Here is a 142,884-nt window from a genome sequence, read left to right as displayed (position 1 = left end):
ACGGGTACCCTAGCACCACAGAGTACAGGTGTACTTTGACACCACAGACCCACCATGAGAACTGGAACCCAAGGTCAAATCTAAAAATTGTCCTTCCAGCTTCTTCCCACTTGGTGCTCTTATCTTTTGATTATTCTTGACTTTTCCAGTGCTATGCCTAAGATGATCCTTCGGGCACCCTAAGTACACATCCAATTCAGGGAACACCAAGTTATCCCTGGGCTGGGAAACAAAAGACAAGAAGTATTGAAAAATCATCCCTTGCCTTGAGGGTGTCCAGTCCTGGGAGTATGTCCTTCCCACCACCCTTTTGGCCTTTTCCCAGTCTGAGTAATTCTGGAAATGTACATCCAAACCCAAGTTAGACACATTGGAGTGTGTTCTGCACACCAGAAACCACAACCCCAAGCACTAAGAGTCTGAATATGCTCTGGATTGCAACTCACAACCTCAGTAGAACCTACATGGTAAAGCCTCCTCCGAGAGAGGAAAACACATGACATGTCAGCCCTTGTGGCAGCTGCGTCACTGAGTAAAGTAAAGCATTGGGTCTTACTCTGATACTGTAAAATACTACAAACCCTGTGGATCTGAGGTTTAAAAGTTACTTCTAAGTCAACAAAAAGGTCTCTGAGACAATTCACTGAATTCACGGCTAGACCCCAAAATATGTTTCCGAGTGCATAAAAACCTGTATGAAAAGAAGAACACAAAGCTTCCCACATGCATTTTATTGTATTTCCAGCAAACATTTTAAGACAGTTCACATCAGAATGAGGTCACTTGGTGCCAGCACAGTGTTAGAACAGGCACATCAGGAGACTCACCTGAAAATATTCACTACAGACACTACATCCTGTCACTCCATCTGCAGCATAATCATTTCTCACAGACACTCAGTTGACTCCCATTAGGAAATGGATCGCTGTTCCCAGAAGCAAATCCCCAGGGTGATTTTTTACTCTCTGCAAACAGCAGGAATGATTGAAGACAGCTGCTGTCATAGGGGAAAAAAAAGGAAGATTTTTGTGATCAGACATCTTTAGCTATGAGGGCTTTATTTTCTACCTGGAACCACTAAGCTGTTCTGCCTTGGTACTCTCCACCGGCTTCCAAATGCCTCCATGGTGTTCATCTCTTTGGATCTGCCATCCCCCCTACTCTGACAGGAAGCACAGCTCGGACACCACAGCAAGTGTCGAACACATGAACAGGTACAGGCAGGTTTTGCAGCACAGCTTATTGTGCTTCATGGTTTCAGGTTTTTTGTTACAAATTCACTGCAGTTTAACCTAATCAAAAACATTTGGCAAGACTTAATAATAACCCAGAGAATTCAGGGAACCACCAATGTGGTATCGCAGCCAGTTCAGCTGAGTTTTGTGCAAGAAAAACTGTGTGTTTGAACCTTTATTGAATCCTGTTCCAGTGATTTTTGCTTTTCTTTTTCTCCCTGACAATGTGAGGGCTTTTGGTTTCTGGCTGCATAAATCTCAGGCAGTATCTGAAAGAAACTTCACAGTTTGGGTCTTCTGGGAAAGCCAAATCTACCTGGATTTATGTAGCCAGAAACCAAAACCTTTTCCCAAAACATTTTTATATATTCCAATAATTATTTTATATACATATAAACATATAAATAAACGTAATATAAATAAGATACAAAAATATTAGAATATACTATATATAAAATATAGAAAAATTATAAATACATATATAATTTATATATACTCATCTATTCCGATTATGTGCACTTACTCTATAGAATACCTATTTATACGTAGAGCTCTATTGGCATGTATCTGTTTAACTTATTGTCCTGGTTTAGGGCAAATTTGTTAAAGAATCTGCAAAGGAGGGCCCCTCCAGAAAGCAAACCCACATGGCCCCTCCCTGCAACCGGTTCGGGAAGAATTCCTCAGAGAGAGGTGGAAAGAACCTGTTTATTTGACTGGCACAGCACCCCCCAGCACACAAAATGAACAATACCCGATGACACCGCTCTGAGAAAGATGGCAAAATCAGAAAGTCTCTTTCGGGGGTGGTTGCTCTGTTCTCAGTCCCTCCGGCGCTGGGCCAGCTGCTGCAGCGGAACGGTGCAAATCATCGGTGTTCCCAGGTCCCAGTCCGGAGCAGGTTCGAGATGGTCACAGAAACAGGAGAGGAGAACCAGTCCAGCAAGGAATTTGGACTGTTTAGCTAAACTAGCGAATAAGCAGAAGCAAAAGCGAGAGCAGAGAGACAGCAAGCAAGCAAGCAAAAGCAGAAAAGCCAAAAGCAAAAAGCGAAAGCAGCTGTATGTGCTGCCTGTCTCTGTGTCCCTGATAAGAGAAACCCAAACAAAACTTCCACTCTTCAGAGTCAGTCTTAAAGGCACAGAACAGATGAATGGGGATACAAGCATCATAACGTCAACCCAGGACATTCCACCCCTTATCTCCATATCATCAACATACTACCACACATCATGCATTATTCATAGAAAATTTCCATCTGTTCCCCCAAAATTTACAAGCAATACCCATCAATACCCATCATGCCTTCATCACATCCCCACACTGGACTACTGAATCCAGACCCTATATTACCGAGCTGCAGGATTCCCCCTTTTCACTTTAGTCACTTAAAGCTCCATCTATCACTTGCTCAGACCTTCGACACTTACACATTTCCTTCTCCATCTTCCACTTGCTCAGACCTTCAACACTTACACATTTCCTTCTATCTCGTCTGTATGGTTTAATGTACAGACAATGGCAGTAACATCCAATGAACAATGGTATTGCACATCTTTCTTATCCCACAATCAGATCTCCCTGAGGTACACATCGTGTTGTTCCATCTCTTTGCATTATCCACCACGTGCAACCTGGTCCCTGAGCAAAGACAACCCCACAAATGGGTTTGTCTGTACTCGAGGCAGAATTGATCCACACAGTCTTCCCTAACAAACCTCTGATATGTACCACTGGGACTTTGTCTCCTTCTATTGCATTCAGGGACTCAGACTGGGCAGGACCTGCTCGATTGGTGGAACCTCGGGTGTTAACTAACCAGGTGGCCTTTGCTAAATGCTGCTCCCAATTCTTGAAAGATCCCCCACCCAAAGCTTTCAACTGAGTTTTTAGTAGTCCATTGTACCTCTCCACTTTTCCTTCAGCTGGTGCATGGTAGGGGATATGGTACACCCACTCAATGCCATGTTCCCTAGCCCAGGTGTTGATAAGGCTGTTCTTGAAATGAGTCCCGTTGTCTGGCTCGATCCTCTCAGGGGTGCCATGTCTCCACAGAACTTGCTTTTCAAGGCCCAGGATGGTGTTCCGGGCTGTAGCATGAGACACAGGGTAGGTTTCCAACCATCCAGTGGTGGCTTCCACCATAGTCAGCACGTAGCGTTTGCCCTGGCATGTCTGGGGCAGTGTGATGGAGTCAATCTGCCAGGCCTCCCCATACTTGTACTTGGACCACCGCCCACCGTACCAGAGGGGCTTCACTCGCTTGGCCTGCTTGATGGCAGCACACGTCTCACAGTCATGGATAACCTGAGAAATACTGTCCATGGTTAGATCCACCCCTCGGTCTCGTGCCCACTTATAGGTGGCATCTCTGCCCTGGTGGCCTGAGGCATCATGGGCCCATCAAGCTAGGAATAACTCTCCTTTATGTTCCCAATCTAGGTTTATTTTGGACACCCCTATCTTTGCAGCTTGGTCTACCTGCTCATTGTTTTGGTGCTCCTCATTGGCCCTACTCTTGGGTACATGGGCATCTACATGGCAGACTTTCACAGGTAGCCTCCCTACCCTGGTAGCAATGTCTTTCCACTCATCAGCAGCCCAAATTGGTTTCCCTCTACATTGCCAGTTAGCCTTTTCCCACCTCTCCAGCCATCCCCACAGATGGCTACCATCCATGAATCAGTGTACAGGTAGAGCTTTGGCCACTTCTCTCTCTCAGCAATGTCTAGGGCCAGTTGAACAGCTTTGAGTTCAGCAAGTTGGCTTGATCCACCTTCTCCTTCGGTAGCTTGTGCAACCTGTCGTGTGGGGCTCCATACGGCTGCTTTCCACTTCCGGTTCATCCCTACGATGTGACAGGAGCCGTCAGTGAAAAGAGCGTAGCGTGTTTCCTCTGGTGGCAGTTGGTTATAGGGAGGAGCCTCTTCAGCCCGTGTCACTGGTTCTTGTTCCTCTTCATCTGTGACACCAAAATTCTCACCTTCAGGCCAATTTGTAATTACCTCCAAAATCCCAGGGCAATTCAGTTTACGTATATGGGTGCGCTGAGTGATAACAGCAATCCACTTGCTCCATGTGGCACTGGTGGCATGGTGAGTGGAAGGAACCTTGCCTTTGAGCATCCACCCCAGCACTGGTAGTCAGGGTGCCAGGAGGAGTTGTGCTTCAGTGCCTATTACTTCATAGGCAGCCAAGATTTCCTTCTCTCTTGGAGTGTAAGTTGGCTTCAGACCCTCTGTAGCTTTGACTCCAAAATCCCAGTCTCCTCAGGCACCTTCTGCCAAAGGCTCCAGGACAAGCCATGGTTCCCGGCTGCAGAGTAGAGCATGTTCTTTACCTCTGGTCCTTTCCTGACCGGGCCAAGGGCTACTGCATGAGCAATCTCCTGTTTGATCTGGACAAAGGCTTGTTGCTGCTCAGGGCCCCACTGGAAATTGTTCTTCTTGCAGGTGACCAGGTAAAGAGGGCTCACAATCTGACTGTACTCAGGAATATGCATCCTCCAAAAACCTATTGCACCCAGGAAAGCTTGGGTCTCTTTCTTATTGCTGGGTGGAGACATTGCTGTGATCTTGTTGATGACATCTGTAGGAATCTTACGCCGTCCATCTTGCCACTTCACTCCCAGGAATTGAATCTCACGAGCTGGTCCCTTTACTTTGCTCTTTTTAATGGCGAAACCAGCTCCCAGGAGGATCTGGATGATTTCCTTCCCTTTCTCAAACATTTCCACAGCTGTGTTCCCCCACACAATGATGCCATTAATATACTGCAGATGTTCTGGAGCCTCACCCCTTTCTAGTGCAGCCTGGATCAGTCCATGGCAGATGGTGGGGCTGTGCTTCCACCCCTGGGGCAGTCGGTTCCAGGTGTACTGCACTCCCCTCCATGTGAAAGCAAACTGAGGCCTGCATTCTGCTGCCAGAGGCATGGAGAAAAATGCATTGGCAATGTCTGTAGTGGCATACCACTTTGCTGCCTTGGACTCAAGCTCATACTGGAGCTCTAATATGTCTGGCACAGCAGCACTCAGTGGTGGAGTCACTTCATTCAATGCACAGTAGTCCACAGTCAATCTCCATTCTCCTTCAGATTTACGCAGAGGCCAAATGGGGCTGTTGAAGGGTGAGTGGGTCTTGCTGACCACCCCTTGGCTCTCCAGCTCTCGGATCATCTTATGAATGGGGATCACAGCATCTCAAGTGGTCCTATACTGCCGTTGATGCGCTATGGAAGTGGCAATTGGCACTCGTTGCTCTTCTCCCGTCAGGCATCCTACTGCAGATGGACTCTCAGACAACCCAGGCAAGGTGTTCAATTGCTGGATGCCCTCCGTCTCTACAGCAACTATTCCAAATGCCCATCTGAGTCCTTTTGGGTCTTTGAAGTATCCACTCCGAAGGTAATCTATGCCCAAAATACATGGGGCCTCTGGGCCAGTCACAATAGGATGCTTCTTCCACTCATTTCCCATTAGGCTCACATCAGCTTCCACCAAAGTGAAATTCTGGGATCCCCCTGTCACACCAGCAATAGAAACAGACTCTGTCCCCACATGTCTTGATGGGATTAATGTGCATTGCGCACCAGTATCGACCAAAGCTTTGTACTCTTGTGGCTCCAATGTGCCAGGCCAACGAATCCACACAGACCAGAAAACACGATTTTCCCTGGCCTTTACCTGGCTAGAGGCAGGGCCCCTCTAAGCCTGGTTATCCTTCTTTCCCTCGGCATATGTTTTGGATGTTCCTTCGAAGGGATCAGACACGTCATCATCATCATCATACCTGGCCATTCGGCAAGTGGAGCTGCTTTCCTTCTGGTGGCTTCCTTCAGTTCACGCACCCATCGTGCCAGAACAGCAGTAGGTTTCCTATCCCACCTTCTCATGTTTTCCCCACAATCACGCAGGTAAAACTACAGCTCAGCTCATGGGGTGTACCTTCTCTCACCATCTGGGAAACGTCTGCCTTGGATACCAGAACCTCGGATCTGTACTGCTGAAATTTGGAGAAGGTCTTCTTTAATCTCCTCTCTAAGCTTCTTATGGTTCTCCTCTATCTTATCCTCTAAGTTCTGCAGTCGTGTTTCTACCGCTGCGATTCTGGCATGTGTCGGGCCATGTACAGCATCTGCATATGCTCTGAGCTTCCTTGCCATGTCAAGCACTGTCTCATCCCTCTCATCCCTCTTCATGATGGCTAAGGCAGAAGCATATTCATGTGGCCCAAGTCGTACGAGTTTTCGCCACATCACAGACGTGCATGGTATTAAGTCGGGGTTCCTAGTTGTTACATCATCTGAGAAGATAATCTCTGCCGCTGTCATTTCTCTCAGGCGTTGGATCCCTTGCTCTATTGTCTTCCACTGAGTTTGCTGCATATAGAGATCGTCTGCACACAGGTATCTTTCTGCTACACTTCTCAGGACCCGTTCCCAGAGGCTGTGAGAGTTAGCCCCCCTCATCATTCCTTGGTCTATGACAGGATCCTGTGACAGGGATCCCAAATGCTTGGCTTCAGTGCCATCCAGAATTGTAGCCTCGCCTGCAGCATCTCAGAGACGGACCAGCCAACTAATTATGGATTCATCAGACCTTCGAGTGTAATCCTTCCGTAGGCCACAAAGGTCCTTCAGGGAAAAGGACTCAATATTTGCATCTGGTCTTGCACCTGCTGCTTTGACTCCTGATTTTATGTCAGGAGGCATTGAGGTTCCTTCTCCTTCATCATCATCATCATCATCATCATCCACTGGTCGATGGGTCTTGTCCGTGCATTTCCCACTTCTAGTGCTGGTAGCAACAGCCATGGGTTTAGATGCTGGCTTCGAGCCTGGGCTGTTGGCCACAGCCTGAGTCACCAGGATAGTTGCTGATTTATCTCCCTGCCCCCCTGCCTCTGTCTGCTGTCTGACAGTATCTAGCAGTGTGCGATAAGCGTATGCCAGGGCCCAGCTCACTGCAATGACCTTCCTCTCCTAAGGCTCGTCCTGGTACTTCTCTTTCAGATATTTCCCCACCTCAGCTGGGTTCTGAATTTGTTCATGGGGAAAATCCCAGACTATAGGGTCAGAGAATTCCTTCAGGATTTGGCCCATATCCTCCCATTTTCCACACCAGGGTTTACTCCTGAGTCAGGGGTCTCATCAGCCCGTCTAGAAATCTCAGCCCTCATTCTAGAGAAGCAGCAGGCTGTATAGAGGAAGTTTACCAGATTGAATACCAGAAAGATGGTTTCTTTAACATTGAGGGGAAACTGAACATCCTTCACTAGTGATGCAACCGATTCATAGGAGAAGAAGGAAAGCAGAGGCTGAAAAACCTCATTCCCTCCTGCTCCTCCTCCAACAAACTGGATGCATAACCACAGCCATGAACCATTCATACCTGGAGCAGACCCTAGCATGTTTATAAACTTCTTGCACATCATTGCCACTAAGCCCAGCAGGATAGCTATTCCCCCCCTCTGATGTAAAAACTACGTATTAGGGACAATACTAAAGCTATTTCTGGATAAGAAAATAAGCCTAGGGATCATAGAGGTATTAAAATCTCAAAAAACCCTAGGGACCAGAAATGCATGCAAACCTTCACCCCTATAGACATTATGAATTCAAAAAGCATGGTTATTAGCTGATTTAAACGAACACAGAGTAATAGCAACCAAAATGCAGTCAAAACAGGGTTTTTCCACTCTCTCGAGCCCCCAGGATGGGCGCCAATATTTGTCCTGGTTTAGGGCAAATTTGTTAAAGAATCTGCAAAGGAGGGCCCCTCCAGAAAGCAAACCCACATGGCCCCTCCCTGCAACCGGTTCGGGAAGAATTCCTCAGAGAGAGGTGGAAAGAACCTGTTTATTTGACTGGCACAGCACCCCCCAGCACACAAAATGAACAATACCCGATGACACCGCTCTGAGAAAGATGGCAAAATCAGAAAGTCTCTTTCGGGGGTGGTTGCTCTGTTCTCAGTCCCTCCGGCGCTGGGCCAGCTGCTGCAGCCAAACCTTCGGTGTTCCTGGGTCCCAGTCCGGAGCAGGTTCGAGATGGTCACAGAAACAGGAGAGGAGAACCAGTCCAGCAAGGAATTTGGACTGTTTAGCTAAACTAGCTAATAAAGCAGAAGCAAAAGCGAGAGCAGAGAGACAGCAAGCAAGTAAGCAAAAGCAGAAAAGCCAAAAGCAAAAAGCGAAAGCAGCCGTATGTGCTGCCTGTCTCTGTGTCCCTGATAAGAGAAACCCAAACAAAACTTCCACTCTTCAGAGTCGGTCTTAAAGGCACAGAACAGATGAATGGGGATACAAGCATCATAACGTCAACCCAGGACATTCCACCCCTAATGGGTGGACACTTATATATAAACCAGGACACTCACATATAAGTTATTTATAAAAAATATATATTTAGACTGTTTCGACTTGTGTATTTTGACTCTTCAGTATCAGACTTATCTATTTCTACTTAGATATCTACTTACATCGCCCTACTGACACTAGAAAATGGATGATCTCGTCAAAGAGCTACCACAGCAGCCGGGACCTGTGCCTGGAGCTCCCAAGCTGCTCCAGAGAACTGCACACGCACCAGGGCCGGTTGCGAGGCAGCAGCAGCCGCTGAAAGCGCCACCGAAGTGCTCTGACTCACCGGACTGGATGTTCCCTACTGGACAGCAGCGTAAGTGTAAAAAGCCACGGCAAACGCACAGCCACCGTCGCGTCACTGCGCATCCGCACATTTTAGTTGCGGTGCCGTTTTTAGTCTGCAGGTGTCACTACGGAGCCATTAAAAATAGTGGATGTGCGTAATTCCTCGTGCTTATCAACAGGTGACAGCAGCGGTTTAAGTCCCAGCCAAGATCTCAGATGGCGTTTCAGTGACACAAAAAAGCTTTGAATACACAGATCAATTTCTATTGCCTTCATAGGGATCATATTTTCTCCTGTTTCCAAGCCCTTTATTATTTAATTTATACATACAAATGTTCTATTTTCATTTTCGAACCCTATATATCTGTATTTGGAATTTCTTATTCTCTAAGATCCTTCATATAAAGCAGTACATATGGAGTTGTATTTGGAAATCAGTTTTTATATAAAGAAGAAAAGTTGCCATTTTTAACTGCCCTAACCACTACTGCTAACCATTACCCCAGACTACTCAGACCTTAGAACTACCCTAACCGCTGCTCTTAACCACTACCCCTGACCACTACCCTAGCCACCATCCTAACCATTACCTCCCACAACTAAACGCAACTGGGCAACCCAGCCTCCTGTAGGCAGATCAGGTGGCCCCCATGAGTCCAAGGTCAGACAGAGCCATAGCTCCTGGCAGCTTTCTTCTGGGAGAAATTCTCATTCTTTCACAGTTCTAGGAGGCAGAATCCCACTTTCAGCCACAGGCCCCTGGCCTTTCAGTGCAGCTCTTTTCTCCAACCAGGAAAGCCCAATGCCCAAATGTCTTTGGGACAGCTGAGACACGGCCCCTTAGACACCAAGGCCAGTGATACCCGTCAGTCCTGTCAACTTCCATGGCACCCATGACTGAAAGTGGGAGTCCATCTCCTAAAGCTGCAAACTGTCACTCTGTTTTTCTAAGCCTTCTGATGTTTACATTCTTGTAACAAACTTTCTCACACACTTTATGTAAATAACTTATTGTTTTGCATTCTTTTATGGAGGACGAAAAATTTGATGGACTGCTGGTTTTTCCAGTGTCATTGGAGAGGTGGCACTTTCACCCTCCAATCCACCGTCACTTTTGGAAATCTATAAATGTTGGAGTCAGAAATTAAAAGCTCTCTTTTTTACTTTGGGAGATATGTGTCTCCACGTCATGTTATTTCATGTCCTATAGGACAGCAAACATCTGAAGATTGCTTCCTGACAGAAGCTCCACAACTGGAAAAGGACTTCTTGGTAAGATTGCAAAATGCTATTCTTGGATCCTAATGCACAAATTCTGTTCTTTCACGGTTACTCTCAAGTTTCCCTGACTCAAGGGAGTTCAAACCACGGATAGGACTTCATTCTGCAAGCTAAACTAAGTAAGATTTTAAAACTAGGCATTTTAGCAAACTGCAGATATGAATTGCCTTCTTCAGAGTCTTTCCAATGTCTTGGCTTTCCTCTGAATGCCTGGTAGGAATCTGAATTCCCACTTCTACACATTACAGCTTTCTGATACTGGCAGCCAAGTAACAAAGTTTGCATGTGAATCCCATGCACAGAGTTTGGTTTTGAAGCTTTGAATTCGAACTGATACCTGTATTCAACTCTCATTTTGTAACTCACAACTTCCTGCCTACACATTCCACACAAGGAGAAGTTGCAAGGCTCATTCCTTCCTCCACATTTTAAAACTAGGATGAATTCCAAGTGTGCATAATTGCTAGATTATTTAGAGTAACATTTTTGTTTCTTTCTGGAGGTGTTTGATATCATATTATACTGCTTTAATTTTAAGGTATTATTTGTGATGTATTCCTAGTGATGCCAAAAGGACCTAAAACATATGGTGGTTAGGTGCCCTTTTCAGCATTTCTACTCATATAAATAAATAATTCAATGTGCCAGAGTCCATCCTATTAACTAGAAAAGATGCACAATCTGGTAGAATTGTCTTTCTCAAATTATTTGCTGTAAACAGTGTATATTCTGATTCTGCATGCCTTCTAGCATTACACATAAAAGAAAATTATTTCCCAGAATACTGTGACAGAAGCATTCACCAGCAAACTGTTTTCTAGATGGTTGATTTTCCACTATGTTGTAAAATACACATGAACACAAAGCCTTTTACTTAGGCTGAGATTGGCTGACACTCAATGAAAGCCTGAAGAACATCATCATGGCTTGAGAAGAAAACAATGCAGAGAGCAGAGGGAAAGAGACAACAGTTAAAAGAACAATCTGAGGAACCCTCATAAGCACACTAAAGCATAGAACAACATAGCAAAAAGAATACAAAACCCCAGTTATAGCCTCTCCCATGAGACCCATGAGAGAGACACCACCATCCCCAAACCACCTAGACAAAAATCTGAGGTGTTTTGCTCAGAGTCCTGCGTCAGATAAAGTCACAGTTAAGGGTGATGCTGCTTCCATTTGTAGGCTAGCTGGTCCTGCCTCTTCCTACTTAAAATTTTCAAAAGGAGTATGGCAGTTCTCAGAAACACCATCAGTAAATTTTATCAAGTTTGAATTTATATTCAACATCCAATTTACATTCAATGTGAATTCTGTATGTGCACATGTACAAAAATCCCTCCTGTCAGCTGTTCTCCCTCTAACACCCCTTCAGCTCCTCTCTCCCCCACCCTGGCCCAAATCTACACAGCATTTCTTGTCTCTAATCAGTGGAATAGAGCCATCTCTGTCTTGAAATAAGGATTACTCTTCCATGACAGAAATACTGCACAGTGTATTTACAGGGGAAATAATTATTAATTTCTATATATCATGTCACTATTGGTGCTTGGATTTTAATTACAGAGGCAAAATGCAAAAAAACCCCACTTGTTTGTCAAGAGTGAGACAAAATAAATGTTTTGCCTTGAGGATTGATTAGATTCACTATTTGAAGAAAAAGTATTCAATTAGAAACATAGAGCAGAAAATTGGGAAGGCAAAATCAATTGCCCCTCATGGAACATTTCCATGGTGCTGCCTTTTATTTTGTGACAGTTACAAATACCATGAAATCTTCACTTCCCACAGGTGGTCAAGATCTTTAGCTGTATCTCCCTCAGAATTAGCACTTCTAGAGAGCTCACACCTCTTTCATGATCTGTTTCAGGAAAGTTTAACACCATCTGATTCTGCACCTAGCTTCCCACTGTGCTTTCCTTAGAGACCTTCCATCTAGGAATGCAGGAAATGAATTCCTTGTTTTTCATGTTAGTGACTATTATCCACATTAATTAGATTTAAAAAGGAAGCAGCCACCTCCTTCCAAAAACCATACACATGTACCATCTCCGGGTTCTGGATTTTACATCTGTAGTTTCAATTGTACCATCACTTTATTCCTTTTAATTTGTGCTTGGTGGTTGCCATTGCTCTTGTCTAATCAGTATTTGACATTTGCTGTCTTCCTGATCTTCTCTAATATTCACTGGGCCAGACCCATATCTCTGATGCCTTTTAGTCATTTAATGTAAAAGAGGTCAAATACCTACCCAGCCACAAGACAGGTTACCATTACTGAAACATGGCCTGAGTGTAGTCAGTTCTACCACCCTCAGTTCAGCACAAAGCAGTCACCAAGAAGGGAAACGCAGATTTGGGTACAGGGCCATGCTCACATCTAGAGCCTGTGCACCCTCACAAGCACAGAGCCATGCACACTGACACATACATGCAGAGTCCCAGGCCCCAGAACAGACGGGCACACACACTGGCACACATGCACAGCCCTCCCCCAGAGCTCTCCTGGCCCTGACTTCTTGGTGAGTCTCTCCTGTGATGGTGTTCACAGGGGTCCCAGGATCAGGGAAGAGACGAGAATCTTGACTCCATGTTTCAGAAGGCTGATTTATTTTTTATGATATATATTAAAACTATACTAAAAGAATAGAAGAAAGAATTTCATCAGAAGGCTTGAAAGGAATAAAAAGGAATGGAATGATAATAAAATCTTGTGATTGACCAGAGTCCAAGACAGCTGGACTGTGATTGGCCATTAATTAAAAACAACCACATGAGGCCAATCAAAGATGCACCTGTTGCATTCCACAGCAGCAGATAACCATTGTTTACATTTCGTTTCTGAGGCCTCTCAGCTTCTCAGGAGAAAAAATCCTGGCAAAAGGATTTTTCATAAAATATGTCTGTGACACTCTCCCTCTGGGATTACATCATGGTGAGGATGGGACAGGAGAGGGTAGTATGGGTGGGACATTGTGTCACAGTCTTCTTCACCTTTTTGTCTTTCCTCATACCACTTAATCAGTTAATTATGCCCACAATTATTTAAAACATGCTACTATAAAGAAAGGCCAGGCCAGTCTTGACATGAGATGAACCACATCTACTACCTGTTACCCTCTGGGCAATATTTAACTGTTTAGCCTCCCAGCACGCCACTCCCAGTGGGGTCCTGGAAAAGAGAATAGTAGCACCCTCTGTGCCTTTGGGGTAGGAATAGACAGTGCTGTCCTAAAGGAAAGGAGAGACCATGCTGGATTCTTGCCTCCTGCCTCTTACCCTACAAGGGCAGGAGGGCACAAAACTGAGCACCTTTTGCTGTCCTGTCTTCCCCAGGGTCTTGATTAGCATGAAGGAGAGGATTGGGAGGATTTATTGAGGAAAACTGCTAGTGCATAGCACACATGGCATCCCTCACCCCTTACATTAGGAGAGGAGGGGAAGGGGAAGTGTAGGTGACAGTAGAAAAACTGTTGTGTTTTGTCAAGGGGCAACTCTTGCCCCTTAACTGAGGGGAGGTACTTGTGGTCCCTGTTTCTGGAAGGCAGCTCACAGTCTCTTGGGGATCAGGCACACATGATAAGAAAAGCTCCAGACCTCTCTGCAGTGTTGACAGTGATTTCGAAACAGAGTTCATCATGATAGTATCTCAAACTGAAAGAGGGAAAGGTTTTGACACCCAAGCTCTTCTCTTAACTTAAAAGAGAAGTGGCACTTGTTAGTGTTAAATTTGAGTCTGCAGTTATCACTACGGAGTCTGTGCTACACTTGATTAAAAGTTAGAGGTCACAGAGAAAGCGGAAAAGCTAGGAGGAGGCAAAAGGAAGGAGGAAAACAAAGCATACACCATGCCAGTATTTTTCTCGAATTCAGGACTTTTAGTTTGGACAGAGTGGGGTGCAGAGTAGCTTTCTTTTGAGATTCAGGACTAAGAAGCTAGAGCTAGAAGGGTTGTTCAGTGAGAAGTCCCTTCTCCCTGATCTGTACTGGCGTTGTTCTTTAATTTTCATATGGACGTTTAAAACCAGACATATCCACTCTTTTTTCTGCTCACTTCGGCCAGTACACCTGGTTGGACCCAGTCTCCCTCTTAGTCCACTTTATCACACAATACTGCATAACCTTATCTTTACTCTTGGTGTTGGAGTCACATCTCCACCAGGTTAGTCTTCTTCCCAAGGGGCTGTTTAGGGTTATCCTTTCATTTTTTCCCTCCCCGTGGGGATTCTTTACTTGTTCTTAGTATCATTTCTTTCTATCAGCCCTCTGCAACAAAACACCCCTCTTAATAGCTACTCACAGATCATTGCAAGGAAATCTCGCCTTCTTAACTCAGCTAAGAGAAGACAAAGAAAAGGGAAAAAAAAATAAAGAAAAAAATCCCCGCCTTTCTCTAAGAAAGGAAAAGCAAACAAACAGAGAACTAGCGAGAAACTAGGTGACTAACTGTTCTTGCTAAAATGAGCCGATGAGGCTCATATCTATATATCTCATATCCTTATATCTATATTCACAATTTGAGGACATTATAGAATGGAGAATGGGAAAGATGATGAGGTACCATATTAGCACGGTAGTAGGTCTTATGTGCATATGAAGCAGTAGAAATAAGGTTCTAATTTAAGCAAAATGGCAAAAATGAGGATATTTATCTTGACTTTAGTAAAAGCTGAATTTTTATAACCTGTTCCATAGGAATGAAAATGCCAGTTTGCACAGAGGTGCAACCCTGCTGACAATAACAGGAGACATTCCAACCTCATTAATTCTTTGATTTCTGCCCGGGCTTCACTGCACATTGCCAGTGTCGGCTCCTCGCTCTCCCGGCCTACCCAGCAGGAGCTGCTGCCGCCGCTGGGCGCCAGGGACCCTGCGTGCTGCTCCCGCGCTGGTGCCCCCGAGTCGCTATCGCCCTCGTGGATTCCCGCGGCCCCCGGCCCGAAAATCGGGTCCGCCCTGCCGGGCGCTGCCCTGCTCGGCGCGTCCCAGCCGCCGCCGGCAGCCCTGCACAGGGGAACCTGCGGCGCCGGGCTTTTACTGCGGCTAGTGTTATGAACAAAAATTCTGCTAATTTTTTTTTTTTTTTTGTGAGAAAAGGTTACAAAAATCAGCCAGACCACTGTTGCCGCTGAAGTTCTGCTTGTTTTGTTATTGTAATCACGGGTCGTCGTGGCTAATTGCTCCTTTTGTATTAGCAGAGCCTTGCCCGAGGCAAAGGTGTACTTTTCCCCAAAATAGTGAAGAGACCTGGGGGGAGGGGGGGGGTAGGGCTATGCAAAGTGACGCCAGGACCAGCATGCTGTGGGGGACTACTGCTCCAAACGTACTGAGAAAACCCCAAAAACAACGAGCCAACTAAGAGTTGAGAGATTGGAGTGATGTCTGGACGTCAGGAACGGAGTGCTGAGTCTGCAGAGATGCTGAACATTTTCGTAGTTCCTCTCGCCCTGAGCACGGGAGTCGTCCCGAAACAGTGAGTGGACCGAGCGAGGCGGCGGCGGCAGCAAAAGCCTCCCAGAGGGTCGCCACCCCGTAAAGCGTCTCATGAGGACTGGACACCTTCCCCCGCCCCCGCAGATCCTCCAGATCCTCCTTCTCGACACCCTGGGAGAAACGACCGGAGACTGCAGATCCATCGAGCTGCCGAATCCTGAGCTGATCACATTTCATAAAGGCATTAAGAGGAGGAAAAGTCTCCTGCTCTGTTTATTTCAGCTAGCGCTTTCGTTCGCAGCCGCTAGCGGCGGCCCCGCGCACCCGGAACCTTCCGATCTACGAGCACGATCGGCGGCTCCGCTCACGGGCGGCCCCTTGCCCCGGGTCGGTTCCCGTCCGCGGGCTGGCCCCTGACCATTGGCAGCGCCTGGCGGCAGCCTCCCACCGCCCGCAGCTTCCCGTCGCTTCCCGCAGCCGGCGGCCCTGGACGAGCGAGGTCCTGGCCGTTCTAACACCCCCGATATCCTCTAGCTCTTCACCTGACGTTCCAGGTGAGCTTGAGTTCCTCTCTCGCTTGCGGTTCCCTCCGCGGGTTCTGTTCTTTTTTTTTTTTCCTTCACTCGCGTCCCCCCTTTTGCGGTTCTCCCAGTTCCCTCTTACTTCACCTGATTAGGAAAATTAATCCACAAACACCAGAAGTTTATGTCCAAAAAGGAGAGAGAGGAGTCCTTTTACTTTACTCGAATAAAGGGAGAGGCCATGGGGCATTCCCCTGGGATCTCTCCAATTTTTGAAGGACGCAGCTTCCTTTTTATCCCAATTTCCCAGCTGCATTTCCCTTCTCTCTTTCCCCATGGGCTGAGGTACTTGAGAGGTACAGACTTCCCGGAATGCCTGATACCCGAGATTTCCCTCTAATGTGTTATGAACAAAAATTCGGTTAATATTTTTTTTTTGTGAGAAAAAGTTACCACTACTGCTGGGCTGCTGCCTGTGTTATGGTAATTACGGGTCGGTGTCGTTAATGGTTGTTTTTGTATTAGTAAAAGCCCTGGCTGGGGCGAGTTAATGGCCCTTCTCCTGAGACAGTAACGGGTGGGGACCTTCCCGAACAGTGAGAAGAGACCTGGGAAGGTGGGGGGGGGGGTTATGCAAAGTGACTCCAAGGACCAGAATGCTGTGTGGGACCCCCGACTCCAAACTCACGTAGAAACCCCAAGAACAACGAGCCACCTAAGAGTTGAGAGACTAGAGTGATGTCTGGATGTGAGGAGCGGAGTGCTGGGCCTGCAAGAGATGCTGGAAACCTTCATCGTTCCTCACCCTGTCCTCGAGATCCCCCGGGCCAGGTCTGGGAGGGGAGCGAGACTCGCACGGAACCAACATCTGATGGGGACCTCGCTTCCTAAAGGCTCCCACGAGGACCGGATCCCCCAGCCCTGCCCCTTGTGGACAGAGCTGTGCATATCGTCCTCTTCTGAGTATCCCTGGAAGAGACAATGGGATGCTGCAGACCCGTCGAGCCGCCCAATCCTGAGCTGATCACTTTTAATAAAGGCATTAAAAAGGAGAAGAAGTCTCCTGGCCCTGTTTATTTAATAATGTATAACCCTTCCTTTTAATTTTTAATTCTTATGGAATTTTAGGGGGTTTTCTCCTCCATTGTTTTTTTCATCTTTCAATGTCTAATTTCATGTATCAGCAAACCTAAAATTTATTTGTAAAAGCAAATCTTTTTCCGTTCATCAATCAGTGGAATCCTTCCCATTGTTTCTTTTATCTCCCAGTGCTGGTTTTATCTACCAGCAGACCCACAGCTTGTTTGTAAAGACAAATCCACCTTTCCTCTCAGCGTCCCACCCTATATCTGCCGAACCGTGGTGACAATACGGGAGTTGGAAAGGGGACTATGGGGAAAACAGAGGACATCTGAACCACAAACCGCAATAACATAACCATACATCAATAAAACCTCTTTTAACATACACAAAATATTAATCCCCTAGTGGTGAAAGCAAATAATTTCCTATCTATAATATTGGGTCACGTCCTCACTGCTTTCTTCTGGCTGTTATAGCACTCTATCAGTTCTCTTTTGTTGTTGAGCTCTTTTTACCAGGAATGACTAAGAAATTAGGCCTATAAGGACTTTTTTGACAGTGCTGATTTACATGAGTAGAGATACAGCCAATGCTAACAAATCACCAACTCTTTTCAGTAGTTTTGGCAGCAATGAATTAGGGAAACTTTAATTAAACTAAAGGTGAAAATGAGGGTTTGATGAGGTCTTTTTCCAGCACTTGTTCTTATGATAAGCATCCCAATCCATGTGAAAGCTCTTCTTGGCTTGGTGAGTACAATTTCCATCTTGAGAGATCCCTCATTATTCCACTCATTTCAGGCATACACACAGAAAGAGTTAGGATCCATTTGTGCTGTCATTTGTGACGAAGTCGAGGGTCAACCCTATGGACATGTCAAATTAGAACCCATTTCCCCTCTCTTAGCTTGTTACAAGCTGCAAAACTGGATGAAATTTTCCAGTTAATTGGCAGTCAAACTCTGCATGGAACTGTGTTCTGTACCTTGCAAAACTCTCTGGAAGGACATAATTTTATGTTTTTAAATTCATAGAATATATTTTCACTGGAGTGTTAAGGGTGTACTTGAGCTGCTCTAAAATAATCACATCAACTGATCCAGTGGCTGCTTGTGGTTTGTCTGAAGTCTTTCATCAGTCATCCTGAAACTACAGGCTAGTGACTTCCTGACTGTCTTGAGGTTGGGAGGGATTTGAATTAGAACCCAGGCTATGAGATGTTGGATTTTTGTGAATCTTTTATACTCTTCTAATTTTGAAATGTCCGATTTAAAATAACACAGTGATAAGAATAATTATTTTCTTTTATTGTTATTGTTGTTATGTGTGTATCCTTAAATTAGTGGGTATTTTGGGCTTAGTTATGGCTGAACATCATTAAAAACAAGACAACACCTCTCAAAAAAAACCCAAAGAAACCTCACAGTTTTCTCCTGAAAAACCATTGGTTCACAATAAAAAGTGAAGTAATACTTTGAGATGAAGCACATAAGTCACCTCTCTGTGGTGTATTAGTTTTGGCAGTTCCACAAATTCTCACTTGAAATATCATTTTGACTGTCTATTATAATAATATTGAAACCTTTCAATTTGCCATTCAAAAAACAGAATGCAGTTCCAGTGCCAGCTGAATTCAGCAGAGAATTTTACACTCCCAAAAATTGGGCAAAAGAAGGGAGATTAATTTTAAATATCCCCAGTACAAAGCCAATATCAGTTGGCCACAGTTTTTTTAAGGTTGATGTACAGTCTAAGATATAGAAATATGCTCTTCTATATGTGGTTCATCTTACCTTGCAAAACATAACTTTAACTGGTTAGAGGAGCCTTACTGTGGAAAATCTGATCTTTTTAACAGCATAACCAGGTAATCTAGAAATACCTCTGACATTCTGGGTTCAGGTGTGAGATACCAAGTAACAGGTGAGAGGACTAGGTGTAGAATCTGCTCTGGTGGATAGGACTCATACAGCAGCAGGTCAGAATTATAGCCAGAATGAGTCTGGTTTCTGAGCAGCCTCAATTATTAGTTAATGCCCCAGCATTACATAGTCAAATGTGCTCTGAATTAGTCCAACTCCCTCTCCTGTAACACAAACCCGTTCATACATGTGGTACATTTACTGCAAGCAGGAGAAACAGTTCAAAATGCTAAATATTTTGATTTGCTATAATTTTCCTAAAATAATCAAGTATTGAAGTGACAGCTTTGGTGTCAAATAATGCAATGTTGCAGCCAGAGGTTACAGATAGCCTGGCTGAAAACTCCACTGAGGAGGCTGTTGGCAACAGGCAGAATGAAAGCAAAACCACTTTCAAACAAGCCCTTCAGAGATAATACTGAATTAAAACACAGAGCCATGGCAGGGGTTTGGGTTGGATTTTCACAATCTTTTATCAGTTGATAATTCAAATATTTTGATACAGAATCATTTACATTCAGTTGTGAAGTACATGTACTTTTTGATACCTGAGTTGGTCCACTCCATGCAGTAAATCATCGCAGGAAAAATGAAGGAGCAGAGGCACTGTCCCAAAAGTGGCTCAGTGGTGGAACTGCTGCATCTGTGATGGACAATTGATGAGACTTTGATCCTGTTTTAATAAAAGTTTACCATCAGTACTCTTCTGCTACTGAGCTGTTTGCATAATTTGACCTTTCACTGATGCAGGTCCGTGTTTCTACAGCTTGGATGTGGAACAGGGAGTGAAACCAAGAGCTTTCAGTTATAGGAGACCTTTGGGTTTTGAAAAAAGCCCTGTCTACCCCTCTCCCATCAGCCAAAGCCCAAAGAGAGGATAGAGATTTCCTCGTACTCCATGTGCCATCCTGTGAGGAAGGGGCAGAGGGCCTTGATCTGACCCACAGGTTGTATCAGCAAATGTCACGTTTATGCACCTCTCTTTGAGTCTCAGTTCAAATTGGACCTGGAAATGACAAACACCAAGTGCAGATGACACACTCTCTCCCACACGAATCTCAAAAGAATACATTCTTTTCTTTAGTCCTAGTTTAAGTTCTGTTGTACTCCAAACTTTGAGTGTTATTATCATGTTATTAAATCATCATTAAATACATAAAAATATCTGACAGTCTGGTGGTCTTTCCCCATGTATAAAGTTAATTCCAAAAGCCAACAACTTTAAAAAAAATAATAAGAATTTGCAACTCTAGATTTGTCTTAGTACCAGATGCTTAAATGAAACAAATCTTTTAAGTATAAAGTAATAGATGGGTAAAATTTAATGGCAAACCAGTCATGTCTGTTTACAAGTCATTTTGATATTGAATGTAATCCAAAGCTTTACTGTATCTTAAGTATTTCCACACTTGTCTTTTTTTTAAGCATTTCCATACTGTATTTTCTTACAAAGCATTCTCTTTGCTTTTTCTAGCTATATTAAATTGTACATCTAATCAGTGTTAAAATGGGAAATCTTTATTGATCTTGGCTGCCTTTCTCCTGATGCTCAAGACAGCCAAAAGCAGAGGAAAATGAAAGTCAGCTTTGGAGCTTAGAACTCCAAAAGACCTTAAATTTTTGCAAAATTCTTATTTAGTTGTTTCCATTAAATATTAACTATCTCCTGAATTGTCAAGAGGGATGTTAGATATAAATGAAACACATTAGACATCAAAAAGAGGGAGGAAAAAATTCAGGAAACGCAAGTTTCAGAAATTAGGAAAATTTACATGGCATCAAGTGTGAAGTAAAGATATTTAATTGAAGTTCTCTACAAAAGCAATAAACAATTACAAGAAAAAAGAAACCCCCCACAGTGTACAAGTTCTGGCTGTTGGGCTTTAGTCCTTTAATTCTTTGAAAGTTTGTTGCACTAAAATTCAAATGGTTCTGTGTTTTATGTGCTGGTGATCCCTGATTCTTTGTTTCAATAAAATGAAATTGCCTGTACCAGCACTTACAAGCATTTTCTGGAACCTCTAGAAAGAAATCTGGCATCTCTTTAAAGACTTTTTGCATTTAATAAGGCTTTTGTTCTCATCTAATTCTAACAAAGTCACGGTGTTTTCTTTCCTTTGAGCTGATCAGGAAATTCTGCATACCCACCCTGTTTACCAGAGCATTGCTAGCAGTGAGGCATTGACATATGCAAACCAGGGCAAGGAGCTGGATTACTATTTAAGGTGCCGTGACAAACTAAGAAAATTTCTAATTTCTTATATTTTCTGTAAGAAAATACTCTGCTTTTACTTGCAAGATGATTTTGTATTCTGTGGGTTAGAGCATTGAGCATTTACTCATACAGCTGTGATGTCAAAGAGCAGGGCTCCATCAAACAGAGGAGGAGCCCCAAGCTGTTTGCCACACCAAGTTCATTGTCTGAACTAAGACCAGCTGAAGCCTTATCCTTTGAGGAAACTTTCTGGGTTGTTTCTTTTCTCAGGATTCAAGACCTACAACTACATTAAGCCATTGGATTTTTAGGTGCCCATCCCTGCTGAGTTCAGAAGGATGTTGGAAGACTCCTAGTAACTGCTAAAACGTATTCACAGTTTTAATTTTTTTTTTACCTTGCATTCCAGACAAGAATTTTAAAGAGGTGCTGGTATTACCGATTAAAAAAATACGTTTTCAGCAGTCTTTGTTGTTCAACAAATTCTTTCAGTCTGTGTCCCCTTTCCCTCCCTTCAAACTCTGTTTTGCCTCACACCTTATCCTGAATGTGACCATTACTCCAGGAAAATAAAATCGTCTTCAATCCTGCAGTACATCTAAGCCACAGAAATACCTACCCTGGAACATATTCTATGAACAAGAGGGTTTTTAATTGAATCAATGAGAAGTAAAGAAAAAATTTAAATGTAGTTATGAAACTTGCTTGAACTTATTTTTTATTGATACTTCTATCACCTGGTGAGTCAGGGATCACTCACTCCATATGTCTGAGTGTAACACACTCTACATTTGCTCTGTGCCTTGTGATTGTAAATCTGCTGCCTCCATAGTTCCTACTCACAACCTTCACTTTGATCTTGGAGTTAAAATATCCATTGCACAGGTATTTTATCTATTTTCCATTAGTGAGGTATTTTTCTTTGTCCTAATTCTGATTTTTAATGGCTATTTAGGCAAAGTAAACTTCATATTTAACTAAGTTTTGTGGACAATGATTATTGGCTAAAAAGAGATTAACTCCCTGTTCCTGATGTACCACTGCTGAATTGTGTTACAGAACAGGAACTCCTGTCCCTCAACCAGTAAATGGGGTTGTATTTCTTCTTTAAAAGGCTGAAATAAAATGCAAATACAAGGGTAAGAAAACTTTCTTAATAGTAAATTATTTATTACTCTAGCATAATAATATTCTCCAGAGTGTGAATTTGCCTTCTTTGGCCAAACCAGATACTTTTCCTTCACCTTCCAGGTCCTATTACAATCTATTGTCCATGTAGTGAAGAGAAAAATGAGAATGCATATTTTAAATAGGCATTTTCCCAGTGACTGACAGGTATTTTGTTATCTTGTAGATCCATTTTCTGAGGAGCTGATGATGAAGTTGCAGATTGTGATGCTGCTGCTAAAGTGATGTTTCTCTTTCAAACGTGCCAGTTGCAGGAAAACACCACATATAAATACGATTTAAAAGGCTTAGAATGACTGGCAACAATGTGAAATGCCAAACAAGTGGAGCAAGGCTTCAGCTCCTGTGTCTGTAACACAACTCACTTCTCAGGAAAGTTCAAACAGCTGGAGTGAGTCCCTTTCCTTTCATGGATGCACTTCCCCTTCCATGGGTTTTGGCCAAAGGATAACTCTTCGGTGCAGTTGGCTGGGGCTGCAGTGACACCTGGTAACTGCCTGACTGATTACAGCTGCGACTTTCACAGGCTCTATCCCATTAGCTCCAGCAGTGAGGAATTCCTACAGCAGGACTTGCCCTTTCCACTTCCAGCACATTGCCTTCCATCAGAGCATGGCGCAAAACATTCTCAAACACAGAGAGACAAAAAGTGACTTGCTGATGCTGACACATTCCTTAGAATATAAAATCGTGTTTTGAATCAAATTTTAACAATTAATGATCATGTCTCTTCTAAATAGACCTTCCTGCTTTTTTAAAATAACACTGTCCCCCATCTAGCCACTATGCCAAAAGAACTACGTCTGGTGGTTACTGAATGGACCAAATTTACTTCTTATATAATATTGGGGAGTTAACAATGCTATAGATTTGACAAACCCATCAAAAAGAAAACTGCTTCTCCAGCTGTATTGTAAATAATAGATAATCTAAGCAAGCAGGACTCTGCATGATTTTGCATGATTTGCAACCAGTGGCTTGAAAAGGTTTTCCACATATTAAAACTTATCAACACTACTGTAAGGATTACAAAATTCCCATTTTAAGCAAAAAGACACCGAGGCATTGCAGTTCTTAGAAGTTTATGTGTAGTGAGAAAACCTTATTTACACTTTGTACTTCCTCACAGTAAGTCAAACTGTATAAATGAAGGCTACATCATAGCCTTTGATAAACAGCTTTTGAATGCTGAGGAAGCTGTTGTACCCTCAGATGGGCAGCAGAACCAAGTTTGGAAGGGGTTGTGCAGGTGCCTTAGAGAGTAGAACAGCAAGATAACTGTGCAGATAATGGCAATCAAAATAATTACTCAGTGATTGTTCTCTATCTCCAAACTTAAGAGAAAGCAATGACTTTTCATCTTGTTAACTTCACTTAGTTTTTTTTCTTGTTGATGAAGAAAAGAATTCTAAACCACCCTTCATTCTTCGTTTACAGATCCTGACTCTGAGAAAAACATATAAAACTCTCATGACCTTGGAATTCCACCAAGAAGCCTTTATATTAAGTACCCTTTTCACTGTTTTTTTATACTCCTACTTTTCTCCTACTTTAACTAAAACCAAAACAAGCGTGTTTATGTCACAGTCCTTTTTTTAACTTCTACTGTTGTCTTTTAAAGTCCAAACACTGACAGCTAATTACTTTCAAAGACCACAGGTCAAGGTAACCAGTAGTGAAGTCAATGGCATTTCTGTTCATTATGTCCCAAAACTGCCTCACCTAATTGGAAACAGTTGGCTAGTAAGTTGTGTTTATAACTAAACTCCTTTAACTTTTAAAATCACAAGCTGTGGAGATTCCTGTAGTCCCCTGATGTGCGTCTGGAGTCACCTCTAACACTGACATACTTTGCTTCTGAGGTTTCTTCTGATTAGAGTTTGAGCTTATAAAGTGATGTGATCTTGTCCACAGCTTCCAGCCAAAGGGACCAGAGCACAGTTTGACATCTGTGAACAACACATAGAGTGCTTTCTCTCAGCTGGAGTGTGATGAACTTTCAAGAAAGTTCTTGTATTTTACATTCTCTAATAACTATCATGGCCTCAACAAAGTGGGAATTTTCCTTTGTTTTATGAGTGAGAGTGTAGGCAGAAAGAAAACAATTGCTCAGATCTTGACTTCAATGCTGGCACATAGAGCTGAATCCACAGAAGGCAACTAGAAAATACAGCTGTTGTTTGGAAGTGAAGCTAGGAAAGAGCCTGAATGTTTCACTGCACTGTACAGTAAAAAGCCTGAACCATTTGCATCTCAGCCAAATAATTATTCAGTACAAATTTGCTGTATAAATTCTTTTAAGCTTATTTTAAGGCACAGATTTGTACATGAATTTTCTGAATTCTTGCCTGATTTGCACATTTTCTCAATTACATTAACTTGAAGCATTTTGCTTAATACATTATAATTCTTTTCATTCTGTGACGAGATGGTATCATTTTGTAAATTTTAAGGGACTTATTATCCCCTATGCTGCTGGTTAAGTCCATACTGGTTATTGTCCATCACTGGAAACCTGATCCATATGTGGAACTGTGCTCACTGGTGTTCACATTGGACCTTACAAACTGAGTACTGAGTGAATTAGAAGGTAACAATTAAGCATGAACTGGTAATCATCCCAAGTGAGGAGCACCCAGCATATTTGATTATTCCTGAAAAAAATCACTTACTAAGCAGACAGTGCATTCACAGAACATTGGATTCCTACTTTATCCCACACAGATTAATACCTTCTGAGTCAGGCTTGTGTCTGGCTTCTGGGAATAAGGAAAGAAAGGTCTTGTGGTGACTAGTTTTGCACAAACTGGTTGTTTTTAGAGCAGCGGTTTTTACCACAGAGTGAAATGAAAACAGCTGCCAAGAGCAATTTGATTCAAAAAGGCAGTGGCCACTGGTCACAGCCCAGACACATCCGTGGCTCTGCAAAACCCTGGCCTCTGTTGTGCTGCAACCCCTCAGCACATTCATGTTCCTGAACATGTAAGACGGAACTGTGACCTTCACAAGCACCACTGTGCTGGATCTGAGTGGCAGAGAGCAGCTCAGCTGAGCAGGCTCCTCACCCTCTCTACACTCTGCTAGCTACAGCTTGTAGACAAACCCACCACATACCTTAAGTAGAGCTGAGCATGGATTCTGCACTGCCTGTGCTGTAGGACTCCCAAATATACTAGAGTGCTTCCCACACACTGTGGATATTGGGGCCGTCTCAGTGCATGGCTACAAGTATTCCGTGCAAATGATGAGTAAGGCATAAACAGCTTAGGCCTGTTTTTACCTATCAAATGGAGGGATTTAGCCTTTGAGGGCAGGATTCTGTGCACATGTCATCAGGTGCTATGTAGACACTGCAGCTCACCAAGCTGCCCTAGTCTCCTCTTTTTATGCAAAACAGGGAACTTCAGGTCACTGTTCACCTGACCCAATTTAGGTCTGCCAACACCCAGTGAGTGCACCAGAACTGACACAACGGGAGTCTCAGGCTGTGCCAACACCCTGGGCTGACTCAGATTTATCAGATGAAGCCCAGCCTGGGGTCTGGGTGTGGTGTGCTGCCCTTGCATATGCTATAAACTTCTTCTGAAAATAAAAGGGACATTTCCCTTCCACACCCCTACACTAGCCCATGATCCAGGGCTGATCTGTGAGCTAACAGGCAGCTCACCTGCCAGAGACTAATTTAGAATGTGCTAGTTGCCTGCTTTGGAGGTGCTGCCTTCCCTCTATCCGATACCTTGGTATTCAGCAGGGAAATGAAAGGGGATTGAAATAATGAGGCTATTTTGTATCCTTCTCCAGATGAATCCATTCTGAACCAGACCTCTTGGAATTTTCTAAAGCGTCTTTTAAAATGAGCATGCTCAGTTCAAATTTCGAAGAGTTGATAAAAGGCAGACATTCTTCAGGCCTGTGAGAAAGAGCCTCTGGTTACTAGAAGCTGTGCTTTTCCCCAAAGGCCACATTTCTTTTGCATTAAAATATAAATAAATAAACCACATTCTGATCTTCACTGTTTCACACCAGTAGTACAAGCTTTGCCTGAGATTCGTTTGAAGAGAAGACGCATACCTGAATTCAGGTCAGATCACCCTGAGAGGGTTTAACTCCAGAAGGAAGATGAGTCCAGTTTCCTTTTCCCTGCTGCAGTGCAGTGTCCCTCCGCATTATTTCTACTGCTGTTTACAATTAAACAGAGCAGCACTCCCCCTGGGATCCTCTCACCTCTTGGGTGAAAACCAGAACAGAAAAATAATTTCTTCCTTCAAAGCATCGTGAGAGTTTCTGCTCCAGGTGCCTGCCCTGTGCTCTTCACCCAATCAAAGACAAAATCAAATGGGCCCAGTAAACCCCAAAAAAACCTCATTGAAATTTAAAAGCTGTGTGGATGAGGCAAGTAGGAGCATGGGTTAGTGGTAGGCTTGACAGCGCTGGGGGAACAGTTGAACTCAATGAGCTTAGAGGACTTTCCCAACCAAAAAAATTCACGATTAAGTGATTCTGTGATTATGAAATCACAGTGGGCAAACGGGGAAGTGCTGGTTCTCACCCCAGGGAAAGGAGTGGTGGGTGTGCACAGCCCCAGGACAGGGAAGCCCCAAAGAAGAGGGAGGTGAGGAAACAGCACCCAGAGACCAGTGCAAGCAAGGGAAGCCTGATGTGTGGGAGCACTCCAGCCAACACTTCAAAACAACCAGTGGAACAGAGACACCATATCCATGGGACATGCAACCAAAAAACACAAGGAATCAATACATCCCCCTCACCTGGGCACCTTGGAACCTCCTCTGCTGCAGGCAGGAAAGTGTCATTTCAGCTTTACAGTCATTACTTGTTGGGGACACAGGGAAAGACAAGTTTTGCTTTTCCCAAATAAAAGGAAGGGGAAAAAAATAAAAGGAAGAAAATAAGTGGGTAAGGAAATTTTATTTCCAAGTTTCTAAAAGGAACTTACAAACCACAGAGAGTAAAAAAAAGCATATATATATGTGTGTGTGTGTGTGTATATATATATATATATAAATATATATATATATTTGACAGGGTCCTGTTAAGCAATTCTTCACATTATCTAATGGTGATAGATGATACCATGTAACCATATATGTGTTTCCCTGTAATCCTGATCACTGCCGACAGCTCACAAAACTCTTCTCAGACAACATTTCTCCTAGACTGTACAGATTTATTTTCTCAAAAAAAAAAAAAAAAAAAGGAGAATGAAAAACTACAAAGTAATCCAGAAGAAAGGAAAAAAGAAAACTCTCTTAAACAAGGTCTTCCAGGCTGGACTGGGTGAGAGCCAAGTTTAACAACTCCTGCATGGCTATGGGACCTCCTTCCCAGCCTCTCCAGCACTTAGAGAATTTCCTCCAGCACCTATCACTCCCCACCATCCCAACATTAATGCCCTGTGCTACCCTGCTCCCACCCTGAGCAGGGTCTCATCACTTCAAAGGAGCCCCGAGTGCCCAGCTGCACCCTCAGCACTGCTCTGCCCTCGCACCTGCCCATCAATCCTAACCTCAATCTTTATTTTTTAGGACTTCCTAACATTTCTGACCATCCAGGAGTTAATCCTAGACCTCCACCCCACCAGCAGCACAGCTTCCAGCTCAGGATGCTATTCCAAGCACCCCTGCAGCAGGAATTCCAGATGCTGGGGATGAGAAGGGATTCATGCTTGGCTTTTCAGGCTCTAGCTCCCACATCAGGAAGGCATGGGCTCATGGACAGAACCAACTGCTCCAAACTAGAAAGGACTCAGGAAATAAAGGCAGAGAAAGCTGAGAGAGAGAAATGGAGCTGGGGCAGATCTATGTGCTCCAGATTCTTCCTCACCCTGAAATTTCATGGCAGTTTTCGTAGGTTGCCAAAAATTAAACAAAAACTAAGCGGTACCCGGTTCCCCCATTCCACCCCCCAACAATTTTTTTAACACTTAATGTCCAGCTTAAGTGTTCATCAACAGATTTTAAAATGCACACGGGTGTCAAAAAAAGAGACTTAGAAAAATTTTCTTGTTCCTGTTCTTACAGCAAAACCAACCTCAACTCGAGCCTCAGAGGCAGAGGGCTAAAGGCAATATCTTTTGTAGGACTGTGTCATCCCACTTCAGAGGTCCAAGGGGCTCTTTGGATCCCATTCTTAGCAGGAAACCGCCATTGAGGACCTAACAACTCTCGCTGTCTCCAGGCATCCTTCATCCCGGGATGCTGCTGCATGCAGCTGATGGAGGATAGCTCAGCCTGGGCACCCCCACTCCTCCCTGCACAGCTCAAAAGCCAGGCAGGAAGCCACACACTGCCTTCCTCCTCCTCCACCTCCTCCTCTGCTACACCCTACATGGAAACAGGCAACCACACACACCCCAGTCAGCTGTGTGAAAAAATGTATATATTCAGCACGCACTCAGTACAGTATAGCAACAAAAGCTACCATAATTTCCTTAGAAAACCAACAAACCACCAACTTCAAAATAACCACCAAAACTTCCCAAATCCTCCCCACTCTAGAGCACTGATCCTCAGCCTTCTGGGCCCAACAAGGCACCAGTGGCAAGTGACCCCAGGCCATCCCTGCCTGACAAGGCACACAGGGTGGTCCCAGATCTCTGGCTGCATCTCCTGCCCCAGCACCCAACTCCTCCTGTGGGCTCCGGGGTGCTGAGGGCGCTCCACCAGAGGGGCTGGGCCAGCATTTTGCTGGTGTGCTCTCCCATGCAGTTATTTGGGGGACACACACATCAAAGAAAATGGGACAAGCTCTGGCTTACAGAACAGGGAAGCTGCCACAGTGTCCCTGGGGCTGTACACAGCCCTGGGAATGTGCCAGGGAGGAGAGGATTCCATCGCTGATCCTGTGGGGCTCCATGCTAGGATCGCTGCAACAGTGTGTCTGCTTTCTGCTGGAGGCGGGGATGAAGCCGAAGAGAGGGAAGGAGCGGCACAGTGGTGGGGCTGGGAGCTGGCAGGGCCCTTGCCGCTGCACACAGAGGGGAGGTAGATCGGCTTTGGAGACCTCTTGCCTGGGAGGATGTCTTCGTGGACACCAGCTCGGTTCCTGGGGGAAGAGCCTGCTGCAGGGCCCTGAATCCCTGTGCTTGCCTTCTCCCAAGGCAAAGGTGTCTTGGAGCCCGTTCATGCCACTGGAAAGCTCTCAAACTTATGCAGCAACTTCTCTCAAAACTTTTTAGCTCTGAAACTGCCACCACAGCTGCTGCAGGCAAAATCCCAGCAGCTGGGGACAAGCCCAGAGGGGATGGCAGTGACATGCCGGGCAGGAGGGACCCTGGCTCCCTCTTGCCCACCTGGCTGGACCGCAACCCTGATCCCAGCCCCTCTCCCTGCCCTGCCACACCAGTCCTGCTGCTACCCCTGCCCCGTGCACCATGGGGATAGCATGCATGATGCTCTCCATCCTCCCCCCTCCCCAGATCCCCATCCCCAGCGTCCCCTCTGCCATTAGTCTTGCTGCTCGTTCATCTCCATGTCTGACACCAGGATGTTCTTCTCAGCAGATTCACTGGGGTTGGAGGTGGTGCGGCTGTAGCGAGCGCTCTCGAAGGCGCCCCGCTCTGCGCCCTGTCGGCGCTTGTACAGGAAGACAACGACCCCCAGCACGGTGCACAGTGCCAGTGTCGACAGCACAACCACTGCGATGGTTGTTGTGTTCTCTGGCAGAGCTGCAGGGAGGAAAAGGCTGTTGAGAGGCAGACAGATGGCTCCTGTTCCCTGCTCAGCCTGCAGGAGAGGCTGAGGCTGGTGGGGCTCCAGCTAAACCTGTGTTTCTGGACAGGGTGATTTAATCATAGAATGTCCCGAGTTGGAAGGAACCCACAAAGGTCACCAAGTCCAACTCCTGGACCTGCACAGGACACCCCAAGAATCCAGCCCTGTGCCTGAGAGTGCTGACCAAACACTTCCTGAGCTCTGACAGTCTTGGGGCTGACCACTGCCCTGGAGAGCAGGACAGGACTGGAATGAGATTAGCTCAGTTGGTTAAGCATGATGCTAATAACACCAAGGTTGTGGATTTGATTTCCGTATGGGTCATTCACTTAAAGAGCTGGACTCAATGATCCTTGATCCTGGTGGGTCCCTTCCAGCTCAGCATATTCTGTGACTGCCAATCTGCTTTGGTGTTTTGTGGACATCTTGCTCTGGGCAGACCTCCTGGGGCTGGGCAGACTCCCTGGGTCTTTTGTGGTGTGTATGAACATTTAGCAGCTGCCTGGGATGGATCTTTGGGATCCTACCAGCAAACATGCTGGCCATCCCCCTGACTGACCAGGCAGTGTGGGCACTGGAAGGAGAGTCTGGCAAGCAGCTGGGCAGACACACACCTTCATGAAATGATGGCTCCTGCTGCTGAGAAGTCCTAAGTCAAGGCCAAAGTCACTTGGGAATGGCATTCCCCACCCGTAAACCCCATTCCTTTCATTATTTACATAAGTCGGGCTGTGGCACAGGCTCCCAGTCCTTGTTTCCAGTCCCAGTACTATGCCCAGGCTGATGGTGCTACTCACCTGCCCTGGAAAAGCTGCTCTCCTCCACTGCAATGGCAACATAGACAGGTGAGTGCATAGCCACGACACCCTCCCATCTTCCCACAACCAGCAACTCTGGACCCACACTCTGCACTGCTCCCAGTGCTGCACCACACGGGCAACAGGTGATGATAGCTGGGCTGGTCCTCTGGCTCTGCTCTACCACTGTCCCATCGGCCTCATCCCGCCCCAAGGAGCTGACGCAGCCAATGAGACACATTGGGCGCAGCCCATCACTGAGCCCAATGGAGACCTGTAAACCCCAACACCAACCCGTACAAGCCCCTGCACTGGAATTACTGAAAACATGTGGTTGGTCCTGCCACTGTAACAGTTCTGCTGTGCACCATCCTGCCCAGACCCCCAGCTCACCCTACATCAGCCCAGAAGCCTCAAGCAGCAGAGGGGGCCGTACCTCGGGGGATCTTGCAAATGACCCCCATGGTTACGTTTGTGCAGGAGCCTAAACGCCACACGCCATTGCTGCTCTGGATCCAGTAGCAGCTGTTCTGGCTAAGCATGCTGGGCCCCGTGTCGTGCTGGCCCCAGTTGGAGTAGTTCACAGCACTGTTGTCATGCCAAACCAAGGTGCCACCTGGAAAATGGGAAAATTAGGCTTAAGGAAGCTGAAGAGGACACCCCACCTTTGCTCCAGTTCAGAAAGTACAAGGAAGTGTGACAGGGCTCTGGGAAGCCTGGTCTAGTAGAAGGTGGGCCTGTCCATGGCAGGGGGTGAGACTGGATTGGCCTTAAGGTCTCTTCCAACCCAAACCATCCCATGATTCTGTGATTCTATGGTGAGGTGGTGTGATGAGGAGGACCAGGGGCTTCCTGAATCTGCAGGCTCCAGTGCCTTGAAGAAGGCTTTGGGTTTCCTATCCCACCGAGCCAGAGGAGGGCACACACAGTATGTCCAGCACAGCCTGAGACACTAGTGTGCCTGGTCACACTATGGTATGAGCCCTCCTCACTGGTGCCACCACCAAGGGCTTCCTCTGCTCACCACAGACTTGGTGGGAGTTCATGGAGGTGCCTGAGGGAATATCTCAAACCTCATTCCTTCCTTTGTACCTTTGGGGTTGAAGGTCATGCCCAGCCAGGCCCCCTTGGAAAGGCCCTCGTACGCCTGGAGATGCTCCCACACAAAGACATTCTCCATTTCATCCTGGATGGACAACACTGTGCCGCCAACTGCAGAGGGAAGACTGTCACGGAGAAGCCCAGAACTGAGAGGATTGAGTTAGGGAGCAGCAGTGCCCAACAGGACAAAGTTCAGGACCCACCCATGAACCACATGACGATTGGGGAACCCTAACAAGGAACAGCAAGGAGATGATGGCTGACCAAGGCTGGACAGGAGCACAGGGACAAGGGGGCTCTGCTGCACCCACAAGCATCCTGGGGATCCCACTCTTTTCCATTTCCAATGAAGCATCACCCTCCTTTACCACCCCAGCTCCCTCATACCTTTCTGGCACCTCTTCATGGCATCCTTCTGCCCAAGAGTGATCTCCATGTGGAAGGTGTAGCAGTGATCCCGGAAGGGGATCCAGGACGAGTCCTCCAGCGATTTGGGACAGCTGCCACTGTAGGTCCACTTGTGCGTGCGGGGGTGACCTGGGAAGCACATGGTATATTAAAGGTGTGGTGGGGCACAGGGTGTTGGGGTCCCAGAGCACAAGACCCACAAGGACATGTTCCAGAAGGTCCCTGGTGGGATGCCGTCTCCATCCCTTGGTCACACCCCACCCAGACTACCCCAGGCCGCTGGCCAGCACCTGTTTGGAACTGACAGATGCCCCCCTGCAGCCTGGTGTCACAGCCAGCTGTGCGCCAGCTCCCGTCCGTGTCCATGTAGGAGCAGCCAGTGATCTGCTGGGGCTCCCCGTCCTGCCAGTTGGTGTAGATGAGATTCTCCTCCGTCAGCCACGAGTAGCTCCGGCCTCCCTGGAACACCACAGGGAGGAGGTGCTGGGAGGCTGCTGTGATCCCTCTGGGGACCCGTGCCCCAGGTGCCTGCCCCCTTCCCTCACCTCATCATTGGCCAACCCAATCCAGAGCGGAGCCTGCAGGCTGCTGACGGCCTGTGTGAGGAAGGCCTGGCTGTAAGGGTTGGAGATGGTGGCCAGGGTGGCATTGAGGGTCTCGCAAAGCAGCAGCGCCTCGTGCCACCTGAGGGGTTTCTGCAGGATGCGGTAAGTGCTGTTGTGGTAAAAGAGGGTGCCAGTAGGAGAAGGGGGGAATGGTGCCTGCGCAGGGCTCAGGGCCGGGTCTGGAGGAGAAAAGAGACATGGTCAGAGGGCATGGAGGATGTTCCTGCATCCTAGGTGGGTCACCCTTTTGTTCATCCCTACCCAGGCCAGTCTGCCCCTAGCAGTATTGTGCTGGTTGCACCTGGCAACATCCTGGTGCAACTGGGAAGGACAGAAGGACATCCTCAGGAACAACAAGCATGACATCCTAGCACCATCCCCACCTAGGAGCTGTCCACCAGGATGCACGTCCCTGTGGGGACACACTGAGCCAGGTTGGTGTGCACAGGTTTGGGGCTGTCCCACAAAAGGCTGGGATCAGAGACCCACCCACCTAAGTTAAGTCCGTCTCCTCAAGCTAAACCCATTGCCCCAGGTTCCCCAGTCCCATCACAGCATGGGGCACCAGGCTGGCAGTGACAGCTCCTCAGCCAAGAGAGCTGGGGCTGTCCCCTCATCCCCCTCCTACCTATGCTCCGCTGGCAGACATAGCCGTGTTTCTCCTCCAGGCAGCTCCGGTCATCCCAGCGTCCCGTGAAGAGAGGGGGTGAGCCATGCCACACCACAACACAGTTGGTCTGCACAGCCAAACCACAAGGTCAGCACTGCTCCTAGCACTGTTGTCCCACACAGCAGAGATTCCCATGCCAGAAACCCCCACCCTGCAGGGCTGCATCCTGCACTGCCCTCGGAGAGCCACCCCAGCCCACTAAATCTTTCCTTTTCCAAGGCTGGGCCTGGCACTGTGGGACCTTCCTGAGGGAAGGGGGTGCTATGGGCAATCTCCCTCACCAGCTTGTCATTGGGGCTGGAGGAGCTGCAGCCTGAGGGCTCTCCAGGTGCCCAGCTCACGTGCCGCAGCGGTTCCCCCTCCACCCACTGGAACTCCCCCTGGGCATCGTGCAGGCCAATCCAGAGGTCCAAGGAGATGTTGGGCAGCATGGAAGTGATGAAGGCTGCAAATGACAGGTCAGAGGCTGAGGACCACCACTGGCAAATAGAACCCTGGTGGGGTGGTGGGGCAGAGACCTACCCTGCTCCAGGGGGCTGGCAATGGTGGCCAGGATGGCGCCCTGGCTCTCACACAACTGCTTCGCCTCTGGCCACTTCACTATCTCGCCTTTGTTGTGGCCATTGAAGCTGAAACACTGCAGACGCAGGGGCACAGGATGGGCCAGGAGATGCAGCTGACCCCAGTCCTGAGCCCTGCACCCTCCCCACTCAGCCACCCTCTGCAGCCCCATTCTGCCACAATGGTCCTTCTCCCCTTCACACCCTCATGCAGGCCACCCCCCAACCCCTCTGCCCTTCCACATCTATCCTGGCAAACCTGTGCACACACCTCACCTTCACCATCCCATAGCATGTCTCCCAGCATCCCTGTAAATGCACCCCCCAGCACTCCCCACAAAACATGTGCAGGCATCTCCATCCTGCCATTTTGCAGCCACTCTCTCTGTGGCTCCGCAGGGCTGGTGGAAGACTAGGAAGGAGCTGTCACCTCTCCATCCTGCCATCCCCTCTCCCATCCTGCTGTCCCCTCTCCCTCCACTGGTACCTTGCTGAGGAAGGGCAGCCAGCCTTGGGGACAGCCCCCACTTGTGGCAGCAGGTACCGGAAAGAGGGAAGGCTTCACAGCTGTCGCGTTGCTTCGCTTGCAGATGTAAGGAAGTGCTGTCATGCACTTCTGGTCCCCCCAGTCCTCTGTTGGAAGGGACAGGCTGGGCATGAAGCCCCTTTGCACTGGTACCAGTGCCCCAGCCACTCAGAGGCCCATGTGGAGCCCTGCCCTGCCCTCACCTCGGCTGGCTGTCATGTACACACACTTCCTGTCCTTGCTGATGGGCCGAGGCTTGCCTGGTGCCCAAGAGACAAAGTTGAGGAGGGATCCATCAGACCACCTGGAACAGCATCAGGAGGATGAGCAGTGACTTGGTGAATGGGACCACTTGAATGCCCTAACTGGGAGCTTTTTCCACACTACCCTCTTGGGTGAGGAATCTCCAGCCCAGCACCCCAGGATGAGACCCAAGATGCAGCTGCTGAGTCACAGCACTCTGAGATGTGGGAACAGCACTGTGCAGGGACAGTGGTATGGGGATGTCATGGGCACTGTAGGGTAGGGATGTCCAGGGATACAGTGGCTGTGACTTACTTGAACCTCCCGTCGTTCTCGTAGGTGTGCAGCCCAATCCACCAGTGCTGCTCCTGGCCCCTGGAGAACTGCACGCCCAGAGAGGACATATCAGTGCCCTTCAGGGACTGGAGAGTCTTTGGAGGCAACTGAGGCTGCCATGGGGATCAGACACCCTTCCCCAGCTTGCAAAAGCAAGTCAAAAAACATCACTTTGCGAAGCCCCAAACCCACCCCCAGGCATCAGGACCAGCCACCACACAAACCCATCATGACCTCAGCAAAGCCTAGCACCCCCAAATATGGTCCCTCCAGAAAAGGGTGAAAGAAGGCAAGGAAGAGCACCCACAAGGTAGCAGAGCCCATGGCCACTGGTGCCCTGGGAAGTTCCTGTCCCCTTGGTACCTTCTTCAGGTTCTGGCCCAGGAAGTGCAGCTCGGCCTTGCTGTGCACCGACGTCAGCTCAGCCTGGAACCAGCTGCAGATGCGCTTTGCCTGCAGCCATGTTGAGTGGTGTTCAAAGAACTTGTACTCGGCTTCCTGGTACTTCACCCACTCTTTGCTGCCTGCAGGCACAGACCAGACCTTACACTGAAGCTGACACCCCTGCCATGGTCACCCTGACAGGACATCCACATCTCTGTCTATTGGGCTGCTTTGCTTTTGTCCGTCTCCTGCAATGGAGCTGCAGTGAGATGCCTGGATTCCCCTCCCTCCCACAACCCTGCCCAGGATCCATCCTCTTAATAACACTGCAGCAGACATCCATTGAAGACATCAGGTGGTCTATGCATGACCTGAAGTTGAGCCAGGAGAGGTTGAGGTTGGATATCAGGAAAAGGTTCTTCCCTCAGTGAGTGGTCAGGCACTGAACAGGCTCCCCAGGACAGTAACTATGGCTCCATGGCTGCCAGAGCTCAAGGAGTATTTGGACAACACTCTCAAGCACAGGGTAGGATTGCTGGGGTGCAGGGCCAGGAGCTGGACTCAATAGTCCTTGTGGGTCCTTTCCAACTCAAAATATTCTGTGACCGTGTCAAAAGGCTGTGGCTAACACACCTTGGGTTGTGATCTCTGGCTCCTTCACATCGGCACCTGGAGAAAGGGCAAGAGAAGGTGTCAGTGGGGTGCAGGCTGGGATGCTCCCATGGATGCTTCTCTGCAAACCATCCATGGGCTACAACGGCAGGATGCCCCTCCTGAATTCCCCCAGAAGTGACAGTACCTGTCCCAGTCCCTGAATTAGGAATCACCCTCCCTCCTCCTAAGGATTCCGCCACCCTACAGCCCATGCTCCTCCAGGTCAGTCACAGCTGATGGTTTTGGGGACCCCTTTGCCAGTACCTTTGGGCAGTTTGCAGATCCAGTCCAGCTGGGCTTCACACTGCATTGGCATCCACTGCAGGGAGGCCAGATCCAGCACTGTGCAGCTCCGGATGTCATCATCATCATAGTTGCTGCGGTCAAAGTTGTGGTAGAAAAACTGGGGGTTGAGAGAGATGGGCAGTGTTGGTCCTTTCCACCGGCACCAGATTCGTCCCTCCCACAACCCAAATGCCCCCTGGACTCACCCCCAGGCCGTCGCTCCACCTCCAGCTCTGGTCCCCAGCAGGGTCCCGCCGGTTCAGGCCAATCCAGAACCAGTGCTGCTCATGGAGCTCCGGTTCTGACTCCCTGTGGGGACCCAGGGGCACATGTGAGTACACAACCTCCTTCAAACCAGAGGGGTTTATACTTCTCTACAAATATATATTTATAATCAAGGCTTTTTCTGTTTGTTTTCAAAGCCTGCCATCCCCACATACCTGAAGATAGGAATTGGGATAACAGGCATGCCATCTCAGGACTGGAGCTGCTTTAAACCCAAGCTCCATCCCCAAATTACACTGAACTTCCTGTGCATCTCCCACATTAGCCACACCAACTGATGCACCTTCTGTACACTGGTCTGTGCTCAGAGAGATCCATCCATCCATCCATCCATCCATCCATCCATCCATCCATCCATCCATCCATCCACTCACATGTGCTAGATCACCAGGAGGGCTGTGGGCTTGTGGCAAGCACACACCAGCAGTGGGACACACGCTGATGCCCCCAGCCTCTCACCCAAAAATCTTGTTGAGGGTGTTGGCAACAAAATGCTCCTCCTCATAGCTGCCTAGGCTGAGCAGCTGGGCTCCCAGCTCCCGGCAGAATTCCTGTGCAGCGATCCACGTCTTCTTCTCTTGCAGCTTTTCGAAGTTGAATACCTGGGAAAGCAAAAACCCACAGCATGGGAGGCTCAACAGCAGAACAGGAGCAGAGCCTTGTTCCAACCTGCAGGCAGCCGTGTCCCAGGACACAGTGGTGCCATCCAGCCCCAGCCAGGGTTGTGGAGTGCCTCTTGCAAGCACCAAAATGTGCCCCTTCATTCCCCTGCACAGGGGAGGCATGTGCATCCCCACACCAACCTGTCCAACCCCCCTTCACCTTGTAGCAATGACGTAGTTTGGGGTCGGAGCTCCATCCTGGGGGGCAGGTGGCAGTGAGGCTGGGTGTGGGGAAAGGACTGGGCAGTTCAGGATTGACTGGGGTGCCCAAGTTCTGTCGACAGATGTACTTGGCCTTGAAGGTGCTGCAGTTCTTCACCTCCCACAGCCCCATGGAGCTGCCGGTGGCCAGGGCCACGCAGCCACCCTTGTTGTAACCTGGAGTGCTCACAAGAGCAGGAGAGATGCCAGCCTTAGAGTTGGACTGTTCTGGAGGGCAGTGCCAGCCCTGCCCTCCATGAAGGGGGAGTCCTCATCCCACCCCCATCCCTTACCGGGCTGGTTGCGGTTCCAGTGAGTGTACGTCACCTCATCACCGCTCAGCCAGTGGAATGCGCCCGTCTCATTGATGTCCTGCAGAGCTGTCCAAAAATACTCCCCATCCCAGCCATAGATGAGACTGCTCACATATGCCTGCTCGAACCTGAAGGGACAGTGAGAGCGGGATCGTCCACCGAGACACTGAGCTGCCCATGATGCTCCAGCCCTTGGAAGTCACTTCCTTGCAGGGCTTGTTTTGGGGCAAACCCACCACCACTGGCATGGCACTGACCTGTTGGTGATGGTAACCAGCGTGGAGCTGTAGTCAGAGCATGTCTTGCGGGCGTCAGTGTAGGGGACACGGTCCTCACCCAGCCAGAAGCAGGATGGGCTGTGCCACTTCCAGCCCTGGGGATGGGTGACAAGGGAACATCCACCACTGCCCACCTTGACCTCCCCAGAAGGATGGGAGCAATCCCAGGGCACGAGAGCAACATCCCAAGTTCCCCACCACCACCTCTGCCTTCTCCTGGGAGGTCTCCTGCCCCCAGCTGCCCCAGCTTGACCCCGCTCAGCTTTGAGCTTCAACAAGCCCCTGGCCTCAGAGGACATGGCTACAAGGGAAAATAAACACCCAGGCAGCTTCAAAGCTGGGGCAACAGCTCTCCCTGCCCGCGTCAAGCCCCGGCCAGGGAGCAGGCAGGGGAACACAATCCTCCTCTTTACACTGCAGGACTGAGTCCAAAGCAAGTACCACCGCAGCCAGCTTTAATCCCCTGCCTTGTTGATGTTGGAGTCTCTCCGGGGTTGGAGACACAATAGTGTCTGTTTTCTGCCAGAGCAGGGAGCAGGGTGGCCCTGGGGGTGGCAGCGGTGGTGGCAGAGTCAGGAGGGACATGGGGACTCATCTGCAAGAGGGGACACACACCCTTCACAAGGGTGAAGTGGCTCAGCCAAGGAACCAAGTGGCTCCAGGCTCATGGACCCCCTGGAAGGGGAAAGCATCACTAGGGTTCTACTCCTCAGTCCCCTGGGCATTGGAAGGACAGTGGGGGCACATGCCATATGTGTCATCAGTGCAGTGTCATCAGCACAGTGGGGAAGGAAGCAGGACAGCAGCTTTGGGGATGAAAATGAAAACAACCGCAAATCCCAGTTTTGCCTCCAAGTTCCTGCTCCTGCAGCCTTTCTCTGAAGCTGGCAAATCCAGGTACAGACTCATAAGCTGGGTCCCTCCGGAATAGCATAGATGCAACTGAGCAACCAAGAAAGGAGGCCTGTCCTGGGACAATGCAAGGTCCCCAGATGGGTCCCCAACCAGCACCAGCCTCAGCACCCCTAATACCCCAAGGGTGCACTCCCACATACAGCACCACAACTAGTCCCTGTGATCTAAAAGAGGACCAGGACAGGATCCCCAACCCCAAGTGCTGCCTCCAGCTTCCAACTCCAGTGTGCCCCCACATCCCTCCTGATCTGCCTTTCCATTGCCCAAACCTCTATACTTCATTGCTTCCTTTTTAAGGCTGTTCCTGAAATAAAGGAGATTTTTTAAAGGGGGAAAAAGCAGCAAGGCCACCATGAAAAACCAGCGCAGTGGCCGGAGTGGATAGAACCGAATGCCTGAGCAAGATGTGCCTCCTCTCCACCAGCTTCTGCCTCTGGGTGGCAAAAGTCCTCATTGAGAATGAGTAAGTAGAGGAAGGATGGTTCTTGGTTCATTTGTCCCTTGCATTGGTTCATTGGTTCATTTATCCCTCACAGTTCATTTCCCAGTGCATCTCTGCTGGGCACCCAAGGCCAAGCTAAGACTGAGGCTGGAGAGCCAGGAGGGAGTTAAATCTCAACAGGGAGTCCTCAGGACCGCTTTGGGGACACGCAGATACATGGTAGCAGAACTCTGCAACTGAGTGTCTCATCCATAGTACCTGTGGACACGGAGGCTCTTCAGCCACGTCCGGCTGCCCTCAAATCTGGCTCTGCATGGCAGCTCTCCTGGCTGCTGTGCTCCCCCAAGCTCTGGCACAGCCGAGCAGCTGCTTGAAATGGGGCTGGGACACGGGAGGAGTCCAGCAGCACCTCTGGGAGTTGGCCTGGAGCAGCTGCTTGCTAGCCAGGGCACAAGCATGCCGGCCAGCTCTGAAAGGCTGGGAGAGGTTCAAGAGCCATGCTGCTGCCAGACTCAGTGCTTGGAGGCTTTGCAGAGAACCACAAAAACCACTTCCCAGCAAGCGTGGGAACAGGCCGGCTTCAGCCCTGTGCAACGGCTGGGGAAACCGAGGCAGGGCACAGGCTGAGTGAGAATCTGCTGGTTTAGTGTCCCCAAAATGCCCATGCCCTGCCCGGAGGAGGCAACCTGCCATCTTGTCAAGGCGTAGGGCTGGCAGCCACCTCCATCCTGCCAGGTTCCCACGTGCTCCTGTGTTTTAGCACAAAGAGAGGGAAGGGGGGATAAAATGAACATCCCTGCTAGCAGCCAAGGCTGCCTGATGGGGAAGAGTCTTGGACAATGTGCCCAGACGCATGTGTTTTGTGTCCCAATTTCTTCCCATGGACTCCTCTACCATGGCAGCGAGAGGCTCAGCAGCCCCAGAGTGCTCCAGCTCCAGCTCAGCAGTTCTCAGGCACACACCAGCTGCTCTGGGTGCTGCTCATCAGGGCTCCCCTAAATGGTTTTAGGGAAAGGTCCCCTTGAAGCCTCAAGCACCATGCAGAACCATGGAGCAGCCAGAACTACTGCTGCCCCATGTGCCCCTCACCTTTCGGCACCCGTGGTCATCCTCCTCCTTCTCCTGGCTCACCCGACCAGGCTTTTTGCAGATGGAGGGCAGGGTCTGGTTACACGGGCTGTCATTCCACCTCCCTTCCTGCAGGATGGTAAAAAAAGTGGCAGTGAGCCCATCTGACAGCCTGGGGAATGTCCCCGTCCCTTCATCTCTACACTGGGTCCAAAGACTTTACTCCCCTACACCAAATCCCCAACGATGATGACATAGATTCCTCCCATCCCAATGGCTCAGATGAGCTAGCTGAACACAGCTGGAGACACTCCCTGAGGAATGACTTCCTCAGCAATGAGCATGCTGCAGTGCTCCCTGCAGAGGTGCAGGATCACCCCCCATCCCCTCCGGGCTCTCACCGGTCCCCAGATGGTAACACAGTCCTCCAGGCTGTCACGGAAGTTGTTAGGCTCAAAGGGGTGCCAGTACGTGAACCTCACAGGTGTCCCATCTGACCACTCAAAGTTCATTTGCAGCTTGAGGTCATTTAGGCCAATCCAGAGCTCCTCCACATCTGCCGGGACAGGAAGGGAGGGAGTGAAGTTCGCTCCCCCTGGCTGACCCTGTGCAGACCCCCCATGACCTCAGCCCTCATGATGGAACTGGTCTCTGCACCAGCACCTGCCAAAACCCACTCAGGGCTCAGCTCTGAACTCCTTGTGCCAGTGGACAGGAGAGGGCAGGACAGGGCAGGGCAGCTCCTGCCTGCAAGGATGGACCCCTGGAGTAGGAAATTACAAGGACATGGACCCCCAGAGTGGGAAACACAGGGACATTTGCCTGCAGCTTTCAGAGAGGGGCTAGCAGTATGGGAGTACAAGTCCAGAACTGCAAGCTCAGATCCAGTGAACTACTGGTTTTCAGCCATTCCTTTCCAGCACATCCCAGTCTGCTCCCAGCCTGAGGGCAGCAGTATTTCCTCTCCTTCCTCCACTCTCTTATACCTCCTTGCTGGCCTCCTCCAGCAAGTCCAGCAGGATTTTTTTCCCCATCTTTTCCTACATTAACTAGCTGGGACTAGCACTATTCCCAGCTGCAGCTGTGTAGTTTTGACTTAGCACTGCCTGCTCTGGGAACAGCTTTTACATTTGCTGGATGGAGGACGCACCCAGATCATGGGCTCCTCCAAGGAACACAGCACCTGCCAGCCTGGGACCTCCGCTCCCTGCACAAGCACAAAGTCAACTCTGCAGCCTCCAGCATATCCAGGGACTTTTCCATGGACCCCATAAGACAGGAAAGGGGCTGCTGGCACAGAAAGCTCCTCTTACCTTGCTTGATCTCCTTGGTGACAAATTCCAGCTCAGAGAGCGTGTGGATGCTGACCAAATCACCCCCACTCCGCAGGCAGGTCTTCTTTGCCTCCTGCCAGCTCTTCTTCTCTCCTACCAGCCGGTAGCAGTTGGACTGGAAGGGCTGCCAGCTGGGCTCACAGTCCACCTTCACCTCTGACCACGAGTCTGGCAGGACACAAAGCAGCCTGAGGGTTCCTGCCCAGCTATCCAGCCCTCTCCTTGGCAGGGAAAGGACCACAGTCCTACGGGTGCTCAGCAGGCGAAGCCAAAGCCGCAGTGGGAAAGCCACGGCCAAAATATAATAGGCAGTGCAAGATGTAGGAATGGTGTCTTCAGAGCTCCAGGGAGAAAATAAAATCCCTTCTGTCTGCAGAGGAATAAGGACAGAGAGAGAGCATCCCCTCCCCTGGGGGCCACGGGGACAAGCTGCTCTCCATCCCTCCCTTACCACGCAACCTGGAATGGCATAAAGCACTTCTTGGAAATGTTCCTTGGGGATGACTTTTCCTAAATCTAGGGAGCTCAAGCCTTGCTCTGCACACTTAGGACACCAGCAAGCTGAGGATACCAGGGGCACCTATATGGGTGGCATCCCCCGATCATGCTGAGGTGGGAGCACCAGATGGGCTATGGAGCTGGCCCATTCCCAGTGCTGGTCACCCCTGCTCACCCGCCAGGAAGGGGTCAGCCGTGGCGTTGGGCTTCTTCTTGCAGACGTAGGGGAGGGCGATGCCACAGTCGCGGTTCTGCCATCCCCCGGACGACTCGGTGCGAATCACCCCGCAGTTCTCCTCACTGGGGTTGTCGGGCTGGTCTGGAGAATGGGATAAGGAGGGGACAGGCTACTGGGGATAAGGAGGAGTCAGGACAGAGCCACCAATGCAGCTCTCCCGGCTTCAACACCATTAAAACCCCTTTTATTTTGTTATTTTGCATGACGAAGACATGACCCCAGGATTATTTATAGTGCCTCAATAAACAAGAACCCAAAGGGTCACTGTTTTACCTGGAAATGTCAACAGCAGTCAATGGGTCAAAATACCAGACCTGAACTTCTCCCACCTGTCCTCAAACCTCCTCCAAGAGTATCACTGTTTTCCCCCAAATGCCTTTGGGTGATGGCACCAGGCATGATCAATGGGCCCTCTTCCCTCTGAGTACCCCAGGGTTAGGGATGGGTGTCTGCAGCTGGGAACCATTCCTCAGCCACACTCCAGCACTAAGCAGGGATGCAGCAACTCGCCAAACAAGGAGTGACAATCCACGTTATCCACAGGGTCAACGAGTGTTTGCAGAGGGCCAATTCCCCCTTAGCACCCTGTGTCCCTGCTCCAGCTCCACAGAGATCCCAGGCTGTTACACAGGCCCCTGGGGCTCTCTGTCCCTGCAGCAGCCTGGGCCACCTCCCTTGCCATGGAGCCACCTTGGGTGATCACTGGGTGTTCCTCAAGCCCCATCACCACCACAACCTCCCCTGTCTCACCATTCTCCCAGTTGAGGTACTTGAGGGGTGAGTTGTCCGACCACTGCCAGCCTCCATTGATGTCCAGGTCATTCAGGCCAATCCAGAGCGTGGAGCTGTACCCAGTCAACAGACCTGTAGCCAACACAGCCAGCAGGGCAGACTCAGTCCCCCAGCCCAGCTCACTCCTCAGCTTGTCACCCTCTCAAATGTGGGGCAAGCAGAGCAAACTGGCAGCGGCAATGCCCACATTGCCATCAGCTCTGCTCCAGATGAGGAGTACACAGATAGGCTGCCAGAATCTCACCATTGATGTAGGTCTGCTCATGGATCTCTGTGATGCTCAGCAGGTTGGCCCCTTGCTGCTCACAGCTATTCCAGGCTTCCTGCCATGACAGGGTGGACTGGAAGTTGAACTGGTAGCAGCTGTTTGTGAGGTGGTCCTTGTCCCAAAAGGTCTCACAGTCATTGCCTGTGGGGATGAGCAGGGTGAGCACCCAACACAGACAGAAGAAAATCCTCAATAACCCAATAAACCCCAACAACATGCTGCTCTGGCGCTGCAGACTGCTCACAGGGGAGACGAGAAGCCTGGAAGCCCCTAAGAGGGGATTTGGGGTTTTTGCTTTTTTCCATGGGATGCGTCCCCCTACTTACTCTTTATGGGGCAGAAGCCCCACCGCTCATCCTTGCCATAGTCCTGGGTGGTGGCACACCAGAGGTGCCCATCCTCCCGTCCTGTGCTGGTGCACTCGTGAAACCACTGGTTGTCGTACTTGAAGGGGATGGTGCAGGGCTTCCCATGGGAGTTGCCCTGGATGGTGTAAATCTCTGAGAGAAAAGAGGAGGCATTGCTTGAGGATGTGTCTATGGGGGCTGGAGGGAGATTTGGGGTGAGGGGCGCAGGTTGGCCGAGTGTGGGGGGCTGTGCAGTGCCCGGAGGCTTCCCACTCCCCATCGCCCTGATCCTGCCTGGCTCTGCAGCCCCAACAAGCTGGGACTGAGCTTCCTAGGCAGGACCCAGTTGCTGCAGCACCACAGCCTCAGCTCACATTTTGGGGTTGGTTTGAGTTACAGGAAAACACCAGTGCCCAAGGAGGCGTTACCAGAGTAGGACATGGAGCACAGATCTTCCTCGGTGCCATACGTCCTCCACTGTGAGCCATGCACCTGGTCCCCCCTGTCCAGGGAGGAATTGCCCAGGCGGGCACCTAGATGCTGCGAGAGCTGCTCCCCGAGCCCACGGCAGCTCCAGCGCATGTTGACTGACTCACGGTCACACTCATAGGTGGCCAAGAGGTGCAGCCCTGCTGTGGCATTGGTGCCATGCCATGATACTCCCAGGCACTGCATGGCCCCCACATTGAAGAGGCGATTTCGGGAGACCCATTTCCACTGCTGGGCTGTGGAACTGGCGTTGCAGCCCTTGGCCAGTCGCACCAGCGAGTCCTTGGTCTCCAGGCAGCCCTGCGTGCCCGTGTTGTAGATGAGAAAGACTTTGGAGTCTGGGGAGAGAACAAACGGAAAGGGTGAAAGCATTGAGGGGTGAGATTCAGTATGTGCCACGCATGGCCCTGACTCTTGACAGGATATTCTGGCTCTGTGCAAAGCAAGTTTTGGCATGCATCCCTGGGCACAGCACCTGGCATGCTGGGGACCACCACTTCCCTTCAGCACTGACTCAGGGTTTGCCCCAATGCCCATTCCTGCTGGTGGGCTGCGGGCAGAGTGACACAGGTGGGTGTCTGTATCTACTGTGGCATCACCAAGGGTGGCTCCTGGGCATGGGACCCAGCACAAAGTGCTCACCCACGCTAACTGCATTGCTAGAGCTGCTCAAAACTGACCTCCCATGGGCAGCAGTTGGCTGCAGCATTCCCAGGCATTGCCATGCTGCCAGTGCTGAGAAGCCAATGGCTTCACACCACCCATCTGCTCCAGGCGGAGAAAAACAGAGCAGGGAAATAGCGCATCCATCACTGCTGTGATGTGTGTCTGGGGACCTGCTAAAAACTATGGAGCAAACAGGAACTGCTGGGGAAGGTCTCCCATCCTGTGAAGGAAAGTGCCTGCACAGCCCCAGTCCCAGCAAATACAAAATGTCATGTCAGGACCCTTTGGAATCCCAGCCCACGCACCGGGAGGCGGAAGCCGAGTGAGGGGAATTGCTGCCAGCAGACAGAGGTGCAGCCGATGAGGGAAGGCAGGCCGAGATCAACCTAACTCCACACACATCCCACAGTCCTGCCTGCTGCCACAGGCCAACCATGATTCCCCAAGAAAATTCCCTGACCCCCACCATGTGACTTTATCCCAAAACCTGCACAAACCAGTAAATCCCAGACATGCTGGGACATGCTGCTCCAGCTGATGTGTCAAGTTTAAAAGACACTTTATTTCTTCAAATGAATGTTTCTAAGCTAAAAAGCCACCTTAGGGCTTGTCACTGTCTCTTCTTATCCCAACACCCCAGCAAGAATCCTCCTAAAGCACCATATCAACATCAGCACTTTTGTTGTTCTTTGTTATAAAACACCAACTTTTTTTCCACCACAAACATTCGCCAGAAGTCCAAGTGAACTCACGGGCCCCACTATATTTAGCTTTGGTTTGCTTTGGTTTTTTGCCATTGTATGAATTCTTTGGGCTGAAAAGGTTTTCATTTCCTATTTCCCCACAACCTCACCCTGGCCCAGCTCAGTTGTTACAGACAGCTCCTGCACATTCAAGCAACAAACATCTTGATTCACAGAACTTTTCTGCTCTGTGTATGAGAGGAAAAAAGAAGTGGAGGAAGACAGACATTTCCATTTCTTCTGGGAGTTCCAGCATCGACACAGCTTTGTGTCCAAAATTATGTCAGAGGCCCCTTCCCCAGCCCAGATGACATTTTTTTGATTATGTCAAATGAACAAACGTGAAGCTTGTTTGCAGGGCTTTATTTAAATTTAAATATTTATTTAATATTTAATTAAGTTAATAAAATTAAATTTTATTTCATTAATTTATTTATTTCATGTTAATGAAACATTTCATTTCACTGAAAATATTTTTAAAATCATGGCAAGTGAGAAAAGAAGCAAAAATCTAGACAGGGCTGATTCTGGCTGGCCGAAGGTCATGCTCCTTAAGCTGGTGCTGGTGTTTCTCCAGCTGGAACTGGCCTGATCCCGACCTGGACAGTGGGAGACCAACTCCTCTCCCACCAAACACCTTCTCCCACACCCAGACCATTGCTTTCCCCTTCCCACCTAAAGAGAGGGCAGTGAAGCCCCTCCAGCACCAGGGCTGTGGGGGTCTATAAGCAGGTTTGGGTGATGCAGCATCAGTGCTGTGACCCACTGGAGAAGGATGAGGCCTCCCTGGGGCCTGATACCACAGTGGCTGCTCTGCAAGGAGCCAAACACCAGTGCTTTGCTCCTTAGAACAGAAAAGCTGCTCTACTATGAGCATCACCACAGACAGCAACAGCAACAGGACATCTGTGAGCCCTGTCTTTCAATAAAAACTTAATACCAGGTTGGAAGAGCCCTGGAGCAGCTCAGGAATCGGTGTCAAGGTGCTCAGTGCCACACTGGGGCTGGCAGCACCATGCAAGGGCCACACTCACCAGTGGTCCTGCAGTGGCACCACATTCAAGGAAGCCATCCAGACTGGAGGGGGCAGGCCCGGGGCCAGAGAAGCACAAAATACCATTTTACTCTAAAAAGAGAAGAACTGGAGGTAGGAAATTATAGGCTATGGGACTTGGGCAGCCCCTGCACGCCGCAAGCAGCTCAGCCCATTGGCTCACAGAAGGCAGGAGAGGCCAGCAGTGTGTCCCCAGGGTCAGCTGGGCCATGGAGGAATGGGAAAGCTCCAGCACCAGCTCAGCCCTGGCATCCCCCTCAGCTCTTCCAGCAAAACTGCTCGCTGTGCACTGCTGGGGGGATGACCTGCATGAGCTCAACACAAGGCAGCAAAGCGGTGTTTCATCAAAAATACACCTTTCTTTCCCTAATTTCTACAGAATTTGGAATAGACTAGGTCCATGGTGTCCATGACATTGGCAGTGGTGCTTGGATAAGCTCCTGGGCACTGAAAGGAGCATTCAGCATTCCTGACCCCAGGATACATGTTTAGTTGGGTGGGAGGAGGCAAGTTTGGATCAATGAATCCCTTTCCCCAAGCTGATATTCTGCAGAGCAAACCCGATCCTTGCAGGAGGTGGCTCCAGAGGAGCATCCCAAAGAGACTGGGAATGTCCCCATCCTTTCCAGGACCTGCTGTCCTGCACTACCCTCAGTAGCCATGGCACAGCTCTGGCTGACTCCTTCCAGAGATGTTCCTCAGGTTTTGGTACCCACCTGTGGACCTGAAATCACACATGCAGAACTTTCCAAACGCCCCCCAGTTATGCAAACCAAATCACATCAACAGCTGCAGATCCTTCCCAAAGAGGGGCTGTCCTCTGGTATAGGACAAGGAAAACACAATCCCGCTGCATGATCTGCCTGAAATCACCAAAATTAAACCAGGGCTGGTATTGGCACACTCTGTCCCTCCCTCCTGCATCCTCCCTCTTTTGAGCAGGGCCAGCTTGGAGCAGCTCTAACCCATCGCATCCTGGTCCTCCTCCTCTGTGGAGGACTTGTGAAAACAAAGCAAAATCCCACACATTCCATCAAGGATGGTGCCTTGCTCCTGCCATGCATCCGCTGGGATGCTGCCTGCAGCCTGCTGGTGGGATCACAGAAAGCAGCTGGTGCTACAAGGCAGTGTGATGGTGGGGACAGGGGGAACAGCACTGACAGCAGGACACTGGCTCTGCCAGCAGAAACATTCTCCTCACCCTCGTGGGAAATACTGGGTGCTCATGCCTGAGCACCACAGGAGAAATTGGCCTTGGCACTGGTGGCTGAACACTGCAGGGATGGAGAAGCTGCCATCTTTTGAGGCAGCCCTCAAGGGAGCTTTTACACCCTGTGCTGGCTCCAGATTCTTCTTCTTACTCAAAAAAAGCAAGTTCTTGGCCAGCAGGAAGCCTGAAGTGAAGGAACTCAGCTCAACCCTTTCCACAACAGCTTTACCATCCTCAAGAGAATATGGAAAACTGCACAAACTTTCAGCTGTTTTGGGGACTGTGGGCAGCACTGGATGAGAGAGGCCACAAGGACAGTGGACAGAGAAAGCCCTGCAGCACAGCACGGATGGGCATCCTTGGCATCACCCAGCCCCAAGCACATTCCAGCTCAGCCACCCACAACACCCAGAGCATCCCTGCTCCATTGCATTTGTCACCCTCCTATCACCAGCAGGGAGCAAATTCAAAAAAGGACCCCAGTCCCAGTTATCCTGGACTGGAGCAGCTCCAGGGCTCTGGCTTCAGTTACAACTGAAGGCAAATGCTGTCCCCAACGTGTCAGTGCTGCCAGGCTCTGATACCACATCCCTGGCAGCCCCTGCCACCTCTCTGGCTCCTTGCTGAGGGTGATCATGGCACCGTGTGATGCCAGAGCCCCTTGCAAACCTCTGGAACTCATCCCTGCCCTGCAGCTGCCCTGGGAAAGGTGCTCCCTGCCCTTGTTCTCACTCAATGTTCCCCTTTATGTGGGATGTCCCAAAAAACACAGCTCCAAGTTGCTTGTGCAGGAGGCTGAACACCTCTGGAGCCACAGGGACGGATCCCCCTTGGAGATTCCTGTGCTGCAGACACACGCTGGATTTGATTTGCTCCAAACCAGCCAGTAAAGGCAGCAAAGCCTTGAAGCCCACAAGGTGCCCTAGCCATGCCAGCAAACAGGGCTCCACTGGCACTCTGAGACTCACGAGCTCCCTCAGGGGCTGCAGCCCTCTGTGCTTGCTAACACCTTCATTTGGATTTGTGAGCCCAGGAAAAGGTTTTACCTGTAACGTCCTGCAGCAAGAAACCCACCCTTCACTTGCAAGGTGAAGAAAGGAATCCCCATTTCAGCCTGAACATCCTCATGTAATGTTTCTCACCTGCCAGCAAACAGAGCATAGCAGCCCCAAGCCACCTACTCCAAAACACCATCTTTTCAGCCCATTTTTGCAGCCCAAGGGTGAGCAGTGGCTCTGAAACCCACATGGCCATGATGAGTGAAAAACTGTGGGAACTGGGAACTCATTCACAATAAACATGGTGGGGATGCACCAAGTATGGGGGAAAGATCAGCAGCAGAGAAGAAAAATTCCCGTGGCATTAAAAAAAAAAACATAGAAAAATATGACCAAAAATACAGTCAGGCTGGAAGAGCTGGGGATGTTCAGCCTGGAGAAGTTTCCAGGGAGACCTTAGAGCTCCTTCCAGTGCCTAAAGGGGCTCCAGGAGAGCTGGACAGGGACTTTGGACAAGGGCCTGGAGTGACAGGACAGTGGCTTTAAGCTGGAGGAGGGCAGGGTTAAATGGGAAGAAATTCTTCCCTGTGAGGGTGGAGTGGCCCTGGCACAGGTTGCCCAGAGAATCTGTGACTGTCCCACCCCTGGGAATGTCCAAGGCCTGGCTGGATGGGGCTTGAAGCAGTCCATACTAGTGGAAGGTGCCCCTGGGTCTTTAAGGACCCTTTCAACCCAAGCCATTTTGGGACTCCACAAAGAACCAAAAATCATTGCTCATGGAACACAGGAGAGTTTCACCTGACAGAGCATCAGCTGGGCCCAGCTTGCACAGCCCTGAGGAAGAGAAGGAACTGCTGGAACGGGGAGAGACCAGCCCAACAATTCACCTTCCAGTGACATTTGGGAGGGGAGGATCCCAGGACTGCCCCTGACCATGCCCAGACAGTTCTGCTGAGGGATACACCAGGGTCACAGAAGAGTCCCAACTCCATCTTGAATTTCATATTACTGGACAAATTATTCATCTGGAGGAAAATCCCCTTGCTGGAGAGAAGTTCCCAGCAAAGTCCAGCTCCAGCAGTCAGCGCAGGCATGGCTGATGCTTACAGTCTTGGTGCGGAGAAGAGCAAAAAGCACAGCCACTGCCATGAAGAGCACCAATTTTTGGCCAAAGGAAAGAAGCCTGTGCATCCTTCTATGGGCTGGGAATGGGAAACAGCGATAAAAGCATCAGCTGTGCCCATGGGAGCTCCCAACAGCAGAGCTTGAGCATCCCTGCTGCCAGCGATCATGGGACACGAGAGCATTCCCAGCCTGCAGGAGGGACATCACGGCTCTGCCTCACCCCCAGCTGCCTCTGGCATCGGTAACTCCATGCAACTCCTTAGAGAGGAACTTCAGACTTAAAAAAAAAAAAAAAAAAAAAAAAAAAAGGGAAGGAAATGCAGCCGTTCTGGCAGGCCCAGGACATGTCTGGCTCAAGAAAGGCACCAGTCCTGTCTGCTCCTGAGCTGAGAGGAGACACAACCCTCACCCCTGACACTCCTAAATTAGAGGTTTACAGCAAATGAGCAATGATGCCCAACATCCCACAGCATCACTCAGCACAGCACAACCCTGAGGCTAGGCTGGGGCCAGAAGCAGCTCTGGGTGCTCCAAGCCAAGCTTCAGAATAAAAGAGGGTGGTTGTTGTTTCGTTTTAAAAACAGACCTCAGGGAATTAAGGACCTCTTGCTGCAAAGAAGAAAGTGAAGCTTCTGATAGTCTGGCTATGGAGGGTATGGAGAGGCTGGATGTCCACTTGGAGCTGAGAAACTTCTCTTGGCTGGCCCAGCAGACAGAGAGAAGCTGTTGTTTGTATGGTAGGAGCTGTACGTGATGAGCTCCTTACTTGGCTGCAATGTTGACGGCTACCTACCACCCTGCTCACTCCTGTTGTCTCATAAAGGCTTTGGAAAGGGGCCCCATACTTCACTTCAGCCTCTCTACAGACATTAAGAAGCCCATTCTCCCAACATCCTGCCTGGGTCACAGATGAATGAATGCATTCCAGAAGGGATGCTTGTCCCTTGGCAGCCCAAGGGACTCACCACAGCAGTGGCCACAAGGGAGACAAGAACCCCAAAATCTGCCCTCCAGCACTCAGCAAAGGACAGAAGGATGGAAATTTTCTCCAATTTCTCCCTAGACCTGGCCCAGGCTCCAGCCCTGCAGCAGCTGCATTCATCCAGAGGTTCTGACTCCCAAGGAATGCAGGGACATGAAGGCAGCACTATCCTTCGAATGGCTCCAGCCAGGATGGAGGAATGCAATGGATTCCACCAAGAACATAGTGGGAGAGGCAAAGGCTCTCTCCCAGGACACAGTGGTCACTCACCCCTGAGCACTGCTCTGGTCCCAGATCCTCTGACTGTCCCCATTCCCTCAGCCACCAGCACCCCAGACCCCCAGTGGTGTGATGTGACACACAGGACAGCCCTGATATGTCCTCATAGACAAGGTGCTTCCAGCACAGTTGGCAGAGGACTTATCAAATATTTCAAAACTACTAAAGAAACTCCCCCCAAAATGATGAAAGATCCATAGATTTCTTCTTTACTGTTTTTCCAGCCTCACTCCTAATGTTCCTTCCCTGAGCAGTGGTATCACTGTCTCTGGACAGGGACATGCCTATTCACCAAACCTAAGAACATTCATACTACCAGGGGCAGTCTCTGGTGTCCCACATACATATATATTTTTAAATTAAAATTATATTTACCATGAAACTTCCCACCAGCTGCCCTTTATCTGCCTCATGCCCAGCACTTCCAGACCAGGCCATTACCGGGGTAATGGGACCTTTACTACAGAGCCCCAAGCTGCCATGTCGGGATTCAGACAGAGGAATGGGAAAAGCTCCATCTGTCCATTCCACCTATGCACCATCCTGCAAACAAGGCTGTTTTACATGGAAAATCCCATATGCGTCCCTATTGCGACATCACAAAGTGCAGTGGAGAAGTGGAGGAAGACAGACATCCCCATTTCTTCTGGGAGTTCCAGCATCAACCCAGCTGTGTGTCCAAAATTCTGTCAGAGGCCCCTTCCCCAGTAGTATAATTTCCCCATGGAAATTATACTGGAAAATACTCTGTGCCCCCTGAAAGCACCAAACCTTTGCTCCCAGACTAAAGAGTGCTCCCAGGAATTTGCAAGTCAATCCACTAATCATCTTCTAATCCTTAAGAAATTACAGATGGGCTCTTTAAGAACAAGAGCATCTGTGTGGGTCTCTTTTGGGCTCCAAGCAATCTTAGGAATGAGAAAAATGTTGATGCTCTGCGAGCTGTGCACAGTTCAGATTAATTAAAATCCTGCTCCTCACTGCACGTGAAGAAACAAATTTTACAAATTGCTTAAACAACCGATCAGGAAATGCTGGCTTAGGCTGGGTTGGAGTGGGTGGGAGGGCAGCTACGACTCCCCCTCCCACCCAAGATCCAGCCACATGGAACTGAGCAGAGCATGATGATCGTGCAGCACTGGGACCTCTGGCAGAGCTGGACCAAAGCCTTCCCTGCTCCAAGCACCCACCGAGTCAATGGGACCAGAGCCTCTTGTGATGGATTTATCATCTGGAAAAAATTATTTAGTACAGAGGGATGACAGCACCCTCAGCACACATTTGCTTTGATTTTGGGGCAAAACGTTTCCTTGGAAAATACTTAAGGAAGTAATACTTAAAGAGAGTGCCTCTGCCTGCAGGGAAAGGTGCAAAATCCAGCCAGAGAGAAAATGAAACCAGAGAGAAAAATCTGCCACGTGGCTTTAACCATCACCAAGACCTCAATGCCTGAAAATGCCTTTGCACACGCTGTCAAGGAGCACCTCCCCATGGGAAACCACCTGGGGTCCCCACACCAGCTGGGCGGCTTTAGGGGAAGAGGACAGTTTTGCAGTCGAACAGTTTTGCACAGAAGGTTAAATTAAATCTCTTTTCACTCTTGTCATCCCCATCCCCAAGCCTGCTGCCACGTCCCAGTGCTGCTGTGGCTGCAAATGGCGGGGAGGTGAGGTCTCCACTGTCCCTTGTGCCCTGCCAGGTTCCAGCTCTGACCCCTTTTCCTGCTCCCAAACAGTCTGAAGAAGATCGAGATATAATTTCTTGGGACTGCATTTGCCATGCAACAAGCTATTTCCATTATGAAAGGGGAAAATGGGGGGCAAATTAATGGAAAGGCGGCTGTGTTTGCTCGACAGGCTGTAAATTCTTTCCAGGTCCCTTTTGCATTCTCGCTAACCCACAGCTGACATGGCAGGACCTACACTGAGCACTGGATAGGTGGGTAGTTGATCCAGCACCAAGTCCTGGCATTGAGATAAGGACCTTGTCCTGCCTGCAGCCATGGCAGGATGGCAGCTGCTGCCTCAGTTTCCCTGAGAAGGCATGCAGGTGCCCACACAACGCTGCACAGATGGGTGAACTGAAGGATATTCCAGCAAGGAGCCCCAAACCTCCAGCCAAGAGCTCTGCTCCACCTTTCTGGCTATCCTGGAGGTGAGGGTTTGGCACAAACCTCTCAAAGAAGCAAGAGCTCCCCAGGGGAATCAATGCTTGTCTGCTGGGCTGGCCCCCATTGAAAGCATCCTTGTGAACAAGGAACTCCTGGGACTATTCCATCCTGATCCAAAACTCCCAGTAAGGATCCTCTCTGAGCTGCAATCTGGGCTGGTGCTGGGGGATCCTGGATGTAGCACCTCCATTGGCGCCATCCTCTGCCCCCTTCACCCACCAGGTCAGAAACAGGACTGATGCAGGGCAGGAGCAGCTGACAGTGGGGCTGGGGGTGCTCAGCACCAGCGAGGCGTGAGTGACGTGGCCCTGGCGGCCGCTGAAAGCCGCCTTGTTCCTCGCCCCGGCCCAGCACGGGCTCGGCCGCCACCGCTCCCGCCCCAGGCCGGGATAGAGGTGCCTCTGTCCTCACAACTGCCAGACTTGGAGCCCACTGACATTTTTTGGGATGAAACAGCCAGAATCAGCCTGTAAAGGTAGCAAAACCTGGCTGAAATGAAATAACCCCCTAAAAGCCCACAGAAGGAGGAATTCACGGCCCTCAAGTAAATTATGGGGAGGTCTAACAGGAATTCAGCTGTGAGAAGTCCAGCTGAGATGTCTACAAACAGCAGCAAACCCTGACCGCTCTTCCAAGTGCCCCAGGGTGAGGGGTCTCCTTTCCCATTGCTTCCTACTTTCTCCATCTCCCAGCCAAGCAGCTTCTCCTCTGATGCCAGAACCGACCCCTTGCTTGCCTGGGATTGCTGCCCACCGTCATCGAGTCCATGTTTGCCCCTTGAGTGCACTGTGAAACTGAGGGGAGAGGGGAAAGCCCTGGGGGGGCAAGGGGAGATGGGAGAGGGGATCAGTGTGTTCCTATGCTGCCACTTCCAAGTCTGCTTTGGATTTGCTAAATGTGCTCTGACAAAACAGGCCAAGGGATTACAGTTCTTTTCGGGCAAAAGTAGTCAATTTTGCTCTTTTCAAATCTTAAAATTTTCTGAATAGAGCCAAAATAATTCAAGGAAGTCCCAAAAGCAGTTCTTTAGTTCTAGGCTAGACGGTATTGGGATGAAAAGGGTCTCAAACGGCAATTTCAGGGGCCATGAAGAGGAGCCTCCAGTGTCTGGCTCGTAGTGCCTTCAGAAGGTTAAAAAAAGCTGCAATACAACCCGTTGACTTTATTGTGAAGACTTACTAGAAGAAAAAAAAAAGTTTGCAAATACACACTCGGGCCCCGATCCGATCAAAAAAAGATTTTATGAAAATCTTTTTCATCAGATTAACACGCCGGGAGAGGGGAGTGGGTCAGGATGCGAGAGGGCGGCAAGCTCCAACAAATCCCTCCGGCCCCTTCCCGACCTCCCGCTCGGCGAGCTGCGGTCCCCGAGAGACAAAGGGCCGGCCAGGGGCTGCGGAGCGCCGCGGGCCGGGGCCGCCCTAGGCCCGGAGCCCCCCTGGCCCCTCCAGCGGCCGCGGAAGCGTTTCCGCCGCCTCGGCCGGCGCTGCGTGGCCGCTTGGCGCGGGGAGTTAAACTCAAGAGTGATAAAAGGGAGTGAAAACGCGGCGGGACGGGAAGAAAACACGGCGCGACCAAACTGCAGAAAACAAAATGCGGCGGAAGGCACCACGACCGGAGAGGGATGGAGTAAAACAAACAGTAGTAAAAGCAAATGAAACATTCCGCGAGGAAATAGGCCACAGCGATGCGATCCGCGTTAGAGCGAGGCAGACCCCCCCGCCCTGCGCGCCGCCGCCGGGGTCCCGCTACCCCCGCCCCGGGGGAGCCCGGCCGGGGGGGCGTCCCCAGCCCCGTTCCGGCTCCTCGGCGTGGTTTGGCTCCTCGCCCCCCCTTTTCCCCCCGTAAGAAAACTCGGGAAAGTGCAGGGAGGGAGGGAGAGCGCGGTCCCACCTGGGTGCGCAGCGCCGAGCACCAGCTGGAGCCCGAGGAGGCAGCAGAGGGGGCCGCGGAGGGGGGGGCACAGCGCGGAGCAGACGGGCCGCGGTCCCGCCGAGCCGCGCCCCATCCCCGGCGCTGCCCGCTCCGCTCCGCTCGGGCCCCTCCTGCCGCTCCTGCCGAGCCGGGAACGCGGACGGGGAATGGGGCGAGGGGAGGGGGAGAAGGAGGAGGAGGAGGAGGAGGAGGAGGAGGAGGAGGGACGCGAGCGGGAAAGGCGGGGGAGAAATGTTACAAAATAAAATAAGAAAAAAAAACTGAAGCCGGCTCGCCGGGCTCAGACACTGCGTCAGCAGACCGGGGTCCGGCCCAGCGGCGGCGAGAGAGCGGGGCACGGCCCCAGCCCGGGGGGGCTCCGCCCGCTGCAGCGCATCGCTGGGGCCGGGGGTCCGGGAATGAAGCCCAGCCTGGCCAGGGCATCCCTGCAGACGCTCGGGGATGGCTGGCTCCCGCAGCAGATACCCACGCAGCCCTCTCCTCACCCCGGGTGGCCGCAGTGCCTCGGTACGGGGCGGAGGGCGTGGGGGAGATGCCCGCGGTGCCGCCGGTCCCGCTGCGGGTCGCCAGCGTGGGAGCCCACCTGGCCGGGGAGAGGAGCCAAGGGCTGCCTTGTACTCCCGCCACACAACGTCGCTTGCACCTCTGGGTGCCAGGCAGAGTCATCTCATTCCAAGCACAGCCAGCCCAGCTGGATCCTCCTCCATCCATCCCTGCGGTACGGAGCTAGGCAGCTCCCAGTTCAGCTGCGGACGCTGAGGTTGGACACGGCTCACTACACCTCCCACCACAAGCCCAATCCCTCCAGCTATGGGGCGCTGGTGCAGCTCTCCAACTTCTGGTGTTTTGCTTCGGGCATGAGACAAAGAACGTCCGCAATATCCAATGTAGGCTCCACATCCAGAGCTGAACATAAAAGGCTTTTAAAAACTTTTAAAGAACTTTTAAACTTTTATTTTCACACCTCCACTCCAGCAGGGCTGCCCATGGCCACAAAAGTCACTCAAAGAAGGCAGTATACATGGAAAACACTGGAAGCAGGCATATTCCTGGCTTTTTACACCCATTTGGTGCATTTGGGTGATGCTCATGGTGCCCATTCTTGTGGGAGCATCCGTAAGGGTGTAGAAGCCTTACCTCCTCAAACTCTCCTGGGATTTGAGCAGTGCAGGGAGAGTCAGTCAGTCCTTGAAACACAGACTCTGCCATACAGATTGAGGGGAGATGATGCTTTTGAGGAGACCAAGCTGATGGCAGAGCTCCCTTGAGGAGGAAGCAGGATCTGGCCCCAAGATGGCACAAACCCCTGAGGGGGTGAGGAATGGGTGTGAGCCAGCCATATATTGGCTATTCTTCAGAAAATAAAGGAATCTGTTGTTTCCCAGTGATGCAGGAAGGACCTCCAAGCTGGTGCCAGGATGGGCTTTGGGGATGCAAACCCTCTGGGGGAGCTAATTAAGCACATGAGCATCTGGACTGTTGGTTTTTCTAAAGCAGGGATTATTTTTTAATTGCTACAGCACTGAGAGAAAGGCCTTGCTGGCCTCCATGGCTGCCACAGGAATCAAGCATGACAGCCCAGAAGAGAGGAAGGAATCAGCCAGATCCTCTCTCCTGTCCCAAAAAATTGGAGAAAACTCCAGGGGGATGCCACCCACTGAGACACCAGTGGCTGGACATGATGGGGCTGTGAAGTCCCCATGAGTGGGACCCTCCACACATCCTGGACAAACCTGACATCCCTTTCAAGTAAGTTGAACTCATTCAAAAGAAGGAACATAGCAGAGTCAAAAGGTTTTGGATCCCATGGAACATTGCTGCTTCCTGGCCTGGTTCATCCTGTGTCTTGGAGGCCCCTATGCTGCATGTGATTAGGAGATAATTAGCACTTCTTAATTAATTTCTTCAACACAGGCCAACATCTCCTTACCTACTCTCTTCCTAATCCGGTTTAGTACCAGTTGAGTCACTACTCAACAGAGTGGATCTGGTGGAAATGTGTTTTTCCCTTGGGATGTTTCCAGGCTGTCTGACCCCTCTGGCCCTAATGAGTTGCTGCCAGGCAAGGACAAGGGGACATGGCTGAGTGCAAGGGATGGCCAACTGCACCTCTGGCCACAATCTCAGGAGAGCTCCTTGCCTCGGAAGATTGATTTGGAGCAATGGGCTTATCCCAGGATTACCCAGAATTTGAGATATTCAGTGTCAGTAGCTGGTTCCCACACTTGAAGCATCTGTATCTTGTCATTTAATTGGAAAAATAAACTCTGGGTTTTGGCCAAAGCAATATCCCGTGTAGGGAGTGGTCACAGTGGCAGGACTGCAGTAGGATGGGTGAAACAGCATTGGCTCGAGTGAAAGTCATCCTGCAGAAGGTTTGAAAAACATTTCTGCAGATAGATCCAAGCCACTTGCCCGCCTTTGGCTGGAGGTTTGACCAGGTCAGGAGCACTTGGGAAAAAGCAGGTCAGTCAGGATGCTCAGCAAGTTGCAAAATATGTCACCAACGTGGAGTGGGACCCAACCATAACTGTGGGGGAGAAACCTCAGATTTGGAGCAGGGGTGCTCAGTGGCAGTGAGGCACCCCATGACCAACTAAGTTTAGGGCTGTCATGGGGCACATTTGTTGTTTGCTTATGTGAGAGGCATTAGAAGGAAATGATTTGGGGACCTGTGGACAGCATCTGTAGCCTTCAGAATTTTCTGAAGGAAGGTCTGGCCACCTATGAGGGCTGGCAGGTTCTAAGGGTCTATTTATTGTATGACCAGGGAGGCAGCATGTCCTGCTCTGTTACACTCTTCCAAGGCCAGCCCATGGCTCTCTGCAGGACTGAGGGCTCCAGGAGAGCAAAGCCTTGCATGTGGGCAGCCGCTGTTGGGGGACTCTGGTGTCAGGGGCTTTGCTTTTTTGGGGATCAGCAGCACCTGCCAGGTTCTGACAAAAGCTCAGCACTGCCTTGGCCTCATTCTGGCCCCAAAATAGGGCTGGTTGGGCCAAGATCAACACCCACCTGGCAGGCACTGTGCACTGAGGTCACTGCTTGGGGAAGAGGCCGTCTTGGCGTCTGCTGGCTCCTTCTCCCTTATGCCGGGAGCAGCAGCAGCAGGGAATGGCCACGTCGCTCTCTCTGTTGGAGACAGGCAGCAACAGCCAGTCCAGCTCCCTCTCAAGCTCCAGGCTTTGCACAGCAGGCAGTGAGGGTGATTGGTATCCTCTCGCTGGGATGTGAGGTCTGGTGGGGAATCCCATGGGGGTACAGCAAGGGACTCATCCCCAAGCTTTGCATTTGCACCCTTCCCTTTGGGGAGAAGCCTGGGGACACCATGGAGGGGCTCAGCTCCTGTACAGACCCGGGCACGTTGGTTGTCATCAGGGCCCCATAGTGATGCCCCTGAGGGTTTGGTTTTCTCATTATGGTTCAACGTTGCAACAGCAGTTCTCAGTGCTGGTGGCTGAGGCTCCACTCCCAGGCAGGGAGTGTCGTAGGGCACCTCCTGTTTGCGTCCCGTGCTCCTCCCAATGTTTGGGATCAGCCCCCTCAACACTCAGCTGCGAGCAGAGGGATCCTGGCCAAAATAAAGGGCCCTTTCCCTGCCTCCGGCCCAACTGTTCCTTTGGCTCTTGCAAGGAGCAAATGGAGCTTTGCCAGGTTCCCTTAATGTGCTTGGTCAGCCTCATTCCCCCTGACCTCCTTCCCAAATTTGCTGTCTCCCAGTACTGCAAAAGAGGTCCCTTTGTGGGTGCCCCATACAGCAGCTCTCAGAGTTCTTTGCTGCTCTGTCTTCTGCAGCCCTGAAAAGTCAGACAAGTTCAAGCTGCAAATAATTTATTAAAACCAGATGTGCTCACTTGGAGCTGCCATGAGGAATTTCAGGGCGCTCCAGCCTTGTGAAGAGCAGCGCTGAGATCCTGGGCTTCCGCTGCGGGGGCGAGACAAGGCTGGGGGCTGCCCAAAGAGCAGGGCTGCCTTCTGAGCCTGTTGCCTCTCCTTCCTGCCTAGCCTCCCCTGGAGGGCTCCTGGAAAGGGGCAGAGAGAGAATTCCAGCCATTTACAAGAAATTTTCCTTTTAGAAAAACACTTGCTCTGCATGACTCAAGAGCAAATTGGCAGAACTGGCCTGCAGAGTGGGGAGGGAAAGCAGCTGGAGAGTAGTGGAGAACAGTACATCCTGAACAGCATCTTCCTCCTGCCAGAAGTGGGTATAAGACCACAGAGCAGAGATCTTAACCCTGTTCCCTTGCCCGTTGCAGCAAGAGCAGCATGGTCCAGTTGGCCCTGAGTGCTTCATTTCCACCTCTGCCACTACCTCATAGCCACGGGCACGTTCTCTTCCACTTCCATCCCTCACCAGTTCCTTTAGCCTAAAGGGGTTTTGGCATCAATCCCAGCCAGTCTCCTGGGTTTGGGTGTGAGTGTGTGGATTTTCAGGATTAGTAGGAGCTGGGATGAGCCAATGCTGAACAAAGCAGGTCTGGAGTCCTGATCCTGATGTGGAGCTGAGCCAAGAGCAAGGCGGTTGCCGACAGGGCAGCACGTGCTCATGGTTCTGATGCAGCCAGAGCTTTCAGCCGGGAGAGGACAGGGCTGAGCAGAGCTCTGCATTTTTTTTCTTCCCCTGCATGCAAAGCAGAGCCAATCACCTTGTAACTTTGCTGCTGGTGTTCCCCAGGGCAGCCCAGGGGGGAATGGGAGATCTGGCCTGAACATGAGGCTAAATCTCCCTGTCTTCATCTTGCTGCTGCTCACAGCATCCCTGCATTTTTTTCTTAATTTCTGTGTTTTTATCTCCATCCCAGTATTTTAACTCCATTTGGACCGTGGCACTGCTCTGCACCATCCCTGCAGCCCAAGCAGGGAGGATGGGAAAGCAGCTCCTGGCCAGGGCAGCCTGGGGGCTGCTGAGGCTCATCCTACACTAGTGGGGCAGATGGCAGATGGTGGATTCAGGCTTTCCTGAATCAGCTGAAAGCACTTCAGCCACCCCTTCACTGAATGTGTTTGGAAATGAGTAGCAACACAGTGAGTGAAACACAAGCTGCAGCTGAAGGTGGAGGGAGAAAAAGACTACAGTAACCCATCCCAGGAGGAGATCCAGGCTGGGAGCACAGAGGAGCAGGGAAGAACACACAGAGCTGGTGGTAGCATGAGCTCTGTCATGAGCATGAGCACATGCCAGCAGCTTCTCCTGGCCTTCACACCCCCATGCAGCTACAGCATGGAATGGGGGTGTGTCTCAGCCTGCTCCCAGAACAGACAATAGTGTCCTTGTGGCCAAGAGCCTGCTCCTGGGTGTGAATGTAGCAAGGGGAGGCCGAGCTGCTCTCCGTTTGTTTGGCCTTTTGCCCCCACCCAGGGTGATGGCCAGGGGGCACCCAGCTGCCCCTGAGGGCAGCACTGGGGCCAGGGAGAAGCAGAGACCACAGGGAGAGCCATGTGCAGCCATGGAAAATCAGTCTTGGTGCAAAGATGCATCAGCACGTGGTAGCAAAGCTTAGGTCCAGGCTCACTGGGTGTCAGAGTTGTGCCTAATTATGCTCCCACACACTCCAGTCTCCTGTTCTCCTCCAAGCTGTGAGTAGGAAGGTTTAGTTTAAGGCTGCTTGAGCCAAGCTTGCGTAGCACCCATAAAACAGCATCCTCCAGCAGCAGATCCCAGGCAGACAGTGGCAGCGGTTGCAAAGCTCACACTGTGGGTTTGCCAGGTCACAAAATAAATGGGACTGGCCCATTTCGTAGAGGGAAGCTCATTTATAGCATGACTCCCAAATGCGAATGCAGGAGGCAAAGCATCCAGCGAGGCAGCCCCTTGGTGAATCTTGATCCTGAGGGCATCAAGGTGTGTCCCTAACCCACTGCAGGACAATGATGATGCTGCTGCTGATGCTACTGAGCATCGTTGCTGCCTCTCCTGGCCCAAATTTGTCACATCATCTGAACTGGAACAGGGGGCTGGAAATGATCAATTGCAGCAGCAGGGAGGGAGCCAAGCTCGCTCAGTGTTTAGTTTCACTTGCACTCACTGAGTTTGACTTCAGGCACAGTGAAGGTCAGGTCAGGTTTGCAGAGTAACCTGGGGCCTGGTGACTGTTCATCTGAGGAAGCAGCCCTGGCTCCTGGGGGATGCCTGGGGATGGTCAGCACACGCCTGTGGAGGAGCAACAGAGTGAGTTGGGCCCCAGCACTCCCCACTCCAGATACAAACAGACTCAACATCTTCAGCTGCCACCATCCTTTTGAATTTTCTGTTGTGTATTTTTGTAAAGCTGACAAAGCCCAACCCCAAGAAATTAAAGGAGCTGAGTTTCATCACTGCTCAGGGTGGTTATTGTGGGTGACTGAGAGGGGAGATTTGGGCGTCCATGGGTTGGGGAGTGGATGGGGGGGTTGTGACCCACAGATTATCATAAAGAGAAAAGGTGTTTTTTTGTGTCCTCGACTTATATGGCTTCTAAAGAGCAGGTGCTATTCTACAGGAAATGAGGGACAAATCCACCTCAGCTTTTTAATTTATGTTCCAGGACAAGATCAGTATCAGTAATTAAGTGACTCGGTAATTTTCAGCAATTCCCCCTCTGATGCAGAGATCTCACTGCTCTGAGCTATGGAATACACCCTTCCTCCATCTTTCCTCATCCTGTCTTGTGTCATCTCTGTGCAGCCACTGCAAGAGAGCTCATGCCAATGCCAAGAGCAGAAAAACAGTAAAAGCCAAGCAAATCAGTTTCTTAAAACTTATTTTAATATCCATATCTCATCTGTTGGGTAGAGCCAAAACAGTCTGGCCTGGTTTAAGTTACAAATTCTTCATACACTTTAAGTAAATGAACAGTGTGGCAATAGGGTCTGTTATTGGAAGTGAAACCCATCTTAACAAGGGAAGTGTTGCAGCCAGAATTCTACCAGGGTTCTTCCCTGCTATCAGCCCCAAAAAGCCGTCACTGTCCCCTGGCCCTGAATGGGTGTCGCACAGCAGGAATAAATGCTTTTGACACAAAACTAATCACACCCACAGAGATGCACACACTGGATGGCCAAGAAACAATGGGACCAGGATAGAAAAAAACCCTTTTAGAATTCTCCCCGATGTGGACAGATACCAAATCACCAGTTTCGGCAAATGGGATGAAGCACCAACTCTGATTTCTCCTGACAGAGGCTCAATAAACATTTTGAAGCTCCTTGCTGGACAATTAACTTCTGGCTTAGAGCAGCAGGCATGGAAAGGGCCAAGAGAGGATGGCTGAGGATTTAAAGATGCAGTATTTTTGTTCTTTGTATAAAACACTACAGCAGTTTAGACACCACCCTAAATGCAGCTGCAAGGGAGTAAATCCAATTAAAAGCCCAAGAGTCACTACAAAAATAGCAAGAAAAATCAAAGCAGCAGTTCTCCACTTCCCTGGCCTGTTGCTTAACTCCAACAGACTGCTCCATTTCTCAGTTAACAAGCTCCTGATCAGGTTTAAGCACAGTATTTGCAGATGATGGCTTACAATAAGGCGGACAAGTGGCAGTTCTGAGTGCATGATGGAGAACAGCACTTGCCAGGAGATGCCAGTGGGGTAACAGAACCACCCAAACAGCCCACAGGCTGCCACAGCTGTGAGTACAATCCTGGAGCTGTCCCACAAAGGATCCCCCAGCCCACAGTGGTGCAGGGACTGGGTTGGAAAGTGTGCACAGGGTGGTTTGTTTTTTAACCAGCATCCTGAATTGCAGTAGTGCAGGGCTCGTCTCCCCCCCGGGACAAACCCCGCTCCTGACACTGCATCTTTAAATATTTCTGGCTAAGAACTCCTGCCACATGTTAGGAGCACTCCAACCTGGCTGCCACATGTTCAATTGCTGCGCTTTTTGTGTTTTCAGTTTTCCTTCTATGTGGGAGGGAAAAGGAAGCAGAGTGGGAGGCTCCCACTACACAGCAGGCAGATCCAGCTGAAGGTAAAGACCCCTCCACACAGATTACAGGAGGGAGACAATAATTAGGGTGTTTGCTCCTTTCAAGAACATTATCTCATTCCCTGCCACCTGAAATTGGATGCAGTGATGGCAGCAAGTTTCACAAGTCAGCAAGTTTGAAAACTGTTGAGGGAGATAGGAAGCTTTGCTGCCAAGTCACCCAACAGAGAGGAGCAGACAAGGCTTCAGCTTCAGAACACTCTAACATGAACAAGAGCAATAGAGAGCTGTGTGGGCACAGATCACACCTGTGACACCTGAGCCATGCTTCAATCCCCACTTGCTCTCTGCCTGCCAGCCAAGATCAGGCTCACAAGTGTGGAAAGCAATGTGAGCATGATGGGCTGGGTCTGCAAAAACAGCAGCACTTCAACACATTAAAACAGTGCAGCCATTGGGAGAGCAATGAAGCAGCAGCTGAGACCTTGTGGCAGCCTGAGCTGTGATCCACTCTGATCACAGAGTGACACAGGCCTGTCCTCCTAGGGCTTCGCCACCCTCCTGAGAAGGTGAATCATTCCTAAGAGGCTGTCCCAAAGGAGCAGAAAGCTGCACCAGCTGCACAATGGACACTGCCACATACCTGCTAATACGGGTTTCACTAAGACCAGAAAACTGTTTTCTTCCAAAAAATTGTTATTTTAAAAAAATTGAAATTAATTAGGGGTAAAACACTAACTCTAGTGCCATGAACAGGCAGGATCAACTTTTTTCCCCTCCAAAGGGCAAAGAGTCATATACCATCCCCAGCTGAACCTTGGTGCTTCGAGCTTTTCAAGGAGATGTTACCTAAACTTTATTAAAAGAAAAAGAACAATGTTTAAATATCAACACTGGACTAGCCCAGTCTTTTTTCCAAAGTCCACATTCTTCATATGAAGCACACACGGCGTCCTGGATTCCCCAAGGCTGCATGTTCAGAAGTTCACAGTACATGAAACCATGTCTTTTTGTTTATTTTTTCTTGAGTTTCCCCTCCTTGCTCAGAGCAGCCACCCTTTTGTGGTCACTGACTGGATAAACCTCAAGCCATCTCCTATCCACATGGCTCGGCCTAGATGCTGAAGGCTTTCTTGATGAGAGTTGATGTTGTCATGCTCTATGGATGGAAAAAAGCAAGAGAAAAAAGCACCTGGTACAGGTTTCTTGAGACCCTTGTGGATTCCTCTGTTCCAAAGGTGTTTCTGAAAGTCTTTTTGCCGGTTTCTCAAGCAGTTTTTGGCCTATTATTCTGTCTCAGTTTGAAGAGCTGTTATTGGATGATCCAGAGGTTGATGCAATTGCAGCTCCAGCTGGGCTGCTTGTGGATACAGATTTGCGGATGTGAGGCAGCAAGTAGGGGTCACAGGCCAGCTGCTGGACATCTATCCTGTCCTCCTTCCGATAGGCCAGACACCGCCTGATGAACGCCTGCAGCACCCCAAAGCCAAAGCAAGAATTAGTTTCTATGACAGAAACAGGAAGCTTTTGATTTTTTGGGAGTGGGGCCAATGTGACAACCTCAGTGCCAAAATTTCTTCCCTAGACACAGCCCAGCTCCCGCATTAAATCTCATTTTGGACCAGGAGAAGCATGGGCAGAGTCACCCAGTGTTCAGTGCTCAGCCTGACAGCTGCAGTAATCATGGAATCACAGAACGGTTTGGATTGGAAGGACCTTATAGTTCATGTCATTCCAACCTCTGTGCCATGGGCAGGGACACCTTTCACTAGACCAGGCTGCTCAGAGCTCCATCCAGCCTGGCCTTGAACACCTCCAAGGATGGGACATGCAAAGCCACTGATGATTGTGTGATAGGTGAGCATTAAACACAGAACTCTTGCTGGCTTTATGAAAATCAGGAGGCTGGAACTGCCTGTGCTGCCTGAACCTCAAGCAGATTTACCTTTGCTTCTGGTGTGACTACTGGTTTTGGAGGGAACTGCACCTCAGTAGCTTTCAGGATTGTGTTTTCCTGCAAGATGTCCTGTTGTGACTGGTTGTGACCGAAGGGCTACCAAAAGAAAGAAAATGTCGTTAAAGGTTGGTGACAGGCATAAAAATCCCATAGCTCTACTGTTTATCATCACATGACATCAGCATTTTTCCAGGCAAGCAGCCCACAGCTGCTGGGAAGGTGCTGCAGATACCAGAGAACCAGGACACATTGCTCCCATGCTCAAATGAACAAAAGGGATCAAGCTGGAACATGCCTGGCTTGCCCAGTAGGGATCTCCACCTGCATCCACACCTTGTGAGTCTGTTAGACCATTGCCATCCACCTGAGCTAGCAGAGATTCACCCACTCATCTCTACTGGGCAGGTCCCATGTGTCTGACTGACAGCACTGAGCATCACGTGTGTCAGCCTCAGCTTTCACAACATTTAGTTACCAGGGACTCCTGAAAACAAGAGGCCATGGACTCCTTTCCCTTCTCCATCCTATCTTTCCTGTTGTCATAAAGCTGACAAATCACCTTTTCCTGATCCAAGCTTTCCCCTTCCAAAAAAGTCATCCTAAAAACTCCTAAAGTGGGTCTACTTCCCCCCCCCCCCCCCCAGCACTTGCAGCCATCAAGACCAACAAAGACTCAGGGCATGGAAAGTGTCACAGACAAGACCAGACCAAAAACCTCAGATGACAAATGACACACCTGTCCTGCCCAAAGCAGCCTCAGTGGGAACATGCCCAGTGGAAAGAGATGTTCTGCAGAATGTCTTTTCTGAAGGAAATGCTAAAGGTAGAGCACCACACAGCCCAGCCTATGCTCCCCACTTCCATTAGCATGCACTCTGCCCTGGAACTGATGGCAAGGAGACAAGGGAGCACATTCTAAGTCTGTGGAGAAGGAAGCAGAAGCCTGGGTTGCCTCCCAAAAGGTTTGGGAAACACCACTAAGAAAAGAAATTGAACACCTTCTTACCTTTCTGCCATATAGACACTGATAGAAGATGACTCCCACTGACCAGACATCAACTTTATTTGAAATCTTTGGAGGTTCTTTCCCAACCACAAAACATTCTGGTGGTAAATACCTGATTAGAAGGAAGTGTTAAGAAGTTATGAGCAGCAGCTTCAAGTATTATCTATGATTTCCTTTGGAACAGAAAATTCTATGATCAGATACTGGCTTGGGACTCAAGGGTCCCATTTCATTCCTGTGCACCTCTGGGCCAAGATCACCAATGCCTACTCCTTCTGGGAACAGTGATCCCAAGGACTCTCCAGATGCTTGTGTTCTGAGCTAGTCAGCACAGTCAGTTTCTTTTCACCAGAGCACGTAAAACAAGCCCCATTCTCTTTTACCTTCAGAACTTGTATTTGCTGTTGAAAGGGTTGGCCAGTAATTCCACAATGAAAAGCACACAGCCAAAATACCTATTTCTAGAAACACAACCCCGTATGCCATGCCCCAGTTAAAGACACTCAGCTTCACTCAGGGTACAGCTAGTTTAATTTTTAGGAACAAAACAAAGCTGTACAACACAGAATGGCCCAACAAATTTTCTGTTGCCCATGGTGACAGTTTGCAGCTTGGGTGACATCTAAGAGTCACACTCGGTGACACTCACCAAGTGTCTCCTCTCAGCCAAGGGTGATACAGTGACACTTGGCACAGAAGATAAAGAATTGCTGAAAACATGACATTCAAGTGAACAGACAACACCATGAGATTTACGTATTTTTCGAGAGCTAGCTAGGGATCTTCACCTCCTAATTTCAGAAGAATACTCTTTATCTCCCTGATGCACCTGAATTTTCAAATAGGTACAGTATTTCCCTTGTTCTTGCTTAAGATGCAAGATGGAGCCACTCTGGATTGTGAAAGAGCAGCCAAGCCTCACTCCAGAGCTCGCTATCTCAGCAGCTTTTCACCAGCCTTTTGAATATGAGCTGGTTTTCAAACACTGACCTGTTGAACAGTAAAAAGCTGCCAGCCTCAAAAAGAGCCGTGTGACAACAAAAGCAGTTGCCAGGTCTCAAACCTCCAGTGTGTCAAGCTAATAGCAGCACACACAGAGCTGACACACTTCCAAAGCTGTTTATAAACTGCTCTTGATCTTAACTTGCAAGTGCCCCAGGCATTGCTTACCAGTAAGTACCAGCCCCCTGCGATGTCAGCTCCATGCCATCAACTGAGTTGTAGCTGTCATCGTCCATGATTTTGGAAAGTCCAAAATCTGTGATTTTTATCTCTCCACATGCAGTACCATTGACTAGAAGAATGTTACCTAGAGAGAGGAAGGAAACAACCCTTAGGATACACATTTATCAAGAATAAAATTGCATTGAGCCCTGCATAAAGACAAAGGACCTACAGTGAGCTGCACCAGATGTTTTAACTCTCAAAATCCTGAACTTCAGAGACAACTCAGGGACTACCAAGTGCTAGAGCTGATCTGCTCGTCTTGAATGACCTAAGTGACCTCATATTGCTTGGAGCCTCCAGATCCTGAGCCCTGTTAGCCAAATGAACTTCAAGCCCAGGCTTTGACCCCTCCCAAAGATCTTGTTGGAAGGGCAGGTCAAAAAGGAGGATTAAGGAGAGAAGTACACATACACAGTTATGACTCATTCTGCCCGTAAGTTTTGACTTGCCCTGTCTTCTCAACATGCCAGAAATTTTCTCCTTCCTGACAGTGACTTTCTAAGCTCAAAAAGGACAATTACTGCTTAGGCAAGAGTCTTTTATAAACCCATCAAGAAGTCAGATCATCACTGTTTTTCTCCAAGCCTACAATAAAGTAGCAAAACTGTGTGTGATGGCAGCAGATGAATCACAGCTCTAGGCAGCTGCAGGCAGAACCCAGACAACTTGGGAACAGCCGGGGAGGAAACGGGGTCACTACAACCAGTGCAACATCTCCCGTACACATTCCTCATGCTGATGCAACAAACCACATCACAAACCAGTTACACAATGCTGATGAGGTGCCACCAGTACAAGGAGACCAGCTAGGGATAATTCATCCATCTATTTGGGTAGTTTACTGGATTAGGAAAAAAGCTATGTAGCCAATATGCATCATTGCAAAATGAAGCATTTCCATTTTCTCCCTTGTGGCTCTGTCCCAGCAGTAAAAGGAAAATATACAGCACCATTTCGGGAGGATCTTCTCCCCAGCAGATGTAACTGAATTAACTCAAAGGCAAACCTGAGCCGTCTGACTGTGCGTCCTCAGCTTTGGGAGCTGACACACAATATGAAAAAACAAACATTTCAAAATTAGCTTCTGCCATCAAATTCTCAGCCAGATGATTACAGAAAGAATAAGCCAGAAGAATGGGAACATGAAGCACACCAGTAATTGTGGCAGACTTTATGAAGCGATAACAAGCTCTTGAAGAGGAATACAAGCAGGACATTAAGAAAAACTAACAGAGCCACTTGGTGGTTCAAGGTCTCATTCTTGAAAATGTTACATCTCCTTGTTTTACATGCTACTCCTCCTTGTTTTATGTTGCAATTCTGGCAGAAAACATCCTTTACACATTTTCCAAAGGTTCTATGCATTTTACGTTTTTTTTTCTTGCTGCAAGTTAGCTTTCCCAGACAGCCCTGTCTTCTTTCTGCTGCTTGAACAAAGGAAACTGCCTCATATTATCTGTAACCCATTACATTTCCTTAGCATCCTTAAGCATGCCAGCACAGCATACCTGGTTTAAGGTCATAGTGTATGATGGGAGGTTTGATTTCATTTAAGTATTTTAAAGCATTCACAATCTGCATGATAATGGATCGTGCCTCCTTCTCCGACATTAGCTTGTGCTGTTTCAGGTAGAAATCCAGATCATTCCCCTCACAGTATTCTAACACTGTACAAAACCTGAAAGAAAAACAGGAGTTGTTGCAATTAAGGCACCTGATATAAACCAGAACACTGTTACTGCTTGTCTGTAACTCACCCATTTGGCCAATATATTACATTAAGAGTCCTTCAGCCTATGAATCCCTTTCTAAAAGTAAGCTACCAGGAGCACAGGCCTCAATGCTCAACAGTACAAAGGTCCAAGATTCCCCATAGAAGACCCAGAGGCTGAAAGCAGTGCCAGCTGTGGCATTTGCCCAGGGTCAAGAGCAGGATTTACCAGTAAAGCACCACATCTGACAGAATACACCACATGAGTTTGTGAGCTGAAGTCTCCAGAAAATCAGTGTATGCTGTAAGTACACCTTGGTTATCTCTGCAGTAAAGTCTAACAATGGGGTGGACACCTTCTGGACTTTCCTGAAAAAGTTTTAAATACTTTGTCTTTAGTGAATTGGTCAAACAATGGGAAAGGACAGAGCAACACAACTTACGAGTCAGTATCCAGTGAGAAGTAGTCATATAGTTTAACTATTCGAGGGTGATCCAGTTCTTTGTGAATTCTGTACTCTCTACATGCATGTCTGAAAACAGCAAAGTCTGAGCATTAGTCATACAAGTGACTTAATTTAATTTCTCCAGATAGTGAATCCAGACACACCACACAGCAACCAGCTTCAATCAAACCCATGCACGTTCCTCAGACAGCTTCAGACAAATCAAGTGAAGGAGGAACTGCACAGAACAGCTCTTAGGAACCACAAAACTCCAGTGCAGCTCCAACCCTGGCAATGCTACAAAATAACTCATCTTGATTAATGGTACTGCTTGCCAAAATAGAATAGCCTCATAAATCCTTCAGAGATTCAAGACAGCTGAATACAAAAATCAGCAAGTTCTAGAATTCCATGATGCTTAGCAGCCTGATTTCCAGGCTTCAAATTCAGCTTAATTTGTCCCAGTCACTTGTTGGGGAATTAAGAACATAGCTTTATCTTGGATAAGGCTTGGCTGTTACTCTACAGAGTTATCTAACCCATGGCATTAGGGAGCAAGAGTTACCAACAGCAAAAAGCTTCCAGTAAAGAATTTCTTCCTAAGAAGAAATTAATTTATTTTAACCCTGCTCTCTTTCAGGCTGAAGCCATTCCTCCTTTGTGCTGTTACTCCAGGCCCTTGTAAATAAGTTTATTTTCATCTTTCTTGCAGGCTCCCTTCAGTTAGTGGAAAGCCACAATTACGATCACTTATTCTAGGAAACAAAGGGAAGGGGGAGGCTTCCAGAGAGCACAATGCAGGTGTGTACCTGAAAGATGGGGAGGAAAAACTATTTCCCATGGAACTGCTTGAACATTTCAGAGAGAAGCCACTTCAGCAGTTTTCTCACAGAGCACTGATGCTTTAAAATGCAGAAGCACAGGGCTTATACAAAACTTTGTGTGCATATGCACATATTTAAAGTATTTCTAATCTGACCAGAACTTTTGCAAGTAGCTACTGGGATAGAAAGTGGCTTTTGAAATGCAGCAAAGATAGGAAAAAAATTGGCAGCCTGTTCACAGGCACTGGATAACCAAATGCAGGAAGAATTGGGAACGTTGCTGGCTGCTTTACAAACTCACTTACTTGTGATAGTTTTCTTTCTTCTCATCCCTCCAGTTTTTATTTAACTGGTGTATTTTCACAGCTACGTATCTCTGTTCTGTTAAATCAAATGCCTGCAGAGAGAAGAGCTGAAAATCAGTAGGAATCACAGTCTGAAGTTAATACTGCAAAAGCAGACAAGCTCTAACAAACCAATATCCCCACCCAGGAAATCAGCATTAAAACAGTGAGGGAAAAGCAAACCCACATTTTCATTTGATAAGTTGCACCAATGAATTCAAGCAGCTTTGAAAACAACTGAATATTCTGCACTTTGATCTGACCTTCCCCATGGGATCTAACTCACACTGCATTGATTTTGGCATTTTACTATCAGAGTTGCCAAAGGACCAGGAAGACTAAATTACCAAAATATAGAAAGTTTTTATACTGGGAAAGACCCTGCTATTATTCCCCCAAGTCCAAAATTCATTTTCTACACTTGAGTTAATAAAAAAGAACCCTCAAAATACAGAAGATTTTTCAATGCTTTGTTTCACACTGGTAGCTCAGCTCTCCAACTTAAAGCATAATTTTTCAGCATATGTAAAAGCTGGAGAATTCAAGAATTCAGCAGAGCTGTGTGATCCTGTGCTTTATCCTTCCCTCCACTTCTTTATTATTTAAACAGTCCTTAAAGAATGGACCTCTGAAAATGCACTCACGGAGCAATGCAGAAATCTTCTACCTTGCCTGAGAGCAGCAACAATAATATAATGATTTCCAGGCCAGGACAAAATGCTGTGGTAAGCAAACGGGCATAATGTGTGTTCATCTCAAAAGTTGTCACTTAATTCCTAATGCTTAATAGATTGGCCAAGAGGAAGGGCTAAGACTTCTTTGTTTTAATAACAGTTACAACTCTTAAGAGCAGGCAGGTAGGAAACACTCATGCCCTCTTGCTTTCATCTGTGGAACCAAAACTTTCTGCTTAGTCAGCAAAGCAGTTCAAAGTACTTAGACACAGCTCACACTTCCCCCCCCATCTGAGCAGTGTAGTCCCCTTAGTTTAGGTTCTTATTTTTGTGCTGCATCAAAACAATAAAGCACCATGAAGTTTCCAATATTTGCACTGGCACAATTATTTCCATTCTAGCCAAATTCAACATGAATTCCAAACTTCTGAGTACAAATGGGGTATACTGAGAAGTGGAATAGCTCTTAGTGTAATAGTCAAATAACAAGCACCAAAGTATCCCAGGTCTTGGCTATTAAGAGTGTTGACACCAGGAATTCTCAGCTCTAAGGAATTCCCAAAACTACACAAACACACACACACTGCCCCCAGTCTGCTATTTCAGAGGGTGAAATGAAGGCACAAGAAAAAGAGACACAAGAGCCTTATACCCTCAGGAAGTACAGGCTTTGCTCTTATTATTGGAGCTATTTTCACTTATTTACAGAGATGTTCAGACTTGCTGTGCCATCTCAGTAAGGCTTAGCCACTGCAGGTACTTGTGCACAGCATTTGAAGAAATAAGTGGTTTGCTTCTCTGTCCTAACAAAAATTGAAGACTTGGTGCAACACTTTTTGACACTCATTTCAAGGAAATTTGACACCTGAGGACAAGGCGAGCATCTGAAAATCTCAACTCTGATGGCTAATACAAGCCAGATGCACCATGAGCTTTGTACTCCTTTCTTCCCTCCATAACTTGTACAACATTGAGAAAACAAGTGTAAAAACTCTGCTTCCTGCAGATCCAGATTAGACCAGATTGCCATTTCCAAGTTACCTTATATACTTCACTGAAGCCACCTCTACCCAGAAGATGTAGCAACAAATATCTATCATTTAGCGTTGGATGGTCTTTAAATCTGGTAAGAAAGACACAGTGTAAGAAGACAGAAACAATGACCTCCTCTGCACAATAAATTACAGCTACTGCACAGCTAAGAAATTATGTTTTCACTTTCAGACAGAGAAATATAATTGTGTTAATGACTGACAAATTTGATGCTATTTGATCACTCTGCACTAATGAAAGACTATTTAAGGGTACTTTGATGAATGTGGAAGCCTGTCTCACATGAACTTAAAGCTATACCTGTACCACCCCACAATGAAGTGACTATTGAGTTATAAAATCAATTTTAAAAGGATTACGTAAGAGATTATGAAAAGATTGTTTCTTGTTATGAAAAGAACAAATAAAAAATTACTTTAAGTTCTTATCCCTGAATCCTATGTGCTTACTGTGAATTATCTTCATTGTGTATCCTTTTCAATTCCCTGATGTGCAGATTTCTAACCCTCTCTAGTCGTTCCAGTTCTGCCTGGATCTCAGCTTCTTCCTGCACAAGGAAAAACCGAAAGGAAAACACAACACTCTGTAAGGTACTGCAGCTAGTGTTTCCACCTGACTTATGGAAACACAAATGGAATTCCACTTTTGAAGAGGTTATTGGCATAAAACGTGTCTGGGAGATCAGAGAGATGGTCACAGTCAATTGCAGTCATGTGGCAAGTAACAGGAATGGAAACTGACTGGGCAATTCTATTCACACCTACATAGACAGGAGGAGACATGTCTTTACACCTCCTTGTTTATAACAGTTTCTGTAATTAAGAAGTCTTGTTGCTCTGGTCTTGCTCTTTCCCCACAGAAGTGCCATGCAGCTGTTTTTGAAGGAATTTCAGTTCTGGTGGGACAAGAGAAAGAAGACAACCCTCAGCAGTTAGAGCAGGGATGCCAAGATGACATATGGGATGGGGCAGCATCTGGACAGGATGGGAAGTGTGAGAGAATGACATTATATTCTACTAGTGGTAACTGCTCAAACAGGTCAGAGTGTTCCTCAATGCCACGTGGGAGTTCTGACATAGTGTTTGTCTAGCTCGAAGTTCTGGTGCCCTCAAAAATTACGTGATAATTCACATCATTGTGGCCAGGGCTGCAAATCTCAATTCAAACATGCTCCCTGAGCAGTACAATTTGTGTATGTGACTCAGGGGACACTGTTACCCATCCGTCTTGTGACTCTGCTCCTTTCCTTTCCAACTAGTTCTATTTTTAGACATAAAGAATGAGCCAGTTTCCAAAAGTGGAGAAGGGTAAGCGCAGCTTCAGACAATGCCACAATCCCAACACATTACTTCATTTTCTATTAAGGTCCATTTCCAAATGGATTCCTCCATTCCAGGGTGGCAATGTTATGCCAGGATAGATGGACCTGCAGTTAATCCCCTGGAGCAATATGGGACCTGTAGAGCCAGCATGCCAGCAGCATTCTCTTGCCTGTGTCACTTCTCTTTGTTCATAGGTCAATAAAGCATAATGGGCAGACTGTCAGCAGATTCTGGGTGTGCAGTAACCTTTCCCTTCCACAGAAAATAACAAGGAGTACAGACACATTAATGAAGCCTTGCATTCAGTTTGTGTGTCAAGGTTACAGGAAAAAAACTAAATGCAGAGCTCAAGCACCACCTGAGAAAGGAAGAGGCACTCCAGCAAGACATTTACTTCTTCTTTGATTCATTTCCAAAAGAAAACTCCTTGACCTTAGCAAAGATCACACCTAACCAGGAAATGGAAGAAGACATCTACATTTTTTCCCAATATTTCATCTGTTTAAGTGTTCCAGAAAACTTATTTATAGGTCACTGCAATCACTTTCAAGGTAACCAACAGCTTATCTAAATATAACCTCACCTGCAGGTACAGTTTCTACTGAGGCCAAGGTATTTAAGAACAAGCGTGCAGCGCTGCGGCCTGAACAGGACTGGCTTGCAACAGCCCAAGAGATTTTATTGCAGTGATAACACTGGTTACTCAATATTGCAAAGAACCGAACAAGTCAATGATTTGCATTTTTTTGTTGTGTTCTTATAATTTTCTTCCCTTGGTCCATTCCTTACTGTTCCCTCATGTTATACACATTCAGAGTCCACCACTAGACAGGTCACAGTGACAGAAGATGTATCAAAAAAGTAGAATTTCTGCACGAAATCCTAACTGTAAGGACAGAGAAAGCTATTTATTGAAGCAAAGAACATCTTCTGTGAATATCACCGCCCCCAGAAAATTATTACAAAATTCTGGCTAATCCTTACAACTGCAAAACCCTCTTGATTATGAAACGAGTAGTGACCTCTACAGAGAAATGTTCTTGTTCACAGAATACTGCACAAAAAGCCTTTGCTCCAACTAGTTCTTACCTTTTTAAGATGACCTAGTCGGAGTTTGAAGATTTCCTCCTGTTCATGGTATTCTGCTAATGTTAACCTGCATGAAAAAGGAAGACTCAACACATTAGGTTTCCAAACAACAAAGTGAACAATCTACAGAATGAACATAGCCTGTGGAAGTAACAACTCCACAGAGTAGATCAACAGCCAGCACAAAAATTTTTAGATAAACTCTGCAACCTATATTTTTTAATAATCAGTCTAAAGGAGAACAAAACCTTAAACCTCAACAATATCTATTAATTTCAAATTCAAGTTCCTTATAACAGCTATATAGGCTACTGACTTTTAAAGAAAACAGCTAAACCATAATCTAAATATAGAAAAGTGAAGTCCAAATATTCCACATCTTATTTTTCTGTGTAAAGTTCACTTTACTGACTCACTTTCAATTTTTTTCTTTAAAATGAATGCTGGATAATTCAATCCAGCTATTCACTCTGAGACTAGAAGCACACCTGGCCACACAGCCAGTGAACAGAGCAATGACCTGAGATTCAGAACTTTTTCCTGTTTCAGGTTCTGTCAAGTGGCTTCCAGGGAAACCTCTGGAAATTTACTTTATCATATTTTCAACCTCACATGTAGTTAGGAGAAGCAATGGGATAAGGTAAATAATCCCTATTTTATTGACAGTAAGTTACATGCAAAATTTCTGCTCTAGGTGGGAGGTCAAAAGAAGTTTCATATTGTTTTCAACTCTTTTCCATGCCAAGCATGCTACGTAGGACAAAGCAAAGCCTTACACTAAAAGAGTGACAGAGCCCATCGCTAGTGAAAGGCAATGACACACTGAGGTCTTTAAGACTAGAAAATTTATCACTATATTAACCATCTCATTACTACCAACAAGGAATTTGGTAAAAGCATCATATGTGAACACAAAGCTATGACATGCTTATCAATTGCATCTGTTCACTCTGTAAATAAGACCTGCACGTGACAGAATACAAATATCTTCTTCTAAACCTATATTGAATTCAAAGCATATCCCATGAGGATTTCTGCAACACCAGTTAGGCTCTACACAGTACTTTCACACAATGTTAGTGCAGGAGGCCTCCAGAGCATCAACACCTCAACTTCTTTCAAGGGGGGACCGAGTCCTATGGCTGTGCAGGGAGACCTTACTCAGTAAATTGAGAGGTGAGAGCATTCAGCTCATCAAGCACTCATCTTGAAATGTCCCAACTTCCCTCTGTTGTTAAGGCACAGAGTCCAGGTACTTGAAACAAGGCGTAAAGCAGTTGTTACCTGATAAATTTAATTAAAAACTCGTAAGCCAATTTCCGTATGAAAGAATCTTGAGCAGAAGGAACTGCTTATTACAAATTAAAGATACATAAAAAACAAACCGGTACCAAAAATGGTCACGTTGTCTCATTTCTTGTAAAACTGCTGGCAGCCCTGAGCTGAACTTGAGGATCCCTGGGAATCTTCTCCAACTCAGGTTATTCTGTGATTCTATGATTCTAATTCACACACACAGCATGAATTTTATTTAGATTAGATAATCTAAAAGACCGTCCCAAGAGTTTAGGTCTTTGTGATTCTGTGATTCTTTGGTTGCTGTTGCTGTGTAAGGAATAGAGTAAACTGAATAAACCAGCAAAAAGGTTTGCACATGTTTGTGCACAAATAACAAACACCATCAGTCTACTCATTAGGGCAGAGATGTAACAAGCACCACCAGGCTAACAATGCCCAAAATAGCTGTCTGTCACAGCAACCGTAACAAAAATCAAGGGGGCTCTGAGACAAACACGGCCCTGTTTCACAGAAACATGCTAGAAACACCCTACACCTACCTCTAGCACAGCTGAAGGCTGCCCTAACCAGCCCCAGCACAATAATTTTCCTGAATGAAAACTCTTTTCTCATTCACAGGCTAGAAAACTCATTTTGGAAGAGATTGTGTTTAAATTTGCATCACAGGACCTTCTTCTCCTTTTTAAGACACAGCAGCAACCATAAACCACAGAGGAACCAAAAATCAAAAAGGAACTTGGCTGTCTGTTTCTCATTCAACTTTTAAAAACATTTATATTTAAATTGCCTAAAAATCAGCCTCTGTAAGAGTTCCAAAAATTGAAGGGAAAAGCCTCCCTCCAGAGGTCATAAAATTTTGTTCCTGATACACCATGGTCCAACAAATGCACTTACTGGATAACTAATGATTAAACAAATAGTCAGTCAGTCCAGTTGCTACAGCTGACTTGCAAAAACACCACTGTTTTCACATAAGCTACAACACTCCACATGAACCATATCCATACCCTGGCAAGCAGTTTTTAATCAAGTACATGACAAGAAGCTTTTCTAAACCACAAAAATATCACCCTAAAACATATCAGTGAAGAATGATAAACCAGTAAGAAACAGAGAAAAAGCCTTGGGAGCCCAAGAGCAGAGCATGGTAAAGCTGGATTATGCCAAGGCAGGCTCACAGCACAAGCAGAAGCATCACAGACATGACCAGGATTCACCAGGACCTGTGCTGCCATGTGTCCAGAATAAGCTATGCTACAGCTGCACCAGACTGCTGGAGAAAAAGAAGCCCACAAAAATGGGGGAAGCTCATCCTGCCCTTTGGAAGGGAAAGGTTACCACAGTGAATAGCAATATTTCAAAATATCCATGTACAGACATTCCATTTGCTCCTCCCAGCTCAAACCTGGCAATAAAAAGGATGACTTTAAAGTTTTATTTAGTACTTTTCAAGCTCCCTTGGCCAGTATGAGGGGGAAATGTCTCCAACCAACTTAGTTATTTGCAGAAAACACACAGTGCTCTCCAACACAACCCCCTGATCTGCAGGCACCTGTATCCCACTCTGGGGTCACAGCCTTGGAGCTGAGGGCACCCTGAACATCACGATTCACACAGCCTTGTGCCATCTCTGCTGAGACTGTGAAGGCAGTGGGAGCTTTTGCTTCACATGTCCTTTTAAAGATTAAGACCAAGAATTCAAAGGGCTTCTGGAACTTTGAGGTCAAGTCAAGCCCAGGAGATTTAATAATGAAAAACGAAAAGTGTCAATGAGGGTTATGGTATTAGCCTACAGCAATAAAATTAAGTCTCTAAAGGGAACTAGGAGAAGGCAGGGCTAAGTCTATGACTAAATGTATTTCCAACTCACAAAAATAATGTTCTAAAGTTCTCAATGTTCTAATGTTCTCAAAAAATAATGTTCTAAAGTTCTTTCAAGTCCCAGCCTTACTCTAGAAGACTATCAAGTCTTTTGGAGCATCAGTAACTTCAAAAGAGGCAGGGGAAAAAAAACCAAAAACAAAATATGAGAAGAGTAGCATTTCCACCATCTCCCTGAGTTGCCTATGTGTGAAGAACTGTTTTGGAGAACAGGCCAATGCTCAATGCACTGTCTCTATTGAGGGCATCTTACTGCTTCAGCATGCCAAATAAATTGTTTCAAAACCCTTAACTCAGAATTCTCCACAGTAAATATACAGAAGTTGAGGCTTCTAAATGTGTACAATTTTGTTTTCCTTAAAAAAAACCACCATGCATACCCTGATACTGATATCAATTCTGAACATACAACACTAAAGTCAGTGCCCACTTTTCAAACCTGACCACAACAGAATACTGAAAAAATTACTGGACTCATAAAAAAATAAAGTTAAGCTCATACAAAGTCTGGACTCAGCAATGATCCTTATTTTACTTCAGTGGAAGTTATTCAGAACTGGAGCAAGATGTTGCTGAATGCCAGGCTAATTCCACAACATTCATTCATGGAGTGAGGCCTGGAGGCAAGGGCAAGATTCCATTTCCCAGGAGATATTTTGTGTTCTAATCAAAGCATGTGGCTTTGCCATACACCAAGAAGGCCACAGAACCTACGTTTCATTTTCTGCTCCATTGGTCTTGCTCTTGCGCTGCTTCTGCTCGGTGCTTGCTGGAGGGGTCTGGCCCATCGCGGGTGGCTTCCTCTTTGCTAACATTTTTCGTTGTCTTTCTATTTCTTCCCGCTGGGAATTTATCCTTTCCTGTTGCCTGAAAAGCAGAGAGGAGAAAAAACATGACAGATAACTATGGGTGTGCACTTGGTTGTCTTCAGCATCTGTTCTTACCAGATTGGACCCATGAATTTCAAATCAGTTGCGCTTGTAAGATTTGTAACAAAATATTTTTGTACAGAAAAGGGAAATGTAACAAATATAATGACTCGGAGTTTTAAAGGTATTTTTACGTAAAACAGGATTATTTTCCTGGCTCACAGAAATCTTCCAGTAAGTAAAAAGTTTAATTCATGCAGAGGACATCCAAAGGACTTGCTAACCCCATGGAAACCTAGGATCCATGGCAAGTCACTAACTTTCCACACACTTTTTCCTAAAAGCCTCTGTTCAAAATCTCAAGATTTTCCTGTTAAAACTATTGCTGAAGTCTGGCACTATCCGAGAAAGTATCCTTACACTTCAAAAGTACAGTTAAGCTATCCTAAATTCTCTGGAATATAACCAACATCATTCCTGATTTCACTAAGGAACTGTCTCTCCTCCAAGATGAAAAGACTATCTCAAACATTTTATAATGACAAGAGCTCTCTTGAAATTTCAAGTCTAAATGACCTAAGCATACCCATTTACTTTTAAAAACGGACTGAGACTGCAGGTAAGTATTCCAGAAGTATTTTTCCATGATTTCCATAAACAAAGGAAGAATTATAAAGTCCTTAATCTGTGCCTAACAAGAGCTGCACCTCCCTATCAGAATACAGAGAAGTGGTGTGATTTTAAAGGATCGCACATAACTCTCTAATGCAATTAATTTGCCAAGTCCTACTTAAAGGTCTAGGCCAGGTGGGAATTGACTGGATATTTCCATTAATATCCTGCATAAAGGGTCTCTGATCTTCATTTCCAGGTTTCTGCAGCCCCTTTGATCACTGTTACCAGAAGGCAAAACAAGTTAAATAGTATGGATTTTCTCTTTCAAGCTTCTATACTTTCTACTTAAGGGAAAAAAAAATAGTGCAAGCTAATTAGCTTTCTTTGACTAATATATGCAAGGATGCAAATCAAATTGACTGACTCCCAATATACACGAGATTTTGGTCCACCCCTCCACCCCAAGCACTACACAGCCAGGTGGGTGCACTGAGGATTTCTGACAGGTAATAACAGTTGGCCCAGAGGCCAAGTCAAACCATTTCACTCCAGTTCAAGTCTCTGGAAGTTTCAGTGGAAATGAATTTCTCACTTCAGTGTGAAAAAGTTCCCCATTGTCAGGAGTTCCTATCTGATCCTTCCATGCATGTGTCACACCATTCTCACATTCTGACGTGCAAGACATCACACACAACTGCTAGGGTTTTTTTCCATTTCTGCCTCTGAAGTTAAAGACAATCCTGTTTGTCCTCACTTGATGAGGTTCTGGAAGGCATAGCCATCTGTCCACTGCTCGGTGAAGGATGCGCCGTGCCGCACCGTGGTGAAGTGCCCCAGCCTCAGTCGATCCTGCATGCTCTTATCCCTGCATGCCATCTTCTCCTGCTTTGACTGAAAGCAAAATAAAGCCATGTAAAAATACAAGCTACAAATTACTAGCTAAGGGCTGTGCTGCATTTTAAATCACCACCAATTCTTTCCACTTTCTATTATTTCAGTTCTGATTATCTGAAATCCAGCTGAGTATCACTAACCAAATTATTGCTGGTGTTTCACACTGGACTGCCAAGCATTTGTTCACCTCCATCGTGGCATTTCAGCGTCACTCTTCCCTCCTGATCACTGCCTGGGCAGCTCACCCATCCTATGATCAGCTGAGATCAGCCAGGCAGTAGGATTAAAATTGTCTTTTTGTATCAGTAGCCAAGACAGACTGCAGGCCCAGTTCTCACCAGGCCCTTATTCAGGAGATGAAGAAACAAAATGTACCTTGAATCACTATTAAGACTAAGATACAGGGATCAGCCAGCTCAGTCCTTGTCCTGTACATGTCCAGAAGTGACACAATCTCAGCAAGGTCACCACTCTGGGGAGGGGAGCCCTGCTCAGCCAAGAACAATCAACTCTGTGACAAAATCAATTCAAACAGACGGCATGTTCCAGCCAGCACCCGAGTAGTTTTGCCCATCCAGTACCCACAAACAATAGGTATAACTGGCCAACAGGTGAAAGAGCAAACAAACCCTCACACTGTTTAACCATCAGGAAAGCTGGAAATCTTTCTGTAATGAACCAGGCTGCATGTTGGTGAACCTGGCACTGTTCCCAGTGTGCTGTTTCCAGTGTTACACAAAGCAACAATCTCCAACTTTGCCATTTGAAAGGTCTAAATTGCCTGCCCATGTCCCAGAGCATATCTGCAATTCCACTGCACAATGGGACACTGCTCCTGCATTCCCAGAGCTGCACAACAAGCAATGCCTGCTGCATTTAGAGCTCTTTCATTTAAGCAAGAGATCACTCTGCCACTGTGGAAAGTGACCAAATCTGAACATTGTGAACCACTTCAGCCTCTGGATTACATTCCTGTTTGCAAAGAAGTAATTCAAGACAGAATTCCAGTTATCTTTTATCACTGAAGCAACAGGAGCAGGTTTTTACTGCTAAGAAGACAGAGATATTTTCAAGGACATGAACTGTGGCTGCAGAGATGTCCTCTGCTAACCTTTTCTATAAGAAGCTTCTTGCTCATCGTTACACATCGATTCAACCGCTCCTTGTACTTCTCCAGCATCTTTTGCTGCTCGTCTATCTGCCGTCTCAAATCACAGTTGGCCTAAAAGTGAACAGAGAACAAAGCCTGTGACTTCAAACCACTCAGAAGAGCCAAACTAAGCATCACATAGGAAGAGCCATGGGGATTGAAGTTAGCAAACCAGCAAGATAAAAGAACAGGTTTTGTTTAGCAAAACATCCAAGACAAACTCTAATGTTTTTAACTCACTCACACCTTAACATCCCTCTAGAACAAGGAAGTTCTGTCATCCTGGTTTACACATAAGGAATTAAAGTACAAAGAGATTGAAGACAAGCAGAAGTTTTTGGGTTTTTTTTTTTTGTTAAGCATTTAAGACCTTGCCACAGCTACAAAGTCTCAAAATAGCTTAGTCATTGCTGGACTATCCTCCCACTTTAGCCACAATATTGGCAGAGTAAAAGGATGGTGAAACTGTATTTTCAGATAAATTCTTGTTTGAGTCACTTTCCATCAGCCCTTCTACACAGACTGCTCCCAGTGGCAGCCACTGGTTCACACCACCACAGCATGCAGCACGACTCTATGTGTAACCACTTTCATTAACAGAGTTAAATGTAACCATTTCCCTTCCAACTAATGGTCTTGTGAAAGCAAAAATAATAATTTAAAAAAACTGCAACTATTTCCTGCCTCATGGATTGTTTCCCACAAGCACACATGTGCCCAATGTCTCCAATGAGCCTTTCTGGTGCTGAGACCAGACACACACAAAGCCTTCCCTCTACTCCCTTTAATGTGCTTTCTAACGCTTTCCAACACTTTACAAGAGCTGCCTCTCCCAGCTGATGAAAGATAAGTCAATTAGAACTCCTCCATTAAAACAAGATCCTTGATTTGAAGGTATTTATCTTTTACTGAAGAATACTAATGGGTTAAGAGCTTTTTTATTTTGGTTTGGCCAAAGGATATTCTCATCTCTATACATGTCTCTGATTGTTCTCAGTGAGCATTTCAGAAAATGGCTTCCCAGGCTACTGAGAGGCTAGTGAACATGCTGCCAAACAGAAGGCAGAGTCAGCTCCTCAGGACTTAGAAGAGGGGAGTAACTGGGTGGAGGGAAAAGGGAGTCACCATCTCTGGAAGTGTTCAAAAACTGCAGATGTGGCACTTGAGGACATGGTGTTGTGAGAACATGGTGGTGGTGCTACACTGATGGTTGGACTTGGTGATGACCTTCAAAGTCTTTTCCAACCTTAATGATTCCATGATTCTGTGAATTCTGCAGAGAAACCTGTTAGGTTAACCAGCAAAATACACAAGTATGCAACAGATCAAAGGGAGAACAGCACTGCTGAGGACAAAAACCCCAGAGCTACAACAACTCTGCATTTTACAACCAGGTACTGCTTAGGTTCGATCAGGCCCAAACAGTGTCCACAGGCCAGACAATTATCCTGCATCTAAGGGATCATTTGATTTATTTTACCTTGCAAACATTGGTTCTACACCTGGTATACAAGCCCTTGCTCTGCAGCCTGGCTGGCACAAGCATTCTAAGTATCTTTAAATAGCAGCATTTAGAAAAGTTGTCCCCCTTTAAATACTTACTCTTAATAAGTCATCTATCCTCCCCTCCTTCTTCTCCAAGTCAGAGTTCTTACTGTTTTCTAGTGCAGATATTTTTTCCATTGTGAGGTCAGACTGTAGGGAAAAATCACCATAAACCATGTTTAAGACAAATGGATAATGTTTCAAATAGTCAGCACTAAAGTCCCAGTGTAACCCCCTGCTAAGCCTCAGAAGAACTGATCCCCTGCATCCTGACATTCAGGGGAAGAATGTTCTCCATTATTCATTTTGTTGTTGCATGGTGGGCTCCTCCAGCACAGGAGGTGCAGTCAGCCAGCACAGAGCTCTGAAGAGCACAAACTGGTAACTCTCAACAGCCTAAAATATTCTCTGTGTCCTGTGAATTTTACATTTATAGCTGAGTTTTGCATACTCTTCGGTGGTCTCTATGTAGGAGAGCTTACACAGAAAAAAGGCTTAAGAAAAAAACCCCACACTAAATCCCAGTCCTTAGCAGGAGTATCAACTTTATGACCTTTCATGAGCACACACAGCCACCAGCAGACAAAGACAACACCTGCAGGCTCTAAAGTGGTCTTGACAGAAAACACAGGTATTCATCTTAAAATATTGTAACAGATTGACAACAAGAATATTGGGCACAAGCTTTTGTTTCTGATAAACTAAACCCACTGGGGACAGAAGCTTTATAGCTCTTCAGTGAAAACTATCAGGAAAGTTTTAGGGGATCCAACACATCTCAAATACCTTCAGAGAAGCAGTGAAGTGAGAGTTATACCTAAGAACAGAAAACACACACTATATTCTTTGACTATTTCAGATTCAGCACTCCAATTAAAGGGTGGTGAAGGCGAAGGAGTCAGTGTGTACCTGAACACAGAATCTAAAACAGTCAAGTCAACACAGAGGAAACTCTCCAGGATTGTACACACAGATTTCACAGTCGTGGTTGGCAGGCACCTATTCCATTTCTGAGAAGAGATTGCAGAGGCTTACCTGTGGAGATGTTATATAAATATTCTCCAAATTTCAAGCTTGCCTGGAAGCCAACATCATGGAGTAAGAGACAAACCTGGCTTACTGTGGCTTCCCAACATATGCTCAAGTATGGAAAAGCTCAAACAGAGCTCCTGCCAACATGGCACATCAAGCAAGATGGGTCTAAAATCCCAAGAGACAAAGAGGCGGCCTGGGCAGGTCACCTCACTCTGACTCAACTTGGTGCATGCTTCCTTGCCTGCAGGAAAGGCTTTGCCATGGGAGGCACCATGCAGGATGTCTGTGGAGAACCTGGTGCAGCTGGTGGCCAAACAGCAGAAAGTTTCTTTAGTAACTGACCGTTATTTCACCTAGGCAAGGGCAGAGACATACTTATCCCATGTCAGATAAAGTCAGGATACATACCCTTACATGTGACTTCACCCCAAACCACCTCAGAGCACTCAGGCCTTAGCACTAACTGAAAACACTGAGGAAATCATGCTGATTTGTTTCTTGCATTGTCCCAAGTGATTCAAGCTGGGAATCATCGAACTGTATCTATTTTTTAACTCTATCAACTCCTAACAGGCTTGAGAGGGAAAAACCAAGAATGTGTACAGGACCTCATCACACCACCAAACATCTTCCCTGATTCTTTCCTGCACTAATACGCCCCACCTAGACCTGTGGGAAATATCATGAAGCTGAACACTGGCAGAAAGCTTGTTCAGATAATGTCTTGCTAAGAACATGGACCTTGTGGGTGTGTTAAGCATAGAAGAAAAAAAAAAAACTTGTTGTTTTTTCCTCCAGCTGACACCACTGTTTGACCACTGTTTTAAGCATGGGTCTTGGAACAGCAAAGATGGACATAATCCCTGGCAGCTTCTTGAGTTGTGGCATCATTCTCACACACAGACCTCTCCATGCACTATCAGGAAACAGGGATCTTCCCAAACCAACATTTTAAGAATACAGACAACAAATGCGACCCTAGTAGCAAAACAGAGCCCAGACTTGAGCAAGTGAGTACCCACAGAGGGGAGATTGCTGTCCTTGAACAGAGAACATCTACCACCTGCAGGGTTAATGGAGAATGGACCTTCCCAGCAACAAAATAACCTCTGACAGAGACTGGTGTGAGGAAATGATAGTTTAAAAGGGGAAGACACAGAGAGATCTGAGATGAAAATCCAAAGACTAAAAGCAGGCTTGGAGAAGAGATAAACCAGATGCATTGCAGATAAACCTGGGCACCCTGGTAAGCAACAGAAGATAACACAGCTAAAAGAATCTCAGTAATTTAAAAGGTACCAAAAAGATCGCAGTGCAGTCAGAAGAGCTACTCCTCTTCTTAACTCCACATCAGTGAAGTTGCTGGGAATCGCTTTCAGGAATACACCAGGAATACACTTGACAGGACAACTATTCCATGAGTGGACTCTGCAGAGGTCAAAGAGCTGCCAGCAAGACTGTGGCAATCTGTACTGTAAGCACCGTGATGCACCCATGACCCAGTGCCTGAACAGAGACATTCACAACTATCACTCAGGTTTCCTTCTCACCTTCACTTCCAGAGAGAGGAAGAACATTGAGGATACAACAGAGCAGAAACAGACAGAGCTGAGGTGCTTCTCTTCCAAGCACAATCACACACAGCTGACAAACTGCCCACAGCACTGACACAGAAAAGCCTCAGTAGCAGATTGGACAAACTCCAGCAGCAGCAACTGAAAACCTTCTATACAGGATGAGGAACAAAGCTCAGGGCAATTAACTTCATTCAGTAGTTACAGATGGAGTTGGGAATACTGGCTCTTCTCACTGGAAACATCATGCCCACTACCAGCAGCACCCTCTAGCACAGAAGACAAGCTGCGTCAAGCTTCAACCTCACATCCAAGAGCTATGTTGTCTAGTGAGCTATACCTGTGACTGTTTGTGCTGGATGGAAATCTGTTTTTGGGAGGTGCAGGAATGCTCAGTGTTCCCTGATCCGGTAGAAGATGGGCTGCCTTGCTGGGCCTGTAAAAGAAAGTTGTGTATTGTTACATGTCCCTCAGCATGACCACCAGTGCCTGTGCAGATACATTAATCTCCACACTGGAGCTGCAGTTTAGCCTGCACCACACTTTCATGCTCAGGTTTAAGGATGCTTTAGAGATACAGCTCAATAAAAGCAGAGTCAGTTTCTTCCAAGAAGCCTGGTCCAACCTGCTGAAGACAAAGCTTTTAAAAGCCTGATATAATTCACAGCAGCTGAGATTAAGCAAGGCTAATCCAAACACTTCTCACAACAAGACTACACTTCAATCTTTTGCTTTTCTGCATCTATCACATTATCCCCTCGGATGACATCATTTTGATCTAGGCAAGATTTTGAGCTTAAGACTTAAAATTCATGCCATTTTATTAAATAAGTAAAGCCTGGGACCTAGAACGCTTCACAAGGAAGATGAACTTACCAGAAGGTGACAGACTGGGGTCAGCAAAAATGAGGCTGCACTTGGGCAGAAAAGCTTCAAATTCCCCATCCCTTAACTAGACACATGCCTTAGGATTCAAATCTTTTCAGAGCTGCTCACCGAGACAAAAGTAAAACAGAGGCCACCTCCCCTCTGTGCCAGCTGCTCATTCTCTAGCCGCTGCTTCGCCAGCATCACCGACATCAGCGTTGGCAGAGCAGAGTGTTCCTCCTGCGGCTCCTTGGCTGCGCTGCCGTCTACCCCATACAGCGGCTGCTCCATTCGCCGCTGCAACACAGTCAAAAAACACACAATGAACTACTTTTTTTTTTTTTTTTTTTAATTAAAAGAAGCGATTCTCTGACTCTGCCAAAACTGTTGTCAGCGAAGCAGCAGCTCAGGAATGAGCAGGCAGCATGGTGAGGATCTGATAACTCACACAGGACTCCTGCAGTCATTGTTCCAATGGCAGACAGCAACAAGGAAATGAAGTTAACAATTGAAAAAAACCCTAACAAATGAACACACAGGACAGACTTCCTTGTCAGTTAACACATCCTCCTCCTTTGCAAATACATGTGCTTCAGAGTCAGTGGAGCAAAATAGATTGCAGGTCCAAAAATCTACATTGGGATTGCGGTCAATGCATTCACAATTATAATTTTTTATGTTTCTTAAGGACTCATTTTCAAACAGCCAATTTCACGATACGTTGCTATTCTGGCAAAGTAAACTGAGTCAAAAGTGCTAAATGGCAGCAACCTAACCATGTCTAGGACCCAGACATCAGGGTACGCTCACTTTTATCATTACAGCTGGGGCCCATCTCCTGCAAGGTAAGTGAAGTACTAATTCATTACCAAAATCCTTTAAAGGTCCACTACATCTCTTAAGGGCTAGCTCCTTTGTCCTGTAGTAGATTAGTTTTCCAACCATGGTAGAGGAACTGAGTTTAACAAGAAGAATCATCTGAGCTACACTGATCACAGCACACAGCATCTCAATGCCCTGGCTTCCAAAGCCACACCATCACTGCTAAAACTTGGCAATCTGGGTAATAATCATGCAAGTCGTTCCAAGCTGTAACTCCAGGCCAGGCAAATGCCTCAGAGAAATCAAAGAGTCAGGTCAGGCTTCAGTTTTTCTTAAAAACCTAAACTGCAACCTGTTTTCTGGTTAACATTACCAATTCCAAGAGTGTGCTTCCTTCCCTAAAAGAATGCTTGTGCCTGAGAGTGGCCTCACAAGAGTCTCAAGACCTGCAGATCATTCTAATCAAGTGAGAAGTGAGGCAATTCAAATCAGCCAAGAGATTTGAAGAGAAGTAGTTACATCCTGAGGCCATTACAATTCCTCTGCAAGTTCTGATTGCAGAAATTTTCCAGTACAGTACAGATAAATTCAGATCTGGAGGAGGTTGGTATCATGTGAAAGACATTGTAACACTCTGCTTCCTTCCAAGATCATTACTAACACCTGTAATGGGTAAGACTCAATGTCCTCCAATTTTCACTCATCCCCTCCATTTTTTGGGGATTAGATCAAAGCGTTGACATTCAGTTTGTAAGAAGAGGACAGATCTTGTAAAGGCCCAGAATAGTTTGTTGTGAACAAGAAACATCACGGGTTCAGCTGCAAGAGGAAAGAGCAGCAGATAAGCACCTGTGTAAGGAGAGAGACAAACTGGCCTGGCTGAAACTAACTGCAACATCAGTATTCATCAGAAACACTCCGTTCAACTTTTACCTACTCAACACATAAAAGCATAGAAGAAGAAAACCACAGGAAGAATCCACTTGTTCCATTGTGGGTTATCTAATCTGCTGGAATAAAGAATTGTCCCAAATCCCTCACACATCGGCAACATTCAGAGATGCTATTTTTTCATTAACTTCTCTTTAAAGAGATGTATTAGTGAATTGATAAATGATAGCATGAAAGTCCATTCAATTAATAAGGTCTACTTTAATTTTTAGAAACATTAAAAAGTATCTAGAAGTGTACATGAAGCTCTCCCCTCAAGCAGCATTACAAACCTTCTGAAATCTATCAACACATGGAATTCTGAGCAGTGTTTAGTGTTGAGGTTTAGTTCAGTACATTCAGCAAAGGTCTCTGCAGAATAATATAATCACTAGAGACTTTGCATTTGGCTTTGGGAATCCCAACTTTCCCACAATGTCTCCAGTCTTTGTGACACTCAATAAATGCTGAACATTTTTAAAGAGGGGCCCAGCCAACACTAAAGCCCAGGCAACAGAGCCTCTGAATACTGCTTTGCTAGTTGCAACAATTTTTTTAGCTGCTCTGTCCTAAAATGGTTTAAAAACACGTGTTACTTCTTCACATCCAGACCTCACAGAAATGCTGCAAGTATGGAATTACATGCCAAAAACCAGCACCAGCTGGGCATGTACACACATGTCTCCGGAAGCTTTTGCTAATGCCCCTTGCAAGTCATGTGCACACGAACAGAAGTAAAAGGCCTTCCCAAAATAATTATGGTGGGCACATTGTTCAAGATACCCAAGGGGTCCAATCAGAATCGGAATAGCCCTGTAGTGCTGCACAAACACACAACATACTCCCGACTCCACGGAGTTCATGAGCTACAACGGAATAAAGGGTAACTAACAGGTCAGTTCCACCTTTATTAAGGACTGACATCCCTCTGTACTCAGGCAGCACATTAGAAACATTCATCCTGTACAACTTAAGCTCAGATATTCGTGACAGCTATGGCTGGACTAGCTGCTGTCCCAGGGTCCTAGACATGGCTTCGCTCTCAGAACCCAGTTTCAGATTTAAAATGGAGAACAAGCCAACTCACTCACCAAGAGACAGAACCTTGTATTACCTGTCTGAAGCATGGCCACCAAGTTAACCGATGCCAGGCCACCAAGTGTGTCCCCAAGAACACTCACCGGCAAGGGGTTGGACAGGGAATGCTGCGGAGAGGATCTGGCGACGGGCGGCACACTTCTACCAGGACTGGTTCCTGGGCCACTGCCCCCAGCAAACTGGGCACACAAACAGATTTCATCATCAGGATTTCCACAGAGATACTACATTTAACCAAAATTAACACAGACAAAAGAAATACATTCGCCTTAAAAATGAAGCTGCAAAGGCTTCAGGGAATAGCTTACATAAACTGAAGATAAGAGGAAAACCTTAACACTTTACAGAGCTTCCAAAATAACTGAAGTACCTAAAACAAACACTTGTATTTTCACTAAGTACATTTTCCTTCGTAACTCAAAAAGATATAAACCTGAATGCTTGGCCATAGATCAGTTATTTACTCTCTGGAATTAGGAAGCCCATTCCCTGTGAAGAGACTGATGTGTCTGATGTGCACCACAAGAGTGGTAGGTAATGTTCATCTCCACTGAAGCACCTGTGCCAGTCAATGTTGAGAGGCAGAAGAGGTAAGGAGCTGGGGAACTGCTCCAGTTGGTACAGAAACTCCTACAGGGTACTGCTCATAAAAAAATTTACCTGGGAAAGAAGTAAGCACTAATAAGCACTTAATTTCTGACTCCAAGTTACTCCATAAAATAAAGAACAAACTTAAGAGAAAAGCTACAGCTCTGGATTGTGCAGACCTAGAAAAGTTTCAGATATTACGCAGTGCGAAAAGAATATTGATTTTAGAATGTCCATCACTGTTTTTGGGAGGGGTTTGGCCTCTATGGCACCAGCCTCCCATGAGAAGTTTTTCTTAAGAGGGAACCCTGGAAACAACGTCCCACTCCAATCAGCAGGTTTGTGCAGGTGGGCTCTTTTTCAACTCTGGATCCTCATCAAAACTGTTTGCAAACCTAGAGATATCCTCAACTGAGATAAAGGTTCCAATGGAAATCAACCTCAAACCTACACTTAAATGAAAAAAATGCCTTATCAACTGTTCAACTAACTGTTAATTTAAAAATACATTTCTTCATATCCTCTGCCTAATCAGATCTGAGCATATCAGGTTGACATCACCAAACCATGATCCCAATGACAGATCAGTAACATGTCACATCATAAATTTCTATTCAGATTTTGCAAAATGTGAATTAAGGCAGATTTGTCAATGATAAGATTCTTACCTCAAAATAATCACTAATTTTATGTCCTCTAGGAGTGCCTTTCCCTAAAAAGGAAAGCAAAGAACTAAAATAAGAGTTGTACTTTAGAGAAGTTACCATGCCATCTTAAAAATCTCCTCCTACATTTTGACACTCCTTTTCCTGTTCAGTGCAACACCTATCACAACAAAGCTTCCGCATAACAAAAACCCGCCCCAGGGTGACAGCCCTTGTGCTGTTTTTGGGAGCCTCTACAGTTGACAATTCAATTAACTCTCAATTCCAAACATGTCAGATCCAATCAAACAGCATTTGCACTTGCTGAAGTACTTAGAAAACACTGAAGGTCTTGACTGTTGCATAGGTTCCCCAAAATTTCCTTCAAGATAAGGAGAGAGCAAAGGGTACTTTTACTCCTCCACCTTCAGCTAAATTACTGCATATTAGATCTCTCACAAGCATTCCTGTAAGAGTTTGAGAGATAATTAGCAGTGGCTTAACATCAGCTCATTAAAACCTAGTCCTTTTTTCTTATTATCACGTTATCAAAGCAGTCCTGTCAACACAATTCTCATTACTTTCTTGTTGAAGAATGAAAGAACTCAAAATCCACCCCTCTGCCCATTTGCTTGAAAATGTGAACTTGGATTGAACACACCAGGTTTTCCACTCAGGACAGCACCGCCAGCTTAGGCACAACTTATTCCTGATTTGTCATGGAGAAAACTTGCTCCAACAAGGCAGGCACGTGTCTTGGAAAGCAATACAGTATTCGGAAGTCTGGCTGCTGTATACATAGTGACACAGGACCAAAACAGCACTTGGGAGCAGAATATGAAATCTCTGGGCAGCCTGTTCCATAAAAATGCAAAAGTTTGTGCAAGTAAACCAAGTATTTTCCTGCCAATAAGGGTAACAAGGCTCCCAGAAGAGAACACACCATCATGGAGTAGTTTATAACAAGCTGCCTGCCACACCCTTGAGAAGGGCCATTAGTTTCCTAGGACACTGCCTGTGCGCATTGTGCCCAAGTTACCAAGCAAGCAGCAATCCCATGGCAGGGTGGCAGCATGGATTACCTTGGCTGGTCTCGTAGGCTTCTGCTTTCCTCTTCCTATTCCGCTGGTCATTCTGCTTTTTCTCAGGAGTCTGTTAAACAATACTTCAAAATTAACGTTACTGCAGTTATTCCAAGATTTAAAGAAAATGTCCAAACACAATGACCTGTTCCATATCCCCAGTGGCCATTTCATTTCTCTGGTTAATTTCTTTCTGTTGCTGGTACTTAAAGAAACAACTGCTCTCAAAGAGTTGCTACCTTCTCATAGATGTGTTGCAGAGGGAGAGAATGTGGTTAACAAGAAGCAAGAAGGTAATTTATTTTTTCATTTTTAGCTGCTGCAAGCCAGTGACCTTACAGGGTTAGCAGAGCAAGCCCAACATTTTTAAAAACCTATGTAAACCCCTTCAAGGTGATCACAGTACTGGTACAAGGGGAATAATGATGAGAGGTTTAAGTACTGACATCCAAATCTGCAGTCCAATCAGAGTCTCTAAAGCGAATTCACTTTGCCTGCAGGTAATGCTTCTTCTCAAAGCCCACTGCAGATGGCTGCAAGAACTATCCCAGGACAGCAGGCAAGACAAAGCTGTTACAGATGCAGCCATTCACCTAGACTTCTGTTTGCTCCTCACCAGCTCTCATTAAAGTTATGGGTCTGGTGCATGTGCCATTTCTGTGAGCACCCAGAGACCTGATGGGCAGTTGATCAGTGGATTTACGCATGATCAATTTATTTATGCACAGGCACAACATAGAGCACAGCTGACAGGCCTGAGGGCTCCAGAAGTGTCATGCCTATCTGTCTGTATGAGGCTAGCAAGCCTAAACATGAGAATGGAGGAGACTCTGGTGCTTTCCCCATCACCAGGATCACATCTGTGGCCAAACCTGCTAAAGACATTGGGAAGCACTGCTGGAAGCAGCTCACTGAGGTTGCTGGAAAGAGATGTCTTGTCATTCTCATTACCACTGTCATTTTAAAATTGCCCCAAATAATTCCCAAGATGTATGTTCTCCAGTCACTGCAGCCACCACTGAACTATTGCCTGGGGGCAGGGAGAAAAACACTGTGCAAAACACAGCTCTGGGGGAGGGAAAGCCATTGCCAGAGAGTCTATGGTAAATCTAAGTTTCATGCTCTTTGGAAACCCAAATCTCAAGTACCCTCTTTAAAGATCTCTACCAAAAGACTTGCTCATACTGAGCATAGAAATCAATCTCCTTCCTTTAGTAGGATAAAAAGGAAAAAGGCAAATCTAAACCTGGCTGTGTGTTCCCAGTGGGTGCTGGACACCTACAGCCCCATGTTACCAGCTGGGCATTCACAGACAGGGCTGTTTTGGTAAGACGATGGAGGGCATGTTAAGACAAAGGTGGTTATTGTGTCTGCAAGGTACATTTTTAGAATGAGGGGACTGAAAACTCCAAAACTACCTAGAGACTTGCTGCTGCAGCCCCTCTATGAGTAAAAGTCAGAGACATTGCCTCCTCAGTGTCTAGTGAAGAGCAGCTCCTGAACAGCGTTGGCGTGACTGTAACACCACAGGCTCCATTACAGCCTCCATGGAGCTGTGAGCATATTAATGAGAATCAGTTTAAGTTGTTTTTCCATTCAAGTACTTACATAATAAAAATGACACACAACATTATCTCTTACAGACTGAAAAAGCAAGGAATGGGAGATTCGAATACATCAGCTTGGTCGATTTTTATCTCTCCACAGAAGTACATTAAAAAGAAAAACAATTAAAAGAATGAATACTCAGATTTTCACTATTACCTACTCTTTATGGAGTTTAAGATACTGCATCCCTAAAATCCCCTCATAATAGTACTGCCATATAATAGAGGGAAATATGACCCAAAACTTACCTGGTAACTGTGGGGGAAGTTCATAAGAAATGCATAAGAAAATGCACTTTCATTTGAGGTTTTGGTTTACTAACACAGAATTTTAGAATAAAATTAGATTTAGTTTTTAGAATAAAAACCCAAAGACATTCATTTTGCTGCTTTGATGAGCATTTTGAAATAGTTAATCCTAAAGAAGTGAGACTAACCATAGACAAAGCATCAATTTTCACCTCCCCATACTTCCACAGAGTAATGCACAAAATGCTCTGCCTTGTACAGGCTTAGGCAAACTCACATTTTTTGATAGATATGGCAAACTTTTCCATTAATGCTCTCTGGCTTTTTATGTGTATCCAAAAATGTATCCCAATGAGCTGAACACAGTTTCCCAAAGTGAGCTTTTACAAATGCTGTGTTTGGGATTAGGTAAAACCTTCCTGGAATGGTGGGAAGCTTCAAGGAGGAGCTTCACAGAGAAGTTGAAAGCCTGCAGGGTCAAGCTAAATACTTCCCTGGTCCCTTTCACTCTCCAAACTAAGACTGTCACTGATTCTCACAATTTCTTCCATGCTTTGAGATGGATCATGATCACCTTAAACCCAACTACCCAAGCAGTTGTGCCTGCTTACCTCCAACTCTTTATCACTCAGAGAGCCCACGCTGCACAAGCTCTGGTTGGAAGACTCACTATTTAACGGACCCTAGTGAGAAGCAAGCAAAGACTGTTAGAAACAACTTCCCTACAAGGCAGACCCATCCTAAAAATCACTCAATCTCTGGGCTAACTACAGTTACAGCAGCACCGTGGGTCAAACTCCTAGACAGGGGATGGGGCACTAAGATGCTTCAGAAGATATTTGCAGCAGGACAGTTGGATTGTTCGACATTTTTTTCCTCAGGATAATGATCCAACTTTTGGAGTATTTCTGCATCAGTTCATTTCCTAACTGGTCTATTTACCCACATCCACAAAATAGCCAAGGTGGTATTTTGAGAAGCCTAAGGCTTGAGGAAGAAAACCTAAATTTGTTGAGTAGCAGGAGTTCCAAGCTTAGCTCTCCAGGCAAGCATCTGCTTGACCCTGAGCTAAGCATTTAGATGCATCCTCATCTGGCAAGCCAGCTATTACTGTTATCAGATGCTGGCCCTACCATTGATTTAAATGTGTCATTTTATGCTTTTTTCAACACTAGGAAAGTGAACAAGTGAAACTTGTGTTAAGAGCAGTACAACTGGCACCCATAACACAACCTTTCCCACTTGGTTATTTTATGGACCCATGTGTGACCTGACCATAGAGCAGCTGCTCCCACCAGGCCAAAGCAGAAACTCACAAGACCAGAAAAAGATTTACCAAAATTGTAACCAGGTACCTCAAGAGTCTGCTGCATCTTTTCAGGCTCTGCTGGATACACATCTGCATTTTTACATATCCAAGTAGTTTGAAAATTATTTAAGATCTCTAATAAAACCGGTTTTAAAAGGAAAAAGTGAATCATGCAAAGTCACTGTGTTTTATCCTGACACAAGAGTATCCTCCTACAGATCTAACTTAAGAAATTAAGACAAATTTGACAAAGATGTAAAAACAAGGTTCACAATTAACAATGGAATGTATTAACAGGAAGAATGACACGATAAAGCCACTTCTCAATTAATAACTTGTGAGCATCTTTTCCCAAGATGCATTCTATTTTAGCATTTTTAACTTTGCAGTAACCACTTCCCACCAATCAATCTTTCCTCAAAGCAAAGCCACTTCTCATTATACACTTGAGCAGAAGCCTCAAGTGGTGGAGTGGAGGAGAAGCCTTAACACCACAGAGAAACCCCACACTAGATAATTTTTTAATAGATCAGTTCTCTCTCCTCTGTTTAAGGGCCAAACACCACTATCAAATTGTGACATAATCTAGCTATTACTAACCTAAATTCCCAAGCAGGCATGTGCTGAAAGTAGACATTTACCTTCTGTGTTCACTGTGAGTGTTAAATATCAAATTCAGTTCTCCTAAAACAACATGCTCAGTTGCTTAAAAAAAAAAAAAAGAAACCCCAACACCTGAATAGCTCAAGAAGCTGAACATTTAGGATTCCCTTAAGGAAAAATTGCAGGTTTACATTCTTTAAGCCATACTATTATCCCTTCAAGGGATCACACAAATAGCTCAGGACCAGAAAAAATGTTTCACTTCATCTCTTCAGCAATAGTTTCTTTTAAGCAAAACAACAAGCTCCTTACCACCCAATGTGATGGCTCACAAATGTTATAGGTACAACTCTTGCTTATTCCAGGAATTTACTCCTGGGCCAACAGGACCTAACAGAAGTGCCAACATTAACCTTAGCTACATCCACATGAAAGCCTCACTGCTAAAAAAATTGTAAAATCTTATGGCAAGTGGCAACAGAAAGTAAATGCTTTCACTCATGAAAAAAACTTGTTTATAAACTGCACAAATGCTGCTCTCCAAAATCTGTCTGTTCTCTCAGGAGCTCCAACCCCAACAGCACATCCGAGGCACCAATCAACCTTCTGTGCCAGGTGAGAACTTTGTGAGATACAGGAGCTTCTCTCCAAATGAGTGTTTGCTGGGCTCACACTGGCCTTCTGACATGATAAAGGTGAAAGTGAAAGTTGTTTCCACATTTGCTTAAATCTTGCTGTCTCCATTTTGCAGATGGATAGCAAATGACAGGAGCAGCTGTTTCAAAAACACCCATTTGAACTTTCCATGAACATTATGATTGAAGGGGAACATCAGTGGCATACACAGGACAACTCTTCTGCAAGGCCCCTGTATTCTGGGATCACCTGGAAAATAAACTGATGGGGCCACTTATAGCTAAAAATTATACTAACACTTTTTGCAGAAATACAAGTTTATCTTGTTCAAGAAATCCACTCAGTTTGCACCTTAATGTAAAGTTCTGGGATGCAAGCAGCTGGAAAAATGCCTAATACAAAATCCACAATGTTTTTCTTACTTCCAGTACTACGAGTACCTGCACTGACTACCCTGCATGGGAAATTTTTAGCTCTACCAGCTGGAATCAAAACCATGTCTCACATCAATAAAAGAGGAGTTCAATGCTGGTCAGATTCTTGACCAGAAACCCCCCACCCTTTTTTTTTTTTTCCCTTTATTTTAAATGTTCCTCTAGAACCTAGATGATGTGGTAAAACTCAACTCAGTGCAGTAGCAGAAAGGGTGAAAAGGAACCAACTTCTTCATTAGGGAACTGGAACAGAACAGCTTGTCATTGTCTACAGGTATCCAGCAATTTCACTGTCACGTGTATTGATTTATGAATAAATGCATAATTAATTCTTTGTAGACATGTTTTGACCCATGCAATGGAGCAAATGCATCATTTTGCTTTTCCCCTGCTCACATTTAAGAGGACCTTCCATTGACACTTTTCTTAGTCTAAAGGATAAGACCTTTACAGACAAGAGCTGAACTTGGCAAAGTTGGCAAAAAGTCTTGTTTCGAAGTATTTTGGCTATGGAAACCCGAATTATTCACTAGAATGTGCTGTACTCAAAGCAACAAAGATGCAACACCTAGGATGTTTCAGGAACATGGCCTCGTGCTCAGCTGCACCTCTCCTCATGTAATATGTCAAGAGAAAGGAAAAGCAAGTTTTCCTGATTATCCAGATAACATGGGGTTATGTGTAAAATTAGGTATCAGCTGGTTATAGCAACAAGTTTAGGCACAGATGCGACAAACCATATATCTGAGTATGTCCCTTCAGCTAACAGTCAGTTATTGCATCTATAAAAAATGCTTCAAATTTATATTTTAGCATTCCTGACTGTTTATATTTAACTCAGCAACTGACTTGAGATAAATGTTCAATACTTAATTTAGCATACAATTTTTAAGTGGACATGACACAGAAGGAATTGAAGGAATGAACATGAATTTTGAAAAAAAAACCTGAAGTAAACAAAGAACATTAACATGAGTATATTGCCAGGGAAGTAGCAGGGTGCATATTAGCACATAATATACATGCAATAGTTTATACAGATAAGGCTCATGAATTTTATTCCAGAAGTTATCTGATTTTTCTAGCACAGACCACTTTGGGATAATACTGCACTTCTCTGCTCTTACTTCCAGCCCACTCATCCACTGTGCCCTGTCAGGGCAATTGGTGATGGGACTCAGCAAAAATTCAAAATACGTGGGTCATCTGAAACAAGCTAATAGTACCTATAGTGTTTACCCAAATGACAAGCACAAGAACAGCACACACTTCCTCCTCCACAAGGAATTTCTCTCCAAGATAAGCTGGCATGCTTTTTTCCCTGGTGATTCACCTATCAACTGCTGTTTCAAAGTCTGTGACCTACCTATGCACAATAAAGCCTCCATGTTAAGAATTGGATGCAACAGCAGCAGGCACTTTGAAGACTCCTACTCAAGAGGCAAGAATATAAAATCTGGCCACTCACAGGAGCTGGTTCGTCATTTCTCCCTTTGCCAGAGCCCCTGGAAAGCCCACAGTGAGGCTTCAATGGCTGAGACTTCCAAAGAAACAACTTATCCTGCTAATAGCTCCCACCAGATCATCTAGAACAACACCAAGCAGACTCAGCCCCCCTTACCATTTCTGCCTCCCATGACTTGTACATTTCCACAGCCTCCCCCACTTCCCAGAAATGATCCATCACTCCACAACTCAAACTGGGCAGTCTCCATTTTGTGCTCTCCAATTCCTTGTACTGAAAAGAAGCTCTAGGAATTCCAGCTGCCTAGCCAGAGTCTCCAACACAGGCTTACAGAAACATGCACAGCAAAATTTTCTTGCTGTCTAAATGAAGGAGACATGGAGATAGACATGCTTCACTACCTCAAGCCAGGATAACCAAGTTCCTCTGAATTCTGTAGCAGATCAATGGATTTCAAAGGCAAAGAGCTAATCCTTCATTCCACTAAAGACTAGTGCTGACTCCACACAGGTTTACACCAAAGTGAAATGGTCAAATGGCTCTACAGTTACTCTGGTGTAGTGCTACTATGTCAGGTTTAATTAACATATTCTTATCTTATTTCAAGCATCATGTAAGTATGAGAATTACAACCTACTTCTTAACTAGACATTTAGAAAAGCTCAGTATTACTGCTGATAATGAAATCCCTGAATCACTGAGGTCTTTTTGCCACGAGAAGTTAATCTACTCTCAGATGTTCACAGGTAACCCCCACTCTATCAGATGGGCAAGTAGATTTGCAGCAGGATTTGCTTGGCTTCCATTATGCTTCGAGAGTTCTCTGGGATTGGAAAGATGGTATTTTTACTTTACTGATGGCAAACTGGACAGAAGGGTCACACGACTCATCCTAACCCTCAGCTTAGGAGCAGAAATAGGACTGAGATCTGACAACTATTTCTGGGCTCTAGTAGCCAGACAACACATTTGAAGTAATGTTGCACACAGAAGCATCCAAACAATTTTCAAGTACCTGGCATAAAGTCCTGGCACACTCTGCAGGAGCTGCAAAACTCAATTCTAAGTTTTACAACTCTTATTAACTGGTTCTTCTCATGGCCTATGACACCTGTTGGGCACCACCACTGAGCAGCACCACTTCCCTCCAAGGAAGATATGATTATCCTCAAACACAAATTCTCCACATGGTAACCTTGCTGCTAAAACTATTGCTGAGTACATCACAGAACTGGAGTTGTTGAAGTGATCAAGACTTCAAAAGTTACAGAGAATAAGTAAAAACCAAACTAATCCAAGCAAATACTGTTCTTTATGAACAATTCTTTGGCAGCATATATTCTGCATCATTACCTCAGAGCAGGAGGAAAAAGAGCACTAGCTACCAAGACCATGACTTTTTAAACTCTGGCACAGTCAGATGGATCTACAAGATTCCTAGAGCCCAGCTATGCTCCCTAGAAGTACTTCAGCCATTTTAGTTTAACTATAAAAGTGGCACACAGAGCTTGGTTCAGAGATCTTCTGAAAACCAAACTTGTAGAAGATACATGTGCTGCTGTGAGGATCCACCCTGGTTAAGCCTGAGACAGGCTGTGTACAAATACAGGTTCACCCATCACAATTACTAATTTAAATTCTTATCCAGGAAAAGTCTGTGGAAATTACACAAATCCCTTCAAGTTAACCTGCCTGATATCTTAAAGGCAGCACTCAAATAGGAGAAAGGGAGGTGGAAGATGAGAACAGACAAAATTAAACAATATTATCTAGAGAAACAACTCACATTTTGTCTCCTGGGCCTCCTGACCTAAGGAAAATGTCTAGTCAGCATAATGCCTCATGGGAATATACACTTAGATTTTCCCAGTATGTAAATATAAACAGGAGCTAAATAAGCAGGAACAGTCAATGTCAGTGTCATGTGTTAATTCAGGGACTTGCTCTGGGAATTTAGTGAAGAATGGCACTTCACCATATGGCAAGAATAGACATCTAAAGCATCACCAGCTTTATGAAGCTATCTAGTGACATGGGTGAAGCACAGGAGTATAACAGTTGCCTAGAAACATTCCTTGCTCATAAATTTGATTCAATGAATTAACTCCAAGCTTCTAGTGAGATACATTCTTCAGCTACTAAGTAAGAAACTTCATCACAGACTTGCAACAGAATTTTTGAGGCTTTTGGAGCTGCAAATGACCTTGGTCATTGGGTTGTGCCTTCAGCTACCACAGGAGGTGACAAGCACACAGTTGTTTCCAAAACAGTTTAGGATTTCTATCCTCTACTGTTGTTACTGGAAAGCTCTTCCACAATCCCATTACTCTGATGGCTAGAAGCTTTTTTCTAGTTTCCAGCCTGAAAACTTGTTCTAGATCAGCTTGCTTTCATTCATACCTCCAAACACTTACAGCTGCTCTTTAACAACACAGAGGAACTGTGGGCTTGAAGCTGAAGTTGTATTAAGGTATATATGAATGCTTTCATTTTATACAGGTCCAAAATATACTCTGCTGCTAAACATTAAAAAACATTAAATGCTGCTAAACATTAAAGAAAGACTCCATACACAGCAAGATACACCCAGTGGGAGGAAGGCAGGAAGCTCAGTGCAACTGCCTGCTGCCTTCATCCAATCACATCTGAGATGACACTTCTTCCTTTTATGCAATAAACAGCACCAGATACCTTCCATCCCAGGAGGATGGGCCAGGCCCTGCCCCACTAGATGGCACTCACTTACTACATGGTTCTTTCGTTAAACATTTCATTGGAGCCAGCTAAAAATCTCAGCTGAATCACACAAAATTGTATCACCGCTTTCCCAATATATTCCCTTGAAGACAGTGACCTACCAATGCCAGGGCGGAGCATGACGGACGGAGGCTTGGGGGGGTAGGGAGGGAATTTGAAGCACCAACCTGGGAGGGAATGTAGTAGCTGAAATTAATATTGCAACCAAAATTTGCTGCAACATAGTAGAGTCATGCTAATTTATATCAATGGTTGGCTGATCTATTACAAATTAGCAAGAATGCAAGTAAATAAATATATTGTTCGCAGTAAGTGTAATGCACTTTAACAGTTTACTGGCTAGTACAACGTAAAACCCTGTAACAACAGGTAAAAATAAAACTCAGTAACAGAACAGCTTTGCTCAAAGTGAGGCCTCCAACAAATGAGGCTTTTTTCCCCAGATTGCTTTAAAAACAAGTTTTCAATATTCACCCCTACAGAAAAGGGCACGTACTTTCTGCTCTAAACATATTGGAAACATAATTAAGATTTGCTTTCCTGTATCTCTCAAAGGTTATTCCTTTAAAAGGAAGAGTTCCTAACATTCTTTGTGAAAGCTAAGTACATTGGTACTGCTTTAAAGCTATACCAGTGTCTATGCTTTTAGCTGTTCTAGTAAGATGTTTGGGTTTATCTGCACTGGTACAGCTAAAGATTCTGAAGTGACAAAATGGGGGCCAGGAGGCAAGAAACAGGTGATAAAGTACATGAAAAGTTGTAACATTGTATGAAACAAGATCACAGCACAGTAAATGCCATCAACTTTCATGCAATAAAAAGAACTTAATATGTTAGAAGTCTTAAGAGTAGGGGAAAAGATAAAAAATCCCCACACTCTTACTTCAGCAACTGAAATTGTTACCTCTTAACTTCTAGTGTTAATCTTTCTTACAGCTGAGCATTTGGCTTCCTTTTGCTCTCTTCCCAGACTCAACTCTGTCTGAGAGGCAGAGCAGAAAGAAAAGTGAAAATCCAAACAAAACTCTTTCAAGTTTAAAATCACTTTGTGTTTTTCAGAGAAATGCAGCATCTACAAGGTTTTATCTCAAAACAATTTTAAATGGCTTTAGAAAATCATCTAACAATGTGTTGCTTTACCTTCATGTTCAAAATTCAGTATCTCCCTCAAAAATTAACTCATTATCCCTGACCTAGTTTAAAATGAGTTCTGTCACCATTTCATTGCTCAGAAAGTCTGACAATAACACTACCAGCACCTTGAGAACTCACAGCTTAATGCCAGGACACGAAGCAATGACACAAGGTTGTTACTCAGGTGCCTTGCTTTAGATAGTGCCTGACCAAGTGGAAACTGTACATGAGGATAAAGATGGGATTTTATTGGCAGGTTGTGGATCAGACACAGGAGAGCTGCCATGCAAACATTTTTTTGTATGTTCCGTCTGATGGGGTAGAAAATTTTAGCTCCTGCACCCCAAAGAATAGGACTCAATGTTTCAGTCTGGTTATGTGTTGTATCCAACACACAACACTTGAAACTGTATCCCATCAGCAGCCAAATTCAGCTCTCAAAGATGTTACTGGAGAAAGGAAGGGCCAGATGAGATTCCCAGTTCTACAAAGTTGTCATGGAGTGCTTTGGGCACACAAGATGCCTTAAGATGGAACAATTCCTAAGAACTTAATTAGAGCCCAAAATCTTCTGTACAACAAAACATCTGCTCAGAGATCCCATTTTCATTCCTCTCTAACATACTTCAGGTTAGAGTTCAAAACACAACAAGTGACACAGAATTTGTTTGCAAAGAAAAATTATCCATGTAGAAATCAAAAAACCCAATCCAAGCACAAGGCAGGATGGCTAAGCAGTCATAGCTGTCACCACAGGTACTCACACTCACCTTGGCAACCCCAACCCCGGTGAACCTGGCCTCCAGGAGCTCCTGCCTGCGTGGGTCCAGGCTATGCAATTCTTCCATCATTTCTGCTGCTATGGAAGAATAACACTCCGATTATGAAATGCAAGGAAAGACAGAGACATTTAGTACTCCGTGCCACTGACGAAACTTAAGAGTGCCTATTCTGCAGCACAACCATGTAGAGAGCATTTTCTTGCAAGAGAAATGCAAGATTACCATGTAGTAACAACATGACTTTGCCACCATATTATAGTATTTAAACCATAACCCTGCTGGAGTTTCCTCTCCTCTGTTGTACCAGCCATTTCAAGATCTCTAAATCCAAGAAACAAATTATGACACATTTTCCCACTGGATGCTTTATTAAAATGAAAACATGGGACCAGAGTGTTATGACTAAAAGCTTCAGAGCTTTTCATCTGTGCTGCATGACTAGAAGAAAAAAAAAGCAACATTCTTTACCCCATAATTTATTTTTGGCCAATCCTGGAAATACTCAAGCTCCATGAACTCCAGATTTCACTGATAACAGCTTTGCTTCTTCCAAGCACAGAATGGGATTATAAGAAGAAAATAACATACAATTAAACCTCTTAATTTACAAGGTAAAGCATCAGATCCTTCTACAATAGCAGCTTTTACACCCGGGAGGTACCTGGGGTACCCCTTGGCAACCCAACACTATGGGTGGCCTTATTTGAAGGGTTAAAAATCTACCCTGCATAACCGTGTAAACAGGTTAAAAATCACGAAATACATAATTCAAATCCTGAACTGAGAAAAAAAATGGGACAAAATTCACCGTTCATTACAACTGTGAATCACATCTTCCCAACTGCACCAATCAAGTTCATTTCCAGAAATGTCTGTTCCAGTTCCATTTTCTGGACTAAGGTAGAAAAAAATAAAAAGGCCAGAAACAGAAGATAAAGATTTGCTGTGCAAAGAGCATATGCGATGAGGAAAGTTCTTGAAGGGCAGCAAGTGCCCTCTAGAACAGGCAGTGCACAATTGTTCCTTTTATGAACTGTCCATTTTGTCCCTGCTGCTTCCTCCAAACGCTGCGGCTCCAAATCACAGGGGCAAAGTGAATCCATCCGGGGGCATTCTCAACTGCTCTCCCAAATCAGTCCCAACCTTCAAAAACTAATGGGATCCTAAAAGTGGTTATTAAACAACCATATTTCTGCCACGGGCTCTAAAAGCCCAACAAAGCTCTCAGCCCAGTTTTCAAAACAGGAAATCTGAGTAGCGAGGAAAATGACAGACAAGCCGCAAACGCCAAGATGTTCAAGCGCTCCCAGGGTTCTCGTCCATCATGGGGCGACCATCCGCAGGGAATCGCATCCCCACACCGGGATGCTGTTCTGGGGAAGGGGCTGACACAAGTTCCCCCCGCCGGGGGCTGCTCCGGGACCCGTTGCATCCCTCCAGGCAGGGCTAGCATTCCCTCCTGTCCTCCTGGGAGGGGATTTCCAACACCCCTCTCCTACCCACTCGGGACGCAGACGCAGCAGCCGCCAAGCAAGCAGCCTTGCCCCGCTGCCAGCTGCTGCACCGCCTCGGCCTCTTCCTCCTCCCCTCCAGCACCGCCTCAGCCCTCATCCCGAGGCTTCGCAGGCCAAGCCCCTCCGCCGCCCCCAGCTCTCACCCCCGCCCGCCAGGCCGGGCCGGGCCGGGCCGCGGAGCCTGCGCTGCTCGGTGCCCGGCGAGGGGCCCAGGCCGCGCTGCCGCCGCCCTGGCTCTCAGGCCGCGGCCCTGCAACCGTGACCCGGGCCGCGGTACCAGCCCCCGCCACCGCCTTCCCCGTGGCCGCCCCCACCCACTCTCGGGCCGGGCGGGGACGAGGCGAGAAGTGTCCCCACGCTGCCCCCGCCGCCCCTGGGGGTCTCACCTGGCGCTGCCGCTCCTGCCGCCGCCGCCCGGCCCAGCGCTCCCCGGGCACCGCGCGGATCCCGCCGCCGCCGGGGGCAGGAGCAGCAGCAGGAGGAGGAGGGAGGGAGGGAACCTGCTGCGGCGGCGGCGGCACGGGCGGGAAGAGGAGGCCGGGGGCGGCTCCGCGGCTTGAACCGCGGGCACTGAGGCTGAGAAGGGCGGAGGGGAAGGGTGGCGAGGGGTGGAGAGGGAAGGCTCCGGGCTGGGGGTAGGCCGCGGATCCCCGGCCTCGCGTGAGGGGCCTGGCCGGGCCGGAGCGCGCGCGGGCCGGCGGCGGCAGGACAAAGGCCTCGCGGAAAGACCCGGCGGCCAGGTGGGGCGGGCGGGCGGGGCGGGGGGTGCACGGGGCCGGCGGGCGCGGTGGGGCCGGGGCAGGTGCGGCCCCTCGTCCCTCCCGCCCCGCGGCGCTGGGCCCGGCCCGGCCGATGGGGGCACACGCGCTGGGGAAACCGCGCCGCGTCTCGCGAGACTTGCGCGGCGGGAGGGGGGAGGGGGGTCAGAGGGGGCGTGGCTTGAATGGGGTGGGGCCTGAGGGGGCGGAGGGAGGGGCGGGGGCGGCAGGTGGGGGGGTCAGTGGGGCCGGGGGGTCAGGGCAGGGGGAATGGGCGGGGGTCACACAGGGCAGGGGGGCAGCAGGGATCAGAGTTCTACGGGATCCGGGGTGGGGCTTGGCCCTCATTTGGACCTGCGGCTCAGGGCAGGTCTGAGGGGGCAGGGGGCATGGCAGGTGTCACACGGGTCTAGGGGAGCAGCAAGGGCTCAGGAGAGACCATGGGGTTACGGGATTCGGGGGGGCTGAAGGGGCAGCGGGCTCAAGGGCAGTTCAGATCTAGCTCTGGGATGGGGACAGGCCTGGGGGGCACTGGGGAGTAATACACGTGTGGGCAGGAAGCAGAGGTTCAGAGTCCCGTGGGCTCTGCGGGACTGGGGTGCTAGGCACAAGGCGGGGTCAGAAGGGCCTGGGGGTCAGGGCAGGCCTGGGGGCCGCAGGACGGATGGAGGGTGGTCAGACAGGGCTGAGGGGCAACAGAATGTCAAGGTGGACTATGGGGTCATGGAGGGATGTGGGGGCAGGCACAATGCAGGGCTTGGATCCAGCGTTGGGGTGAGGTCAGGGCTGAGGGTCAGCAGGGTGGGGCAGGGGTGATCACAGATGGCGGGGCAGCAAGGGGCAGAGGGTGCTGGGGCATGACAGGCACAAGGAGAGGGTCAGATCCAGCCAGGGCCTGGGGGTGGGGCAGGGCTGGCCTAGGGACATGCCCCCACCAGGGTAGAAGAGGTTGACCTACCCCCTGTCCCAGGATACCCCAGAGAGGGAGTGCACGTATGACATCCCACCCCCCAGTTCTTCACCTCCTCTGCAGTCTCCATCTTACACACCCACGAGCAATCTCACTCCCCAAACCACCCTCATCCCCCGGAGTAAAGGGTGCAAGGGCACCTCAGCACCCCCAGCTGATCCCCACTCCATCCTTGCCCCCTGGGAACACCACCTGGAATGGGCCGGGCCCCTGGTTCAGGGCTGATCCAGCAGGTATAACATCTGTGAGACACAACCCGCGTGCCTCAGCAGCCCCCAAGACACACTCTCGCCTTTCCAAGGCCAAGCTGCCACCACAGTCGGGAAAAGAGGCCTCAAAATGAATAAAGATAGGTCTTGTTCCAGCTGGAATGAAGCAATTCCACTGCAGTTGGTTCGGCTCATTGCAGGCAGCAGGAGCAGGACCCACAGCGCTGCGGGTGTTGCACCCGCTCGCTCCAAGGCTGAATCAGCTTTCCTAAAAGCAAACAAGCAGGAGAGGATTGTTGGGAGAGGAAGTGGCCAGGCCTGTCCAAGGGGAGGCAGGCGCGGATTAGCAATGGGAGCGGAGGTTCCTGGAGCTCGATAAAGGATTTGCCAGGGCTGGGAACAGAGGGAGCTCCGTCCCCTCCCCTTCACTGCGTGACATCGAGCGATTTGCGACCGAACTGGAGCCGACTAGTTTGGCAAAAGAGACGTGGAGAGGAGCCGGCAGAGCATCGTGGAAAAACTGCTCCTGCAAGGTGATGGGGGAAATTGTGTTATTTTAAAATTGCTAATTTATTGTACTTTGTTAAGTTGCTGCAGCAAATGGCTCTGGGAGTGCTGCCTGCTTGTGCAAGCTGCTTTTCCTGTGCTTTAATCTGTTTTTCTTTCAGTACAAGAGCCACTCCAGTTTCAGCTCCTGCTCTGTAAGTCACATTTTCAGCATGATTAGTGGTAGGAATTTGTAAAATAAATAATTAAATAAATAGTTGTTTGTGTCTGTATTGGGTTGTGTTTTTAAAGAAAAAATCCTGGAGTAAATATTCCATCAGCTGGTAGCTAATTACAGCCATTTGGGGAACGTTAATTAGGACCACTTGCAGTGAACATTGTTCAAGGAGGTTTAAATTTCATTAGTGCATTTCAGTTTGATTTTGGGTGGAGAGGAGGAGTTGTGGAAGCTGTTACACCTAATAAAGGGACTGACTTACTGAACCCTCTAGCTCTTCTGGACTCCACTGCCCTAAGAAACACCTCCAACTCCAAAGGGAGCAGTTCACCCTCTTAGAGTGGACACCAGAATTGGACACCAGTAGCAACCAATCTATGGTACTGTCCCCCACCTTTGTGTTTTAGGGGTTATGGGGGATCATTTTGGGCTAATTTTTCCTGTGCTTTTTTGACAGTGCTTGATGGGGCCCTTCCTCCTCCTTCTCCATTCATTGCGAGGGACTGCACTGCCAGGTATCACAATGCCATCAGTATTTCCATGTAGGCCACAGAAGAAACTTTTGCTGTCACAGAATCACAGAATGGTTTATGTTGGAAAGGTCCCCAAAGGTCCTGTCCCACGCTCTACCACGGACAGGGACATCTTCCACCAGACCAGGTTGCTCTGAGCCCCATCCAACCCGTTCTTTTACACTTTCAGGGATGGAGCAGCCACAACCTCTGTCATTTCCTGATGGTCGTTTGCTCACTGTCATTTTCACCGAAATCACAGACCGATGTCCCTCTTTTCCTTCCCTCCAGCAGGACCAAATTCCCAGGGAGAGCCTCCTGGAGAATCCACTGCAGCCAGGAATGTTTTTCTAGACATCCCTTGATGCACCACTGAGTTCCAGGCCTGTCAGAGGGCCCATGGCAACAGCTCTGGGCTCTGCCAGGTCAGGCCAGAACAGAAGGTGGTGACATCTGATAAGGAACAGATGAACTCAGGTTGCACTGTTCTCCCCCTGTGACTCCCCCTCTCCTGCCCTGCATTCCTCTGAAATAACTGGGGTTTCTCTTCTCACTCCCCAGTTCGGGACTGGGGCACATCCCCTTCAGCACATCCTGTAAAGGCAGCCCTTGTGTTTTGCAGTCCAAGTGCTACCTCAGCTCTGCTCCTGCATGTCCAGAAGCTCACCCTCACTGTGGTCATATCCCTCCTGACACTCCTCTGCTGCACACTCTCCACCTCCATCCTCTGAAGAGCTTCTCAGAACAACACTTCCAGCTTCAACTTCCTTTCCAAGATGCCAAAATTGCACCTCACACCAAACATGGCAGCTGGTCCCTTTGTGGCACAGAGAGGGAAGGAATCAACAACTTGTAACTGTATTTCTGGCTGTAAGCAGGAATTTTAGAGCAGCCTTTAAGGACACCACTTGCTGTCAGCAGAGTACAGGTAGGTACAAGGGATTTTTAGAAAAGTTTGTCAGATAACAGTAGGAAGGAAGTTACTGGATAAATTTCCCACTGACCTCAGAACCTTTTCCTCCTACACTTCATCAGGACACAGCTCTGAACAGAGATGCGCCGCACAGCCCAGCCTGGTACAACACTTCCAACTGTGATGTGCCAGCACACGTGAGATTGGGCTCACTGGAAGAGCAAAGGTCTCTCAGGTAAAAATATAATTATCAGTGTTGACACATCACACTTGGACCACTTTTTATGACCTATTTTCTCCTGGGAGCTGATCCCCCAGGTTTGGACTCAGCAGAGAATTGGTGGAGTGTTTTGTTTGTTTTATGTTAGTGGATTTTTTGTTTTGTGGGGTTTTTTTTGTTTGTTTGTTTGTCTTTTTGGGTGGTTTTTTGTTGTTGTTGTTTTTTCAATAAGGAAAGCCAACTTATCGGAAGGTGCTTTTGGTCAGAAAAGGTCAGCTTATTTCTGTTCTTACAGGGAAAGGTTTGCTCTTCAAAGTGGCTGGAATATGTAAATAGTTCATCATTTTGTACAGGAAATTTTCTGATTCAATTAAAAATTCTAATATCAACTTCTAAGATACTTCTTCTAAAAGCTTATAAAGCCTCAAAACTAAAACAATGTAAGTTTAGAAATCAAGATTCTATTGACCTCAGCTTGATTTCTCCCATCATATTACAGTTAGGGAGCAATTTCTGAGTGTTTCACATTCTGGTCCAGCAAGAGAAGAAACTATTTGGACCTCCAAGAATTCTCATGCAGGAAAACTCCTCCTTCCAGCCCACACCTGAGTGATGTATGAAACTATTCTGTTTTCCCTTTTTCTCATTAACTTTTTAAGAGCCCCTAAGCTTTGGTCCTTTCAGAGGAGTTTGTTATGAGCAACAGAGTATGCACATGGCTGACCAAATATTATCTCATCCATGGGGAGAAGCCAGCTCTCTGCCAGCATCAGCTCTGCCAGATCTCTCCTGTCCACATCCTGCTTTCCAGGTCTGCCATCAACCAGTGTTAATGCCTCTGATTACATTACTGTGGTAGCTCTCCTCTTCTTGTCTCAGCCTCCCTGGATGTCAGTCATATGCTTAGTACACAGCACTTGTATCATGTTTTGAAAAACCACTCAGCTGCCACAGCCATCTTATTTCTCACTGCAGCTTGGAGCTCCCCTCCACAAGCACAGCACACTCAGCAAAACAGCAGCAAACCTTGCCTCCCCACCCCAGCTTCTCTGCTAACCCACAGGACAGATTAGACCAAAGTTGGGTAAGATTTTATAGAGATTTTAACAGAGCATCAAACAAGTTCCTTCTGCCTTCAATTTTGAAAAGGTAAAATGTCAAAAGTAAAGATTCTGATATTTTTAATGTGTTTTTGGTGACTTTTCTTTGTCTCTGCTATCCAGGCTTGTGGAATACACTAACTGCATTTTCTCAAGCATTTCTGTACTGCCATAAGGTCTGGAAATCTACTGATATAAGGTACACAACAGAATAGCTGAGAGTCCTCAATGATACTAGGACACAGGCAGCTGGGGACTGGAGAAAAACAACAAATAGTTTGAATCTTTAAAACATAAAAGCTGGCATAAGTGATCTCAAATCCAAACATTTTATAGCACCGGGGGAAAAAAAAAAAACAACCAAAGCTCACAAGAGTACAACACTCAACAGGGTTTTGAAGATTTTAGCACCATGGATGATGTCTCCTCCAGGCATCACATCCTGAAGAGGCCTACCCTTGTCTGCACAGCAGAAATTGTTAGACCTAATGAGGCATGAGCTGCCAGTGAAGATTTTTCTAGGCTTGGGGCATTCAAAACATGTCCATTCAAAACATGTTGCCCTTGTGTGGATTCTTGTCTACTAATGGTAGGGCTTTGCCACTCTAGGAACATTAAAAGTGTCTTTCCTCATTTTCCTTAGGGAGACAACTGATATTTGAGATTTGAACGCCTCAAAGATAACAGATCAATGCCTGACTCCTTCCTGAGGCCATTCCAGAGTCTCCACCCTCCTACACAATGGAGTTTATCTCTGAGGTTGTTCCTGCCCCTCCCTCTCTCTACACCTTCAGGTATCCCATTAGGGAGGCTTTGATACCCAAACCCAGTAGGAAGGCATCCAGGTCACTCTGCCTTCACTGGAGCAGCAAGCCATGCGCAGCCCCAGAGCCCTGATCCAAGGCAATGTGTGTCCTGCTGCTGGAGGAGGAAGGTGGCTGTGTGCAGGCACCTGGAATTGGGCACCCACCTGCAACTGCACAGCTGCCATGGCCCAGCTGAGGGGAAAAACATTGCAGGTAGGAAAGGAAGATCTCTGTGATCCCAAAGCACACACTACTGGAAACGTTTGCTGGTTCTGCAAGCATTTGGAACAATGTGATCCTCCTGAACGTGCCAGCAAGTCCTTCCCTGTCCTTGCTCACTCTTGGATTCCCAGAATACAAGAGGACTTTATTCTCAACAGGGATTGCCCCCTGCTTTTCTTCCTCCTGCATGAAATGGGCAAAACTGTGGTCAGAGACAGGATGGAGCTGAGCTGCAGGCCGTGGCACGCACCTGCAGGAGCACATGGGAGCACAGAGAAGCACATGGCAGCACAGAGAGGCTTGTCTCTGCCTGACCTTGGGGCAGGAGGTGCCACGTGGCAGAGCCCTGCAGAGAGGAGCTGCCAGAAGCTGACAGATGGGTGAACAGCCGTGGCCACCCCACAGAAGGATTTTAAGAAAGCGTGTTGCTGACGTGGTGATGGGTGATAGGTTGCTTAGTGAGAATTACCGTATAAGAAAATACTGTGTCTTGAAGTAGTCTATAAAACCATCTTGTTTCTTTGAATAAATGATTCTGATTCCTTGCCGGTCTGAGTCTGTGCCTCAGTTGTTAAAAATGGTATCCCAAATTGGGACTTGATAGGCAACTAGTGGTTGCACCGGTAGCAACGCTCGACTGAACTTCACAGGTGGCTGAAATGAAGCCTGGGAGCTGAAACGAAGCTTGGGAGCTGAAATGAAGCTCGTGGTGCCAATCAACTTTTCTGCAAGACTGAAGGTAGCAGCTGAGAACAATGGGGGATGAACAGAATGTTGCAGAGACATTAGAAGAGATTTTTAAAAAGCATGTCAGGAAAGTTGAATCCACAGATTTGGATGGATTCTTCTTCTGGGCAAAAGACTAGGATTCAACTTTAGATGACACCAATATTTTTGACCCTCAGACATGGGACACTTTTGGGCGTGCATTGTGGGACAGAGTTATGCAAGTCAATTCAGCACTGACAAAGCTTTTGCGTCTGTGGTGGACAGTGTGCAAGGCACTCATGGTGCATGGACAATGAAGGGCACTTGTGCCACTGCAGGAGCCGTGCTGACCCCTTCTGCACTGCCAGCAAATGACCGTAAGTCTGTTGGGGCTGATGGAGGAGAACCAGAAGATGGCTTCTGGTTTCCCAACCCATTTGATCCCAGAGGGCACCCTGACGGTATCCTAGAAGTGCTTGCTCTGCCCTGTGCCATCAGGTGGAGCCATGTTGTGGTGAGCAGCTGGAGCCAGGTGGGCCATTCAGGGTACCCTGTTCCCTCTCCGTGTGCCATTCACGGTATGTGTTCCCTCTCTGTGTGCCATTCAGGGTACCCTGTTCCCTCTCTGTGTGCCATTCACGGTATGTGTTCCCTCTCTGTGTGCCATTCACAGTACCCTGTTCCCTCTCTGTGGGCCATTCACGGTACCGTGTTCCCTCTCTGTGTGCCATTCACGGTATGTGTTCCCTCTCTGTGTGCCATTCAGGGTACCCTGTTCCCTCTCTGTGTGCCATTCATGGTACCCTGTTCCCTCTCCGTGTGCCATTCACGTATGTGTTCCCTCTCTGTGTGCCATTCAGGGTACCCTGTTCCCTCTCTGTATGCCATTACAGTACCCTGTTCCCTCTCCGTGTGCCATTCAGGGTACCGTGTTCCCTCTCTGTGTGCCATTCACGGTACTGTGTTCCCTCTCTGTATGCCATTCACGGTACCCTGTTCCCTCTCTGTGTGCCATTCACGGTATGTGTTCCCTCTCTGTGGGCCATTCAGGGTACCGTGTTCCCTCTCTGTGTGCCATTCACGGTACCGTGTTCCCTCTCTGTGTGCCATTCACGGTACCCTGTTCCCTCTCCGTGTGCCATGCACAGTATGCGTTCCCTCTCCGTGTGCCATTCACGGTACCCTGTTCCCTCTCTGTGTGCCATTCATGGTACCCTGTTCCCTCTCTGTGTGCCATTCACGGTATGTGTTCCCTCTCCGTGTGCCATTCAGGGTACCCTGTTCCCTCTCCGTGTGCCATTCACAGTACCCTGTTCCCTCTCTGTGTGCCCTCTGCAAGAGTGTAGCAGCAGCAGCAGCAGCGGGAGGGCGTGGGCAGCTGCAGGGGCACGGTGCTGTAGCGGCGGCGGTGAGCACAAGGCGCCAAGCACATGGTGGCAGGCACATGGCAGGGCTGTGCCATGCTGGCGGGCACATGGCAGGGCTGTGCCATGCTGGCGGGCACACGGCACAGCCAGGGGATGGAGGCAAACGCTGCTCCGGTGACAGAGCAGGGCCGGTGGGACGTGAGCAGCTCTCTGCATGTGGGCAGTAAGAAGGGGACCCAAGGAGCCTGGTGGCACTGGCAGGCGCAGTGCCATGTCCCTGCTCCCTGCACGAGGCAGGGGTTGCCCAGGGGGACTGGGCCGCCACCTTCTGCAGGGGGCTGCAAGCCTGGGATAAAGTTCCTGCTGCTGGTCTGTGAAACTGTCCCGTTTTTGTTACTCAGAATGTTGCCACAATCCTGGAGCCTATCTCAAAGACTGCTTTTTTACCACACCACCTTGTGACCCCCTGAATTGTTCTAATTGCTTTTTGTTATGGATGCTCCTGTATTTTAAGTATTTTTTTGCTCTTGTTAAAAACTAACTTTATATTTTCGCTAAGCTGTAGGTTTTAACATGACTGTTAATTAGATTAAAGGTTAACAGGGTGATGGTAGTATATTTCTGGATCCAGACAGCATTAATACATAGAGTTTTTAGGAAAGCATTTAGTTGTGAGATAATTATTTAATGTTACTTATATGCATTCTTTTGGTTACATTAATAAAGGTTTGCTTGTACATATCTTGGGGAAACCCTTCCAGTCAAGGCTTGGGCCCTGGCCTAGCCCTGGCCCTGACTAGTTAGGGAAATATACCATCAGACCCAAGTGTTTCTGCACTAGAAATGTAATCAATTCATTTTGACTTGCTGATTTGGTCTTATAAAAGCTGGACCCCCTTTTGAGGCAAACTTAGAAACCTTGTCCAGGGAGAGCTTTCCAGGTCCTCACTGTGAAATGGGTCTCTGTGGTGGCAAACAGCAGGCCTGTATAAGGCCTTGCAGACTGAATCCTACCTTGGTCTGACATAGCTATGAGAAAGCTAACAGCTCTTCATGAAAACAGAAACCTGTAACGGCAAAAACCAACTTGTTTCCCTGCAAAAGAATTCTACAGATTAGGACTGTTTTCTTGTTTCAACAATCCCAACCGTCTCAGCAAAAGAATAAAACAATATCTCACAAACAACCCTTTCTTGCACGTGGACACCTTGTTCAAGACTGACGCATTACTATGGAGTAACAGCTAATTACTGACCAATAGGGGAGAGACATGGGAGGGTTTATAAAACTATATAAAGGGATATATAAAATAAAGTGGTAGATTTTTTCACATCTTAAAAGAGTGTGTCTTGTCTCTCTGAAATGAGGTCAACAGCAACAGGGCTCTCCAGCGATGGCAGACTGTGGGTGATGGTAAAGCATTTAGGCAGTTAAAGGTATTATCTGGCTTATTTTTGCTCAGTAGTGCTTGTTGTTTTTTAGATGCATTGTTTTACTGGGTTGAAACATGTTCATGTTATAGTTGTTAAAACAAAAAAGAGGGAGTGTGGGGACGGGCTATATTCCCCACAAAGGTCTTACATGTTCTTAATTTTTACAATCACATTCAGAATGACCTAACTGCAGTCTAACAACATTTTTGTGAATCACAAGCTCACTCAGACTTACTAAGAATCTTGAAAGTAGAAAATGGGAAGGACCCTTTCCATTGATAACCTGACGACAAAGTTATGCTTGTGTTTTCATAGATTCCAGTCCATGATGGGTACCTGCAAGAGTGATTCAACCAACCTTGGTTGTTCTGGCTTTATCATCAGCTTGTGGGGAAGCTGAGAGAACAAGAGGAACGGAGCTTGTTTGGTTTGGGTTGTGGGCCAATGTTGGAATGTTCTAATGTTGGGAGTGTTTCGTTTAGTGATTCTTTTTTGTATAAAACAAAAAAAGAGGGAATTGTGGTCAGAGACAGGATGGAGCTGAGCTGCAGGCCGTAGCATGCACCTGCAGGAGCACATGGGAGCACAGAGAAGCACATGGCAGCACAGAGAGGCTTGTCTCTGCCTGACCTTGGGGCAGGAGGTGCCACGTGGCAGAGCCCTGCAGAGAGGAGCTGCCAGAAGCTGACAGATGGGTGAACAGCCGTGGCCACCCCACAGAAGGATTTTAAGAAAGCGTGTTGCTGACGTGGTGATGGGTGATAGGTTGCTTAGTGAGAATTACCGTATAAGGAAATACTGTGCCTTGAAGAAGTCTATAAAACCATCTTGTTTCTTTGAATAAATGATTCTGATTCCCTGCCGGTCTGAGTCCATGCCTCAGCTGTTACACATAATAACATTCTACCTTACAGGGCTTTGGAAAGCCTTATTTAGACAAACTGCTCTAAGATTAGTGTAAGAGGAAAATCCAAACAACATCCTATTGTAAAGCCAGAGTTACTGCACACACTTTTTTCTAAGTATATTCAGCCTCTTTGTGAATGTCTGCAAACACATTCCAACCTTCCTAACGAGGCTCATCTCAGTAGGGAAGAAGTCACTTGCAATTGTGGAAAAGTCAAGATTTAATTTTCTGCGTAACCTGCATTGACCTCTTCACATCCACTATTGGCACCGAATGTGGAAAAAGCTATGTGACTGTGTAATTACAGAGTGCAGTGAGGTGGCCCTGTCCAGGTACTGCTCCCCAGGTGAGGGGGATATGCAGCATGCCTTGAGCTTGGTCCCAGGAATGAAGGAGTCTGAGGGGAGATCAGGCAATTTAATCTCCAAATGAGGAAAGCCACATCCAGTGACCCCAGGGAAAGGTGGCACCTCTCTCGTTACACCTGAGCAGATCCCCTCGTGTTCCACACACAGCACAGAGGTGTGTGCCTGGCCCATGGAACCACGGACTATCAACAGCAGCTTCCCACTTCCCAGGAGCTGAAAGTAAGTTTCATATTCCAAAGATTTGGCAATACCCCAGAACTCCCTAACTTCCACATAACATGAAATTACAAGAGCTATGAGTGTCCTTATCCAAAGATAACCTGAATACAGCAGTCACGCTCCACCCCAAAATCAAGATGCTGATCCCATGCTATGTTTGTACTTGCAGTGAAGGCTTTTTAGGGTTAACACAGCTTAGAAGAGCAGGGTCCAAACCACCAGGATTTTCTTCTTTCCTGGAAACTGCCAACAGGCTGGGAGCTGCTGGCAGGTGCTGACATGTAAGACTTGCCAGTGAGCTTTGCCATCACTGCTTTCCAATCGCTGCCATTTCCTGCTCATCCCACTGTGGGTCAAAGACCAAGAATAAAAGCCTTCACTGGCATGAAAACTGCCATGCCATACAATCCCTGGGCGGGAGGGAAAAGCAGAAACACACATGGCTCAGATTCCCTTGCCCTTCCCTGCCTGTGTTCCAGCCAAGTGTCCAAGCCTGGCTCATGCTCTTCTGACTCATGCTGTATCCTATTTAGTTCAGATTAGCACTCAGGGCTGCCTACAAAGGTAATTTCCTGCAATGTGTTCCACTTTTTAAGCAACACAAGCTCCCATTCAGCCAGGCAGCCACACATAGGAACTTATGGCCTTCAGCAAGAGCTAAAAGCACAAACTCCAGAGCTTTGCTGGTTAAGCACAGAGCTGACAACTCCTTTCCTCCACAGTACCTCACTTTGCAGGAGGGTCCTCAAAAAAATTCCTCCTAATCATCATTTTCCTGGTAATTTCCATCTTGCCCTGAAACACAGTTAAATTCAGAACTTCTGTTGAAGTCAGTGTCTAAGGACACTACACACAAGAATGTGTGCCAGGCACCCCCATCCAGGAAGAGAAATAGTAACAATAGCAAAAATGGTCCTGATTGTGGCATCCTCTCTCATGGATTTATTTTCCCCAATATGGCAATAAACCAAAAATGGTGGCACTTCTCTGACTGACATCAGATCCTGCTGACTGATCAGAACAAAGACTGCATGACTCAGTTTCCCTTCATCTGTGTTTACAGAGATGGAAGGATGGTCCCCAAATCCTGTAATAACTTGATCCCTGCAGCCCCATCCTCACTTCTAGGCAGTAAAATCTGTGCATCTTTCAGCAGTGCTGAGGAAAAACAGTAAAGTTCAGTTTGGGGCTGCAATTCCTGTAGGGAATCCAGTGGGGACAAGCCAGAGTTCATCCCAATGCCAATGACAGCAAGAAGCTCTTCCAGCTTTTGTTATAATGCAGTGCCAAAAGCTGCTGGTGTGTGCTCAAGGAGGTTCCCTCTGCTCACTCTTCTATTGAAAATAATCAGGTTTTATCCCAGAGCTCTAGAACTCACTGCAGATTAGAAATAGTGGTGGCATACTCAAAGAAGGTAGAGCAGAATTATTTGGGAGAGAATATAATTGTGTCTGATCTCACATACCCCTGGTCAAAAGAATTTTTTAACGACCATTGTTATAACAATCCAAATCTATGGATGACTGCTGTTCTCACTTTGCTGTGCTGTCAGGATGATAAGGTGAAAGCTCTGATTTGCAGTGGAATTTACAATTTACTCCATTTTGAAGCGATAGCATCAGAAATACCCCACAGCCCTTTGTTCACATCACCTCCTCTGTTCCATCCGGCCTCCCAATTCATAGCTTGTCTGGGAAACCACAATGCTCTGAGAACGATGTACCTGGGGAGGCAAAAGCTTCTTTGCCCTTCACTGGAGCCAGTGAAGGGAGCCCTCAGCACCACAGCTGGATCAAAGTCTTTCTGAAGGACTAGCTCCAAGTTCAAATCAAAGTCACAGGCTTGACAGCATTATCCCTACATGAAAGGATTGTGAGGGGTCACAACAGGTGATGATAAAGTTCCCTTCCAGTCAAAACACTCTATGAATCTCCAAGGAAATTCACCATCTTCTGGCAAGACTGAGGACCAGATTTTCTGAAGTGTAACAATGCCTGGCTCCAAGATCGCCGGGGCAGCGCATGTGCAAACTATGAAATCATCTCTTCTGCTTGGGAGGTTCATCAGGCCACACTGGCATTGCCTGTAGGCCACAGACCACAAGACTTGGAATGCTGGGAACAAAACCAGGGCAGAAATGCTTAGGAAGGCTTTAGAGTTAACGTTACTCTGTTAAGAAGGAAGAGGGGAAAAAAACTCCCAAAAAGCTAATGGCACTTAACCTGTCTTTTCAGCATGGTAAAAGTCAATGTGGAAATTTCCTTTGAACATGCTGGAAAGCTTGAGCAACCCAGACTGCTCAGCAGGCACAAAGCAGGAATGGCAGAAGCTGCTGCAAGTCAGAACCAAGGTACTTGAGCAGAGCTGTGTGGGAGGCAAGGCCTGGAGTGGCAGGAGAACAGCAGCTTCTGAGAGAGAGGAGCTGGCAGGGATTAGTTAAGGAAGCTCAAACAGTATGTGTCTGTAGGAGGCCTGGCTCAATTCAAGGGCATTAACTTGTTGCTTTCTGAACACCACCGAGAGGACAGGAAACAAAAGCACGTCTGCCCAGCATGGGCCCTGCTGAGTGACTGCTTAAACACTCCAGCAGAACTAAGAGCATTAAGAAAGGCAAAGAGCAACTTCAATGGCTCCAGGCTCACAGGGCTGCAAGTTTTTGCTTGAAGTCCAAGTTAAAACCAGGCAACTGGGATACAGCCTTGAAAGCACAAACAAATAAGCCTTCATTTTCTCCCATTCAGGAGTTTAAATTTAAAGGGGAGTCTCTCAACTTACATAAATTGTGTTTATAATTAAAAACATATTTTCCTGCACTGCTTACAAGCCTTTGGATGATTAAATAATAAGGCATTTTTCAAATTACTTTAATTCACGCTAATTATGCTGACTGTGTACCCCAATAATTTTTTCTTGCAGGGAGATAAAGCTACCCCAGGAGGAGGTCTTCCTTCAGGGACCAAGAGGGAAAGGACCCCAGGGAACTGCCTGAGGATCCAGGAACACAGAGGAGGTCTGTCACTGAGGAAGTTACATGAGTCATGTCAGGTCGAATGCTCACAGGGCTCTTGCTAAGCCTGACTCTGCACCTGGATAAGCTGAGGAGACTTCAGCTTGCTCAGCTGCTGCCAGAGGATTTGAGCTGTGTTTTGCCTAGACCTTGGCTGAGGCCTCAGCCTTGCCAGGGAACCAGACTTTGTAAGTTTAGCATGAAAACACAGCAGTGACTGCAGAGCTTCTGGGGTGGGTCAGGCTTGTGCTTGGCAGAGGCCAAATAGGAATCTTTACCCACTGGATTCCCAGAGGACAAGAGCTCCATAACCACCACTGGACCTTCAGAGGAAGACCAGACCCTTCTACAGGATCACTGCTTCAACAGAACCACATCTATCACCTCAAGAGGACTGCAGTCACCATTTAACGGGACTATCACCGCCATGACCAACAGGGTGTCAGGTTGTATCCTGACTCTGTCAAGTTAAGCCTGTGTTTCTTGCCTTTATTTACCTTCCCTATTAAATTGCAGCTCTGACCTGAGATCTCCTATTGGTTTGTTTTCAAACTAGCACAGCCTCTCTCCTCTGGTTCAAGACAGCAGTTATTTCATAATCTATGTGGCTCTAGAGGTGAAAATGTCAAGCTCCAAATACAAGTGTCTGGCAAACAAAATACAGGGGAACTGTGCTTCAGCCAGCAGGACACACATAACACATCTTGATGCTTCATGTACTAAAATAAGGCAAGAGATATCAGCCAAGGCTTTTTCTTCTTCAACTAAAGGGCAGGCACTAGAGAGACTTTAACAGGAGAAAACTGTAGTTCCCTAAGGGTGGCCCAGGCTCACACAAGCACATGAGGTTTTTTGTGGGATATGAGGTTGTGACTGTTAAACTGCTGAAGTTGCTCAGGTTATGCTCACCAGAAGGCCCTGTGGGAAAGGCACAGCTGCAGGCCGGACCGGGGGGAGTCGATTGAAGGGTGAGAGGCAGCTATGAGTGAGGAGAGAGTCAGTTGAGTGACAGCTCAGAGTGAGGTTGTGATTGGCCGGAGGAACGCATGGACAGTGTATGCCCAGGAAGCTGATTGGGTGAAAGAACGTGTGAATAGTGTATGAGCAGGAAACTGATTGGCTGAAGGAATGTGCGGACAGTATATGCACAGGAAGCTGATTGGGTGATAGGATGTGTGGACAGCAGCGCTGCAGCTGAGCCAGCCAATGGGTGCCCTCTTTCTGTTAAGTTCTGTTAGGCCTCGGTTTGGTTTCAGTTATGTCAGGTGGAGATTAAAGGTATAAAAAAGGGTGATTTCTACCATAAAGCAATCTCCTTCGGATGCATAAGGGGGTCCATGTCACTTTGTTCCCCATTGCTACAGAATGGCTGGCCTGAATCAGGACCTTTAAAGTGGTGCAGGGTGTGTGTTATTGCTCTGGTAGCAGCTCCCACTGGGTCAAGGGATGGGCTGGCTGGGAAGAGTCTGGGAGGGATCCAGCGAAAAGGATCCAGGAAAGTTTGGGAAAGAATTCAAGAATCAAAGGTGCATGCACCTCACCTAGCATAGGTGAGTATACCTGTGTGGCAGTGGGGGTTTGAAGATACTTGGTCTCTCCCTGCCTATAGCAGTGGGGGTTTGAGGAGTATGTTTCATCTCTGTCTGGGGTTGTTTGCACCCTGTTGTGCTGTGGCAGTTATAATAATTCCAGATTTTTCTCTGTTTATCCTCAAAAATCCTGCCCTGTAGATTGTCTGGCATGACTTGTTACAGCCCTTTACCTAGAGAATTTGCTGTCAGTTACAATTTTCCTTTCTGCCATTGGTCTGTGACTTTCCTGCTCTAGGCTATGTTTACATTTGTCCCCTCAGACCCCTCCTAGCTAGGCAGACAGTCCCCTCCCAGGATTCCACACACCCCCCCCCCCCAATAAAAGACATTGTTTGTCTCTGTTTCTCCACTCTTTGCCACTGCACCCTCTTTGAGCCGTGTGGGTTCCTCGCTCCACCTGTGCTCTGCCAGCACCCTCATGGGGCAGCTCTCTGCAGCCAGCACCGCTCTCTGCTGCGAGAACGAAGAACACCCGTGTGGCATCAGCTGCCCTGCTCCTGCCGTGGGAGAGATCACTGCCGTGGCCGCTGCCACGCACCGCTGCCATTGCCCACGAGTATTGCGTCACCTGCCTCGCTTCGGCGCTGCTCCTGCCACAGGAAAGAACAACTCCTGCGCTGCACTGCTGATTCCACGTGGCGCCACCCTGGCACCGCTTCTGCACGGGAAAGAAATAAAGCAGCTCGAAGGAGCAAGCAGAGTCCTTCCTTTTTTCCTTTGCCCCGATCCTTTGGCGTTGGGTCCACATTTATCGGCTGTTTCTGGTGGTCTGGATCCCAGCCAGTGGCTGAACTGTGATCCTGCTTGCCTGCGGCAGAGGTAGGACACGGCCATTCTGGCACGCATGCCCATTGACCCCCGCGATTGGGACTCAACGTCATACCCGAGGAAAGAATATGGGAGGTGGAATATCCCTGGAACAAAGCAGGAGCTTGGACCAGGTATGGCGGCTCCTACATCAGCAATCTATTAATATGGCTGATGCGAAACTGAGCATCCTGCTGGACTGGGTGTCTCGTCATGTTAAAGACTTTCCCTTTAACGGACCCCTTTCATCAGACCGGCACGTGGTGGGGCAGAGACCTTTTGATACTACCAAAGGCCGCTATGCTGAAACTTGTGGGCACCTGGCCACATGGGGGACAATCATGGTGGCCATTAAAGTAAATTGTGTGAATGGGAGCCATTATATCGGCTTCAGAAATTAATTTCCTTGAACCCTCAGCGCCACCAGATCCCGTACACAACCCTGAGGTTAACCCATACTCTGCAGAATTGCCTTACCCCGAGATTAACCCAAGCCTCATGGAATTGCCTTACCCTGATGGAAATCCTTGTGTAGTTGATCGCCTCAGTGTGGAGTTCCGGTGCCACAGATGGGTGCAGGCTCTTTCCCTGCCCAAAATGGTGACGCAGTAGTCCAGCATTGGCAGAAATGCAGGGAAGATGCCATGAAGGAGGGTGACTTGGCGATTGTTATAGCCTGCCCAGTAATATGTGTTGAAAGAACACCAGCGTACCAAGAGCTAGACTATAAAGTAATTAGAGAACTGAGGACACTAGTAAAAGAAAGTGGCATATCTTCCCATCATGACCTAAGCTACTAGAGTCTATGAGGACTGTGTTTGTCCTCATACCTAATGACTAGAAAAGCATAATGAAAATTATTCTAACAGAGGCACAGTTTGCAGTCTGGCTAACCAATTACTGAGAGCTGTGTACAACACAGGCGGAAACGCTGTGAGACAGAAATCCACCAATTGTCATTGCAGCTGACCAGGGAGGGTGCTTTCGCAGTCCCTACAGCACGGGCAGGCTACCCGTGTGATGTGTATGCTATCATCACCCACCTAGCTTTGCAAGCACTGCGGTGACTCCCAGGGACAGGTATCAATTCCAACATGTCATTTGTTAAGATTTTACAGGTCTGGAGGAGTCGTTTGTGTAGCTTCTGGACAGACTACAAGCCACGCTCTCCTGGCAAGTTGATAATAATGAAGCCAGAGTTATTCTGTTGTGGCAGCTTGCTTTCACAAATGTGAACGAAGATATTCTTCGTTCATGAAGATATGCCTAAGAAAGGCATTGCTCGCTGCTCGCAACTCGCATACTTGTGACATAGCAGATATGGTTAGAACATGCCAAAATGTGGGAACTACTGCTTATAATACTAACTCTCAAGCAGCAGCTTTAGCCACACACTTCCGGATTTTGGACACGTTGGCAGGGGGGTGTTTTAAATGCAGTTCAATGGGTCATTTTAAAAAGGACTGCCCTCAACAAAGGGACGGGATAAAAATACAGCCTAGAGATTGTCCTCATTGTGGAAGAGGGAAGCATTAGGCTGCTGAATGCCACTCCCAGTACCCTGTAAAAGGGAAAGCTACACAGCCAGAAAGCTTCTGGCAGGTGGTGGGTCTGCACACCCCAGAAAATTAAAAAAATCCAAGGCAAAACATTTGACAAGCAAGCTCCTGCCTGCAACCACAGGAAGTGTAGGGCTGGACCTTGCCTCCAGAGAATTAGTAACTCTTATGATATCTTCAGTGCACTTAGTTCCTACTGGAGTGTGGGGAGCCCTTGGTAATAACATCCATGCTTTGTAATAGCCTCTGCCACTAAACTGGAACTTTTTGTACTACGTGAAGTTATTGATTTAGATTATGAAGGAGAAATACAAATTATGCTATGGACTCCTGTGCCACCCTTCTTTATACCTGCAGGTGAATATATAGCACAACTTATTCCCCTTTCCAACAAAACCCCTAGTGGCAAGGGTAAACATGGCACAAATAACTTTGGTAGCACAGGTCAGCCACAGGTTTTCTGGACAAGCTCTATTACAACAGCTCAGCCAACCTTGATTTGCAGTATAGATGGCAAAAATTTTAAAGGGCTTATTGATACTGGAGCTGATGTCTCTATTATTAAAAGCAATGAATGGCCTAGTAATTGGCCCACAATCAGCCCCACATTGACCCTAATTGGGGTAGGAGGAATGCAGCGCCCTAGACCAAGTGCTCACCTTCAACTTGTCCTTGGCTCTGACAGGCAAGCTGCCTGGATTGCCCCATTCATTGCCTCTATACCATCCACACTAGGGCAAAGAGAGGTTCTGGGACAATTTGGAACAATCATACAAATAGACTCAACCTCACGGGAGAACCTCTTTTCATAGGGGCTATTGATCAACCATTCCAAAATCAAATACTGGACATATGTAAACTCACATGGCGGACTGAAGACCCTGTGTAGATCAACCAGTGGCCCCTACAAAAGGAACGGCTACTAAATTTAAAACAGCTTGTGGAAGAGCAATTTTCCTTAAGCAATATCTGCCCATCTTCCTGGGATGCCCCTATATTCTGTATACCTAAGTAAAATGGCAAGTGGCGATTATTGGCGGATCTACAGGCAGTAAATGCAGCTAATGAACCTACAGGGGCTCTGCAGCCTGGGCTTCCATCACCCACAATGATTCCCCTCAATTGGCCCACATTAATTTTAGACCTAAAAGACTGGTTTTTCACCATCCCTTTGCATCCTGATGATGCACCTTGGTTTGCCTCTTCTGTCCCTACCTTGAATCATGCAGAAAGAAGATTTCACTGGACGACGTTGCCACAAAGCACATGTAACAGTACAATTACATGCCAAAGGGTAGTCAATCTTGCCCTACAGCCTGTCCATTGTAAATTTCCAGCTGCAACCATATATATTATATGGATGAGATTTTACTTGCAGCTCACAATCAATCCATCTTATGTTCTATCCAGGTAGCTGTCATGCAGGCAATTCAAAATGCAGGACTCATTGTGGGACTTGAAAAGCTGCAATGTGAGTCCCCATGGTATTATCTGTGGTGGAAAATTACTCAACAGACCATCAGCTCTAAGCCTTTACGGCTTTGTGTTAAAGACACCCTAACTTTAAATGAATTCCAGAAACTCCTAGGTTCCTTGAATTGGTTGCATCCTGTTTTGGGTCTATCTACAGAACTTTTACACCCTTTATTTGACTTACTCAGAGGAAACCCCTACCCACATTTGCTTCGACAACTGACCCCAGAAGCTAAAACTGCCTTTGCACACTGTGCTCAAGCACTAGAAAACCGACAAAGTTGGAGATGGGATCCTGATTAATCTGTGTACCTTGTAATAATTGCTAGCAAATTTCAACCTTTTGTTGCTCTGTTTTGATGGTTTGTTAATGATAAAGACCCTTTACATGTGTTAGAATAGTTATGCTTACCTCACACAGCAACAAAGACTGTGTGGACTGTTAATGATATGTCTTCTAGTTCAATTAAGAAAAGCAAAGAGCGACTACAAACTCTCAACAGCCAAGCTAGATCCACATACCATATACATAACCTGCAAGTAAAGACATGGCAAGAAATTTTGCATGGTTACTATCAGAAGACACTAACTTTCAAATTGTACTTGCATATTTTTCTGGACAATTATCTATCCATTATCCCATTGTTTATGGACAGAGATAGGTAACCTCCCCTTGTATGCAAAGCGTTGCTGCAGCATGACCCCCTGTCAATGGACCAACTGTTTTTACAGACACATCCAGCAAAACCAACAAAATTCCAGTGATTTGGTGTGGAGGTGACTCTGCCCAGTGGCATAAAAGGGTATTAATGTTAAAAGATGCTTCCATATAAATTTTAGAATTGGCTGCTATCCGATATGACTTTCAGTTATTTCCACAAGAACCACTTAACATCACAACTGATTCCTCATATGCTGCCAATGTTGCATTCCGTTTAGAATCTTCCTATTTAATGCATGTTAATAACCATCTTTTGTTTACTGTGGACTTTGATTATCAGCCAGCAACATGATTTTTATGTGTTACTTGTTTGCTCCCACACAGGTTTACCTGGGCCTATTGCAGAAGGTAGTAACTATGCAGATATTACTGTGACGACCAGTGTGGTACCAAATACTTTTGTTCAGGCCAAGTTATCTCATGGCCTTTTCCACCAGAATGCTCATTCTTTTTGCAAACAATTTCAATTGACCTCCTCACAGGCTCGTGATATCCTGTTGTCTTGTCCCTCCTGTTGTGGGATTGCTCTTGCTCCTTTAGCAGAAGGTACTAACACCCGAGGTTTAACAGCTAACTCCATTTGGCAAATTGGTATTACCCATATCCCAGAGTCTGGTTGTTTGAGATATGTTCATGCTTCTATTGACACCTATTCCCATTTCCTAATGGGAACTTCTCATAGCAGAGAGAAGGCCTGTGACACCATCGGGCACTGGCGCACCTGTTTCACCACTCTGGGCCTTCCCGACACCACCAGCGCGCCGGCCTAGACCTCAGAGTGAGCTGCTAACTTCTTGCAGCAATGGGGTGTGTTTCACCATAGGGGCATTCCCACTCTCCCACAGGGCAAGCTATCCCCAAGCATGCCCATAGAACCCTAAAAACCATGCTTGAAAAACAAAAAGAGGGAGAGCTGAGGTGCCCTCATGGCAGACTACCTAAAGGCCTTATATGTCCTGAATTTTTTTAAATTGGGATGAGACGGGACAAACAGCATGTGAGAGACAGTATTCCTTCAACACTAAGACTCATCTAAAGATCTCCAGAAATGGTGAAGGACTTTGGTAAAATAAAATTTAATGGTAAATGAACTGGACAATGGAAAGGACCCCTGGACTTAATGACATGGGGAAGAGGTTAAGCCTCTGTCTCCACAGGCAACCAGGTAGAGTGGATTCCATTACAGTGTGTGCCACCTTTTGTTGCACTATTCTGATTCCATGTGCATACAGATGCTATGTTATAAGCATGTTATAGTTTCTGAAAACTTTTTATAGTTATTATTGTTCTCACTGTTATTAATGTTTTAGGAGTTGTTTAGGTTTTCTCTTGTAGGTTTTTGTTGCCTAATAAAAAAAACAAAACAGGCAGGGAGATGTGGGATATGGGGGTATAATTGTTAAAGTTGCTCAGGTTATGCTCACCAGAAGGCCCTGTGGGAAAGGCACAGCTGCAGCTGGATGGTGGAAGCTGGTTGAAAGCTGAGAGGCAGCTATGAGTGAGGAGAGTCAAGCTGGGAGTGAGGTTGTGATTGGCTGGAGGAACATGTGGACAGTGTGTGAGTGGGAAGCTGATTGGCTGAAGGAACACAGGGCCAGTGTATGAGCAGGAAGTTGATTGGCTGAAGAAATGTGTGGGCAGTGTATGCACAGGAAGCTGATTGGGTGATAGGATGTGTGGACAGCAGCGCTGCAGCTGAGCCAGCCAATGGGTGCCCTCTTTCTGTTAGGCCTCAGTTTGGTTTCAGCTATGTCAGGTGGAGATTAAAGGTATAAAAAAGGCAATTTCTACCATAAAGCAATCTCCTTTGGATGCATAAGGGGGTCCATGTCACTTTGTTCCCCATTGCTACAGTCTTTGCAAGCATGATTTACATTAATCAAACCAACACTGAAAAGCATGAAACTTATTCTAATATCTGTCATACCACACCCTAAAAATAACAGAAGAAAACAAGCTGAGATAAAAGGTATTTGCTGTCAAAGACAGGGAAATCCCTTCTGAAAGCCACAGTGTTGGCATCCTCTTAAGAAATGAAACAAGAGTGCAAAAATTAAACCTCCTGGAGATTTCAGATTAAAGAAAGTGTCTCATGTGTTTTGGTTTAGCACATCACCATGGCAGGGTAGTTTGTGACCTGGGAGGTGCAGCCAGTAGGAAAAGCAGGTAATTATTTATAAACCCTGGTCCTGTTAGCTGCTTCTGATCTGCTGCACTCTGAAGGTGCCCTAAAATCGGCATCAGCAGCAAACTTGAAAACCTGAACCCTGCCTGAGAGTAATTTATAGCATCTGAGCTATTATTTGCTGATTCCCTGGGAGGACATTCTTGTGGACAAATGAGGGCAGAACAGCATCATTGCTTTCTCCACACCTTGAATCATCTAGGGAAAGCTCGTACAGAGAGACTCACATAGTCTCAGTTCCTGCCCTCAGATCAATGTATTTTAACTCATGGATTGGCACACACCTGAATGACTAGGAAATAGCTGCACGAGATAAACTGGCCAGGGGATTCACATCAGTGAGCAGTTGCGGAGAAGAGCAGGTTTATCCTTTTTATGCTTGTTGCAAAGACAAGAGTACACAAGACAGAGATAAGGTCAGAGCTCTCCTGTTTCATGTGGAAATACAGAGGATGAGCAAGTATCTACTCAACTTGCTCAGCTGCTGTAAGACACCATGACCATCTCTTAGGTTAAAACCATAAATAATTTTTAAAATGCAGACCAGTAGCATGACATTTAAAGGGCATCCTTCTCAAGCCTGTGCTCTTCAACATCCACATTAATGACCTGGATGCAGGACTTGAAGGAATACTTAGGAAGTTTGCTGTCTGCACTGAACTGGGAGGAGCTGTCGAGTCTCTCAGGGGCAGAGAAGGCCTCCAGAGAAACCTTGACAAATCAGAGAAATGGGCATCACCAATTGTGGGAAGTTCAACAGGGGAAGTGCTGGATTCTACATGTGGGAAGGGGCAAGCCTGGATGTGTGGGTGGACTGGGGAATGAGGCTGAGAGCAGCTGTAGGAAGGGACTTGGGAGTCCTGGTCCACGGCAAGTTGAACATGAGTCAGCAGCATCCTGGCACCATGAAGGACATCTCTGTCCTGGGCATTAGGTAAAGCATTCCTGGTCAGGCAGGGGATTGTCCTGCTCTGCTTTGGGGCAGCCCCACCTCAAGTGCTGGGGGCAGTTTTGAGCACCACAGTATAAAAAAGACATTAGGCCATGAGAGACCATCCAAAGAAGGGCCATGAGGATGGTGAAGGGCCTTGAGGGGAAGCCATATGAGGACTGGCTGAGGGCACTTGGTCTGTTCAGCTGGAGGAGACTGAGGTCAGACCTCACTGGGATCTTCAACATTCTCCTGAGGGACAGCAGAGGGGCAGGAACCAATCTCTTCATTCTCCTGACCAGGGATAGGACTTGAGAAAATGGCTACAGCTGTGTCCAGGGAGGATTAGGCTGGATATCAGGAAAAGGTTCTTCCCACAAAGGGTGGCTGGGCACTGAACTGGTTCCTCAGGGAATGGGTCACCGCCCAAGGCTTCCAGAACTCAAGGAGTGTTTGGACAATGTGTTCAGGCACAGGGTGGGATTGTTGGGGTGTCCTGTGCAGGGCCAGGAGTTGGACTTGATCTTCACAGGTCCTTCCCAACTCAGTATATTCTGTGATTCTATGACATCTAAAATGCTTGCTCTACTCTCAGGGCATTGATCCTTAGCAAAACTCACTTGAAGTGATGCCAGGCATGGTACAAGGCACTGAGGTCATGGGTGTGCAGAATGGCATCACACACATGTCACCAAGGAGGAGATGAAGAGGCTCCAGCCCAGAGTCCACATGCCTCATGGCTGAAGGGTGCTGGGTTTGCAGTACTTGCACTGGATCCACACCCGATACATCGTCATCTGCTTCCCACGGTTCACTTGCAATCGCCGATCAACCAGATTCTGGACTTTTTCCAGCCCAGCTGTGGTGAACAGATGATCTAACTCATCTGGAAGCAAAGAGAAGGAAACTGAGGAGACCATAGCTTTTCTTTAACTGATACCTGCTCACAGGTATCAGTATCCTGCCAGAGGAAACCCAGGGTCTCACCCTAGCAGGCAAATGATCAAACAAGACAACTACTTTACTAGGGGAGTTTAACATCACAGTTTTTCAAGTTTTCCTTCTAGCAAAGAAGGAAAGAATTATTTGGAGTACATCTAGAACTAGAGACTTGACAAAGGAAACAGCAGCAGTTTTAAATAAGCGTACTGCTTGTAGTAAGCAATTAAGGAGCATCTTCTGGCAAGCTGGGACAGAGCTATTACTTCCCCCTTGCCCAGAGGAATTTCAGAGTCCACAAGAGCAAAGAACAGGATCAGACCTATGCTTTTAAATAGTGGCAGTTAGATCTGTGCTGCCTAGGCTAGAGGGGAATGGGATTCATTAAGGTTAAATTTGGAAAAAAAAAAATCCCTCAACCCCACACCCTGTTGGGGCCCAATTAAAGCTCCAAGAGCCCTTAAGGCTTCAACAATTCCACTGGCAGATAATCCTGACCAAACAAGTAAGTCTCACAGTGCCCCAGTCCTGCTGAGCAGCAGAGCTTACTCCCAGAGCACGTGGTTTGTCTGGAGTTTCTGTAGGAAAAGTCTGACAGGTTTCAGCTTGTGCTTCTTTATCAGATGCTTTCCATTGTGAAGTGTTCACCAAACATGCATTAAACATTCATTTTGTTTTGCCAAACATGACTTGTGCAGAGGGGAACAGTTCAGTTGTGCCAATGCTCTAGAACTGACTGTGCTCAGAGGCCTGTAGTGGAGGGACTGGAGGTGCAGCTGGTGATAAACAGGAGAATAACAATTGCTGCTAACACCAAGCAGCAGCTGAACTGGAGGGGCTGCCTCAGCTCCATGCTGAACCACACCCTTCTGATTTCCTCACATGAGAGCAGGAAAATTAAGGGAAGGCCTGCTAAGTGGTGTCCATCTCTCTCTATCATCTGCAGCCAATATACAAGGAGAGCTCCTCCAATCCCATCCCTCCCAGGGTAGCGGGTAGCAAACACACCTGTCTTCCTCTTAAAGGATTTTCCACTAAGGAAATTGACCATGTCATGCTTGCACCAGAAGCTGAGAAGCCCAGGTCACTGTTTAATTGGGAGATACTTAACATTTCACAGTGCTCCAAGAAAGAGGCTGAAAAGATCTAGCGGCCAATCAGGAGGGCACAGGGACAAGAAGTGGTGAAGAGAGTCAGAGGGATGTTTCTGGCCTCCTACCTTGTGTGAAGAAGTAGACTCTGGTGCCATCACCTCTTACATAAAAGTTATCAGACAGACATTGACCTAAGAGAAGACAGATAAAAACAGTTGCCAGTGATCACTTAAAAATCAACAACTGCCATCCAACAATAGGCCCTTCTCCAGCACACACTGTGCTTTGCAGAATTAATGAGCTGCTTCCAAACAGGGCAGACACAGCTTCAGAGAAGCAGAATCTACTAGTGATGGGGCAAGAATTCCCACGGGAAAGGAAATACCTTTCTTAAACCGAAGCTGGGCAAGATCATAACGGCCGTAATCTCGCAGCAAGATCATTCCCCCTGGTTTCAGAAGGCGACTCAGTCTGGTCACAATGCACTGCATTCTGAGAGAAGAACAAACCAGGACACTCAACAAGCTGCAAAATCATGTTTCTTTCCTTCCAAAAAGATGGAATAAAGTTTTTACATTTCAACTTCATGTAAAGAGCTACCCAAAGCCAGCAGCATTCTGAGCTCTCCCAGAGTCAGGTGGGTTCATTTTATTTGGCCTCTATTTTTTGACATTGCCCAATTATGCTTTTTTTCCTACAAGGATAACATCCTACCACAGCAGGGATTAACTGCTCTCTCTTCCTGATTACAAAAGGATCTCCACTGGTTTCTGCAAAACAAATAGTAAGCGAACTTGAAGAGAAGTGTTGTGACGTAAAACTAAAGGGAACAATAAAAGAGACTAGTGTAGGTTGCAACAATTATCACACTAAGACTACAGTGCTTTCCTCACATTTTTCCTGAACCTGAACCCTTCTTTCTTGCTGCCTCCCATGTTAGAAATTAATCTACCCTCTGAGCCTGAAAATCCAGCAGAATACTTTCCAAAGTGAGTGCTCAGTGTGGCTGGGGCTCAGAACAGTGATCCGAGCAATGATCACCCTGTCCTCTGTCAGAACTGGTTACAACAGCAAATACCTGCAAATTTTGTTTGCTGAGGCTTTGTGGAAAACTGGACCACAAACAGAACAAACTTTAATTTTCCTTGATAGGAGATTATTAAAGAACTCCAGTCATAGAAGAATTATCTTCTGCAATCAGAAGGAATTATTAAAACTTACTTCTCTGGGAGAATTGCTGAGAGGACAAAGATAAGAATAACAATGTCAAGACTCTCCTCTGGCATTGGAAAAGGACTTTGGTCATTGCACAGGTCATGGACAAATGCAAAGCAGCGAGAAGAATCATATTCTGCATTATTCTGTATTTGAGGGAGAGAAATAAGTAACATTAGTAGCAGACCCTGATCTCAGTATAAGCTGGACTATATGGATTATTAGTATTATATGGAGTATTTTAAATTTCACATTATCAAGAGGTGTGTCCAGAGATCTGTTGCTGTCTCACTGGACTTTTGTGTCAGGTATATTCCTTGGTCAGGCAAGGAACAGGTGTGAAATGTGAAAAAATATTTACACACAGGAGATTTACAAAGAGCTTTGGTCTTGATACAGTCAATCAAAAAAACCCATAAAACTGGACCAGGGTTGATCACAATTTTAAGGTCAGAATTTCCACTAACACTGGTAAGAAATGAGAGATTTATACTGATAAATTGGAAACCTTTACATAAGTGAGAGTATCAGGGCACGTCTCTGCATCACTGAAATCAATATTCATTTAATCTACAAACAGATATTCCCTATACCCCAAAAATAAAACTTGATTGCCTAAAGTTACAGCCTTAAAAAATAAGATTTAGCTGCTGCTACAGATTGCAGAAGCCTCTACAAACAGTGCTTGTGTCACATAAAGAAGATGAAATGGATGCTGACTGTGGTGCTATGCTCCCCTGTCATTTCAGGATTGCATTTGATATTTCATATATTCTCAGTACTGCCTTGACCAGAAATTTATCAGTGGTATTTGTCCTTTGACCAAACTCCAACCTCTTGCACCACAAACATGATCCTTCCTCAGGTGCTTGTACAGAAGAAATCAGACCATGTTCCCAGAACTGTGGTGACAGTGACACACACAAACAAAAACCAGCTTAAGTTCCTGTTAAAAAATAGCCTGAATGTTTTCAAGGTTTGAGTTTTTTTCAAGTTACTCAGCTAAAAGAACACTGCATTGAGAAAAGTACTGCCAACCACAGGGGAAGAAAATCTGTCTGACTTATTTGCTGCCAACGTGACATTTTGAGAACTTTTACTTCCCTAATTTCTACTACCTTTGATGGCTCATTTTCCAGATTTCCCAGTGCAAGGGTCAGCACCAGGGCTGGCTAAAACCAGAAAGCTGCCAGCACAGCCAGAGAGTCACTGGCAGCTGGTACAGATTTGTGTTAATGGGCAATTGGCCCCAGATACTTCCCACATCTTCGTAAGTCACCACTGAGATTACCTGGACGAGATCCACAGCTGCTGTAGAAAAATCACAGCAATAAACGAACAAGCCTGGGTCACTGCAATAAATCAAAGAAACTCATCATTTATGCTGAGGAATTCAGGAGTGTTTCAAATGCACAAAGCCCAGAAATCCTAGGCTTTAGTTTTTGTGCAAAATCTGGTGGATTCCATTGCTCCTTTATGTCCATTCTTTTCATATGGAACTGACTGCTTCCTTTTTATTTTAAATCTAAAACCAAGGGCTTCCAAGCTCAAAACACAATAACCTGAAGCTGCAGATGGCAAAGATACCTTTAGCATTTGGCTTTTCTCTGAGCTTGTCATGGAACATTTTTCCAATTGTTTTTAAGAGGCTGGTATCTAATGCAGGTAAAAGCCTACTGAGAATTACTTCACAGAATCCCAGAATGGTGTGGGCTTGGAGGAACGTTAAAGATCATCCAGTCCCACCCCTGCTTTGGGCAGAGACACCTTCCACTAGACCAAGGTGTTCCAAGCCCTGTCCAACTTGGCCTTGGACACTTCTAGGAATGCAGAAGCCACAGCTTTTCTGGACAACCCATGCCAGGGCCTCCCCACCCTCAAAGGGAACAATTCCTTCCTAATATCCCATTTATCTCTGCCCTCTGGCAGTGGGAAGCCATTTCCTCTTGTCTCTACTTACTTGTTGGTTTGTAAAATTGGGAAGACTGTATTCCCAGCCCCACAGCCAACCTGCATAAACAGAGCAGATGTATACAGTGAAAATAATTCCTTCAGCATGTACATGCAGATAATTTTCAATCATCTCTCTACAGCCATTAAGGAAAAACTATGCATTAGTAAAGCTGAGAATGGCAGTGACTATTCTGAAGTGTCCATGTGTCCATGCAAGATCTGAGTGTGTTAAGGTCTGAGGAACAGGATTACATGCGTGGGAAACCACTAAGCAAGCTCTTGTCAAAATCTTAATAACAAGCTATACATTGTTACTCTTTTGAAAGCTGTTTTTGCTGGAATCCCAAGCATAACAACCAGTATGAGTCACTGAAGCACGGGCAAAGGCCATGGATGAGTTACATTCACTTCCATAGAAAATCAGAGCAATGGAGAAGTTAGGTTTGCTTTACTCTAATTACTCCTTCTGCTTGTTCCCATTTGAAGAGATGATGGCTCACACAACTGGGTTTAGGGAATTTGCCTCTGAATGTTTAAAGAATCAGTAAAATTGAAACAGACTGAGCAGAAAACACCACAGGGGGTTTGCAGTGACAGCTGTAAGTTAAAGAGCTCACTCAGGTGAGACAGGAGATGCACGTTGAGAACACTGTAGTCTGAGGAAATCATGACAGTGTCAAATTAAATTTAAAAATTCAGGACAGTTCATACTAACTCTCCCTGGAAGGGCAGGACTTTCATATAATACTAAGTATTAAACAAATCCAGTAATATCTACAGTGAACAACTAGAGGTGACAGAGCAAAAAGATCACAACCAGCTGTGAGCCGTCCAATACTTAAAATTGCCACAAACTTCTCTGGGACAAAGCCTGTATCAGTTTGGGATTCCCTGTTATCACAAAGGCCCTAAGGAACAAACCCAAGAGCATCTTTACATTCTTGTTTCACATCTCCCAAGGCAAACAGGAGTCAGCACAAACATGCAGAAGACAATGACAAGGTGTCCTAGGGTGACTATATGATGCTTGCATCCCTGCTTGTCAGTTCTGTTTATGCTGGATGTTAAGTTCTGCATCTTTAAGACTGGTTCCAAGAGCAAAGGAGGAGAGAAGAAGTGTGCAGTTTGTTTGCAGAAACTGTACTTGCTCCCTCTGTTCTGTGTTCCTTCTCATGGATTGTGTTGTCTGCAAGACAGGCAGTGGGAGAGAACTCTGCTTTACTTTTAGTTATTAGCTAGCTGAGGTAGCAAAGTTCCCTGGACTGTGGTTTTTCTTTTCCTGTGGTTTTTCTTTCCTTGGAACTGATCAACCCTGCTCTGGGCTAAAACCCCAGAACACTGGGAGCACACATCTGTGGCCCACCAGGGCCCAGGATGCAGCATTCCAGCACTGAGGGATTGATAACAGACTGAGTGAGCCAAGCTACACACCACGACAGGGGTTTTCTGAAGGTGCCATCTCTTCAGAACAGTGAGAGGTTTTATGGTTCAGTATTATTCATTTTTATGCCTGTGAATACTTTGCTTGTGAAATAAAGAGGATTTTTCCACTTTTCTCCTGGGAAATATTTTCCTGAACCAGTTGGGGGAGGGGCCACTTGAATCTGCTTTCCAGAGAAACTGCTTTGTAAGTTTCCTCACAGATGTGCCCTGAATCAGGACAGAAGGGGAAGCTTTATACAGAGTAGAAGAATCAGCTTCTTCAAAAGATGACCTTAAAATGCTTGTTTGAACATCTGATAGCAAGAGTTTGGCTTTTATACTTGTAAGCTTCTTATAGTTCTTGCGCTCTGCTAATTCAGAGTCTGAACCAAAAGAATCCCAACAGATTTAGTTCAGTTCCAAACTACATTCTAAGTTTTGCATTTTACTGACTGAAGGCAATCATCCCCTCCCTTGCTGTTTGGCAGTGACACACATTTTTATGTCCCAGTCACACTGACACAAGAGAGGCTTTGATGTGTGACTTTGATTTCCAGCTCTTACCTCTAATATACGGTAAGATGCAGCTGATCCTGGGTAATGCCCATCACTGTTTTTCTGTGCAGCCAACCCCTCCGTGTGGCCTCCTGGTGGGCTTTTTATCAGGTTTAACTGTCTCTCTGTCCTGGTTTCCAACGAGCAATGGCAAATTTCACAGCTTCCCAGCCCTTCCTTTTTGGATTCTTCTTTGTTACTAAATCCATGTACAGAATCTCCATTTTGGCTTGAGTTCCTGTGAGGTGCCAGCTCAGGAAATTCAGTGAACAGCCAGTGCCTGTCCTTGAAGAAGCCGTTTTCGTGGATTTTATAGAAGTCATCCCAGTATTTCTTAGCATTCACCTCATATTCCTCTGTGAACACAAGCAAAAACATCACCAGGCATCAAATCAGAAGGTCTCAGGGTTTAATCAGTTCAGAGAGTGAGGGATCACTGCAGGCACCTATGCACCAACCTACTGTAATAAGTGACATTACTGACTGAAAATCCTTTATTTAAATTTGCAATCCTACACAAACACTCAGCCTATGTCCTCACAGTCACTTTGTTAAGACTTAAAAAGGGAAAAGAGAGAAGAGGAAACTCTGTCTCCTGGTAGGATTTAAAGGAAGCCAGCAACAGAAAAAGTCTCTTTGAAGGAGATCGGATTAAAGAAATCCAGGTTTTACTTCCATCTCTAACACTGACTTGTTCAGCTGACTGGAACAATTAATTTGGAGCCTGGTGACATTAAGTGTAAAGCACAGCTCCTAAGGAATTTTCTGAGAGCTGCCTGGAGCTGAAAGCTCCTGTCCAACACACTGCTCTTATTTTCAGATGGAGAAACCGAAAAATGAGTCAACTCTCCCTGCCTGGCAGGAAGCTCAGTTAGAATTTATGCAATCCTGCAAGTAACAGGACAGTATGTTTTCCACATTTTGCTGGAGTCCAGTTCAGATAACTTTACTTTCCATAGTTCTGTGCATGTCAGAGCATCACACATTTATGAACTAAAACAAAAGAGGGGAATCAACAGTGACCACTGCATTGAAGTACCAGTGGAGAACTAAGGTGGACAGGCTAAAGATGAACAGAATTAATTTGGGCAGCAGCACTTTCACATCAAATGGTTCACTTCAGGAGAAAGAGGAGCTGGAAAAGCTTACAGAGCCATGATAGAGTGAAATTTGAGTCACCTACAAACTTATTTCCACACACTTTCAAAGATTTCAGATCAAGTACAGTCTGGGGGAACTATTTCTTCCACGGGAAGCTACAAATCCAAGTGACTTTCTATGACTTCATCAATGTGATGAGTTCTTTGTTCTGGGAATTGATGCCTAATTATAGCATCCTGTGCTTGAAATCACCTACAGTCATTAACATCCATGGCCAGAAATCCCAACTGCATGCCAATAATAAGTAACTCCTCAACCATCTTTGGATGGCAACAAATGCATTACTGAATAAGAATGACTGTAGGGTATTATTAGCTGAACTGCTGTTTATTTATTAGTCTTCCTGAAGAACATAAAACTGTTTCAAAGTGAGATGGTAAAGTGAACCCAGAACACCTGGAAAAATATGTAGCCTCAGCCAAATATAGACAAAAATGGCTTTAACAAAGAAGCACTAATCAGTCATATGTCTATTTTTAGTAGGATATATCCCTGCAGCACAAAGAGCTATATAGAAAATAATCTCTTTACCTCAACTACAAGGATTTTCTCCTTTTAAGAAGCCTGGTTCTTACCCACGAAGATGAAGGAAACTTTAATGTCTGGTATTAGACACAAGCAGTAAGTTTGCACCATGATCTCACTGTAGGTCACAGTGAACAGGGCCAGGTCAGTTCACTGTTTGCATGGAAGGAGTCAGTGACTGCTGATGCTGAAAGAAGTGCTATTGACCCAAACTCTTGCACACTCTACCCTGAACTTTCTTTCTCCCATGTACCAGCAGGAATATGCAAGGCTTCTGAGGCTGAAACTCTTTCATGTAACAAAAACACAGATCCTGATTCCTGCTCATCTCCAACAATTCCATGACAGCCTGACTGCTGTGGAATGCTTACTTGAGACACTGGGACAAAATTCCAGCCCAGCCATTTTGGATTGCCCATATTTTTGCCACATTACACTGGTGAAGAAGACACTGTACTCTTCCTTTGTTACATTAGTTTGAAATTCTGTTGGATGCTATTGAAGAGCTGTCATACTCCAAACTACATGTGGGGAAGCTTTACTTAAAGCTCATTTACCTTGGAGCCTGCTGTTTTCAAAGCCCTGAATAAATGATCAGTAACAATGTAAATACAAAAAATTAAGGGCCAGCTGACAAAGATCATACAAGAAACAGATTTAAGCAAACATATGACCATGGCTTCCTGCCAGAAAAGTTCACATCACACTTATTTCAGGCCCTTTTTGGAGTATTAGTTCACAGTGCCATTGGTGTGCAAGCCAGATTCCTTCAGAGACTTTCCTGATAAGGACTCCTGACTTCCTGCTCACCTTTATAAGAGCATACCCCCAAAGCCAAGCCCATTCTCACCCCTTCACTGTGCAAAAGAAGAGCAAACAAAAGTAACTGTTCAAAAAGACCAGAAGAGAACCAGGGACCTCCTGAATTGCAAGGGGGCTAATCATGGAACCTCGAAAGGAAACCTAGAAACTTGGATTTCTTTCTCTTTCTTTTCCCAGCCAGGAGACAAAAGTTCCACATAGCCACAGAGCTTCCCTCCTTCTTCAGAACAAATCCTGACATCTCCAAGTAGTCCACAGAATAATACAGTCATAATGACCAATATTGTGCCTTTGTTCTCCTCCTTGGACATCCTGATTCTCAAACTACCAGACCCTTCAGGCACATTTGCCTGGGCTGCTTTCCCTACTTTCCAGCCATCCCATTGTCTCCACACGCTTCCCAGTGAATAGCAACCATCAACATTTGACTGGCCTCCATTGTTCACTCTGGAAAATATATCATGGAGTTCTGACAAACGGTTCCAACAGCAAATTACTCCACAATTTCCTAGTTGTATATAGGTTCTCAAAGCATGACAGACAGCACCCTTTAATGCTAACCACATTTTAAAATAAGCTCAACACAATGGGCATCACAATGGAAAACTGCTGGATACCTCTAGGAGTCCAAGAAATTAGGAGGGTTACTCTTTGCTGAATTAAATTTGCTATTGTGAACACAACTGGAAGCTATATGGAAGTGTGTCAATAGTTCCAGTAGTGCTCAGCATCATCTGACCGGTGACACACTTGATTTAATTTTCACAAAAGGAGCAGAGACACCCTAGAGCTCAGCAGGGTATAACAAGATCATCATCAGATAAGTTTCTTATCACACCAAAGAACCATTTCACCAACATTTGAGGAACTAGATGATCTCTACCAGGTGTGGAGAAAATGCATTATTAACCATCTCAGAATGGCTTCAACCATGGCTTAACCAAGGACCTGAGCACCTTGAGCTTGATTCAGAGACGAGTAAGCTCTGCATTTTGGAGTGATAAATATCCTTTAAATCATACAAAATTCAAACTTTGGAATCCCTTTGCTATCTATCTAAGGATAAACAATCAAGATAAAATAATTTTTCTTTCTCTGATTAAATTGTTCTCATGTGGTTTGTTTGCTTTGTAGAGATATAAATATCTCTTTGTAGAGATATGGACACTACTTTCTCAGACCCTTTAAAGAGAAAATCAGCTTGGATCAGGGCTCACTCCACAGCAAGTCAGCAAAAAGTGTGTACTAGCAGTTAAGCTTTAAAGAGCAAAAATAAGCAGAGGCAACAACTCTACACTCAAGAGAGGTTTGTTGACAATGAACACTAACAAGTATTTAACATACACATCATGACAGAGAAGTGTAACCCAATCTGACTCCTCCCAGCCAGCAGGAGTCTCTAGTGAAGGTGGAAGAGTCACAGGGAGATAAATTAAGACCAGAAAGGTTCCTCCCCCTCAATTTCCCATTATCACAGCTGTGTTAATGCCTCCTGAGTGACTGGGAGAGGGGGAAGAGAGGAACTGATGATGTTGTGATGTGGCTCTGGCCAGACTGTTCCATTCCTGGCACAAAGCTGACTCACATGAGGACACTCTCCAAAAGTACCTTGTTTGTCTTGTGGCAATAGTTGGGAGCTGTTTTCTTGAACTTTACTCCTGGCACTGGCTTCCTGCTCTTCTGACCATTCCACATTATCCCTGTTGTGAAAAATAAGATGAACTAGAGCTAAGCATGGTAGGAAAGAGAAAGGTCTGGAGAGCCCTCCAAATGGACAGGGCTGCAGATGTGATCCCCAATTCCAGCCCAGCACCAGCACAACAGCCCAGTCAGCATGTGCAGGTCCTAGTCCTGAAGGAACTCATGGAATTGCAAACAGGAGGGATCCTAAATCTGTCCCATTTTGGATGCTCAGTCAAGTCAAATTTAAAGAGAATAGATCCTTGCTACAACCATGAGAGCACTCAGCACAAAACCACATCGTCTTTCTCAAGTTAAAGCAGAAAAGGCAGCTGGGTTATTTGGAAGGTAACTGTTAAATGAAATCAAATGATGAGAAAATTAGGGGAAGCTTTAAAGCATTAAGAATTATTAATAACTTCAATGCACATACACAGTTATGCAGTCATTAAAGTGATTCACTTGGCCTTTTTTCATTAAAACAAGTCAATGAAAAGCAGAGTACAAGGCTCAAGAAGCAGTTCTTGTCTCACAAGGAATCAGTCGTCTGATTTTAACTCACAAAACAAAGGCTTAAATATTAAGTCTGTGAAAAAACAGATTACTAAGAATTTCCACAGGAAAACTAAGGATATGCTTTTGTAACATACCTTTTGTATAGAACAGTCCCAGAAGGAATGACAGGCTGACACATATAAATATTACTTAATTACAAATTAAACACAGCCGATTCTTGACATGGTAGAGCAGCCAGAGACCAAAAGCGGATCTATTTACCCGCAAAATGCAAAATATCTTCAGTTCCCAGCAAATTAGAGAATTTGGATGTTTAACTGACTTAAAAAAACTTCTGCATCTACATAAAGAGCTCCTGTTCCAAGCACACACTTGGCACAACCTTACTGAAAGAATGTCAGGTTATGGATATTCTGACAGAAGGTAATTTACCTCTATTAACCATAGCAATAAAACAATTGCTGCAACCACAGGAGCCTGAGGAATTCTACTGCTTCAGGAGGGGTTGAGAATGGCTCAGAACTCTGCTGATCAGTCCTGAAGTTTCAGGCCACTCTGAGGACCAATCCCAAAGGTTCAGGAGCCCCCAGAAAATCAGTCCCCAAGGCCCAGAACCCCGCAGGGAGCAGTTCCAAGTGCTCAGGACCCCCGGACACCAGCACCGGCCACATAGAGCAGTGCCCCGCTCGGGGATGCCGGTCCCCGCCCGGCCCGCAGTCGCTGTGCGGCCGCCAGCCCCACATCCACCGCTCCCCCGGCCTGCTCCGCGCCCTGAGGGTGCCTCTCGAGGCGCGCCCGGAGAAGAGGGCGGTCACCGCGGTCAGGGCCCCGTGAGGCGGAGCGGGCACGTCGGGACTGGCCCATTACACAGCGCTTGGCCACAGACACCGCAAATCGGAGAGGCGACGGCGAGCCCGCCCCGGCCACCCCCACCCCACCGCCGGGCGCGGGGCGGCACCGCAGGGCAGCAGAACCCTGGGCGGCTCACGGGGGTCTAGAGCGGGCAGCGGCGGCAGCCCTCACGCACCAGGCGTTGTGCTGGAAAAGCCGGGAGGGGTCGGTGAGGAGCCGCCTCCCGAAAGGCCGCCGCTCCCCGGCCTCGCTGGGCGCCGCCATGACGGGCCGGGCAGAGCCGGAAGCGGAAGCGACCCCGCGCGCTCCGACCCGAAGGAGGACTGCGGGCGGCGGTCACGTGGGGGGCGGGGGGGGGGCGGTCGGGTGAGGCGGTGCCGTGAGGGGGAAGGGCTCGCGAATGGCTCTGGGGAGTTTATCTCCATTTATCGCGTTCCAGGGAGCGCCGGGACGGGACAGGGCACCACAGGGCTTCTTCTGCCCCAGCCTTGCTGCTCCAGTAGGGTCATTCCAGAGTACATGGCACAGAATCCCAGAATGGTTTGCGTGGGAAGGGACCTTAGAGCCCACCCAGTGCCACCTCTGCCATGGCAGGGTCACCTTCCACTGTCGCAGGCTGCTCCAGGTTCTGTCCAGCCTGGCCTTGCACACTTTCAGGAATCCAGGGGCAGCCACAGCTACTTTGGGCACCCTGGCCAGCGCCTGCCCACCCTCACAGGGGGGAATTTCCTCCCAACATCCCAGCAAATCCTGCTCTTTCAAATTGAACCCATTCCCCCTTGTCCTCTTAACAACGAGGTATAATGGGTTCAAATTCAAAGGATTTGAATGGATTGCCTGTGAGATGCAAAGCTGTGTTCATATCAGGTACAAACAGGCGACGTGTGTATTTTGTGAATGCGAAATGTGTGGATACTGACAATGGGATAGTTGCGAATTCTAATAATAACTGAGGAAAATAAAGCATGGAAAAAGGCCTTTGAACCTATCTTTTGTTTGCAATTAACCCTGGTTGATTTAGGAGCATTAGAATTCAGGTGTTAAAGATGTTGCTTTTTGCTTGCATTTAATCCATAAGAAGCTCTGTAATAATAACCTTTTGAAGTATAATTTAGAACATTACTTGTATCCTTGAAACTATCGCTTTGGAATATATATAAAGGAAATATGCTTATCTCATGCCTTATTGAAGCAGAGAAAAACAGCTTGAGAAAGGAAGATGAACATCACCTCAAGGGTTTATGGTTTCGACCAAAGGGAAGCTGGACATCACTGTAATGAGATTTATAGTCTCTGCAATTAAAAGGTGGACACATATTTGGGGAGCTGGACCCCACCAGATGGGATTCGTCTTTCTTCTTTTGGAAACTGGACCGTCACCAT

General features: G+C 46.8%; 3 protein-coding genes and 1 long non-coding RNA gene across 11 annotated transcripts; 1 reads left to right on the top strand and 3 right to left on the bottom strand.

The window, feature by feature from the left end:
* Nucleotides 1-29,984: 29,984 nt before the first annotated feature.
* Nucleotides 29,985-56,191, bottom strand: MRC2 (mannose receptor C type 2). 2 transcript variants are annotated; one of them, XM_058041622.1, is made up of 30 exons: nt 56,077-56,191; nt 44,896-45,294; nt 44,447-44,620; nt 44,097-44,261; nt 43,811-43,924; nt 42,998-43,141; nt 42,304-42,492; nt 41,392-41,546; nt 41,012-41,119; nt 38,545-38,660; nt 38,267-38,415; nt 37,933-38,150; nt 37,570-37,712; nt 37,032-37,134; nt 36,805-36,943; nt 36,520-36,555; nt 35,866-36,026; nt 35,482-35,549; nt 35,127-35,227; nt 34,885-35,030; nt 34,360-34,474; nt 34,119-34,282; nt 33,796-33,904; nt 33,108-33,346; nt 32,853-33,021; nt 32,542-32,691; nt 32,146-32,265; nt 31,490-31,669; nt 31,054-31,080; nt 29,985-30,210 (listed from the first exon to the last, which is right to left on the bottom strand). In XM_058041622.1, exons 1-30 carry the CDS (start codon nt 56,189-56,191, stop codon nt 29,990-29,992), a joined length of 4,437 nt encoding a protein of 1,478 aa, XP_057897605.1. In that variant the 3' UTR covers nt 29,985-29,989. The 2 variants fall into 2 exon arrangements, with proteins under 2 accessions (XP_057897605.1, XP_057897604.1); XM_058041621.1 differs by lacking the exon at nt 56,077-56,191 and having other exon boundaries at nt 44,896-45,613.
* Nucleotides 56,192-62,838: 6,647 nt separating this feature from the next.
* Nucleotides 62,839-129,490, bottom strand: TLK2 (tousled like kinase 2). 6 transcript variants are annotated; one of them, XM_058041958.1, is made up of 23 exons: nt 129,388-129,490; nt 103,531-103,619; nt 101,728-101,793; nt 95,034-95,105; nt 92,567-92,636; nt 91,509-91,552; nt 90,336-90,431; nt 87,532-87,699; nt 86,876-86,971; nt 83,984-84,076; nt 82,343-82,453; nt 81,092-81,228; nt 79,568-79,720; nt 75,674-75,740; nt 73,712-73,809; nt 73,251-73,332; nt 71,497-71,588; nt 70,365-70,454; nt 69,719-69,888; nt 68,154-68,292; nt 66,984-67,095; nt 65,966-66,073; nt 62,839-65,490 (listed from the first exon to the last, which is right to left on the bottom strand). In XM_058041958.1, exons 1-23 carry the CDS (start codon nt 129,452-129,454, stop codon nt 65,317-65,319), a joined length of 2,394 nt encoding a protein of 797 aa, XP_057897941.1. In that variant the 5' UTR covers nt 129,455-129,490; the 3' UTR covers nt 62,839-65,316. The 6 variants fall into 6 exon arrangements, with proteins under 6 accessions (XP_057897941.1, XP_057897944.1, XP_057897945.1 ...); XM_058041961.1 differs by lacking the exon at nt 129,388-129,490 and adding an exon at nt 105,443-105,738; XM_058041962.1 differs by lacking the exon at nt 129,388-129,490 and adding an exon at nt 105,443-105,738 and having other exon boundaries at nt 103,531-103,616.
* On the top strand, nt 108,156-111,980 carry LOC131094358 (uncharacterized). 2 transcript variants are annotated; one of them, XR_009115673.1, is made up of 5 exons: nt 108,156-108,706; nt 108,791-109,157; nt 109,265-109,377; nt 110,586-110,661; nt 111,106-111,980. It is a non-coding gene; the product is annotated as an uncharacterized LOC131094358 (long non-coding RNA). The 2 variants fall into 2 exon arrangements; XR_009115672.1 differs by having other exon boundaries at nt 108,156-109,157.
* Nucleotides 128,183-141,786, bottom strand: LOC131094355 (tRNA N(3)-methylcytidine methyltransferase METTL2-like). The gene is made up of 9 exons (XM_058041967.1): nt 141,677-141,786; nt 140,062-140,153; nt 135,955-136,301; nt 133,976-134,025; nt 133,307-133,367; nt 132,022-132,161; nt 131,186-131,292; nt 130,926-130,991; nt 128,183-129,653 (listed from the first exon to the last, which is right to left on the bottom strand). The coding sequence occupies exons 1-9, from the start codon at nt 141,763-141,765 to the stop codon at nt 129,502-129,504; spliced, it is 1,104 nt and encodes a 367-aa protein (XP_057897950.1). The 5' UTR covers nt 141,766-141,786; the 3' UTR covers nt 128,183-129,501.
* Between the last annotated feature and the right edge of the window lie 1,098 nt (nt 141,787-142,884).

The sequence above is a fragment of the Melospiza georgiana genome, chromosome 28, assembly GCF_028018845.1.
Source record: "Melospiza georgiana isolate bMelGeo1 chromosome 28, bMelGeo1.pri, whole genome shotgun sequence".
Taxonomy (NCBI): domain Eukaryota; kingdom Metazoa; phylum Chordata; class Aves; order Passeriformes; family Passerellidae; genus Melospiza; species Melospiza georgiana.
The sequence above is the reverse complement of the archived record's forward strand: the minus strand, read 5'-3'. Positions and strand labels throughout refer to the sequence as shown.

Coding starts and splice junctions, on each gene's coding strand:
- MRC2 (XM_058041621.1), bottom strand. CDS start 45,613: ATGCAGTTAGCGTGGGTGAGCACTTTGTGCTGGGTCCCATGCCCAGGA. Junction 38,151..38,266: donor CTGGAACCGCAACCAGCCCG/GTAAGGGATGGG, acceptor TGAGCACTCCAG/GTTACAACAAGGGTGGCTGC. Junction 33,022..33,107: donor TTGGGTTGGCCAATGATGAG/GTGAGGGAAGGG, acceptor GTGGTGTTCCAG/GGAGGCCGGAGCTACTCGTG.
- TLK2 (XM_058041958.1), bottom strand. CDS start 129,454: ATGTGTGTGATGCCATTCTGCACACCCATGACCTCAGTGCCTTGTACC. Junction 79,721..81,091: donor GCCTTCCAGAACCTCATCAA/GTGAGGACAAAC, acceptor TCTGCTTTTCAG/GCAACAGGAAAGGATAAATT. Junction 68,293..69,718: donor ACACTATGACCTTAAACCAG/GTATGCTGTGCT, acceptor TCCTCTCTCTAG/GTAACATTCTTCTAGTCAAT.
- LOC131094355 (XM_058041967.1), bottom strand. CDS start 141,765: ATGGCGGCGCCCAGCGAGGCCGGGGAGCGGCGGCCTTTCGGGAGGCGG. Junction 133,368..133,975: donor CCAATTTTACAAACCAACAA/GTAAGTAGAGAC, acceptor GATTTATTGCAG/TGACCCAGGCTTGTTCGTTT. Junction 132,162..133,306: donor CAGCTGTGGATCTCGTCCAG/GTAATCTCAGTG, acceptor CCTCAAATACAG/AATAATGCAGAATATGATTC.